At 38.4% G+C, this 121,896-nt stretch overlaps 14 protein-coding genes and 1 pseudogene across 17 annotated transcripts; 6 read left to right on the top strand and 9 right to left on the bottom strand.

Annotated features, from left to right (window-relative positions):
* The first annotated feature begins 14,898 nt into the window (after positions 1-14,898).
* On the top strand, positions 14,899-19,436 carry LOC133851326 (uncharacterized). The gene is made up of 6 exons (XM_062287682.1): positions 14,899-15,165; positions 15,271-15,354; positions 15,553-15,637; positions 17,177-17,265; positions 18,674-18,785; positions 19,039-19,436. The coding sequence occupies exons 1-6, from the start codon at positions 15,130-15,132 to the stop codon at positions 19,269-19,271; spliced, it is 639 nt and encodes a 212-aa protein (XP_062143666.1). The 5' UTR covers positions 14,899-15,129; the 3' UTR covers positions 19,272-19,436.
* A 689-nt stretch (positions 19,437-20,125) lies between these two features.
* Positions 20,126-21,527, bottom strand: LOC133851325 (GDP-mannose 4,6 dehydratase 1). The gene has a single exon (XM_062287681.1). The coding sequence runs from the start codon at positions 21,409-21,411 to the stop codon at positions 20,305-20,307; it is 1,107 nt and encodes a 368-aa protein (XP_062143665.1). The 5' UTR covers positions 21,412-21,527; the 3' UTR covers positions 20,126-20,304.
* Positions 21,528-29,146: 7,619 nt separating this feature from the next.
* On the top strand, positions 29,147-35,140 carry LOC133851406 (zinc finger CCCH domain-containing protein 6-like). Its single transcript, XM_062287820.1, has 4 exons — positions 29,147-29,552; positions 33,061-33,261; positions 33,400-33,524; positions 33,684-35,140. The coding sequence occupies exons 1-4, from the start codon at positions 29,493-29,495 to the stop codon at positions 34,747-34,749; spliced, it is 1,452 nt and encodes a 483-aa protein (XP_062143804.1). The 5' UTR covers positions 29,147-29,492; the 3' UTR covers positions 34,750-35,140.
* A 2,507-nt stretch (positions 35,141-37,647) lies between these two features.
* Positions 37,648-40,494, bottom strand: LOC133852118 (peptidyl-prolyl cis-trans isomerase Pin1). Its single transcript, XM_062288794.1, has 2 exons — positions 40,095-40,494; positions 37,648-38,031 (listed from the first exon to the last, which is right to left on the bottom strand). Exons 1-2 carry the CDS (start codon positions 40,333-40,335, stop codon positions 37,907-37,909), a joined length of 366 nt encoding a protein of 121 aa, XP_062144778.1. The 5' UTR covers positions 40,336-40,494; the 3' UTR covers positions 37,648-37,906.
* Positions 40,495-41,585: 1,091 nt separating this feature from the next.
* LOC133883045 (peptide methionine sulfoxide reductase A5) lies at positions 41,586-44,882 on the bottom strand. Of its 2 annotated transcripts, XM_062322227.1 has the most exons (5): positions 44,567-44,882; positions 43,134-43,246; positions 42,905-43,049; positions 42,269-42,333; positions 42,045-42,181 (listed from the first exon to the last, which is right to left on the bottom strand). In XM_062322227.1, exons 1-4 carry the CDS (start codon positions 44,840-44,842, stop codon positions 42,274-42,276), a joined length of 594 nt encoding a protein of 197 aa, XP_062178211.1. In that variant the 5' UTR covers positions 44,843-44,882; the 3' UTR covers positions 42,045-42,181; positions 42,269-42,273. The 2 variants fall into 2 exon arrangements, with proteins under 2 accessions (XP_062178210.1, XP_062178211.1); XM_062322226.1 differs by lacking the exon at positions 42,269-42,333 and having other exon boundaries at positions 41,586-42,181.
* A 2,371-nt stretch (positions 44,883-47,253) lies between these two features.
* On the bottom strand, positions 47,254-48,904 carry LOC133851656 (large ribosomal subunit protein uL2). The gene is made up of 2 exons (XM_062288175.1): positions 48,406-48,904; positions 47,254-47,760 (listed from the first exon to the last, which is right to left on the bottom strand). The coding sequence occupies exons 1-2, from the start codon at positions 48,843-48,845 to the stop codon at positions 47,418-47,420; spliced, it is 783 nt and encodes a 260-aa protein (XP_062144159.1). The 5' UTR covers positions 48,846-48,904; the 3' UTR covers positions 47,254-47,417.
* Positions 48,905-62,103: 13,199 nt separating this feature from the next.
* Positions 62,104-65,896, bottom strand: LOC133852165 (protein SMALL AUXIN UP-REGULATED RNA 12). Of its 2 annotated transcripts, XM_062288858.1 has the most exons (3): positions 65,590-65,896; positions 64,993-65,469; positions 62,104-62,954 (listed from the first exon to the last, which is right to left on the bottom strand). In XM_062288858.1, the coding sequence occupies exon 3, from the start codon at positions 62,672-62,674 to the stop codon at positions 62,357-62,359; it is 318 nt and encodes a 105-aa protein (XP_062144842.1). In that variant the 5' UTR covers positions 62,675-62,954; positions 64,993-65,469; positions 65,590-65,896; the 3' UTR covers positions 62,104-62,356. The 2 variants fall into 2 exon arrangements, with proteins under 2 accessions (XP_062144842.1, XP_062144841.1); XM_062288857.1 differs by having other exon boundaries at positions 64,993-65,896.
* Positions 65,897-68,332: 2,436 nt separating this feature from the next.
* LOC133851198 (transcription initiation factor TFIID subunit 14b) lies at positions 68,333-70,935 on the bottom strand. Its single transcript, XM_062287528.1, has 6 exons — positions 70,718-70,935; positions 70,075-70,163; positions 69,770-69,991; positions 69,515-69,702; positions 69,312-69,433; positions 68,333-68,730 (listed from the first exon to the last, which is right to left on the bottom strand). The coding sequence occupies exons 1-6, from the start codon at positions 70,832-70,834 to the stop codon at positions 68,635-68,637; spliced, it is 834 nt and encodes a 277-aa protein (XP_062143512.1). The 5' UTR covers positions 70,835-70,935; the 3' UTR covers positions 68,333-68,634.
* Positions 70,936-73,305: 2,370 nt separating this feature from the next.
* On the bottom strand, positions 73,306-77,846 carry LOC133851196 (uncharacterized). The gene is made up of 3 exons (XM_062287527.1): positions 77,532-77,846; positions 75,594-76,456; positions 73,306-73,759 (listed from the first exon to the last, which is right to left on the bottom strand). The coding sequence occupies exons 2-3, from the start codon at positions 76,451-76,453 to the stop codon at positions 73,585-73,587; spliced, it is 1,035 nt and encodes a 344-aa protein (XP_062143511.1). The 5' UTR covers positions 76,454-76,456; positions 77,532-77,846; the 3' UTR covers positions 73,306-73,584.
* Positions 77,847-79,271: 1,425 nt separating this feature from the next.
* On the bottom strand, positions 79,272-95,320 carry LOC133852084 (endoglucanase 24-like; annotated as a pseudogene).
* Positions 95,321-96,200: 880 nt separating this feature from the next.
* On the top strand, positions 96,201-97,896 carry LOC133852083 (uncharacterized). The gene is made up of 3 exons (XM_062288755.1): positions 96,201-96,281; positions 96,717-97,061; positions 97,203-97,896. The coding sequence occupies exons 1-3, from the start codon at positions 96,228-96,230 to the stop codon at positions 97,668-97,670; spliced, it is 867 nt and encodes a 288-aa protein (XP_062144739.1). The 5' UTR covers positions 96,201-96,227; the 3' UTR covers positions 97,671-97,896.
* Positions 97,897-99,137: 1,241 nt separating this feature from the next.
* LOC133852247 (uncharacterized) lies at positions 99,138-103,327 on the top strand. Of its 2 annotated transcripts, none has more exons than XM_062288962.1 (7): positions 99,138-99,478; positions 100,978-101,378; positions 101,506-101,533; positions 101,766-101,839; positions 101,955-102,118; positions 102,301-102,381; positions 102,946-103,327. In XM_062288962.1, the coding sequence occupies exons 1-7, from the start codon at positions 99,313-99,315 to the stop codon at positions 102,992-102,994; spliced, it is 963 nt and encodes a 320-aa protein (XP_062144946.1). In that variant the 5' UTR covers positions 99,138-99,312; the 3' UTR covers positions 102,995-103,327. The 2 variants fall into 2 exon arrangements, with proteins under 2 accessions (XP_062144946.1, XP_062144945.1); XM_062288961.1 differs by having other exon boundaries at positions 99,142-99,478; positions 101,943-102,118.
* A 3,241-nt stretch (positions 103,328-106,568) lies between these two features.
* LOC133852123 (uncharacterized) lies at positions 106,569-107,304 on the bottom strand. Its single transcript, XM_062288799.1, has one exon. It carries the CDS (start codon positions 107,218-107,220, stop codon positions 106,693-106,695), a length of 528 nt encoding a protein of 175 aa, XP_062144783.1. The 5' UTR covers positions 107,221-107,304; the 3' UTR covers positions 106,569-106,692.
* Positions 107,305-109,768: 2,464 nt separating this feature from the next.
* On the top strand, positions 109,769-114,041 carry LOC133851668 (RNA demethylase ALKBH9B). The gene is made up of 6 exons (XM_062288196.1): positions 109,769-110,042; positions 110,304-110,888; positions 112,506-112,591; positions 112,736-113,046; positions 113,206-113,277; positions 113,371-114,041. The coding sequence occupies exons 1-6, from the start codon at positions 109,865-109,867 to the stop codon at positions 113,717-113,719; spliced, it is 1,581 nt and encodes a 526-aa protein (XP_062144180.1). The 5' UTR covers positions 109,769-109,864; the 3' UTR covers positions 113,720-114,041.
* Positions 114,042-119,271: 5,230 nt separating this feature from the next.
* Positions 119,272-120,494, top strand: LOC133850996 (protein WUSCHEL). Its single transcript, XM_062287284.1, has 3 exons — positions 119,272-119,655; positions 119,755-119,852; positions 120,101-120,494. Exons 1-3 carry the CDS (start codon positions 119,283-119,285, stop codon positions 120,428-120,430), a joined length of 801 nt encoding a protein of 266 aa, XP_062143268.1. The 5' UTR covers positions 119,272-119,282; the 3' UTR covers positions 120,431-120,494.
* Positions 120,495-121,896: the final 1,402 nt, after the last annotated feature.

Below are 121,896 nucleotides of genomic sequence, written 5' to 3' on the forward strand. Positions count from 1 at the left end.
AACAACTTGATCCTCAAAACAAAAGGATCTAGGAAAAAACTTCTCCCTACAAACAATATGTGAAATACACAAAGAAATATCCTCAAGCCAGCACCTGTCTTTAGGGGTGTTCAAACGGGGCGGTTGTAACCGCTTTAAAACCGCTAACCGCTTAAAACCGCTAACCGCTAACCGCTTATAAAAGCGGTTATAACCGCCTAGCGGAGGCGGTTAGCGGTTATAGGGTTTTAAAAGCGGTTATAAATAACCGCTAACCGCTTATATATATATATATATTAAAAAAAAAAAAAAAACTGACCTGAGTAGAGGGGCGTCGTTTTGGGCATTGCTGAATGCCCAAAACGACGCCGTTTTGGTAATATATATAAACCATATTTTCTGAGGTTTAGGTTTCCATTTTCCATTCCCATTTCATTCTTGTTGTCGCCGACGCCGTCTCTCTCGTCTCTGCCCTCTCATCTCTGCCCTCTCGTCTCTCTCGGACGTTCGGTCCTTCACTCACTGCTTTCACGGTTCCCGCGGCCTTCATTTCACAGTTCAGCCGTCGTCGCCCGTCGACTCCACACCGATCGTTCGTCCGTCGACTCCTTCCGTCCGACTGAGCGACACCAGGGTATATCCCTCTCTCTAGTCTCTGATTATCTACGCAGCTATGCTCTCTCTTTTGTGTATATTTTAGAGGAAATAAGAGTTGTTATCTTGATGGGTTTTCGGCTTATGTTAGTGTTTAGAAATGGTGTTTCAGAAATGTCAACTCCCATTGTAAAAGAGGCTCAGCATTTTCAAATTTTAGTTTGAACTTGATATAAATAAGTTTCAGCCTTGTCTGAATATGGTCGTTGAAAACTAGTCTTCAGTTCTGACTTATGAGGGAGCATACTTATTTTGTGTTTCTGTTGTTATATTAGTCATTTGTGTGTGTGTGGTGGTGGTGGGGGTGGAGTGGGGGAGGGATTAACTGAGTTGATTCGGTCGTCCTTGTGTGTGTGGACTTTTTGTTGGTTGCCAGATTGTTGCTCCCGATGATTGAACTTGATATAAATAAGTTTCAGCCTTGTCTGAATGTGATTGTTGAAAACTAGTCTTCTGTACAAAAAATGGCCCAAAACAGGTGTAAATCTGGCCAAAAATTGGTGTAAAAATAGCCCAAAACCGATTTTAACCCGGCCCAAAACCGATTTTCAAAAGCGGTTTCAAACCGCCGGTTATAACCGCTAACCGGCGGTTATAAAAATAACCGCCTCCGCCCAGGCGGTTAGCGGTTGCGGTTGGTAAAATAAAAATAACCGCTAGGCGGTTAGCGGTTAGCGGTTTTAGCCAATAACTGCCGATTATAACCGCTTGTACACCCCTACCTGTCTTCCTTTCAAGTTAAAATATGTTTTGCCATCACATGTGCCGCCATGTTAGCTTCTCTGTGAACATGCACAAGCTCTGCTGACCTTAAAAAATGAATCTCTGAGCTAATGCTCTCCATAAAATGGTCGCTCTTTGAAAGATGAGGAGGCTTCGATTTTATTTCCGCAACAACCTATGCAGCATCACCCTCAAACATAACCTCAAAAAAGCCTACTTTCTTACAAAATTGTACTGCCCAAAGAGCAGCCATTGCCTCTGCCGTTTTAGGATCGACCTCCACACGCTTCACCACACTTCTAGCACCCAAAAAATATCCCTGGAAATCTCGAGCTACTATCCCCAGACCCAAACAGCCTTCCTTAGAATCAACAGCCGCATCCCAATTTACTTTAACTACCCCTACCGGGGGAGATTGCCAAGGTTACTGTTTAGGAGACAATATGATACTTGAGGGGCTGGATCCTCCTGAACCTCCTAACTATTGCAGCTCTTAAATTCCTCCAAAGAGACCATTGCTTCAGTTAAAACGTCATCCGAGTGCCGAAAAGTTCCATAAAAAACCAGAGAATTTTCGTCTAAGCCAAATTTTTCGAGCAGTCACTGCCATTAAGTCCAAAGTGTCTGGGTCAAACCACAGTAAGCTATCCTCAAATAGCTCAACAAACATAGTACCCTCACTCCTACATTTTTGGAAGCTGGACTTGCCACTACAAAAAACAAAAAAAAAAAAGAAAAAAAAAAAGAAAAAAAAAAAAAGCAAATTCTGGACGGTATAAAACAGTCCAGAAATGCAGAAAAACCGTCTGGAATCAATTCCAGACGGTTTTTTCAGACGATTTTAAACCGTCTAGGATATAATGTCGCTAAATAAATTTCTGGACGGTTTGGGCAAAACCGTCCGGAATTCCATACGGTTTGACCCAAACCGTCCAAAAGCAGTTCTGGACGGTTTGGGCAAAACCATCCAGAAAATTCTGGACGGTTTTGCCCAAAACCGTCTAGACTTCATTTTTTTTTATAAAAAAAAAAAATTTCCTGTTTCAATTTATTTCCTTTTGTTTTATATATTAATATCATTAATTAATATCCATTATTTCTCTCGTTGGTTTTTTTTTTTTCATCGCCGGCATGCTCTGGTTTTTTTCAACTTCCTCTGGTGCCTTCTCCTATCTGCCTTCTCCGGCATGCTCTGGTTTTTTTTCATCACCGCACATGTGGTTTTTACACGACATATGCCAAAGCACTTCGACTTGACAAATTTTTTCTCAATCGTTCGTATCCAGCCCTTCGTAGTTCGTACTGGAGTGTCGAGACCAACTACAAATCCCTTCAAGTTCAACATTACGACCCAAAATTTGAAAACCCTAATTTCGACCATTTCGCTATGGACCCGGAGATCGCGAAGACCCAGGAAGAGCGAAGGTGTATGGAGCAACAACTGGCTTCCTTGACCTCCGTCACCTTCGACACCGACCTATACGGCGGCAACCACCGCGACGCCTACGTCACGTCCATCCCCATCAACGAGGATGACGAGAACATCGATACCATGGACAATGAGGTCGCCGGTGATTTCGGAGAGCACTGCTCCACTGCGATGCAGAGAGTCGCCAAGACCGTGGACGCATATCTGGGCGAGATCGCCACCTAGTGAGAAGGATCAGAGAGACGAGAGAGAGAAGAGAGATTTGGGGAGAAGAGAGTTTTGGGGGAAGAAGAAGACTGAGAGATCAGAGAGAGAGAGAGATGGTTCTGATTTTGGTTGGGAAATAAATCTGACGGACGTAGTGAAATAAGAGGTATCACGCGGATTGATGACATGGCGTGGGAAAAAAAAATTCCAGACGGTTTGGTAAAAACCGTCTATAAAATTCCAAACGGTTTTAACTAAACCGTCTGGAAATAAAATTTACCGATGGTTTTAAAAAAAAAACCGCCCATAAATTTATAGACGGTTTTTATAAAACCGTCTGGAATTTTATAGACGGTTTAATCAAACCGTCCATAATAAATTTTTTCCAGACGGTTTCAAAAAAACCGTCTGCAAATTTTATTTTCTAGACGGTTTTAGAAACCATATAGAAAAAAACCGTCCATAAATGTCTTTATTTTGTAGTGTGCAACCGCCCCAAATATCTTGGGCAGCTGGCCAAAGCACATGTAGCACAGTCTCATTCTCCCTACCACAACAAAGACAAAGAGCATTATCAATTACCTTCCTTTTTACTAAATTAACTCGGGTAGGAAGCAGATTATGGCAGGCTCACCACATAAACATCTTCATTGGCCTAGGGACCCTCAACTTCCAAATAGCCTTCCAAACTCCATGATCCATTCCAGCATGAGAGCATTAACCTAATACACTAATGCTCTGTTTGTTTCGAGGTAAAATGATTTCAGGGAAGTCATTTTTCTGAAAAATATTTTTTGTCAAAAGCATTTTTCGGTGTTTGGGGCGTACGGAAAATCACAAATATTTTTAATATTTTTATTCAATCATATAAACCTAAAAAAATCAATTTTTATTCAAAACATATAAATATTAATGTAAAATAGTATAAAAATTACCGAAGACGAGATTTCGTCACTGACCGACAGGATTCCGACCACTTTTACCGGATTCCGCCATTCCGGCTACTATAACCAGAATCCAAGATAAAGGCCAGAATCCGAATAGTTTCGTCGGAATCTAGGTTGGCCGGATTCCGGCACAGAACGGCAAGACTCCGGCATATTGGTCGGAATCTGCCAGAACCGCTGGAATCCGGCAAGTAGGTCAGAATCCGGCCATTCTGGCCAGATCCCGGCCAGTCGGTAGGGATCCGACCGTTCTGGCCGGTCGGCCGTTCTGGCCTGATCTGTCTAGCCAGCCGGCCGGAATCCGGCCGTTTTGTCCAGATGGCCGGAATACGGTCGCCGGAATCTGGACTAACCGGATTCTGGCGACATTGACCGGATGCTGTCAGACTTCGGCACCGGCAATATTTCAGTGATGGTCGACTACTTGTAGTGAAGGTTGACTGTGTCGTTTAATAGGGGTTGAATGCGTCTGGCGTCTTCGGAAAATGATTTATGCTTTTAAAAAACGTAAATCATTTTTCAAAATTTACTAAGCATTTTTTGTCAAACATAAATCATTTTCTGATTAACTATTATTTTCGCCTCTACCAAACACCGAAAAATGCTGAAATCATTTTATGCCGAAACAAACGGAGCATAACTTGAAACTCTTTTCCAAAGTGGTAGGCGCTCCTCACAGTGAACACCCCATTCGAGGTTCCCCTCCATAACAGTCTGTCAGGAGGCAAAAAGGGATTCAGAGGGATTGCTTTAATCACATTTGCTTCTGTAGCTTCAAAGACATCATTAATAACCTCCTCATTCCAGCAATCGTGCTCCCTCTTGATCAAACTAGATACTTTTACATTCTCCCCCAGGATCCTAGGAGTCGATTGGATTTGGTATGTAGTTTGTGTAGGGAGCCTGTCACGCCCCCGTTTTGGGATATAAGGAAAACGCGAACTAAGTGAGTTTATATAAAAATAAAGACGGAGAGTTCCAAGACACGAGTAATAGTACTAATTATACTAATAGCAGTATCAAAATTGTTACACTGGGGGTTCAAAGTTATTTACAAATCAAAAGTAAAGTGGCAATACAAAAGCTAGCAACCAACATTGCTAGATAACCACCTAAGTTAAAGGACAGTAATGTGTACAGTTTCCATAACAAAATAAAACTGTACTATTGTGATCTTCTAGCTCTACAGTCCATGTCCACGAAGGAGTCCCCAGGTGCTAAACTGCTACTATTTATAGATATCTACATCTCCTGCTAATCCACTGAACAATGGGTCCAGGTTTCCCACTAATAGGGCCAAATCTGAGGATCGCTAACGACAAGGAGTCCCATTAGAACTCCCCCTCTCATTACAATAATGTATACCTTCATCTGAAAAATGTTATGAGGAAAATGGGTGAGTTCGACAACTCAGTAAGGAAATCACAACAATAAAAGTGTAATTTTCTTTTCAGGAATTCTAAATAGAGTTCAAGTAATTTAGCAAGTAAATAAACAGTTAAATAAAATATAATTAGATCAAATGCAGAATAAATGGTGCATGAATCATTTATGCAGTGTGTAAGTTTTACCCTCCACCGGTCCACCTCCGCTATTTAACCGTGAGCGGCGCACGTTACGTTTGGCATATCCACGGGGACCGATCCCGAAGAACCAAAACGCTCATCTTGTCGTCACAGAGAAGAGCCGTCGGGTTAGAACTTCCCTAGGTGAAGACCCCCCAACCGATAGCCCACACTTTTGGTGTGGTTGCCATGCTACCCCTACACAAATCCGGATCAACACCCGATGCAGCCGTGTGGTAAAACTTTGTGTATTATATGCACATATAATTACGATGATGCCATCATTTTTTTCGCTAACATGGAGCACATGCAACATATATGAGATGGTGCACAAATACAACCATACCAAAACCTCATGAAGTCATCGTATAACACATATACATTTGATATCATATAATCACATGATTTCTCAAGCACAATTGATAATAAGAGTGATATCATGACAAAATATTAAAGAGACAATTTATATGAAGGAATAAAGGTGTTTAGGAAAAATCCCCGACTTTTTCTTTTGAAAAGTCTTATTAAAATTTTGCCGGGGGTTTTTAGGTTGTGTTCTCTTACCTGAATTTTCTGAGCAGACCTTTTAAATATCTTTACCTAGATTAGACCATAAAAATTATTTTTAGAGACCATTCAAAGAATAATTAAAATTTATTCTACTAATATTAAGAGATAAACTTAAAAGGCATTTCCAAATAAAAATCAAATATACTTCCTATGACTGAACTTAACTAATTCATATGTCATCAATTTAGTTATTTCAACGATATGTTTCAGGGTATTGTCTAAATAAACCATGGTTTGACTATTATTACTTAAGATTAAAGAGACTACCTATAATTTACAAAACAATTGGTCATATTTATATTGAATTAACTTTAACTTTAAAACATGTAGGTAATAAAGCTCCAGTCTTATTGAAACTAACAAATGAACATATAACAAGTAAGTAAATTATCATATATAACTAAATCCCAAAAATTAAACCCAACACCCTCACAATTACTCAACTGGATCTGAAAGAAAAACAGTTTTTTCATAATAAAATTCAGCCATCACAAGGAGCCCTTATTTTCATAAGAAAATTTTACACTACTCAAACTACCGAAAATTTCATACATATCTAAACCCACAGATTTCTTCAACAACTCTACAACTTCTCCAAGAGTTTCATCAGAGACAAACCCAACAATGGAATTCAAGCCATAAAATTATACTTACCAAAAAAAAAAATCATCCAATACTCATCCAACTGAACAGAATAAACTTTCTGTCCAAAACCCGTTCGGCCTACCCATATGGATCCTGCTCTAAATCCTTTCAGAATTTAACTAAATATGAAAAAAAAAAAAAAAAAAAACTAAGATTTTCATTTACCCATGAAGAAAATGGGCTTCCTATGGTATGGGCACCGGAAAAAGGCTTTCTAGGATGTCGCCAACGCGGAACCGTGGATTGCGGGTCCGGCAGCGTCGTCTGCCCAGTCCGGCCGCCAGCCCACCGGATGGGTCTTCTTCCTTCCTCTCCTCCCTCTCTCGGCCAAACCCCCCATCTCTCCCTCATCTCAAATTCTCGTCTCCCTCTCCGAAAGGTATAAGGAAAAAGAAGAAGAAAAGAAAACGAGCAGAGAAGGAAGAAGAAGAAAAAGAAAGAAGAGGAAGAAGAGGAAAAACAAATATAGTAAGTCTGGGACTTGTACGAGTATTGAGAATGAGAGAAAAGGAAAGAATAATATACATATGCCAATAAAGCTAAAGCACTAGAAAACAAAATGTGTGCTAAAAAAACCTCAGAAATACCTGTTGATTATTCTCTAGATTTTGAAAGCTTCTCTGTTCAGTTTAGGGAAGACGTGAAGAAGAAAGAAAAAACACAGCCTATTTAAATCAGAACACCGGATGAAAGTTACTTGAAGAGGAAGTAGACCATTACGTGCATGTTATGCAGATTAAGGCCGTCCAAAAAAAAAAACATGAGGCGTCCAGAAAGAAAAAAAAAAAACATGAGGTTACCAACTTGCCACACGTCCCTCTAATCTGCCAATTTTAATTTTTTTTTAACCCAAAAGATAATCTCTTTTTAATTTACCAAAAGAAAATAATAATATTCTTAAAAAAAATCTAATTATTAAATATTTTAATGGGGTGTTATAGAGCCACTTTGAGTTCCACACCGAGATGGACTGGCCATCCCGAACTCTCCATAACAAACCGAGTTGCAACAAATCCATAACGTTAAAAATGCTTCCCCATACAAATGAAGGTCTAGGACTCTAGAACCAAGATAAGCTTCCAGGAAAGATGAATGTAGGTAATACTTAGCACGAAGGATCCTAGCCGTGAGAGAGGATGGGTTTTAAGTTAATCGTTACCCTTGTTTAGCAAGCACAGCCTTGTTAAAAAGGACTAGGTGTCGGAATCCTAGACCCCCATCGATTTCAACTTCCCCATCTTCTCCCAACTCATCTAGTGAATTTTCGAGGAATTTGTCATGTGGCTCCACCAAAACTCCTACATCATCCCATTGCTTTCCTTGCATAAAGCATGAGGAAGGTGGAAAACCCCCATACAATACGTAGAAATCGCTTGAACCATGGCTTTCAACAAAATCTCTTTTCCGGCTTGTGAAAGAAAGTTCACCTTCCAATTATTAAGCTTATTACACACTATCTCCTTGATGTAGCTAAGGTATGATTTCGATCTTTACCAACGAAAGTCGGTAGCTCTAAGTATGAATCAATGCGATGAGCCTCAGTTAACCCAGAGAGTTGGATAATTTCCTGCCATCTCTCTAAACTAGTGTTTCTGCTAACAAATACAGAAGTCTTTTGCATATTCAACTTCTAACCCGAACTAGCTTCGTAAATTCCCAATATTCTCATCAACCTCCTCCATTCCATGGCGTTAGCTTTGCAAAAAAGCAAGCTATCATCTACAAATAAAATATGACTGATTTTTTGGCCTTTTGGAGAATATGGTACCCAGTTATCACACCTACTTTCAGCTTGCTGTAGTAGACCACTTAGAACCTCAGCACAAGGGAGAAACAAATAAGGGGAGATAGGATCCCCTTGTCTAATCCCCTTAGATGGTTTGATCAATCCCACTGGCTCACCATTAATAAGGATCGAATATGTAACTGAAGAAACACAAAACATAACCAAATGGAACCATCTATCAGCAAAGCCCATCTTCTTCATAGCTGACTCTAGGAAATACCACTCTACCCAATCATAGGCTTTGCTCATATCCAGTTTGATCCCCATGAATCCTGTTTTACTCCACATCATCGTCTGCATGGAATGCATCGTTTCATATGCAGCAATAATGTTATATGTAATTAACCTGCTAGGAATGAAGGCACTTTGCGAACAATAAATAATACTGGGCAAAACTATCTTGAGCCGGTTAGCCAACACTTTAGAGATCAATTTATAAATGACATTGCATAGACTGATGGGTCTAAATTTTGTGACACTCACAGGGGAGTCCACCTTCGGAATTAGGGCTATATGAGTAATATTAATTGAGCTATCCATCACCCCCGAATTCAAAAAATGGAGAATAGCTTGACATACCTCAGGGTGAATTACAACCCAGTTTTGTTGATAGAAGCTAGCTGAAAAACCATTTGGCCCTGGTGCCTTCAATGGGGACATTTGATTCAATGCTCCAGAAATCTCATCAATAGTGAAAGCAGCCAGGAGCTGATCATTCATTTCGGTAGTAACTTTCCTCTCAACAGCACGAATACTACTATCCACATCCAACTCTCCCCCTGCCATGAACAACTCCTTATAATAAGAAACAAAAGCTTATTCTATATCCTCCCTAGAAGAGCATAGTCTGCCTTATTTATTTTGAATTTGCGTGAACTGACTTCTCCTATTCTTCTATGAGGCATAAGCATAAAACTTAGTATTACGGTCTCCCATTTGAAGCCATTGAACTTTAGCTCTTTACTTCCATTTTTGTTCCTCTTGTTATAACAGGGCATTGAGCTCATCTTTTACTGGAGCTTCTAGAGTCAGGACATCATTGCTTTCCATCATCTGAATTGAGTGTAGTTCCTTCATTTTCTCTTGAATCTGGACTTCAACCGGATTGTCATTTTTCCTTGCCCATTGTTTTAGAACCTTCTTACACCCTATTAGGTTGTCCTAAACCGTATGCCTAGGATTAACACCACCACGTTTTAACCTCCACACCTGTTTGATAATATTACCAAATCATTCTGTTTGGCCCTGCTAGCCTCATACCAGAACAACTTGCTTTTAGCCCACCGAACTTCAGTAGAATTGGAGAAAGTCACCAGAAGAGGATTATGGTCTGAACTGCTACTAGCCAAAACCTCCACCTCCACATTATTAAACATGGAACTCCACCCTTTATTTCCCACTGCCCAATCAAGCCGTTCACGTGTATACTCCCTTCCCTTTCGGCCATTGCACCACGTATACTTATGGCCCTTAAAGCCCAAATTCGAAAGCTTACAGTCCCCCAAAGCATTTCGGGAATTATGCATTTGTGACAAGGGTCTTGAACTGGAGATAGATTTATCCGAAGCAGAGACTATCTCATTTAAATCTCCTAGACAGAGCTACGATTCTGGTGCCAACTTGGCTAAATGCCGCAATAAAGCCCATGCTTCCACTCTCGTCGCAACATTTGGGTGGCCAAAGAATCCTGCCAACTTCCAAAACCCACCTTGGCTTCCACTCTGCACCACAACATTTATATGTCTTCTGCTGTAATTCTGAATGTCCACCTGTGTATCCAGATTCCATAAAAAGATGATACCCCAATTTTTGCCTTTACAATCCACTACAAAAGCTCTGTCGAAGCCCAATTTCATTTTAATTCTATCCATTTTACTTTGCATCGTCTTGGTTTTCATAAGGAAAACCAAGTTGGGTTTCTTTGCCCGTACCAATTGGTAGAGGGCTCGAACTGTCTGGAGGTTCCAAAGTCCCCGGCAGTTCCAACTTAAGCAAATCATGGGTGAAGGCGGGGCTGATCACCAGCCTCTGCCTGAGCTTTTCTGCCCTTTTTGTGGATAGCACCCGCATTGTCTTCCTCCCTCTCAGCTTCCTCCCTCTCAGCTTCCTTCCTCTTCCCCTCACCTTCACATTCCCTCGCTACCGGCACCAGAGTATTTGTACTCCTAGCCCTCTTCTTACAGGAGGATTTAACTCCATCTTGTCGCCCAACCAAAGATGGATCAATCGTTGGTTCCAGCTGAGCTGCTTGACAGTGGCTTGTTAGAGACAGAGAATCATGTGGTTGGGCTTTGTTGGGACCCTGTCCATCTATCTTCTTTTTACCATAGTGAATACGTGGATAGTATGAGTCAAACAACGTGTCTTTTTCCAACATGAGCTCCTCTCCTTCCTCTAATCTCTGCCATGTCATCTTATTAGTCGCAAAATCTCACTGGCCCACATACTTTTTTGGCAAGCTTGGTCCTGTTGACTGAGACTTAACCCCAGATTGCATGCAGATCTGGGAAACAGCCACATTAGTATCCCCCCTTATATCATTTTCCTCACACTTTATAAATTGACGCGATGAAAAATAAAAATAAATGTTTGTAAGTAAACCCACTTCATATGGTTAACAAATTCACTTTTTCATTTTAACAATTCACTTTTCAAAAATATTACTATTTATCCACTCATTTAAAATATTTCTCTATTATTCTATTAACAAATTATTTTTCTATTCGTTTTTTATAAAAACGCACTACAATTTGTGTTTCTTGTGAACCACACTCATCGTGTGCTTGCCGTTGATGCTTGCTGCCAAGCTTCTCGCTTGTCGCAGCCAGAGAGAGAGAGAGAGAAAGGGTTTTTTTAGAGTAAAAAATTGTTTAGAGAATTACAATATCAACCCAAATTTGTAGCTTGATGTATTGATGATATTTTTAGGAGGATGATGGATAAGCAAGTGTTGAAACTTTTGGGGTTGTATCTAAATTTTAGACAAAACGGATAAGTTTCGATTAGAATGTAAATTATTCTAATATCCCACTAAAGGAATGATAAGAAACTTATACGGTGACCTAACAATAATTAAGAGAATATTATCCTTAATACTCAAATTTAAGACATATTATCTATCAAATTTTATGAGTGTAACAAGGGTCCTTAACAATAATCAAGAGAATATTATCCCTAATGTAAGAAAACAATGTAGAGTTTGAAAAATGGCAGCATAACTTCATACGTTGAAGTTACATTTATATTAAACATATGAATTTCCTGTTAAATCTTAACAGAGAATACTAACATACAAAAATATATACATTTTTTTAAAAATAATAACAAAAATGTGACATTTGATCCACTGCTGACCAACGACCAAACTTGGTTGTGGATTATTTATTTATTTATTTTAAATAATTATTTAATTAGGTTAATTTTATAATTTTACAAAGTTTACATGGGTATAAGGGACATTTCACCTATTAACCATTTGTTTTAACCTTAAAACCTAAAGGAATGATAAAATCAAACGGTATGGGTGACATTGCAAAGTTTTCAAACATTATAACTTTGTAAAAATTGAGGGTATGATTGCAAAAATGATGAACATCAAAAGGGAGAGCAAGTGGAGTTTCTCCCATCTTTTGGCATTCAAATTGTAGAAGAATATGGAGTTATGACCTAATACTCAAGCTTAAGACATACCCTTCATCTTTATCAAAAAAAAAAAAAAAAAAAAAAAAAAACTATTCATTAAATCTTATGATAATATTGCTTTATATACTAGGTAAATACCTTATGCATAATTTATAAATGATTATTATATTCAATTGTTATTTATAAAATATGGTTTTATATAGAGTAACGCTATAGACTACACCTTCATCATTGATGTAACAATGCCCATCAATTATTGTAAAAAATAAAAAATAATAATAATAATAAAAAAATTTAAAGACTAATATATAAGTTATGCCACATCAACTTAATAAAATGAGTGTAGTACGTAGCACTACATAAAATGATTACAACCTTATCCTATCCCTCTATGAAATAAACAATAAATAACAAGACATTAGTCTCAAAATGAAGTAATTTCAAATGTTTGTAATCCACCAATTGAAAGACAATTTTAAGATAAATTACAAGTACCTCTTTGTGGTTAGGGATAATCATAAATTGTCACTTAAGTTAGTTAACTATTGTGATTCTGTGAAAACTCATCGTGATTTTCAACAAGATGAATAATCAAATATTTTTATTTCAATAATTGAGTCATTAATTTGAAAACAGAATTATTTAGCCTATATCTATTGCTAAATTTTGTGTTTCATATGATATATATGCATTATGTATTATGTGAGAGAATTAATCGTGTAAAAACGAAAAACATAATCATTTCATTTTACTAAATATCACACAATGTTCAAGAATAAGGGTAGAAGAAATTCGAGAATGTATTATAAAAGTATTAAATTATTATTAAAAAAAAGAAGACATAATTTATAATTATCCTTAGCCAAATGTTTTTATCATCCTTTTTTTTTTCCTAAGCCAAATTGGAAAAAGGGTTTTTATAATCCTCAATTTAGAATAAGGACCATTTAGAATTCTTTTTACATTTCTTTAAATTGTAATAACTTTTCAAACTGTATTAAAAGAAATTATTTCAATTTAATCTATTAAACATACATAAATTTTGAAGTTACGTGATTCTCATATGTATCTTATTATTGCATGCATTTTTAAAATACATGTTATTGTTATTCCTATTATATATATATATATATCTTAATTTGAGAGACTATTTTGCTTTATCGGCGCGTAGGGATGTAATCGAGCCGAGCCGAGTCGAGTTTGAAAATTTCAAGACTGGCTCGTTTATGAGTCGAGCCTAAATAGTCGAGCTCGAATTCGAGCCGAGCTATAAATTACATGTTCAAGCTCGGCTCGTTTAAAAGTCGGGCGAGCTCGAGCTCAAGCTCGAGTTCGTTGAAAATGACATTCGAGCCGAGCCGGGTTATTGGACAAGCTAGGCTCAACTAGAGCTCGATGTAAACTATTAAATTTTTCAATGAGTGATCAAAGCAGAATTCAAGCCCAAGTTTATGAACAACCTCTATGCATTTATTAATAATATAAATATATAATATGTAAGTATATAATGCATATTATAAAATATATTACATAATTATAGTTTATAAGTAACAAATTAATAATATGTTATTATATACAACTACATAGTATAAACAATGGTATATGTATAATGTGAACAAATAGTAAATCTAATATATTCTATATAACTAAGTAACTATAATATAAGTATAATATATAACTATTGTTAATCATGTGTGATGTGATATATGTGTTTATATATATATGCTAACTATTTAATATTGTTATATTGTTATATACTAACTATTAATAACTTAATATGTTAATTTAACATACTAAATATTGTTATCAAAATATTATAATTAATATGTAATATTATATATATTATACTATGTTTACTATTTACTAATATATATGTAAGATATGAACGAGCTAACGAGTCGAACTAACGAGTCGGGCGAGCGATCCGGTCGAGCTTTAAACGAGTTGAACTCGCGAGCCCCTATCGAGTTTTGTCGAGCGAGTCGGGTATGTATCACTTATTAATCGAGCGGGTTTCAACAGTAACGATCGAGTTTCTACAGTATCGAGCTCGAGTTCGGATCGAGCTAAACCGAGCGGGTATCGAGCGGGCTGTCGAACGGACTGGCTTATTTACATCCCTATCGGCGCGTGGCATGCACGCGTCAGGGATCTCCCAGGCGCGTGATGGCCATGCGCCACTCTCTCGGCTTCCACTACCACGTCCGACGGCGGTTCTCGGAGGATCGGTTGTTTTCCTGTTAGCGGCTTCTCCCTCCCCTCACCGAGTCTTTGTTTGGGTGGTGTTTTTTCTGTTTTGTTTTTGGTTTTCTTAGTTGCAGTTTGTCCGGCCACCTTCGTATGTAGGGGTGTTGTTTTGTCAGATGCTGTGTTTTTTAGTTAGAACTGCAAACTGCCTGTTAGATGCTTGGATTTTATTGGAATTTTTTTTTCGCTTTATAGCGTAGATCAGCCATCTTTTTTAGTAGCGGTGCTTATTTGTTAGGGTGGCTTCCAACGTTGGTTCTTGTAATATTTGGGTGTTTTTTAGGTAGTTTGCTCCCAAATCAGAAATTAGTTCTGATTTTATGTTTAGGCAGTCATGGTATTCTTTAACAATGTAATTGGACCTTTGGGTCTTTGGTTTATTTTAATGAAAGCAGTACTCTTTCTTAAAAAAAAAAAAGAAAAGAAAAAAGAAAAAAAGAAAAGAAAAGAAAAGAAGAGACTATTTTGCTGGAATTTGTTTGGAGCGAACATGGAGGAAAAGTTGATCGTCTCTCATTAATCATTGATAATGCTTATTGTAATAGCGGGTCAAGTTGAGACGTTGTACCCGAGACCCATCCGGAACCTATATACCGGTCTAAATTAGCAAAATCACTTGCAGACTCCCGTTCTCCACATAGCTTCCATCCGAAGAAGGCGATGATTGGGCAGAGTGTTACACGAGACAATAACATCTCTTGAACGCCGCGTTTCGATCGCAACCACCTGGTAGCCATGGGGGCCTCAGAGTCCACACTCTCAAGCTCACAGGTAGCTCTTCAACCACACCTAAATTTCCAAGATTACCTACACTAAATGCTGTTTAAATTCATCGCTAATTTGTTACATTAACGTCTTGTTTTGCTGCACGCGAAGAGGCTGGCCGACGAAATCTCCACCGTGTCCGAGCAATCGGAGGTCGCAGATCCCATCTTAGAGACGCTCAAATCCCTCAAAATAGTATGTCTTCGTATATATATTTTCAAATTTGTGTTTTGTGAATAGGGTTTTGGTATTTATTAATTAATTTTTTTAACGAACAAGGAAAGCGCTACCTTAGGACTTTGTCACAAATGATTTGAATTTGGACTGCGAAATCATTATCATTGTTGTTCTTTCTTATTTTGTTTCTAAGTTATTTTGGTGTATAATTTGTAGACAACACCAATACTGACGGCACCACCAGCGGAGAGTAGCTTGACTGACATATTGGTGAGGAAACCTCCGTCTTCTTCGGTTCCAGGTGTGCTTCTTATAGAGGATAGATTGCTCAAATTCTTCGATTTGCTTATTTCTAATTACAGTCTATAACTCTTACTTGTTTTTAGAGCCACATGTTAATGCCATAACTAGACAAGGAAGTTGATTCTGTGAGGAAAATCCGGGTTTTAGTTCTTACAAACAAAACCCAGGAATCCAAATCTCAAAATAACTTCAAATTAAGCTTTATTGTTTTAGACAGATTATAATTTTTACTCTGAAGCAACTGATATTGGAGGCCCCTAAGTTGTGGTAATACTTGGACAGCTGCTTATATTTCTCTTTGCTCCTATCTTTTCATGATTTTATTCTTCTTTTTTATTCTTCTAGATAGGTGTTTTCTCTTGTATATTTCTTGTGTACTTAGGGTGCCTTACACCTTTGATGATATCTCGATTACTTATAAAAAAGAAGAAGAAGAAGAAGAAGTTGCGGTAATATCTTCTTTGCTGGGGTTTCTGCCCAGCACATATATGGTCTCACTGAAACCTGTTAATGGTGCATTGAATGGGTGGATAATGATAAGAAATCATGATGGTTAATTTTAAGTCGTCCTCTTTTTAATTTTTTTAACTTCTTTTTCAGTTTTCTCTTTAGGACCTCCTCTCCCTTGTTCTCGTATTCTATTTTGATTGGGACCAAGAAAAGCTGTTGTTCTTATTAGAACTTTAGTGTTCCTGTTATCCTTTATATAAATTGAGTAGCAATTTTATAGACTCATGATCTGTGACCGGTCTACTGAATAGATGCAGAAATGACCAAGTGACCTCAACAAAATAATGGTTTCTTGTTTCTAACACCAATGTGTTGGAGGTCTAGTGCTTTTTTTACAAGGATGGGGCCTGAATTCAGGTCACACATGGAAAAAGCTTTATTCTAGAAGTCCAGCTGAAGCTGGCAGCTCATGAATAAAAGGAGGGGATAATAGAGGATTGACTCTGAATTTCTTGCAAATTGTATCTGTGATAAGCTTAGCAGAAGTGCTTTCAATCACCATCTCCATAAAGGCATCCCCTTCCCTCCCTCAACCTACCTACCTGTCTCTTCCCTTATTTTTCATTGTGAAGACGAGAATTTCTGGAACAAAATCTCCTTTAGTATAGTGTCCCCACTGCATGCTCCTCACACCCTCCCCAACCCACCCAGTTGCACATCTGCACAATATGGGTGTTCTTATCCATCTTAATCATCATGTGTAAGGGTGTTTGTCATTTATGTCTGAATTGTTCACTTATTATGGCTCACAAACATTAACAAAGAGCAAGGACGTCACATCCTGCTAGAATACATTTATGATTTAAATGTAAAGCATTGAAGGAACTTAATCATCATTGTCATTTATCTCTATCCATACCATGCACCAACTGACCACAAAATGTTTAAGCATCCTGGTTCCATGAATGACTTTTGGGATATTTATTCCCTCTTAGTTAAATTGTTGCAATGCTATTTATCACTTTTTAAGCTGGAAACAGTTCAGTTGAGAAGCTAATTCATTATTCTTTTTCTCTGTTTGAAACAGCTACCGTGAATCCGAAGGTGCTGCTGGAGCTCTTCTCTATGTACCGTGATTGGCAGGAGGCGAAGGCTCAAATGATTAGCAAAAAACAGGTTTGACTTAGAAATTTTTGGAGTTCACTGTTGTAAAATTTTATTGTAACTTGCAAATGCACGAATCGTTTTTAAATATAGTTATACAAGTGCTAGGTCGAACCCACATGGAATTGAATAAATTTAAGAAAATCAGATAGATCTAAACCAATTAAATCTTAGTCTAGTTAGAAAAATTGGTGATTTTTAATTAAACTAAAATTGATCTTAAAGCATGCAACAAATAAAATGAACCAAAATAATTCAACGATAAAAATTTAACAAATGACTAAGGTTTAGGAATCCACGCTCATCAATTTGTAGTAAAATATATTTATGTTCATCAATTTTTTCTAAAACTTTCTTCATAACAATCTTGACATTCATCACGTTGTCATGGATAAGATTCTCATTAAGACTCTATAAGAATCTTGTGTGTTCTTCTTCACTTAAAAGAATAAAACCAAATCATCAAATGTATCAATTTATAAAATAAATCACAATTGATATTAAATTTTAATAATTTGAAATGGAATTCCAAGCAATTAATTAATAGAGATTATCCAAAATCATGAGAGAAACATGATTGACTCATATCCAAGACTCATCTCATTAATTAAATTGAAGCAAGAACATTTGAACATTGAAGTTCATAAATTCAGGAAATATTAACTCACACAAATATATAATTGCTACTCATTAATGAGGCTTCATCCTCAACCTTTGTTGGGGATTTAGCCTCTCATGGTTATGAAAATAAATTCCACAGATAAATTGCTAAACATTAAACCTTAACAAATAAAATAAAAGAACCTAAAAATAACATTAAAAAAGAAAAAAAGAAAAAAAGAAAAAAAAACTAAACCAGGAAAATCTCCCACTGGGTGGCGCTTCAGACTTTCTTTTTCTTCTTTTTAAGCTCTGCGGTGCACAAGGCATGTGATAGATTAGATCTGCAATGGATCCTTAATATCCTAAATCAGATGTGCTACGTGGATCTGGAATTGGATTAAAATTCAAGTTTGTTTCTGATACTATGATGATGGGATTCGGATCTGCTTCAGAAACAAATATTTAGATCTAATCCAAGATCCCTATAAAACTCGGATTTTGGCATGTTCACAATTAAATTCAATTTTAAACCAAGATTTTGCTGATTCTGAACTTCTTTAACATGTGGCTTAGTGATCAATTATGGAGGTAAAAAAGTAAAAATGGTCAATCAACCATCGTAACATGGTTCAGATCCACTGGCAGGATCAAAGCTACTTTTGGAATCTCAAGGAAAAAGCTGTTGTGCCAGTATTCAGGATTGTTAAAGACTGGCATCACATTAGGGAAATTAATCCGTTACCTGTTCTTACTGCTTTATGAAAACTAGGTTTTTTCCCCCCCTACATTCAGCTTAATTTGGGAATCATTGTTGCAGGAAGAGATAGAAAACAAGATAGAAGTTGCAGATGCTTTGGCAGTTAAACTTCGACAACGGTTTAATTACTCGGTGTCGGCAATGAAGTCAACTTCACAACATTTATCAGGAGGTAATTGATTAGTCAAAATCTCACTTTCTGTGAATAGATCGGCTGCAGAATATCACACAATTATTAGTTCGGTTGCTCACACGGTCACACCAAAACAAATGCATTATGGAATCAATTGATAGAGGGGGGAATTCTGGTGGACCCAGTGAATGGCGAATCTCAGTTCCATCTCAGGACTACTGCATTGCACATGCTCCTGCTCTCTAATTATTATGGAGATCTATTGACTTTTTACCTTGGGAAATGCATGCAGTTCATGCATTGCAGGTGGAGATTGGAGAGCTTAAAGGAAGGTTAACGGAGGTTATTAGTAACTGTGATGCATTGTGCAAGAGAATCGCTTCTGAGGGGCCAGAACCTCTTCGGTCATCTATCAAGCCATTTGCAATTGCCACTGCCGACTCAGAAATCAGCCCTGGTTCTTCTTCTTTGCCAAAAGATCTAAACAAAACTCCTCCATCTACAGAAGCTAAGTTGGATTCATAGATATTTTTGTTCTCGTGTATACTGTATAGTCAGAAGATTTTCATTGATTGAGATTGATGTTAATCCTCAGTAGCTAACCAGAACAGCTTTATCACACATATGTCTGAGTCTGACTGATATTTGGACGACCCATGTTTAAAATTGAATCAATGAAGATTTTCATCATATGAGACAAAGATGTTATTGACTCTCTGGCATTTACAGTTTATTCACTCTCAAAAAAGATAAAAGCGAAAACCTGCAAGGACAGTGAAGGAAGGCAACAAGAAGCCCCACCCAGATTTATTGCACTTCTCTTTCTTTGGGCAACAATGCAGGTTCGCACGATGAAACAAAACCAAGGCCTTATTCGGCAGGCAACACAAAAAAATTTAACTTTATTTTCACATTTTTAAAAAACAATTAACATCAAAACATTCTAATTTTTTTTACTTTTTATATCACATTAATAATTTTTTATTATTATTCAAATAAAAAAATTAACTACAATAAAAACTTTTTCACTTTTTTATATAAATTTTTTTTTTCTTTATATTACATTTATTACTCAAAAATTCTTTTTCCACCATTCAGTTCAGTCCCTCGCCAAACATACCCCAAAGCTCAGTGAAAACTGAAGGTTCTGAATGAATCTTTCTTTTCCAGACGCATCATCATGCGACTTATATTATTTTGCCTTTCTAAATTTATTGCAGAGAGATATGATGAACGGAACCACTTCCATTTCTGCAAATCGATATGATCATATCCGGGATACCCAAAAGAGCCTCACAGTTCAAAACTGCAAGATCTCACGCTAAGAAGAAGAATATTAAAACAAGTATGGATTTTGATAGAATCAAGTAAATGGGTGCTTACAGAAAATCAAACAATGCATAACTTTATTAACTTAACAAATTAACAATAGCTTAAAACAACATAACCATATAAATTACCGAATCAAATACTATTGAGCTCTTTGAAAAAAAAAAGCACATTATAACCCAAAAGCCTAGTAGATTGAGATCTGAACCAAAAAATGAGAGCCCCATGATTAGGGTTGTTGCTGGGCATCCATGTACCCAGCATCCACGAGCACCTTCTCCCTCTTGGCCAACTCAACGTCCTCGTCAACCATCATCTTCACCAACTGCTCGAACCCGACCTTGGGCTTCCAACCAAGCACCTTCTTGGCCTTGCTGGAGTCCCCTTTCAAATTGTCCACCTCGGCGGGCCTGAAGTACCGCTTGTCGATCACCACGTGGTCCCTCCAGCTGAGCCCCACGTACCCGAAAGCCACCTCCAGGAACTCCTCCACCGTGTGCGACTCCTCCGTGGCCACCACGTAGTCGTCCGGCGCATCCTGCTGCAGCATCATCCACATCGCCTCCACGTAGTCCCCAGCGAAACCCCAGTCCCTCGAGGCCTGCAAATTACCAAGGAAAAGCTTGCTCTGAAGTCCGATCTTGATCCGACCCACTGCCCGCGTGATCTTCCGGGTCACGAAATTCTCGCCTCGCCTCGGCGACTCGTGGTTGAATAGTATCCCATTGCACGCGAACAGCCCGTAGGCCTCCCGGTAATTCACGGTGTACCAATGAGCCGCGCACTTGGAGGCGGCGTAAGGGGAACGGGGGTGGAACGGCGTCGTTTCGGACTGGGGAGGCGGTGTCGATCCGAACATCTCGGACGACCCGGCCTGGTAGTACTTGATGTGGGTCCGATCCGTGGCGGCGATGTGGGACCGGACGGCCTCGAGGAGGCGGAGGGCCCCAGTGGCGACCACGTCGGCGGTGTAATCGGGGATCTCGAAGGAGACGGCCACGTGGGACTGGGCGGCGAGGTTGTAGACCTCGTCGGGGCGGATCGTGTCGAACCAGCGGCGGAGCGAGGATGCGTCGGTGAGGTCCGCATAGTGGAGTTTCATGCGGGCCTTATGCGCGTTGTGTGGGTCGATGTAGATGTGGTTGATGCGCTGGGTGTTGAAGTTGGAGGACCGCCGGATGAGCCCGTGCACCTCGTACCCCTTGTCCAGCAAAAACTCCGTAAGATACGAACCGTCCTGCCCGGTAATCCCGGTAATCAGCGCTACTTTGCGCTGTGGAACGGCTTCGCCGTTGGTTGTGGATCCGGGTCTGGAATTGTCGGTCTCGGACGCCATTGTTGTTTGATCTTATCGGGTCAGAGGAAAATGAGAGATGGTAGTGATGTGAATCGAAGGTGGTGGTGGTGGCGTTGGAGGATTTAACGGTGCTTTAAACAATGGCACGCGCTTTTGAAGTTAGTCGGTGAGACCAATGGTGGGCTGCCACCTCAGTGGGGTCAACTTGAGGGGAGGGAGAACTGGACGTGGTAATGGTGTTCTGTAAATCACGTTTTTAGCTTTGGGCCGTCGGTGCGGTGAATTGTGATTAGTTACTGACTGTGGCCTGTGGGAGGGGTTTACTTGCGTGCTAATTATTAATTAATATTGTGCCAATTTTTAAGCCCATATTTGTATATGCTATTGGGCTTTGTCCGAGCTCTCTATTCAGAATGTGCTCCAATATCCTTGACAAAAAAAAAAAAAAAAAAAAACACATTTAGTAAAGAATACAAAAAGGACTAGCAACAAGGAGGTGAGTCTTTGCCACTACAAATGGTGAGCGAGTGGGAATGGAGTCACAGTAGGTTCTAGCCGCAGCATAATAAGAATATGATGGGCGCAAAAGTTTGTATTTTTGTAAACTTTCATTGCATTCCAAGAGGAAGAAAAAGGAATGATAGCAATGGTGTTCGAGATGCTGCAATCTTTCAGTCTCGCAAAATAGAGGGACGTTGAAGTGCCATAATCACAACTTGGAAATCACCTTCCAAAGTGAAGTATGAGATCTTCAAAGAAATTGCCAAAGAAACTGCTAGAGAAGCAACCAAGGCCTCTCCATAAGTTGGATCACAAGGAGGGCTAATTTGTGAGAATGGCCTTCAGAATTTTGCCATTTGAGTCACGACAAACTGCTCCTTGGGCAGAAAAAGACTCTCTCACAGCTGTGCCAAAATTAATACTTGAAGGACTTGGCCAGCGGAGGAGACCATTTTTCTATAGGAGGGGAGGAAAGCCCTTTCCAAGCCAAGAAATGGTCCAAGTCTTCTTTTTTAATTGAACGAGATAAAACCAGAGCATCTGTAATAACTCCATCATGCACGACCCTATTTCTATTGAGCCACAGTAGATCACACGTTACATAGGCAAAAATCTGAAAAATGGGAATAGAATCCCTCCAAATGATCCTTGCAAAACTGCACTGAAAAGAAAAAATCAAAAAAATCAACCTCTGTTTGGCTAAGAGGACAAACGATATCAAGAGGATGTACATGAAAAACCTCCTCGCTGGCCTAGATTTGGTAGGAATGATGTTCCAAGCAACTTTTTATAAGAGAAGTTTGAGTATATCTGAACACTCCGGTCTCACATTGAAAAGATGATGAGTAGCCTATAAAGAGTGAATAATTTATAAAGATGGTTATGAATACTAAGTCCTACATTACCTAATTACTAGGTGAAACTGTGTTTTATAATGAATTATAGGAAAGTTCTAAATTGACTAGTATTTTGGGGTGATATCGTATATTAACATCCTTCATGCGTCTAAACTCCAATCCTCACAGGGCACAGAAAAGACATAAAGACTCCCAATATTTTAGAGCGAGATTCCTGGACTTCCTTAGGGGATTACGTATGTTCAAAATGAGCAATGCTAGGAGAGTAACTACATACTACACTTTCATTTTATTAGGTTAATGAGAAAGTGTCCATCATATTTTTTGTTTTATTTTTTTTTTATTTTTTAACAATGATTGTTTTAAAAGCTTATGGGCACTACCACATCAGCCTAATAGAATGAGGGCGTAATAGCATTTTTATCCTACAATTTTCTTATAATGTTGATGTGACAATCCTTAAAATTGGTTATATATTAAAATTTTACCCCTAATTTTATTTTATTTTATTTTATTTTATTTTTTTATAAGTTTTGCTCCCCCTAAATTTTTTCTTTTCAATTTGGCCCCTCCAAATTGCCAAGTCTGGGTCCGCCACCGGAGCTACTAGTCTTTATTTGATACATAAATATATACAAAATTATCATTGTATCTTCTAATGCATAATGACATCGATTATTATAGTTTTTTTTTTTGTTTGGACTAAATGTATTGAATGACTCTGATTGGAACTCAATAGCTCTATTTAGACGATTATAGTTAGAACTCCACCAGTTGGGATTAGAACACATTCCCTGTATTTTGTTATGGTACACATATTCTAATCTCATCAAATTCCCTAAGAGCTATTTATCTTTGATAACAAATGTTGGTTGTATTCACATAATGACATAGATGGTGTGACAGTCCAAAATCAATTGAGCTAATAACACACTTATTCGGAATTTGTATGTATATATGTATACTCAAAATTTGAATTCAGTGACTCTTTTGAGGCATCTCTTATGTAACTTGAAGGGTTACTCGTCTTTAATTGATACATTAAAACATACGAATTTATCATTGTGTCTTCTAATATTTATTTTGATTGTTGTGTTCAAATAATGACATCGATTGTTGTAATTTTTATTTTTTTTTGGACTAAATGTGTTGAATGACACTGATTGGACCTCAATCGCTCGTTCGAAGGGATTCTGTTTGGATTCAAATATAATTGAAACTGGACTGGTTGAAATTATAACACGTTTCTTATGTCCTGTATGAGACACATGTCCTAACCTCAACGAGTTCCTTGAGAGCTAATTGTATTTGACTTACAATTGATGATTGTGTTCACTTAATGACATTGATTGTTATAAAAATTGTTTTGACAAAATGTGTTGAATAACATTGATTGGGGGCTGAAATTGAATAGCTCTTTTGAGGCACGTAAATGTAACTTGAAGAGCTACTCACTTTTGATTGATAATTGATGGTTGCGTTGACACAATGACATTGATTGTTCTAATATTTGTTTCGATGACATCAATTGTTATGCAAAAAGGCAAAATGGGGTTGCTTAGAATGATGGAAATTTGTGCAGGTACTTAGAACCGTCCGATAATTGGGATTGTCTTGACATAATTGATCCTAACCCTTGATGGAATTTAAGCTCAACACTAGCTATTTCCACTTTTAAAGTAACTTCAAAAAAAGAAAAAAGAAAAAAGAAAAAAGAAAAAAAGAAAAAAGAAAAAAGAAAAAAAAAAGCTTTTAAAGTAGATCTTAGAGATGGGAAAGGCCACTCAAAACATACTAGGTAGATTTTTGAGGTAAAATTAAAAGATGACTATTGCTCATTGCCTAGCTTGTAGACTCAATAAAAACTTAATACAAAAATTAAACAAAGACTTAGGCCAGAAGTATTGTAACTTTTACCATAAGTTTGTTATAAAATTGATGCAGCGGTTCATAAGGCCTCGTTTAGTAATCCTTTTCCCCTCCCCCTCTCTTCCCTTCCCTTATGGGAGAATTTTTTTGTTGAGTGAAAGTAAAAATTGATTGATGTGATATAAAATATAAATAATTTATATGGAAAAGTGGAAAAATTTTGTATTGTAGTGAGTTTTTTTATTTAAATAATAATAAAAAATTGTTGATGTGATATAAAAAGTAATAAAAGTTAAGAATGTTTTGAGTTGATGTTTTTTGAAATAGGTGAAAATAAGGGGCAGAGAAGGGGGTTATTAAACAATTGTATAAAAAAGGTGATGGACCACATATTATACGATAATTAGTCCCATCATCCACACATTAATGCTCTGTTTGTTTGGGCACAAAGTATTTACTAAAAAATATTTTCTTAATTTTTGGGTGTTTGGTACAACCGAAAATTATGGTAAACAAAAATCAATTTCAGTTTGACCGTAAAAGCTTTTTTAATTTTTTGAAAACGATTTACGGTTTATCGTTTTCTGGATTTAAACACTTCGTTGTTGCACTCATGTTTGTGGGAATCCGCCACCGTCGGGCATTGGAGTTTGTTGGTAGCCCGAATCTACCACCGAAGGTCTCCGAATTTTGAGATTCGATTGCTGGAATCCAGCGGCACTGACTGGATTCTGGCGACATCACCGGAATCCAGCAACTGCCACCAAAATCTAGCAAGCCAAATATCGGCAAAACAGGTTGAAATCCGGCCGATGCCAGAATCTGGGGTTGTCCGACCACCGTCGCCGAATTTCGACAGACTAGATTCCGACTAAAGTGGCCGAAATCTAACCAGTATGACTAGAATCTTGTCGGCCAGTGACAGAATCTCGTCACTGGTAGTTTTTCGCCGTTGATAATTTTTTCGTAAGACAAAATGATTTCTCTAAAAATAATTTAGTATGAAAAATATTTTTACTTCAAAATAAGCGGAGCATAATATATGCTTAACATGCTTCTATTCGTTAAAAACTCGTGGAACAAACTGATTCACTGGAATTTTGCTTATAGGAATTGTGGACTTGCAAATGTATGATCGTTATCACTTCATAATGCATACAAAATTTGATTTCTCCAATAATTTATGAACTTTTATTATTATTAAAAAATAAACAGGTCGAAACTATGTTCATTTTGATGTAAAATATTTATAGTTACAAATTATTTTTAAAAAATTACTGATTTTTGTTATTTGGCTGATGTCTTATAAACTCCACAAAGAAACCAACCATTGTACTGTATAAACATTAACCTATAAAAAACTTATGGCAAAAATATTCTGTAGACAGCTGAGTAATTTTTAATAATTTAGGGCACGTCTAGTATGCAAAATATTTATTATATTTTGGAAATACAAAATTAATACTGAAAATATTTATCATATTCTTTAGTTTGATTATAACATCGTAATAAAACATTAGTTCATTGAATCACATTATAACTGAATTTTCTAAAACACCTTTGTAATACAATTATACTTTACATTTTTAAAGTTTTTTAAATTTTTTTTTTTTCTGAACATAAATAGTTATGTTATAACTATTTTTTTAAAACATGACTACCAACAACATAAAACAATTTTAACTTACATTTTTATAGTCTTTTTTTTTTAAAAAAAATAAAAAACAAAAACAGTTATGTTAATTTTTGCTTTCAATTCATGCCACACAAAAATACCCAATATAATAATAATAAAAAAAAAATATCAAGCATGAATTCCTATGCTAATAATATCAGTTTCACCGTGAAAAGCAGCAAGCTGTGCTTGAAGATTTTTTTTTATTATTTTTTATTTTATTTTTTTTAACAACAAATAGCGTGTGGTATCATATATTACTCAAGAGAGCCCTAGGGTAAAGACAAAAATAAGAGGTTCAAGACTCCTATATCCTAAGCTAGATAAATCTGACTTGAAGAGCAACAAAAGCAATACATAACCATTACAGGGACAACACTGAGCCATTCTTTATATTTAAGCACAATCAACAAATAAAAGAGGGCAGATCTAACACCTGAGCCAACAAATAGTTAAGTAACATTTAAGCATCACAGAGACATATTGTGAAAAGACAAGAAAAAACAACAAAAACCCAAAACCGAAGCAAAAAAGGGGACCGGTGTTGGGAGGTGCCGTCGCCGGTGACCTCCTCTATAGTAGAAATCTGCCGGAAGACCCCAGAACCACCGAAGAACCACTAGACGTGCCCTGGAAGATAAGCCGTGACCCACACGTGCCGGTTTAGGGAGTGACCTCCCTGGCACGTGTAGGCCACGCGCTGAGTGTGAAGAACTGGCACGGCCGCTGCTGGAGGTTGCTGGACAGAAAGAAACCGGTGACCACCATGGAAAGGCGTGTCTTGGAAAAACCAACTGAAATGAGCATATTTGACTCCAAAGAAATAAACCAAAACAAAGAAAAACCATGTTAGAAACTCTGCTTGAGACACTCCAGCAAATCGCTCCCAACCCAAATTCCATGAAGTCCTCTGTCGGAGAACATTAACCACCATCGGATCTAACCCGGGAAATAAAAACTCTACAGCCCTAAAGGCTGGAAAACACTAAATCTCCATTGAATCTAGCTAGGGAGGAACAAAAAACCTCTCCCACCCTAAAAAGGCAAGGAAGGAAACACCACCCCCCCCCCCCCCCATCGGAACACCCAGCCGCTGGTTTCTTCTTTTTTTTCTTTAGGGCCGGCTCCTCCTTCATTACTCTCCAAAACTATAGCTGATTGAAGAATATTGAACTTTATTGTTGTAAATTAAAGTATTTAGGGGTTGCTTTCTTTCTTTCTTTTTTCTTTTATTTTATTTTATTAAAGAAAGGAAAAGAAAAAGAAAAAGAAGAAACATTGTCAAACGAAGTCATAATATTATTTGTTATCAATAGAAAGAGATTGAAAGAAAAAGTCATAAAGCTAAGGGTTCAAATGACATATGGAGCCTCAATAAGCATTCCACAAACTATAGGTAGATAATTTGACTGTGAGGGGTAGTCGTCCCTCTTTGCGGTGGGCGTGGTCAAGAGATGACCTGTGACAACCCATAACAGGAGAGGCTCTGCTACCCTTATAGGAAAGAGGTGACGGTGACCCCTATGTGAGGAGAGCCTAATCGCAACCCCTCCTTTGTTTTTTTGTAATTTTTTAAAAATTTTATTTAGATTTGTAATTTGGATGTATCACATATTTATGGATATAGGTTTAATTCAAATTGGGTTGGTGGAACTTTAATCAATTTGGTTTAAAAAAATGCAATACTTGATTTGCATGCGGGAGATATATGTTTTTTTTATTTTTTTTATTTTTTGTTTTTTATGTAATTGTAAAGATAAAATTGGAATAAATTTTATTAAAAATGCATTTAAATTTCCAATTTTGCCCTTGAAATTAAAAGAAGTCTGCATACAAATAAACGCATATCATTTTTATAAGTTAAGTTAGAGGGAAAATGATCCTCTCCATTTCATTTGAAATGAAGAGGAACTAGTTGATGTTAAAGGAGTATTAGGATCCTGGAGAGTTCAAGGAAACTGGAGAGTATCCAGTCCTTTATAATGCAGGGGCATTTTTGTTTAAAAAAAATGTGAAAAGATAAAAATACTCCTGCATTATAAGGGACCGAATACTCTCAAGTTTCCTTGAACCGAAGAGGATTCGTTTTCGTTAAAGGAGGGACAAAATTGTCCCAATATTAATTTTGAGACAATTTTGCCCCACACTTTTGCTTAACCGATTCCTCTCCATTATTTTAAACGGAGAAGATCCATTTCCAAGTTGGAGGAACTTTCACTGTCCCATTTTTATTATCATTAGTGTGTTGATGACGAGATCGGGTCAAAACCAGGTCGGTGATGGCCCAGATGTTGGTTTTTCTGTAACATTGGAGTGCCGACTAGGGGCAGACCAAAGCACATAGGAGACGGATTCCCACTACCCTCACACCTCAATTTAATGACCACCTTTTGGTGGTAGTTTATCGCATTAGTGTGTCGAAACTTTTGATCTGCATCTTCAAAAGTATTGTCACTGTGTACTTTTGTTTTTAAGTTTATTTTCATGTATTTGCTATTCTTTTTATGTCCTTTGGGCCGCCCAGCCTAATTTTAGTATAATGTGCTCTTATTATCTAAAGGAATTTGATTTTTATACTACATCATCACAACAACTGTATAACAACTCCTCACATGAGGGTGGGCTCCAGTGTGTGGGGTCCACCCTCATGTGAGGAGTTGTTGTGCAGTTGTTGTATTGGTATTATAAATCTAACATTTTTCTTATCTTAAAAAAAAAAAAAAAAAAAAAAAAAAAAAAAAAAGCCACGAAACTCTAGAAGCAGCGAAACGCCAGCGTATGCAAACCTATCCACAGCGCGTACCCTACGCCAGCGCAGCAAATCACTAATATCCAAACGCTATATATATAGACAGCACTGGTTACAGCCTCAGATCCACAAAAACGCGCCGTCACTAGGCTCCTGATAGTCATTGAAGGCCAGCATAAAAATCGTATGGTATTGACCCAAGCGAAGTATCTAGGGTTTCCAAACACGCCTCCTAGTTCTAGAGACGGGTTTTTAGTGTCATTGTGTTCACTCTTCTTCTTCTTCTTCTTCTTCTTCGCAAAGCTCTAAGAAATCGGTTTTAAGATCTAGGGTTTTCAGATTGGATTTGGGCATTAATAGTTGACTAGGGTTTCGAATCCCTAACCAGATCGTTTATAAATCTGGTTATTGTTGGGTCAATTACTGGGATTTAGTGATAATCGAAGCGGAAAAAATCTGAGATTTTAATATGAAGCGGTCGAGGAAATCGAAGAGGGTTTCTTGGGCTCCTGGAGTTGTGCTTTGTCAGGTATAACCGCAATTATCTCTGATCGAAGTTTTAATTTATTTTTTTAAATTTTCGTAAATAAATTCAATCAAAGTTTTATACCAAGAATCTAATCCGATTCAACTATATGTTTAGATGTTGGTTTGATTGGATGCGAGGGGGTTTACAACTGAGAAAACAGTCATTAATCAGATCATTGCAATCCGAATTTTGTTTTCCTTATAATACTTGATTGGTGTATAATAAGAATCAATTTTTCGAGTATACTATTTTTTTTTTGGGTAGGCTTTTTCATCGGTAATCTGTTAAACAAGATTCTAGAAAAATACTTCTAAAAGATGGAATCATAGCAAATCAAAAATTTCAAAATAAAGATTAATACCATTTGAATGCAGAATTATTAGACTTGAGGTAAAAATCTTATAAAATTTAGAGAGAAAATATTTCTTAAACAGCTTGGTAACAGTGAGAGCTTGTATTGGTAAAAACTATTCAAGTTGTGCCATCAAAATATTTAGTTTCCAAATCTAAATTGTTTATTAAGTAATCGTAATTGGATCAGGATCTCTAAATTTATTAGGAGTACTTCAATTTTTAATCATGATTTTTAATATAAACCTGGAAGTGGATGTTTCTATTTCACTTCACCTGATCGGTCACACCATCGGTCTGATGGGGGGGGGGGGGGGGGGGGTTATGTGCCTGCATTTGTGTCATGAATCCAACGAATAAATGTTAGAAGTTAGAAATTATATTTTTATTCTATAATGATGATTTGACAGATTCAATCAATTCTTTGTGAAATTGATTAAAGGATTGGTGGAAATTGTTACAATAAAAATAGCATCCCTCTTTTGTTGATGATACTGAAAATCGGATTCAATCTTTTGGGATCATTAATTGGCTATTACCTATATTCATTGAAATTATCCATAGAAAGTTCCCACCTCACAATTTTTTCATCATCCCCTGAATAGAAATTGTCTATATTCTTATCAAGGGCCTGTTCGTACTTGGGACAGTCTTTTCATAAAGAAAGAATTATTAATAAATCGCGACCATCATCTGAAAAGCGGGGTGCTCCACTAATACTTTTAAACTGAGCAAAATAACAGTGATGGCTCCCGGATTCATTATAAATCCATGGGTCAAACAGTTATGCGTTTAATTTGAAAGAATCATAAATTATTTTCCCTTTATTTTATTCATAAAAAAATAAATTTCAAGAATCATTAGTGGATAGGAATTTTCAAAGAGCCCAGATAACTAAAGAATATATATTTTTTTTAATGAGATATGATATTTTGTCACTTTAAGACATAACTTTAAACCTTCTTGTCCATGTGATAAGGTGGTTTCATAGTTAGCTTTAGTTTTCTTTTCTTTTTTTTTTTTCTTAAAAAAAAGAGAAAAAAAAGTAAAAGTAAAAGTTGCCACGTGGACAAAGGTCGTCAGAAGTTGTGTCTGGGGATGTCAATGTATCATATTTCTTTTTTAAAAGAGGTCAAAGGATTTTCACACCAGTTAAACAGTTATTGGATCAAGGAGATATAGCTTATCTATTTAAATTCATTATGTGTCACTATTGATGGATTTTTTTTCCCCATTGAGCAATTATATGTATACCCCCCTTTAATCTGTATTAACTATAATATGGACTTGCCTCCAAAAAGAAAAAGAAAAAGAAAAAGAAAAAACTATAATATGGACTTTGGTAGTTATTGGTTTTCCATAAGATTACATAATTTTTTGATAAGCCACCACTAGAAATTTCATTTAATTTCAAATCTCTCAGCTACCATGGTATTGACTGCACAAAAACATGAATGTTAAAATTTGCATTTGTTGCTTAAGAAAAAAAATTAAAAAAAGAACTACTTTTTCATTTTTTAAAGCAAAAGAAAAAGTAAAACAATATACTAAAAAAATGTACCAATATGTTTTTTTATCCATGCAAAACACCATCAACTACAACTGATAGTAAGACTCAACCTGATACATGGAAAATAAAGTAAATAAATAAAAATAAGACATGAATTGGTTGAACATTAATAACTTAATTTGCTCTTGGCAACAGCTATAACCATATAACCACTTGGAAAACAGTAATTTTAAGTAAGTGTTAATTCAAATTTGAATTATTGGGCAAGCAACAACCTGTTTATCCCAGAAAAATCATATTGGGAGTGACATTGTATTAAGAATCGTATCAACTTTCTCTTGATGTTTGAGAACTAAATGGAAAACAATGGTTAGTGAGAGATGGAAGCTCCTTCATCTCCTTCATAATGAATGGTGCATTAAAGGATATCCATCTCTTAGATAATTAACTTAAAGACATTTGCAGACATTATGTTTTCAATTGTTTTGCCATGAAATTATGTTGGCACCTTCATTTTGTATGCATAACTAATGGACATATGGGTTGTTGAATTGTTTAACTGAAGATGTGGAGAGTTTACAATGACTATTGTTACATGTATTTTGAGTTTAATGCTTCTGACTAATCATTTTCAGTTTCATCACATGATCATGTATAGCAACAACAGATTGAAGATTTCCAGTTTATGGAATCGTAGGAATTAAAAGGGACTGAAAAGACCATCTTTGGATCAGATTGATTGAAAGTCCTGTTCTTGAATGTGAAGTTGTGGTAGATAAAAAATCGATTGTGGCTTTAGAAATAAAACATTGTTAGTAATTTTATCTAATGATAAGTGAATCCATATAGAGAGTGAAAATAAAGAAAAGGACAGTAGGTATTTGGCTCCCTATGTTCTATCTAATAGGAAGTTTTAAGATGTAAAGGGAAGAAGTAGCTCAAGCAGATGATTATGTTGCTAGCGTATTTATAGGCAGACCATTTATCAACTGATTGGAAGTTATGAGGTATATTTTTCGTTAGTTGGCTTTTTGACTATGAAGTATCTTACTTTTATTGCCACTTAGGCTCTAGTACTGCTGAAAGTTAAAACTGGATTAGAAATTTTTAGAAACTGACGGTTACCTCGGTTGTTGATTTTGTCAAGTAGTTGTTGTAAAGCTAGATAGATGCTCTACTGATGTTTGTTGCGTTCCTTTTCTTTTCACTTGGTACTATATTTGTCCATTTGTCAATCTTTGGTAGAGGATATCCCTGTGACTCCTTGATAATTTGATATATTGACTTGGCAGATTGAGGTGTCTTGAACTGTCTTGCCATGAAACCCTACATCTCGTCGAGGAAAAGGGATGATAACTGGGATTAAATAGTGCGGGGATGATTTGTATCTCATGGGACTGGAAATTATGAGGACTCTTTTTGCTGAAGTCATATGACATTTAATTTTCTATTGTGGTTGTTTTGCTTTGGAACATTCTATACGGGCTAAGGAACTAAATATTCTTTATCTTGACCTTGTTGGTTGTCGCAGTTTCTTTTGAATTTTTTTTGGAGGAGCCACTCAGCCACCATCTTATTTGTTAATTTAGTATTTATAAGTTGCTGAATGATATTCAGTACTGGTAGCTAATTTCTAGTTTTAAATAGGTAAAGCTGTTTTCATCTGAGGATTGTCCTGCCAAAGTTGGCCTGAAATGTGAAGATCATCTTCAAGCAAAGACATCATTGCATTCTAATCGTATGGAATCTAATGATTTACCACCTGGGTTTGAACAAGGTTCTTTTGAAAATCATTTGAAGAAAGAGCTTTCCCACGTCGGTCGGATTAATTGGAAATGCCCTCCCAAGGTAAGCTTATGTTATGTTTTTGTTTAAAGCATATATCTTGTCCAGTGCCCATGTCATGAGAAAACTTATTGTTTCAAATTTCAATTTCCTGGTTAATTGCATTAAAGCATGCCTTTTCTTTTACTATGATATGAACAGTTTGTCATTGGTCACAACTGGCAAGTCGTAGCTGGTGAAGAAAGCACCGAGGTGGAAGCTCAAAAGTTAAGGGAGACGAGAGTGCTTGAAGCCGTTTATCCACGATCTTCGGCCATTCCTCCTAGGTTGATCTTACATCTAATCTCTGCAAGTTTATTTTTAACTTTCCTTCCCCTCCCCTCGGGCTCAATTATATATTTTTTAAAAAAATTGTTTCTTTTGAACTTTCTCTTCTATATACCTGAGACTGATGCCTTTATTCTCTATTCTTTTTCCCTTCCCAGTCCCTCAGTTTCTTTGGACATAGAACGTGAACATTATGATGATAGCCTTACTCCTCTAGTTCCCGTAACTCCTATTGAAGATGATGAATCTTCAGACATACCATCCGATTTGACAGTACCTGGGAACAATCCTGTTTGCTCACCGCCAGTTGCATTGCCCCAAGGGCTGGCGGCATCTGGAACTATGAACACTCCAAAATCTTCTACTCCAGCGACACCTACCAATGAAAAACCTGTGCTTGGAAGTTTACCTAGTATGGGGGCAGATGCTGCCGCTGCTGCTTCTACTGCCTTGGCCGCACTCCTGGAAAGCAGAGAGCATGGAAGCCTGATCGATACCGATTTGCTCATTAATATCCTTAGCGACCCAAAAATGATCCAGAAATTGATTAATGATCATCAATCACTAGTGAATACAGTGATTGCACCGGCCAATATGGTAAGTGCACCTTCAGGGACTGCGTATGAGTCGAAGCTAGTAACTCCAATAATTCATACATCGTCGACCTCAAAACCTGCTATACAAAGCCCTGGTAATGGGAACTTATACCAAGTTCTCAATGCTGTACGGCCTCAACAACCGGAGACTGGATTGAAGCGGGTAATTCCATCGGTCGCCTTGTCATGCCCGGAACCCAATCTAGTCTTATTGACTAAGCCGGCAAATGGAAATCTTTATACTGCACCAAATCAGGTGCGAGCAGCTTATACAGCACCAAAATCTACTCCCACTTTCATGGAAGCTCAGGCTGTTAAGGATGCCAACTACTATAAGGACCTGATTAGGCAACATGGAGGAGAAAAGCAGGAAACTCAGGAACCTATGATTGCACAGAATGGTAATCACTTCAAAGACTTGAAACTAGTACAAAATATTAAGCCTGGAGAAGTGAAACCCAAGGGTAAAAAGCGTTGCATGTACTTTAATAGCCCAAAGGGGTGTCGAAACGGCCTCAGTTGCCCTTATCAGCACGATGTGTCATGTCAGTCTTCCACTGGTAGCATTCTAGAGGTCCCGAGTGCCAAGAGAATGAGATTGGGTGGGGAAATTGCTGGGAGGATATAGCGTAGCCGAGGTTCTTCCACTCAACCACTCAACTTCTTTGGGTTATTTTGCCCGCTTGTTTTCACTCTGTACATACAACTTCGTGGAGAGAGAGTGAGAGAGAGAGAGAACGCCCCCCTTCCATTTATATTGCAAAAAAAAAAAAAAAAAAAAAAAAAAAAAAAAAGAAAAAGAAAAAGAAAGAGGAGAGAGAAGAACGAGATAGTTTTTCTTTGACAGGTTGAAATTTCATGAAAAAAAAATTAAGTTTTTCTTTTGTCATCTTTATTTCCGTTTAATTGGACGTTGCTGGAGGGTGCTACCTGCTACGTAGCGGGCACTGGAATGTATATTTATATATTAAAACGATAAGAACCATTCTAAATGTATTGCGCAAGTAAATCATTCTAAAGCCTCAGCAGTCTGGCGATAAAGATAACAGTATTGGAAGCCACTTAATAGCAATTGGGATTTTATTTTATTTTATTTTTTAAAAAAATATTAAAGTTTTCCTGCATATTGGATTGAATCTATTAAACTGGCGTGCGATTAAAATGCATGTGATTCTGACGTTCATATTTAATTACCATATACACTGTTTACAGGCACTTTTTAAGAATCACATGCATTTTTGGATAATGTAATAAACTGGGTTAGAAAAAAATTCTACAACATTGGAAGAAAAATGTCTTAAAAAAAGAAAAGAAAAAAAAGGAGCAGATTTAATATCAAAAACCCATTGTCCATTGAGGACTGAGGTATCTGCCAGAATTTATTCTTCTAGATCCCTTAATCTATGATTTTGCATATATGAGAATGTTGATCGCAATCCAATTTTCTAGCCAAGAAGGGCTTGAATTTCTTAGGGAGATAGCCAAAATCAGAATTTCTCATCGGAAGGTCAAAAGAGTCCAATCTTAATTTTGGTAGGAATTAAGCTTAATTTTTAAGCCTACGTATAGTCGTATATTTATATTTTAAGCAGCTGTAATCTTTACAAGAAAAGAAAAGAAAAAAAGAACCCGACAGAGCAACTACAGTCTAGACGACTACCAACTTCAATTTCGCTTTAAGCACTCAAATGCATGAGCAGTGCTTGGGAGAGGGAAAATTTCCGGATTTCATCCGGAAATTTGGCCTTGCAGTGGCATATTTGTAATTAATGTATTGAGAATTCGCCGTATTTTACGCTTCCAATCAATTTTAAGCTTTGACTATCGTGTAATGATGACTACATTGACTAGGCATTCTTGTACCTGCTAAAATTAGGATTAAAAAAATGAATAAAAATTATTATATACTACATTTTTATTTTACAATTATTTTATAATGTTGACATTGGCACTTGGCAGCCCAATCATTTGTTGATTTTTTTTCTTTTTTAACAAAAATTGTTTTAATGATTGGTTAAAACTGTCAAATCAGCATTGTACGATAATTATAAGATAAAAATGTATAGTTTCTAACATTATCCATAAACAAGTTAATGTGACAGTGTGTATTAGTTCTTCGCATCAAAAAGTTGATGTGTACTACCCCGCTTAGTGGGATTGGGATGTGGTATGATAAACCACTTAAGTTTGTTTACCAACCAAAAAAAAAAAAAAAAAAATAGAGCTTAAATATAACAATATATTCATATGAGTAATGTTATACCCCACATTTTAATTCATTTTGCTGATGTGGAACTGCTACTCAACCTTAGATTTTTTTTTTTTTGATTAGCCCTTCACATCAAAAAGTTGATGTGTACTACCATGTCAGCTTAGTGGGATGGGGATGTGGTATGATGCACCACTTAAGTTTGTTTACCCTAAAAAATAAAAAAAATAAAATTAGAGCTTAAATATAATAATATATTCATTTGAGTAATGCTATACCCCACATTTTAATTCATTTTGCTGATGAGACACTGCTACTCAATATTAGATTTTTTTTTTTGGTGACAATAACTAATTCAATAGCTAATTGGCTACTCTATATCAACAAAATAAGATAAAAATGTAATTTTTAACATTTCTCTATTTATAAATAAGCTTGTGAGCGTTAGACTCATTTTAAACACTTCTCTATTTATAAATAAGCTAATGCTCATTTTAAAAACACACACACACACACAGTAACTAACATGAAATTAAGAAGCAATACAAAGTTTTTAGCATTGATATACACAGTAATTAACATGAATTTAAGAAGCAATACGAAGTTTTTAGCATTGATATCTACTTTATAATATGAAGAAATAATTAATTAACCAAGCACTCATAAACAAACTCGAACTTTTTGGAAAAATAAACCAAGTTTCATTATCTAATATATTAGTGATAATTTCGACCGACCAAGGTAATCTGTAAATGCTCACATGAACCACCAAGAGAATTGATTGCAATCACATGAGCTTAGCACATTGCATGTACAAGACCCAAGAGTCTGACATTGCGAATTACTAAAATATGCATTACCAACCTAAATATGCATTACTAACCTTTGGAATAAAATTCTCTCCGTTTCAAGTTATATGAAAAGGAGAAGCCATTTTATGATCTATATTAGATTTTACAAACTTAAAAGTTTGCTTGAAATTTAACCACATCAAATTACTCTGTATGCATCATTAATCTTTTGAGTTTTGAGAATAAGATCATCTCCATTTCAAGTGAAATGAAAAAAGAACCAATTTTATGGTCACTCTTAAATTTTACAAATTTAATGGTGTATATGTTATTACATGATAAATATGTTGTCACATCATTTAAAACTCTTCTAATATGACGTGTTATAATCTACACCGTTAAATGTAACAAAATAAAATCTAAATCGTAAAATGATTTTTCTCTATTTCACTCGAAATGGAGAGGATCCTGCTATACCAAGGAAGAAGTAACAGTTTTCTATGATAAAAAAACACACACTCAAGGATGAAGGCAAACGCTTCTCACTGACAAACAACCATAACAAGCCATAACCAAGAACTCTAAAAGTAAATGTTACAAGAAACAATACAATCCTCCCAAGCCATTGGCCAGACGAGTATTTTAAGTACCAAATCATCAATGAGTAATAAGATGGTCATGTTGCTCTCACCAGGAGCAAAATAAATTTGAGATACACACAGAAATCTGTTCGCTCAGCACACTGATTAATGTTCAAATATGCCCAAATGTTTCTCCATGAGCGATCAACCAGTTCTCATGATGATGTGGACTCCACTGTCAGTATCCACAATGTCACTTAACTCACTGACCTTGAGAGCATATGTTGCTTCTTCAAAAGGCTTCTGCATCTGTCCCCGGCCAAAAGGACCTGCAGCAATATTTTGTGATGATATCCTATTCAGATGAATCATAATTTAAACGTGCAAGCTCCACGAGTATTATTCAACAATAAAAATTATATCAAAGAGAAAGACTTAAAAGCAGAAAGATTCTTCATGGGAATACAAAAATACTTTACTTCAGAGAAGGTATATGTCCCGTGTGCACGGTGCACTTGAGATTTCATATCTATCTCTTCTTCACCATCATGCAATAAGTACAAAACTAATAATACACATTAACACAAATAAATGGAAATGAAAAGCAACAAGCAGAGGCCGAAATGGGCGAGAATGTAGATTAAAGGAGATAAGTCACGAAAATAATATAATATCAGAATTAACAACTAGAAGAGCATTCTCACAAGTTTTTGATACATCTTGATAATGCTTAAAAAAAAGGGATTTCTGAAATGAAGGTTGCCACATATTTATAGACCATATTTGCATACAATAGCACTGTCACTACAAACTTAACATAATAAAGATATTATTGGTAGAATTTTAATGGTTTTTAGTACACTCAAGCCATTTGAGAAGCTCCCTACATTCAAACCAAAAATTTCCGAAATCCTCTGCCAAAAATGAAAAGAAGGAAAGATGTAAACTAAAATAGATTATATGACTGGAAGATTTATATAAATGCAGAGAGCTTCTGGGAAAGATTTATAAATTTCACGAAATCCTGTTAAAAATGAAAAGAAAGAAAGATGGAAACTAAACAGATTATATGACTGAAAACAAGTTAAACACAGAGAGCTGCTGGGAAATGCTTTTGGTATGAAAAAAAAACAAAAAACAAAAAACAAGAAATGCTAGCATGATTCCCAAGTTAAATGAAAAGGTCGATGGATGAAATTGAAGAGAAGTCATATTGAAATCACAAAATGCATGACATAGGCACCCAAGCATTTTAAAGGAACTGTTACAACTGTCGGTACCTTAAAACAAAAAATAGAACACATATATACCACTAAAAAGGCCTATTTCCATTGAACTTTAACCTCTAAACGAAATCAAGCAAAAGATGCACAATTACAAGTAAATCATTAAATCTTTCATGCAAACTAAAATTTGCACATTTTTTTAGGGGTCAAATGGTCAATTGAGAACATTCCAACGCTCAACCTCTACTCCACAATCGCTAAAATCACCATCAGGCCGAGATACACTTAACCACATGAAATTCAACAGCTAACATGGAGGGTTTGAAAACAATGAAGGGGGAGGCATGAATGTCTTATAATATTGTTGAGACATGAGGCACGAATCTTCTCAAGGAAGAACCCAAATGAACATCCAAATTTCATCCCTACCGGTCTCTATCTTCTTCATTTTTTATTTTTTTTTCCAAAACAAGTCATCACTCATAACATTTGTCCCTCACAGGAAGGAAGTCCCATTTCACTCCTTTCCTTTGTTCTCCACTCATCTTTCATCAAGGCTGTGCGCCCTTTGTTTTGCTCGCATATGATACCTTATAAAGCACATTACCGTCAACTTGCTTCTTCGATTCCTCCTAAGATTTACAAGTTTTCCACTGCTTCTAATGGTTTACTATCTAAACACTACAATCAAGTCCTTCCGTAAGCTTTCAAGGAAATCTTAACTCACTCTCTCAACCTACGAGAAAATTGTTTTTAAACGCAAGGCTTACTTTCACTGGTAAAACACTCCATTATTTTCTTTTTCTCTCCTACCAAGCTCAGCCTTAATTATCATATCCCTATATCCTTCACACAAACAATCATTAATCTAAACACTGCTTTCAAGGAAATCTTAACTCACGGCCTCAACCAATTAGAAAATTGTTTTTTAAACCAAGCCTTATTACCGTCCATTTTTACTGTTAAACACATGGGCACTCCATCAATTACTTTTTCTCTCCAACCAAACGCAGCGTTTAATCATCATCCCTATATCCTCAATTCGAACAACGATTAAAACAGAGAATTTTGAAGTAAATCAAATATTGCCAAACCCTAAATAAGCAAACTTTTGTCTTTGATTGTACTTTCTAGGGAAGCAAACATAGAGTCAACAAAAAACTGACCGAGATCGCCGCCGCGCTTGGCGGAGCTGCAATCGGAGAAGCGAGAGGCGAGGTCCTCGAACTTGGCCTTTCCGGAGACGATGTCTTCGCGGAGGGCCTTGAGCTGAGAGACAGCGCTGTCCCTAGTGGTGTTCGTGATCACGCGGCCTTCTGGATCCTTCCACGAGGCCTTTCTCCGAGACCCCTGGTGCTTGATCAGTATGTGCGATGCCCTCACCTGATTGCTCGTCGTAGAAGCCATTCTCGTCTTCTTCTTCTGCTTCTCCTTGTCCGCTGTCCGATCCGCCGACGAGATCGAGCTCTTCTTTCGCTTCCGTTCGGACTCTATCTTTGCGAAGCTGAGTGCTTTCGTTCGGGTGTAGTCTGCGCAGAAGCCCAAACATGTGCTTTGTATAAAGGGTAAAAAAAAGGGTATATATAAAATAAATAAAACGGTGAGTAAAAGATAAACCAAACATTTCTCTTTTACATATCACTCCTCCAATTTTTTTTGTTTTTAATTGAATCTTTATTGTTTTTTGTCCAATTAAGTGACACCCGTGGGCTGGGGTGGCCCGTAGTCAGCCATCTTTAGGGTGGCTTGTTGGCCACTCCTTTCCGGTGGCAGGCAGGCAGTCACATCAATTCTTTTTTTTTGAAAAAAAAAAAATTAATTAATATTTTATGTTTTAAATTTTTAGGTTTTTAATTATAAATATATTAGTATTTTTTTTTTTTAATAAGAATAAAATGTGTCCCGTTTTTATTAGATCTGACGTGGCAAATGTGTCCCGTTTTTATTAGATCTGACGTGGCAACTTAACGGTTTCTGTCAAGTATTGAATGAAAATTGACTTCGTCAATCACAGAGACCTCTTAGTTAATTTTTATATCACATGGAGTGATTTGTAAATTAAGTCAACCATAGAGACCTCTTCTCTTCCGTTGCACCTCAATTTTTTTTCATTCTTACGGACTTTCCATATTATTTTTGAGATATTTCTAGTATTTTTTTGGTATTTTCTGCTAATAAATACTATATATGAGCCAATTATATTTCAATATATTAAGAATTTGGTCTCGTCTCTCATTACCGGTGCCGAAATAGGGAGCGGTGACCCAAAGATATTAGAGAGGGCGAAAGAGAGGCAATTGTGTTGAAGAAAAATAGAGGGTTGTCGAGGAAAGGAAGGATTTCAGAAAGAAATCAAGCAAATGAGAAGTTTATAAGAGATATTGTTAGATTTTTGTTTGGGGTAGGGTTTAATTAAACCATAACCAATTAGTGGGAAAGACGGGGATTCAGACCAAGATATGTAGAAAGAAAAGGATTCAAACGCTCTGCACATAATGTCATCCAAATCAAACGAAGATTGAAAATTGGAGCTACCAAAGAGATAATAAAGTTTTACTCTAAAATGGGAAAAATTCTATTAAATTGACAAGTATTTTTGGAGCTCATAATTCTCACGTGCTCTGTTAATCATATTAAAAATGCATGCAAGAATCATGTGTTGTAAGGATACTTGTTAGTTTATTAGACCCGATGGAGAAATTTCTTCCAACCTTTTTTGGAGGAAAAATCTACTTGTTTTTAAATGACTATTTAAATTACACCAAAAGTGACCCAAGGCTCACGTCTAAGAAACACAAAGACAAACTCAGACTCTTAACAATGATTACACAGCCAAAGATTTCCCGTTCAACAACCATCAGGCACATCTGAGGTTAACATCTCCACCAACGAGACTCAGATACCAGTTAGTTGAATCAATAAACTCAGCTGCTTGTCTTTCCCACAGCTAGAGATTCTCAACAACACAGCTCGAACAAGCAAATTGATTGTTGCAACATAGCGAGAGCTTTGTCAGCTGAAGTATAGTCATCTAAGGTTAGGCCCCAAAGGCAAGCTACACTTCTCTTAAAATAGGCCAACCTTTTCTCATAATATCATTTATCTTTGCATCAATCTGCTTCTGAACCGTTGAAGGGCAAAGGTCTGCAGCATAGCCGTTTAGTTTTGCTGCCAGACTTGATCTCTCAAGCTCCTCTTCCGGCAGGTTTCCAATTAGCTGAAGAAGAAAGGGATTTCGCTTGAGCTCAAATTTCTGCAGATTTTAAAAGATAAAAAGTTGTTCAGTCATTCATTACAGATTGTTGAAATCAATGTCCTCAGAAGCTATTTCAGAAATTACCAATGCTACATCCAGTAGAAAAGAATGTCCTCCCATCTTTCAGAGCTATAAACAAAATCCCAGCACTGCTTTTTTCAACGAATGTACAAGATGTATATTGAAAAGTGATAGTTGAGGTTGTACACAAAACTACAGCAGCATTATCAAAAGAATTCACTTCAAAAAGGCACAGTTATATCATGTACCCAACTACAGTGAGACTGTCACAGGCCTTTTTCAGTGTAATGGTAAAAGAAATAATTTCCATATGTTTGAATCCTCGTCATTCCAAAATTCAGATGCTAAACCTATCCACTTCTAATTGTGATAGCCCGATATACGATGAATTGATTGGACATAATCTTTTTCACGGTTTCATAAACAAAAATAGTAGCTCACCAAATTCAGGAAGTTCAGCTTCCTGCTTCAAATTCTCATTCCTAAACTTTAAAAGACAGCTTTTTGCACAACTACATCTATCATAATCCAACTCTACAATTCAAATTCACAGCCCATTTCAAGCTGTCATATTCCAACAAATTAGAACACATTTTGCTCTTGAATACCAGAAATCTAGGAAGACTTTTTGAAAAGTTCTACAGTAAGATCAGCCACAAAATTGTATTAAATAAGATATAATAACTGAAAATACTAAACCTGATGTTCGGGCTCTGCAGGATAAAATGTTCCAAGCTGTTGAATCTGAGTAGTAACAATGCTGCTCTTTGACTTAGTTTGCTCTCTTTCTTTGCTTATAGAAGCCAATCTAGATTCTTCAGTTCCATTAGTAAAAATAATAGATCTGTTAATACATGGAAATAGTTCACTGGTAAGTATGAGGTCTGTTTGAAGTAAGAATTCTGCTTTTGGAGGTCATCAGTGTTACCTGTACTGATTTCCCACATCAGGGCCTTGCCCAAATACTTGCCTAGAATCATGACTGGACCAAAAGACCTCCAAAAGTTTTCTGAAATTAATCAGCCTGGGATCATATTCAACCTTTACAGTATTCAGAAAAACCATATCAGACAGGCTTCCATGACATTCAAACAGAAATAGAAAACACAATGTAATAAATTCCAAGCGAAAGGCACATTGTAAAAGTCATATGAAAGCTAATGAGACAAGAATCCTTATTCAAAATCCAAAGTAAAACTAGCTCCAACTGCCAGCCTTGTTTACATGCCTAAATGAATAAAACAGGATATGGTAAACCCACTGAATGTACATTTTACACAAGAAAGAGTTCAAAACCTACCAGCCAAATCTAGACTATTAGAGGCAGTGGAAGACTCAACTTTCTAGAATGTAACTCAAATTACTTATTGTAAAGAGTACTATTGCAAGATTGGTCAATTTGAGGCATGAAAACACCTGGATATGTGCGCAACAGTATCATCTAAATATAGATGCCACACAAAGTCCGTTTGGTTTATCTGATTCAAAACATGGAGTTTGAAAAACTAGTGATTTCAAGATACAGTTAATGAAACACAATTTTTAAAAATGCAATTAATCGTTTGGTAAAATCTATGGTTTAAAAAAAAAAGTGCCTTAAACTACCTAAAAAATCGTGCTTTTTTTAACGCACTCCTTGCCTGCTGGGTGAAAACATGGACTTTTTCTCGTTTTCAAACCACCATTTTTTTTCAAATCAACTCCCAAACGAGAGACTTTTCACAATTTTGTTTAAAAACGTGGCTTAGACTTGGGGTCAAAACACACTCAAAAGTATAAATCTACAAATTAGAATTCATTTCTGGTGCTCAGCATGTAACCACACGCGAATAAGAATCGCCTAAGAGGCCAAGGCATCTAAAACCATTCGAGAACAATAGGTGGAAGGATCAGCTATCAATTGAGCTCAACTCCATCTTACACAGTGCACAAAGAATCAGAATAATCAATCATTTCACACTAAAGCTGTCCGGCCTAAAAATCATATCAAGAAAACCAACCCAACAAAACGCGACTTTCGTCTTAATTCCCCAGAAGCTAGTCTCGATCCCTGTGGGCCATAAGTCAAGAAATTCCACCGAAAAAAAAAGGGCCTAATCCATCCACTATCATCAATTTCTGAATCCCTCAATGTGCCACAAACTCAAATTCTATACGAATCCTTCCCAAAATGCTTCTAAAAGTCCCATCCTATAATTAAACAATAGAGAAACCACCCTTAATTCCAATCTCAGAAAATTAACAATTTCAATTATAAAAGCCTACCGGATTATGAATCCAAAAGCTTAAAGCCACGTTCTGTTTAAACACACGCAACAATGTCCCTAAGAATTGAGAAAGGGAGTACGTGAAAGGCCAGACCTGGACGGACTCGGCATGGTCGCCCAAGCTTCGGTACTCCGGGTTGGGCTTGGATCCGCCGGCGTAACCCACGGTGGTCCGTACAACGCCGTTGAAGCACCCAAACACGGCCTCGGATCTCCAGAAGCATCCGAGAGCGAAAACCGCGGTTTTCAAGGGCTGGCCGCTCGGCGGGTCTCTCGCGGGTTCGGAGATCCGATCAGGAACTCTGATGCAATGAGCTTTATCGGCCGCAGCGAGGGTCAGGACGACAAAGGTTAATAATACATTAGCCATTGGTTTTGAGAGAAAGAGAGATCACGAGAGACGGTTCTATAACGACTAAAAACGGGCTAAGAAGAAATAAAACGAGTAAGAGAGAGCCATTTCTTTTTCTTTTTTCTTTTTTTTTTTGCATCTCCAAGCCATTTCGTAAGAATTAAACGACCCTTTTGCAAATAAACCTATGAAATGAAATTATCAGAAATAGTAATTCATTTGTTTGGTAATGATCTATTTTTTGGATTAGTTATTTACGAAGAGGAATACATAGGACAAAAATTTTTACAACTCACGTATAAGAGTGACACGTGTTCTTTTTTACTTTTGATAAAAACGTGTTCTTTAAATATGTGAGAATCATATGTTTTTTTAATAGTATTAATAAAAAAACATGTAAGAAACACATATTATTAAAACATGTGCTTCTCACATGTCAAGGGACAAATGTCACTCTTATATGTAGGTTGTAAAAAATTTCCAACAAACTGGTTTGTAGGAAATTTTTGTCCGATTACATATTTCTCTAAAAAATGAGAGGAATAGCTATTCCTAAAAGAATATGTTACATTTTCAAAAAAAATCACTCATTATTTTTTATTTTCTCTTTTTTTTTTTAAAAAAAGAAAAAAAGAAAAAAATAATCAAAACAAAACCCCAGTTTTACTGTGGCTGGCCAACCACCCATTGCCAGGAGTGGTGCAACCACCTTCGGAGCATTTTGGGGTGGCACAGACCACCCTCGATGAGTATTTGGACAAGCATTGAGGCTTTAGATTTTAGAATCTCAACTGCGTTAGAAAATAAAGTTAATGTCTACAAAAAAGCACGAAAGAAAATAATTATTTTCAAGCTTCTCCAAAACGTAATTTTGTTCTTTTTTTTTTTACCTTTTTCTTTTTCATCAAATGGATTCAGTTTTACTTGACACAACTTTTTATGTACTAAAAACATTTTTTTAACTCCTTAGCCTAATTATAAATAGGCTCTTATAACTATTTTATATAGAGATGAAACTAAAATTTAACTTTAGGGTGGCTGAAAATGAAATTATTCTATGGGCCTAAAGTAAACCCTTTTTCTTTTTTTTCTTTTTTTTTTTTTAAAAAAATAAAAATAAAAAACCTTGATGGAGGGGCCATGGTCCTTTCGTTCCCCTTCGTCTATGATTTTATAATGTAGATTTTTCCCAAATATTATTCATTTCCATTCTAACTAAAGATTTTTGAAGTTTCAAAAGATTCAGTTACAGGAGAATCAAGAAGAAAGAGTTTTTTTTTTTCCCTTTTTATCGCCAAACTCTTTCGTTCTAACGCTAGATTTAAGAATGATCCTCCTCAACCCCTAATCCTCAATATTTTCAATTTTTTTTTCAAATTAAATTATTAGAATGTTGTCATAGAGGTATTTGTTATTTTTAAAAAATGATAAAATATAGTAAATATTGAAATGATAAATATTAAGTAGATAAAATTAGTAAATACTAATGCGGTAATATTCCAACCATTTGGAAAACAATTATTTGGATTTAGGAATATATTTTCATGATTGAACGTCTCCAAAATTATAGTTAATTTCGATCCCTTTTTGAAAGCTTGCATCCTCTGATGGGCAGAGACAATGATCTTCACTGAATCACTTTCCTATTTAGTACCTTTCGTTTTTGTTTAGCCCCTGTTTGGTTTTCTTGGCCTATATTAGATGGTACAATGAATAGTCTGCCCAATTATCAGATGAGTTTATACTTTATATGATTTACAATATTTTTTGTTTATCTTATCTTCTCTTTCCTTTTTCTTCCAAGCTTGTCGGTGGTTCCAAAAATCATAATAAAATTTTGCAGGTACAAGGCCAAGATAAATGCAGCATTGCATACAACCTGCCCTTAATTTCAGAGTGCCACCACATGTCTGTCAATTCTCAAGCAGTTGCTCATGAATTCATCGTAACAATTTTTAACACGACTTATGAAATCAACATAAACTCGTTACGAAAATTAACGAGTTATGAATTAAAAGATCTATAATCCATTTAATTACATAAATCAAATTAAAGTTGAACCATAAATTTTTTTACACAATTTACAAACTCAATACAAACCTAACTTAAAATTGGTAAATTATGATTGAAAAGTTTGACACGTCAAAGAGTTCAGTTATATAACCTTACACTAGTACCCCAACCCCAACCCCAACCCCAACCCGATTTTAGTACATTGCAACCCCTACAGAGACATAGAGCATATTATGTACTCGTAAAAACGACACATTATATCCTGGAGTTTCTGAGTGGAACCATCTTTATCTGTGAAATGATCTGCAGATCTGGTAATGCAGATTTCACAATGATATTGCACCAGCCATCAGGGGACGAGATTCCCATCATTTATTCATCAGAAATATGCATTTTTTTTTAACTAATTTCGAGAATGAATAAAACCAAACGTCATAAATAAAACATTAAGATAATCCAAACAAAATTCCTTCAACACAAAGTTCACCGGCTAGTCTTGGATATTAATCTATGAAGGCAATAAGCAAATATCTCGAAAACAACACCAATTAAGTAAAATGTAATTACTCGACTAAATTTCTTAAGCCTTATCAGCTTTAGAAGCAGTAGCAGCAGCTTGTCCTCTGAGCCGACCGGTCCTCCTTGCAGCAATAAGACCAACCTTTTGACCAGGAGGTGCATCACGCCTGACAGTACTTGCATGTCCAATATGCTGGTGGTTACCTCCTCCGTGAGGATGCTCAACTGGGTTCATAGCCACACCACGAACCTTAGGCCAGCAGTTCCTCTTCACTCTGAACTTGTGGTAAGCATTACCAGCCTTAAGAAGGGGCTTCTCAGTTCTCCCTCCACCTGCAACCTGCCCGATCATAGCTCGGCATCCGCTTGGAACAATTTTCTTAGCACCGGATGGAAGTTTAACCCTGTTAAAATGAACCCTTCTGGCTTAAAATAATGAAATATAGACATCTATGGTGTAAGCCCAACAAAAGGCCACATATCCTACAGAGTTATGCAAGCCATAGTAATGAACCTCAGACTTCAAAAAGAAATTAAAACCATGAACTACAGAGTCAGCATGATAAACATACATACACGTTCATTGCCACTAGAAAATGCATTGAAATACTTATGGTACAACAATATAAGAACTCATCAGGATTCGGGAAAAACATAATCTATGAAGAGAGAAAGACAAATACATAATCCCAGTTTGCAAAATAGAAGTATTCGTTCATCGCAACATGATGGAGGGATACATCACACTAAACACAATCGCATTTACAGAAACATCAAATTGCAAGTTGTAAACCCTGTGCATTGAATTTCAAGGAGTGCAGTACATCAAACACCGGCCATAGTGGTAAACTTTAACCAAACAGCACGTAAAAGCCTAAATAGAAGATTGAGAGATCATTTGGAGAAACTAAAGACGTATAGCTAAAGCAATTCATTTCACAACAACGCCAAAACCCAACAACCCAAATCATCAAAATTCATACAAACAAAATCAAAAGAATCAATCCACAGATCCCACAACTATAAATCATTAAGAGAGATAAAAGGACCTGGTGGTGTCGTTATCAGGGTTGTGGCTGATAACAATAGCGTAATCCCCAGAGCACCTAGCCAAGACCCCACGGTCCCCAACGTGGTGCTCAACGTTGCATACCACCGCTCCTTCGGGAATCGATCTGAGAGGCAAGACGTTTCCGACCATGAGATTGGCCTTTCTCCCGCAGTACACGAACTGGCCCGTGTACATACCCTCGGCAGCGACGAAAAGCTCGTTCTGCTTCTTGTAGCGGAAGGGATGGCGGAAAGTGATGCGAGCGAGTGGCGCTCCGCGACCCGGGTCGTGCACGATCTCGGTGATCACTCCCTTGAGGTAGCCGTTGCGCTCCCCGAAGTCGAGGCTGCGGAAGCGGGCCGGGCCCTTGCGGTGGTGGGTGTGGGACTTGAAGACCGACCCCGCACCCTTACGCTGAGCGCGAATGACACGACCCATTGTTGAGCGAGCTCTGGTGGTAGCGGCGGGGATATGGGGAAGGGGATACAAATGGGGAGACTAGGGTTTGCGGTCATATATATAGGTGGGTCGTGATGGTAAACGGCGTCGTTGCTGTGGACTTGTAGGGTTTTGAGGGTCTTGTGCGGCAAGGTTCAACACCGTTTCATCTTGTCCTTGATTTGATTGCAAAACGACGTCGTAGCAATAGGGTTTTGAGAGTACATTAAAAAAAAAAAAAAAAAAAAAAAAAAAAAAAAGGATTTTTATTTTCAAATCGTAGAAAATAAGTGCATTTTACCGATTGATAGTGTGACATTTCAGTAGTCATAGAGTATCATAAATATTCTACACAAGTCTCCAAGGGGTAGCTCAATCGGTTAGGGGTCATGCCTCATGAAGCGGAGGTCACTAGTTCGAATCCTCCTTCCCCATTTTGTGTGGACATGTCAAAAAAAAAAAAAAAAAAATCTACACAAATTTTACATGTATATTTTTTTTTAAGATGTAATGTGAATAACAAGGGAAATGATTTGTGGGGAACAAGTAATTGTCCTCCAACCCCCTCTCTTTGTATTAAAATTCACTTGTTTAATAAAAAAAGGAGGTAAGGGGACGGCAAACCATCTCCTACATATCGAATAACAATGTTGAAGCATTTCTCTATCATGTTGTGGCAATGCACATTATATATATATATGTATATATTGAGAAAAGCAATGCAATTAAATAAGTGAAATATAAAGAAACGTGTTAGAACATTCACATTGGGTATGTTAAAATAGATTGCTATCTAAAATTTAGATATAATCCCTAAAAACCTCTTCATATGAATATTTGATTAGCTATCCCCAAATTAAAATAGAGTTGAGTTACAATTTTTACTCTAAAAGTTATTTTTTTTTTATTCATTTTCTCTTTTTCAAATAAAATTTGATTTTTGAATAACGATTTTAAAACGTAGTTAATCAAAACGTAATTATCCCTTTGGTAAAATTTGTAAAAGAATGTTGTTTTTGTCTATTGATATTTTGTATAACATTGGTATAACCGTAGAAGAGTGTGGTTCAAGTGGAAATTACCAATAAGGACATAATAATACTATTATGTATAAAAGGGATAAACTTGTTTGAAAATATATACTTCCCATTTTTTATTCCGACACACAAATGAAACCTAATTACTTAATAGTAGATACACAATTCTAACCATATATTTTTATGACATAATAGAGCTTTTATTTATATGCTACAATGACATTGCCAATAGGATAAGTGCTTCTAGAACTTTATGAAGATGTCCATATATAACCTCACTAGAATATTGAAATCTTTTTTGAACCATTTTATTCCATGTTCTATATTAAGTATCATCAATCAGGAATAGGATTATCTCCATTTCATTTAATGAAATTGATACTATCTATTTTAAATGAAATGTCAAGATTTAAAGTTAATGTATCGAATGGTGTATATGAAGTTAATTTTGGCATGTCTTTTAAAAAATTTAAATAATGTAAAATCATGCACACCATTAGATACATAAACTTTAAATCATAAATATAAAATAGATAGTATCAATTTCATTTGAAATAGAAAGGATCCTATTCCCATCAAACATATATTTACGGACTCTTATAATTGAATAAGTCTTGTGTGCTAAAGTCCATATATGTGTTGTAAAACATTACATAATTGAAGAAAAAAAAGAAAAAAAAAAGTGGTTTCATTCTAAACATCTCATTACATAATACATACGACTTACGAGGAATACTAGAGCATCTTCTGGTGTTGTCCTAGTGTTCTCCTGGAATGTCATATATGTAATTGTTTTGATTAAAAAATTGCATCTATGCCATTCAAAAGGACATAGATGTAATTTTTTTTTCTAGGAGAACATCAGGAGATGCTCTAACATTTCTCAATACATATAGACTCATTACCGGTCAAACAATGCATCAACCACCTATACCTAGTTTGTTCAAAATTCTTGCAAAGTTGTTTATCAATGTATTTAATGAAGTGAAGTACGTAGCTGCAACAAGATCATAAAATTCATCGTCGTCGTCGTCATTATCTCGAATGATAATCATTATCATAATCCATATAATCATCATGTTCCATGTATATAAAACCTAAACAACAATACCAATCAATACGATAGAACTCAACAAACAAATTGTTTCAAAGACATTGTTCATTGTTCAAAAATCACAATTTCCAAAAATGAAAATTTTTGAAGATTTTATTTTATTTTTTATTTTTTTTACCGTAAAGAACACAACATTAAAAAAGTTGTTCAAACAACTCAACAACGAGCATACCAATTATTTCATCGCAAATTCCTTCACTTGCTAAGCAAGTGTAGAAGTGTTACCCCAGCAACAATTTCGCTTCATCTCTTAAAAACCTAAGCTGCAAATATGGTTCTTTCATCATGACAAACATTTATCTCTTCTCTATTTTTTGAAAAATTCGAGCTGCTATGAGATAGAGATTAGAACCCTTTTCAACACCAACCAAGGTGCACATACGCTCCATAACACCACGAATACCGCTCCCTGGAATCCCCAAACTAGCTGAGTTCCTTAACTCCAAAGCATCACCAATACGACTGAGTAGCTGTATTAGCTTTGATACTTCTCTTCCCTTCTTTCCTTTGCTTTGCATGCATATGGAGGTAGCTTTCTGCTTCTTTCCTTTTTCCTGGGTTTGTTTTGTAGAACTAGGTGGTTGTGCAGACTAAATGTCTTAAATTGATCATGGCTGTCTGGAGGAGCCGACTCACCAGATGAGTCTCATGATCCCTCCTTAGGAATCTCAAAATCAGTAGGTAAAACACTTGAAGAGGGGGTGCATGCACCTTTTTCAGTGGCCACAGTGTCCTTGCACATAATGTCTAATATATAAATGAGGTTTTTCAAACCCTTTTCCTAGAATTTTGAAGCCTCGAGAATCTCCTACATAATGAAAATGCTTGCATTAATAGCTGAAAGTACGTAGTGTTCCTTAAAAAGGCAAAAGCATAAATTGGGTTATGACAAGAAATTTTAAGGGTAATACTAATGTGCTACATATAGGTAGTTTTCTGTATAAGAGATATTGCTACGGATATATAGGTATTGTAACATAGGTATTGTAATTTTTTCAATGGTCAAGATCTAACTTCATTTTCTCTCTTGTTCTTATAAAACACTTAAAACTAGATTTTGGCCATTAAAAAAACTACAAAACCTATTCTATGAGAAGTTTAGAGTATGATGCCTTGAAAAGAAGCACCATTTGCCTTTGCCTTACTAGCAATCAAATATACTATCGGACTTTAGCATGCCAAAAAAGCAAATGTTTGCTAATTTTTGTTTCATGTTTATAATCAATGTAAAAACATGTACAATACAGCTCAATTTGCACATCCTCACGTAGTCTGTTGTAGTAGTGAAATTTAATGCAACAAAACTTAGCAACAGACACCAAGGCAGAGAGTTCCATCAACGTTCCCATGAAAATAATCAGTGGTACAAACGCCACTTAAGAGAATTTTTCCTCGATCTCCATGGTTCACGAAGTCCGGCCATGCCAGTAACCTTTATTGCGTTATTCACAGATATTGAGGTCAAATTCCTGCATGTATTCATCTTTGGCACCCTATCAGAATCCATATTAAACAGATTTTCACAATTATATGCTGAAATCTCAGCCCACATACAACCCCTCCCCTCCAACGCACACAAGCAAGCGAGAGAGAGAGAGAGAGAGAGAGACTCAAACTGTCAGCAAAGTTTCCATTACTGAATGGCATTAATTCAAATATCACCTAAAACTCATTTCAAAGCATAAATCAATCAACGGACACAAGCTATATATTGTCCATTATTCCTGGGTCTACAGGGCGCAGTTCACACAAATCCCCAATAGTGCACTAAACAACCCCAACCTCCAAGCTTTCTCCAACAATCCAGTCACTATTGGAGGAAGAATGGTCCAACAAATATCACGAGATATCAAAGCCTAGAAGAGAAGCTGCACAGAGAAGTTGTAAATACTGAACTGTACATACAGACTTGTATAGCTGACTATGATTTTATTGTTTGTTGAAAGCTGTAATTGGTTAGAAAGTAGTTAAGCACGTGTTTAGATGATAATTAAGCATGTGTGGTTATTGTTTATATATTACTTTTTCTTGTATATTTCATTCATTCAATCAGAGAGAAGAATCATTCGATTCTCCATTTCACTTGTCTTCAATTCTCTCGATCATTAAACTTAATTTACATTTCAGTAAAGTTAACCTGAGAACTCGCAAATTGCTGAAACAACCCCATAAGAGCAGGTGATATTATAACCACAAGAAAAAGAAAAAGACAATGCAAACTAGCAGCAAATAACCAAAAGCCATATAAATTCACAACAACCCAATACTCGAAAGCCATCCAAATTCACAAAGCTGCGTTAAATCCAAAGACCCATTTATACAAAAAAGTAAAAGTAGTACCTTTTCAGCTTCAAGAGCTATGAAGTCAGAGTAGTACTTGAGAATAAGAAAAATATTGAAAAAGAAAAAACCCAATATACTATTGAGTGTCTGAGCATATTCAGTGGTGGTGATAGAGCCAATTCATCAAAAGGGAAATGCAAAGGTGGGGCCAAAAAGGAGCACAAAATTTCGCAATTTTTAAGGAAAAATAACCGACAGAGATGAGATGCTTACCTAAAAGATTTGGAGGCTGAGAGGTGAACGACTGAACGAAAGAGCAGAGAGGCAGAGAGAGAAAAAAGAAATTAAAAAAAGAGGGTTTGGTTGTGTTTTGAGCGGGTATTTCTGAGATTTTACTGTTTAATGAGGGCAAGTTTGGTAATTGCTGTGTACGATCCATGTTTGCACGAAAACGCGGTTCAGGCTTCAGCTAAACCAAACACTTGCTGCAAATTTTGTTTGAAAACGCATTTGGCAGGCGAAACTCACTCTAACTGAGCAAGAAATCGCCAACCCTACAAAATGGGCCGAAATAGAACCCACTGAACTTAAAAAGCTGAAACAGGCCTAATGGGAAACAGTGACATGATGCTTCATTTTGAAGACTCCTTGCATTAATAACCAACAGCCGGAGGGCACATTATAGTGAATAGGAGTACAAATGCATGCTACGCACTAAGCTAGAAAATTTGATTTGGGTGTTGCCTACAAATAAATAAATATCACAAAATCAGGCATTTGAGCTATTCTCTACATTTAAGTATCATTCCTAAAGAGATGAAAAGGTTGATCCGGGCAAAACAAGTCTTAAAACAATTCAGTAACATCTGAAAACTCATAGACAGACTTAAAGAAGATAAAACAATACAAAGAGCACTACAACAAACAAATACACAACAGAAACATCAAACAAGCCGTTGTCTGATATGTGTGAATCTAATTTGGTTCCAAAACACTGGACACAAAACCGAACCAAATTACATGTTGAAATCTTTATTGAAAGGAAAAAAAAACACATACCGGATACTATTCCAAAAAAAAAAAACATATTTCTTCAAGCGAGTTTCGGATAGTCCAAACATCAAAATTACTATATATTCAGCAAATTACTTGGAATCCGAATCTATATACCAGAGTATTAGATGGAGTTTTATAGATGGTAAATTTATGTCACCGCAAAGTACTATTGATTACTTTGCCAAATGCTTGGATATTATTGCTGGCCATGTCGTAGACTGGTAGATTTACAGTGACCTTCCTCTTAAGTCCTAAAGCTGAAATTACGCCTTGACATGGATCAATGTGATGGAAGAAGGTTTTACTTCTCATCCATCAAAGTTTTAAATGAGGCATAGGCTTCCTTAATTATATTCTTTGAAGGAAACGAGAGCTGAAATCATAAAAATTCTTAAGTTTTTTAACTTCCTTTTCCTCATTCCCGCCGGATCCCCCTTAATTAATGATAAAAGTTTTGATGATAAGAAAATCTAAGGAAAAAATGTTTAGGGTACTACAGTTTTTATTATAATTTCTTATAAATTCACATGATAGTTGACATTAGTGTTATGTGGCATAATATGAATTAAAAAATTAAGGAACAAAATTTGACAAGTGATAAGTGTTACGTGAACAATTACATCGTACAATTTGTAAGGACTTATAATAAAAATTATAATATCCCTAATTAACAGTACTCACACTCACCCCAAAGACAACTTGTTCGTAAGAACGGAATTCCAGTTGCAATATATTATTTGGAATTGGAATAGTAATGGCCAATGGGCTTGTGTGTCCCGTGATCATATTTTGTGTGACGTGTAATTTTAACAAGAAACTAATTTGCCAAGTTTGAAAGCCTAAGACCCATCTTAGTTAAGTTTCCATAGCGAAAATATCAACCCTAGTCATGGTTTTTTTATAAAAAAAGGCGTCTCTTTTCATAGATTGATAACCTAATTATCCTAGACCATACTTGATCCCCTCAATAATATGGTTAATGATTATTAAAATGTATCAAAATTGCTTTAAGCAGCTGTTTGCCGTGACCCCTAAGATAATATATGATCACTTCAAAGTTGGTGATGGAAGCAGGGTATTTCATTGGCTTGATAAATGGCATCCCGCAGGTTACCTCCTTGATAAATTTGGATACCGAATTGTGTATGATTCTAGTATTCCTCTTAATGCTAAACTTGCTCCCATTATAAAGGATGGGGATTGGTTTTGGAGCCCTCTTAATGGTATGTACTCTTGTGCTTATACATGGGGTAAGTTGAGAGAAGTTCATCCGGTTGTTAACTAGTGGAAGTTAGTGTGGTTTCCCTTGGCTATACATAGACATTCCTTCATGCTTTGGTTAACTTTCCGGGATGCTTTGGTAACTAAACAAAAGATGTGTTGTTGGAGCTATGCTGGAAAAAGTCTCTGTCTCTCTTGTTATGGTGTACAGGAAAGCAAAGAACAACTATTATTTAGGTGTAGTTTTATTTGCAGGATTTGGTCTAGTATCATGGCTGAGTGTTCTTTTAAGAATGTCCCGTTGGATTGGGACTATATTGGAAGTTGGAGGGCTGCTGAGCTACAAGGTAAAGGGTTAAAGGCTAGTTTGGGAAGATTGTGTCTTGGTGCTACTGTTTATCATCTATGGAAACAGAGAAATGATTTGCTGCATTGTAACAAGCCAAGAACGGAAGAAGCTATTCTGAAGCAGATCCAGTGGGATGTTCAGTCTAGGATGATGGCTAAAGGCAGATTTAAATGTTCTGGAACGAACTTGGAGATTATACATAGATGGAATCTCCAGTTGTAGTTTAGACTGTCGGTGTGCTGCTTGTAGCAGTTTGGGTGTTCTGTTTTTTCGCATATCCTTGGTATGTTTGCTCCTGGTTTAGGTTGTTTGGCGTTTAGCCTTTCTGTTGTTGGTTGATGTTTAGGCTTGTCTGTGTGGCTTGCCTTGTTGGTTGTATTCCTTGATGGATTGTGTTCCAGTTTTTACTGAAGAGATGTATGAGTTTGTTGGTTTTATAAAAGATTTTATTCATCGAAAAAAAAATATATTGTCGATGCAAGATCCAATCTTGACCCCCTTGCAATCCAACCAAAGGTGAAGCAGTGAAGCTCTCGTTGCCCTTCTTGCCGTCCAGCTGACATTGCTTTGTGCCTTAAAAAGATTTATTTTGGAGGTTCATTCACTCACAGTAATCCTGGCCCTCAATCATCTAAATTTCTCACCGTGGACTGGAAGATAGCCCCAATTATATATATCTAACCTACTCAATTCTATTCATGCCTATGCCTCATCCTCTTAACTTGAGAAGTACGATACTGCGCATTGCAAATTTCTGCATCTACAATATGACAAAATGATAGAGGTAATAATTTATGTTCGTGTGTGAAGGCACGTATAAGTATAAAATTACATAGATAATCTTAATTTCGAGTCCTAATCTATTTATTTAAACGAATTATACGTACCTATCAATCTTAACCCACAAACTTTGTGTTGGATTCGTAAATCATGTCAAAAATTGTTAGGCATGAGCGTCGGGTTAGAATTGTATCGAGACATGAGTATAAGATTATATAAGAGCAAGCATCGAGGGAGACAGTAGTCCCCCCAAAAATTATATATTTATGGGATAACCCTTCTAAAATTAATTTTTTACCCCCTAAAAGATGTTTTTTGTTTTGTCCGTCATCTTAACCTAAAAGTCTAGTTTCACCCATGATATAAGTTAATTATAACTCAACTCATTTAATTAAATAGGTCAGATCCTTCTATCATAATTCGTTAATTACGTATTAAATTCGTATCGAATTCTTGAATCGTATAAAAATTTACACACTCTACAAAATGGGTCATCTTCCGATCTTTTTCAGAAATCCCATCTTCTTATTTGCCCTCATCGATTTGATTACAAAAAATGCACGAAGTAAAACTCTTGGTGGAGGGTGAGTGTGGATATATATTCTCCTTTTTCTTTTTTTCTTTTCTTACTGAGGTTGTCAATGTATCAGTACCCCAGAAAGTTAAGAGGGTCCACGTACATAAATGTGTTTTAGACATGGAACAACGTCCAATGCATGATGACCTAAAAGAAATTTTTTTTTAAAAAAAGGGGGGGTGGGGGGGGGGCATGAGAGAGAGATAGCACTCGACAAGTTTCGTGGTTCTTGCGGGCCTAGGCAAATAACTTTGATCGATACGCGTCTAGGTGGGGCTTGGCTTAAGGGACAAAAGTTTCATGTCTCATTTTAATTTCTTCAATAAATCAACGACAGTCACATGCAAGTATATATGAATTGTATCGTAACTATCTGATAATGACCCCATTAATGCAGAAACTGCCTAAAAATCCGCGTTAATTAGAAGGAAAAACAAGAAAATATATGAACTCAGCAAGGGACAAAGAAGAAAGCTAGCTGCAGAAGCAAACTCGGATATATAGCCTTTGTTTGGGGCGACATTTTTGATATTTTTCTTCATCGACCTTCTTTAGCAGGACATAAGGTCGGTGCCCAATATTTGTGTGGCATTGAAAGCCCCATGCAGGAGCCAAGAGCAGAGAGAGAGAGAGCGAGAACAGAAAAGACATGCATCAGAGGTTCTTTGCGTGCATGCATGAGCCGGACATGTATGTCCTACAACTCAGCTTAACGTACCAAGTGGTTCTCCAGAGAGACAAACCAAGAAAGAGACTGGCTGGCCTATACAACAAAGAAAGTCATTAATAAAGAGCAAAGAAATAGACCTATGACAAAGTATCTGGTGAGTGGTGACGATGATTAATATCATCCATGCAAAACTATAAATGAATTTGTTCTATCTACACAGCTACACCCATGTCGATCGAGATTTTAGTTCTTCAACTTCAATCTGGAACCTCAAATTAATGTTGGGTTCTAGAAAGATCGGAAATGTTTGAAAGTTATGGAAGGCGGATATACATATTGTGATTTTAAAAATCACCTCATTTTTAGAGGGATACAAGAGTGACACACGAGAGACTTTTAAAATTACTCAATATTCTTAGATGTATATTTTAATTTTTTTTTTTTTAAAAAAATATTTTGATGTGGCATAAAAATGAAAATAAATTTTGATATGGCATAAAAATGAATTATATGTTTGAGAAACTTTTATAATTCATCTAACCATATTATGTGCCACGTAAGCATAAATATGAAAGTGTGCCTATCTACTCAAGATTCGAACGGAAAATGAGAGAGTCAAGGGGGCCAGGTGTCCCATAATCAATTCGTATCTTATCAAAATAAAAGAAAAGAAAGCCACGAACATGAAAATAATAGGAGGAAGACTAACGAAATTGTCTGTCCGAATGGAAAATTTTTTCCAATGGAAATAAAAGGCCAGAGATCAATTGAAAAGGCCCAATGAAAAAAGAAATAAAAGCGACATAGATTTGACGGCCTGGAAGACTCTGAATTTCTTTTTGGAAAAAGATGATTTGAGAGATTATGGCCTCTTCGTACACTGTTCACATGTGAGATTTGTCTCCAAGCACTACAAAAATCACAACAATTGGACGCGATTACTGTAGACACGCGTCCAATTGTGTCCACAATTGGACACGCGTATTAAATACGCGTGTCTAATTGGACACGTGTATTAAATACACGTGTCCAATTGGACACGCGTATTTAATACGCGTGTCAAACTGTTATTTTTTTCTAAATATAATTTTTTTAATTAAATAAAATTTCAACAATTGGACACGCGTATTTAATACGCGTGTCCAATTGGACGCGTGTATTTAATACGCGTGTCCAATTGGACACGTGTATTAAATACACGTGTCAAAATGTCATTTTTTTCAAATATAATTTTTTTTTTAATTAAATAGAATTTCAACAATTGGACACGTGTATTTAATACACGTGTCCAATTGGACGCGTGTATTTAATACGCGTGTCCAATTGGACACGTGTATTAAATACACGTGTCAAACTGTTATTTTTTTCCAAATATAATTTTTTTAAAATTAAATAGAATTTAAACAATTGGACACGCATATTTAATACGCGTGTCAAACTGTTATTTTTTTCAAATATAATTTTTTTTTAATTAAATAAAATTTTAACAATTAGGGACGTGTATTTAAATACACGTCCCAGATTGGGCACGTGTACTGAGTACACGTGCCCAATTGTTTGGTTTCTCCCGGTTAAAAGTTTATTTTTCCCGCTTATATATGTGTGTATATATATATATATATATATATGTACATACAGATCGGAACCGAAATGGGTTCCGATCTGAATTCTCTCTCTCTCTCTCTCCCTCTCTCTCTCTCTCTCTCTCTCTCTCTCTCTCCCTCTCCGTCACAGTTTCGCCGGCCAACGTCCGGCCACCGCGCATCAGCCCTTCCCGCCGGTGAGACGCCCTCTCTCCACCTCTCTCTGCTCGGTACAGTGTTCTCGGTCTCTCTCTCTCTACCTCTCTCTCTCTCTCTCTCTCTCTCTCTCTCTCTCCCTCTCCGTCACAGCCGCAGCGGCCAGCTTCCGGCCACCGCGCATCCGCCCTTCCCGCCGGTGAGTCGCCCTCTCTCCAGCTCTCTCTGCTCGGTCTCTCTCTCTATCGCTCTCTTCCTCTCTATCTCTTTCTCTCTCTCTTCCTCTCTATCTCTTTCTCTCTCTCTTTCTCTCTCTCTCTCTCTACCTCTCTCTCTCTCTCTCTGTGTATCTCTCCCTATCTCTCTCTGCCTCTCTCTCAGTATCTCTATGTCTCTCTCTCTACTCTCTCTCCCTATCTCTCTCTACCTCCCTCTCTCTCTCTACTCTCTCTCCCTATCTCTCTCTGCCTCCCTCTCTCTCTGGATCTCTACGTCTCTCTCTCTCGAAAATAATAAAATTTGGAAAAAAAAAAAACAAAAATTTATTAACCCAAATAAATTTAAATAAACAATAACAAAATTAAATTGAAAAAAAATTCCAAATTTAAGTTTTAAAAATTCAATTTGGATTTTTTTTTTTTTAAAAAAAAAACGTTTTGACACGTGTATTTGTAATACACGTGTCAAACGGTTTGACACGTGTATTTTCAATACACGTGTCAAATTTGACACGTGTATTTCTGTACACGTGTCAAAATGTGCAATTAGAGTCTTGCACATCTGACACGCGTAAGACGCGTGTCAAAATATTCGTGGCAAACATTTTGACACGTGTACAGTGCCGTACACGTGTCAAAATGCACGTGGCAATTTGACAATATTTTTGTAGTGTAAGTTAAATCGCAAGGTAATTAATTAGTTCCTAATCATTTTCCCTCAACACTACCATAACTTATGATCAAAAAAAAATAATAATAATAATAATTGTGTGGGGGCAAAATTAAAAATTATAAAAAATTTAAAGGTAAAATTTTAATTTTGTTTATTTTAGAGATTTTCTTTTATTTATTTAATCGGAAAGCCTTGAGGCTTAAGCTAGCTCTGTCCCTGTATTAGAGATTGATGATGTGAAGATCATAATTATCATCACTATTTTTATTATTATTTAGAGAAATCGAGGTACCTAGAATAAATAAATCAAACACTAAAGTCAATTGGCTGGCTTCTCTTCTTGGATTTGAAGGAGGACCCTCTTACGGTCATCTTTATCATCAGTGGTCCGCATTCATTTTCATCTTTTTTGTTTTCAAATTTGAAATTTTCTCATTGGTTATTTAAGTTGTCCACTTTGAAAGCATTCTCATCTAATCGCTAATTTTTTTCTCGGATCCAAGGTAGAAAGACGACTCCTTCTTGTAATCTTTTTTGGCCTTTATTGATTAGGAAAAAAGAGAAAAGTAGACGGTTGGATGATTGGACATTTATCAACCAAAAAAGCAGCAGACTTTTTGAGTATTCGACAAATGATGGCAAATTGACGGGCTTGTTTGGTAAGTAATTGTGTTGTGGAATATTTGTGTGTTATATGATAACAATTAAGAAGTGATTGATGCGATATAAAATTTAAGAATATTTTATAAAAAAGTGAAAAAAAAAATTATTTTGTAATAAGTTATTTTATTTGAATAGTAATAAAAAATTATTGATGTGATATAAAAAATGTAAAAAAATTAAAATATTTTTAATTTAATTTTTTTGAAAGAAGTAAAAAGAAATAGTGGGAGGGAAAAAATTGTTTGCCAAACTAACCCATCGAAAATATTGTTTGTCTCACTGGTAAACAAACAAACATGGTACATACTTGCCAAGCCTTTAGGCTCTATGCTCAATGTACTTTTGTGTACAATAATATTGCAAGTAGATACATACGATACGACGTCGTACGGAAGCACTAAAAGTTCTTTTACCAAGCTAGCAAGTCGTCACAAATAGAAATGTCATTGCCAATTAACCAGATAATTGAAAACTGTTGAATTTACAGTTCTTTTACCACTTGTGAACATGCATGACTCTAACAAGTAAAAAAAAAATCAAAATTTACCTACATGAAATTATCGTTCAGTACAAACTCCAAACACCAAAAATTTAGCTTCTTTTTGAGATCTATGGCATGTAATGTTGTCAGTTCCGCGGTCTTTTCAATATGACTTGGTGACGTGTAACTTTTTCGATTTTATCCATCCATAAAGGAAGAATTATTTTTGTAATCTGATTTGAAGATTTCTAAAGTATGTATATAGTTGCATGCAATCTAAACCTCATGATCCATCTCTGCTCGATCTGCAGGCTTCTTCTTCATCAAACAATCAAACACGTACATAATTAGAGCACACGTAGAGACAGAAGAGATCAGAGAGATCGAGAGTTAAAAGAAACGAGGAATTAAGAACCCCGCGAATCTCTTCATTTATATCACTTCTCTCAATTAATTGACACAAATTAAAGTGCATCATATATATCACTGAGGAAATTAAACTACACGTACGTACGTACACAAGTCAATATACAAAAATCTGTCGTCATTAATTAAGTTACCCCATGATCAATCTCCTGCCTTCTTCATCTTTGTTATATTTGCATCAAACAGCGTACCCTATTTACTCGATCGTCGATCGATCTCTTTAATTATCTGATGAGCGATGTTAGAGACCTGAAAACAACTTCTTCGCAAGGAATGGTGAGACCCATGTCATGATTAAAGCCAAACTCTTCCTCAGATCTTTGAAGCAGGCTTTGGAACTCCGGGTGAGTCAACCATGAAATAGGAACAATGTACCTGCTTCTGTTCTCCCCCACATAGACAGCAAAATGCCCTTTTGGCACATCATAAGGAAGGCCTTCTCCATGATTGTAGCCCTGTTTCTTCCCAAAGCTCGAGCATCTCTTGATGATCTGTTTGAAAGCCGCTGTTTGGGGCAGTTTGTTTGGTTTTTTGAGAGCCATTTGTGTAGAGGTACGTTGGTGGCCGGTACTGGTGGGGGATGAATGAAGGGGGGGGGGGGGTAGAGAGGTATTTATGGAGAGATCAGTAGGAGGAAGCAAGAGGCCGGAGGGTGAGAAACAAAGTCATGTGGAATGTGGGGGCAAAGAAGAGACCACAAAGTGTTTTGGCAGTAACTGTGAACAAGGGCGCAAGGGTTCAAACCCCATGGCTGCTTACCCTACCTTGATGCGCCCCCTATTGGCAACATGGGACCCTTCTCTCGCTCTCGATCCGAATCAGCTGATCGAAACAAGAATATCAGAAAATTCAGTTCTTCAGAGTTAACTCGATCTGCTGATATATATATATATATATATATATATACATTAATCTATAATTTAATTCACAGAAGAAGCTGTCATATAGTTAGGGTATCCATTCAACAGAACTACGCTATCTGAGGCATACTTTGTGCACATTCATGATTCTATTCTATCCGCGTCTTATCTTTAATTGCTTTTAGTTTGAAAAATTACGCACAGTTTTGAATGAAGATAATTAGATATTCAATTAAACTTTATATGTGGACGTACAGGAATTGAGCACACAGCCAGCCTAATTAACCTGCAAATGAAGGTCTTGAAATCATATATATGCCAGATTTTTTTTTATTTTTTTATTTTTTTTTAATTATTGTATCTGGTTTGACAGTTTTTCAAAATGTGTGGTTTAAAAAAATAGTGATTTCAAAATGTAGTTCATAAAAACGCGACTTTAAAAAATACAATTAAGCCTATTTATAAAAATCTTGCATTTTTTAAAAACTCACCAAATTGCATGCTGCACCAAAAAAAAAAAAAAAAGAAGAAGAAGAAGGTTTTTCTATATAAAAATAAAAAAAATAATAAAAATTCAAACTCTCAAGCAAAACATTTTCCACGATTTTGTTTAAAAAAAAAAAAGCACATTTAGCCAAAAAAAAATCACAGTGCTAAATACACTCAAAAGCAAAAAAGTGGACCTAATTGATCGTTTGATTTTTTTACTACACTCTTATCTTAAACTTTGAATTATTTATTTATTTATTTTAAATAAAGGCTAATCGACACTGTCACATCAATAGAGTGAAATAAAAATATGGTTTCTAACATTATTCTATCGAAATTGCTTTAACTTTAAATTTAAAGTTAGAATAATGTTGTATACCACACTAATCTTTTACTATGCTGACATGGCAGTGTCAATCTATCATTGGATTCGCCATTTTTTTTTAAAAAAATAAATAAATAAAGATGAATTCGCACTGCCATATCAGCATAATAAGATAATAGTGGAATAGTGATGTGATATATAACATTACTCCTAAAATTACCAAAAGCACAAAGTATTTAGATATGGAGAATTTTTCTCCAAACCTCCAAACTGCGTAGGAGGACTCAAACTATTTATGAAATTGAAATCTATCCTTCAGCCCAAACATTATGGCTGTGCCAGCCACCAGGAATGTGCGAGGGTTGTTTATGGTCTATGGATAAGGGGCGCATACCATCTTGCAACACCAAGTGGTCCAAAACATGGAGCACCACGATCAGGATCCAGTTCCTTTAGGCACATTCTAGGAATGAATTTATGGTATTTAGTGGACCATAAGGAGACCAAATTTTTGTCTCAAAGAGCAATAATTTCTTTTCCAACAACGTGATGTTATATTAATGGAGCAACATGCCCTCATTGCAATGCAAACGGGCAAGTAATTGGAAGAGACTTTCCGATGAGTGGGTCTCAAATTATTCAGGCATTTGTTCGGACAGGTGAATGCCATCAAGAGGCAAAAGCAGCCGGACAAAGGATTGACCTATTCCAATTAAGGGCCTCTCACTATTGCAGTCGGACATGCTACAATCCAAGCAGGGATTGTAGCCAATCTCAATCCCGCCAGAAGATGTAAACTTCTAGTGTAATGAATGACTCATTTTATGTCTTTAAACATTGACCTGGGGTTTTGATGGTGTGTTTGAATCTCAACCTTCCATTAAAAAAGAAGGATCAAAGTTTGATTAATCTTAGGTATTACAAACAATCTTAATCCGTGAGCTTCTGATCCACAAAAAGATTGAATCTCCAAATGCCAGCATTGCCAGCACATAAAAGGCTGGAGACCCATTTATTTGATACTTCAAAGGATAATTACAGTTTCCCAAAAAATTTGTTCCAATAGCTCTACGCTTCGGACCCACATAATGGCAGCCTAAATTCTATTTATACCGACATGGACGGCACATAGCTAACTTAAATTGATTTTTTTCGATGGTTTATATAAATGCCATATGAGACAAACCTTAGTAGGTACTCCATATGAAGCAGACAAATGTAGGATGCCTCAGTTATATCTCTAGCAATACTTTCACATGCAGCAGCCACTCCTGGAAAAAGTCTCAACATTAGAGGACCACACATGTGGGTTGCCAAAACCTAAAACCACAATAATCAAGATGAATAATGCTAGACCAACAATTCCTACAATTCTTTTACAACTTGCTGGCATGTGTCAATGAAGGAAGATATAGGAAAGATGTAAACCGGCATACTCCTAAAATCGAACATTACTACTACGTCCAGCCCCACTCTGTTAACATGAAATTCGTTTCCCATGTTCTGAGGCCAAGAAAGCCTTCTTTGATAACCACACAGTCAGCAGCCTATCTGTCTTTCCTGCTTTCCTTTTGCATCTAATCCCATTCCAACAAATTCGCATTTTTGCATGCATAAACCACATCCATCATTGTAGAAATTCATTTGGATTGAACGCAGATATCTATTAACACATCAGTTAAACAAGAATTCACTCCCATTAGCTGGAATGCCACTACAAACTTCATAAAGAATTGTGTCTTATAACTAAATCAATCTGGGTTTGAGTAGTACTATTCCTTACCCAACTCAATCTGGATTCAAGAAGCAAAAGGAATGTCCACATTCTCTGAACGGAAGGGGTAGCATATGGAGGATAGTTCAGAAGATAACACATCATTGTCACTAAGACACTTCATAAAAGCTGATCAACAGAAGGCACTAGCTTAAAGATGGCGACCCTCAGTCAAAAGATAAACATGTGGTTGCCATGTGACTCTTGTCTCCAGAAGCCTATAGAGACAAAACAGTCCATACCACACAACATCATCAGCTTACCAATCTAACCACAATCTGCCAGAAATTTTCTTTATGCACGTATTCCTGTAAAGGTTCTTTAACAAGTTAGCTTCGTTTATGCTTTTCTATGCATTGCTCTTAAAGTGAAAACTAAAAAAGCTTTTTTTTTTTTTTGTTTTTACCATCTTTTTAATTTTTCACTTCAAGAGCAATGTATAGAAGCTATCTTAGGTTCTAATATATTTGTTGGTGGTCTATATAAGCACATGCATATGCATTGTGCATGATGGAAGCATTCCCAACACCATTTTCTTTCTTTCCTCTTTTCTTTTTTCTTTTGATAACTAATTCAGTCTAATTGGCCTCAAGAGGAGGGGAAGGGGAGATTCGAACTAGCAACTTCCGCTCTATGAGGCGTGGTCCCTAGCCGATTAAACTACGACTACCCCTTGGGATTATCTTTCTTTCTTCTTTTCCCCCCTTGGAAGGACAAAATAGCTAAGTTACAGGGCAATTGAGATGACTGGGCAGGACGGTTTCAAACTCTTCCAGTTGATTTCAGAACACTAGAGGAATCTAAACTCAGATTGCAAAAAGATTCAACAAGAATCAAATCCTTGTGGTGTTTTTAGAGGCCAACTCAATCATAAACTCAAAAGAAAGTTCTAATAGAAGTTATTGGCTGCATTCTAATCCAAACCCAGACCAAAAAGTAAGGCACAAGTTATCCTAACACTGTGTTTAAGAGCAAAACAGATAGTACAAACCAGCAGAATGTCAAAAACCCTAGCAAGCCCAAGCTCACATCTTCCAACTGTTTCGTATCATCATATTACAAATACTTCTGTTTCATATCATCCTATTACAATTCTTCTGTTTCATATCATCCTATTCCAATTCTTTTTTTCCTTTTTTTTTTTTTGCCACAGTCCTGTTACAATTCAACTTCACTAAACAAACACCTTGTTATCCACCGGCACCAATCCAGTAAGAGGGTCACCTAACACTGCAAGGCATCCAACTGGAGAACTAAGTATCATGCATCTCAATCAGCCAAACAAACCCAATTTGGCTACTAAACCCTCACTTTCTCTTTCGAAAGCAAAGTCATATGGAAATGGCCAAATATATTATTTAAGCACCATTAGACGTCATTCTTTCATTCAGTTGCTTTCAAACAACCCTAGGCCTAATAAATTCCTTACAGATTGAAATTGAAACCTAACAAGAAATCATATGCAAGAGAGAAATCCTGTAATAACAATAAAAGATAGTGTGATTGAAACCAAAAGTTATGGCCCCATCAGGATTCATCCAAAAATCTCAGCAACAAGGGGCTTGCAGAGGTACCTGAAAGCATTTGTAGCTAGTCACATAATCATGTACTCTAAAACTTCCCAAGATGCAGTGTGATCTTATGCTACACAGCAGTAGAAGACATCAAGATCACATGTGCACACTTAAGCATTTTAATACTGGTGAATATCTAGTAAATCAACACAGAGTGATTGTCATGTCAACATCCCACATTACATGTTACATATGCAGGGAAAATTACCTGAAACTCTTCCATAAGAGGAAATTGTTTCCTGTAAGTACTTCAAGACACCAAGCTCCTGAGTTTCCATCTCATCTGCCCAATATGGATGAATATCACATCCATCAACTGAGAGAGGACGCTTTAGCCTATTTTAAATGTGAATTAAACTATAAATGAGAAATAAATTACACCAAGAAATTTCAGCACTCCCAAATTCAGTGATTTTTGCAGTTCCTGATCAGATAAGGAAAGTTCCACAATCATTCTCATTTCATAGAAAAGACTTCAAATGACATAGCTAGAAGTTAGTAAAGAACTTGTACCTTCTAATATAATAGGTCATGTAACTTAGAAGGAAGAGCGTGTTAAAACCCACCATTATAGCTAGGAGACATACCCAGCTGGGAGCTCTCTTGATCCCAAAGATAAAAATGTATAAAAATAGAACTCCAAACCTTCAAATGCAAGTTTTCCACCAAAAGGGGTTTCTCGTTATAAGGTCTAAAGTAAAATATTAGGGATAAGAGAATATAAAACAGCAGCAAAAGCATGCGTGCTAGATTATATCAAACAGCATATAGACATCATTTAGTGTGCCCTAATGTTTTTCAATTTCAGATTTTTGGGGTTGCCATAGCCCTCCGGCTCCGCCCTTAGGCCTTGGGCTTAAGGCTTAGATTTTATGTTTTCAGATTTTTGGGGAGGGCCATGCTCCCACCCCTGGCTCCGCCACTAAGCATATGTGCTAGAATGAAGATTATAATTCAAAAAGAAAATGGTAATAGGCAAATGTCGGAGCCAATAGCAAGAAAATGGAATCAAGGGCCTCTTCTAACTCCTTGGCTAACCACGCTTTTGCACCACAAATTTTTTTTCTACTAGTTCCTAGCTTTGTCAAGAAAAGGGTCCTTCTGCATTCAATCTAAAATTGAAAGCTTATCTTCAATGTCTTGGCTTCAGTTTCAGAATAATACCAGCTCCCAAGACATTTAAGATGAATATATCAAGTGACTTATCCATATATAGACGGATGAATATATCCTGACAGATATACCTTGACAGACCAACCTATTACAAGTACATATATACACTACTCCCGTTTTGCAATGCTACACAACCATCCATTTTGAATATACTAAACATCAGTCACTTGGCTATTACAGAAATAGAGATTAAAAAGAAACAGGGGTCCCTAAAGTGAGCTAATCCACATTACATAATTATGTATCATCTTCTACTATATACGCTGCTAAACGTGAACTACCCATCACACTCTGAGGCAGCCCATGATCATGAAAATTCATAACCAGTGGGTGGTTTTGACAGCTGAGGCAGCCCATCCATCACACTCAATTGTCTTCTCAGCTTAACAATATGAGCTTGTACCTACCACATTGGAAAAACTGTCAAAACTACATTCATTTTCAAGTTTCAAAAATTTAAGACAGTTTGTACAGCAGACTATTGGAGTGAGCACATAAATAGACCAAAAAGAAGTCACAACCATTGATGTTGTATCAATAGTATACGTAAGGACAAATAACTCTCACGGTAAGACCCTAATTCATAACCAAAAAGTACATTATAGAGAGAAACCAAACAACTATCCAAGATAGTAGGAGACGCACAAAACATTCATCCAAATCATGCTTCACCATCCACTTAAAGCCCTACTCAAAAAACAGCATTTAGCATAGAAATGCAAATCATGAACGAGGGAACAACCCAATAAAAAGGATATTAATCATAGTTTGTGTGTGTGTGTGTGTGTATATATATATATCATGATCAATGTGAGACCTTCCCAGGCATAATCTTCCTTGTGCAGACATGCCATGTGTCACCCGCAGCAATGGCATCCATGTTACAAGTGTTAATACTTTTAATTAAAATCAATATTTTTATAAGATACTTTTAGAAAAGAACTATAAGTATGACAGAGCAGAAAGCAAGCAATTCATTCTAACCTGCTGACGAGCTGCTGCAAGTTTCAAAAGCTCGTCAGCCTCTGAGAAATTCATGAACCATTGACTAAACGGATGATCTTTGGTATCACCTTTCTCCTTGTCAGAATTAGTCTCAATTGGCACTGTGACAAATAAAATACTTCAACGTTAAGCATAATTCAAACAAGCACAAGTTTACGAAACAGTAGAGTAAAGAATTTTACCAGGATCGGGCAAGTTAAAACCAGCAGGCAGCCGAGGAACAATGACAGCTGGATGATTCTGCACACGAGCCAAAAAATTCTCGGATGGATCAGGGTATACAATTTCATTGTACGATTCAACTACAACAGGTTTCTTGGTTGTCTGAGGGCCAGATTCATCTTCAGGATATAACTTCAAATGGTGATACCTGTAAGCACCAAAAATTAGTAACTGCCTTCGAAAGTGAATCAATAAGTAACCCTCAAGTAACTTACAAATCCAATTGTTTATCACAGACATCGCTGTGGAAAAAAAGGCTGATGGCAATTTCAAATTCACCCCATCCACATTCCGATATCTCGAATGGGGGCGATTCAACCACTCTCATAGGGTTATTGAAACTAGGATGCAATTGAAACATCACTCGCTTTATCACGACACCAAGATCCTCATTTGTTGCCCCACGTACATAGACTGTCCACTTATGCGACTGAGACCTAATAGATGAACAAACATTATAAAAAACTATTCAAATATTTTAATAGCATTAAAAGGGACCCCCGTAAAGGTAAGCGCTTACTCACTGGCCTTCCTACCAAGATAAAATGCAATTGTTCCATACACTATTGGAACGCAAATTTCGACATCCTTAACCCTCCTGTTTGCACCCTATGACAGCCAAACAGGAAAAAGAAAATCCAAATCAGGATTATATCCAATCTGGAGCACAAAACTCTAAGAGATGAAAAATTAGTAATTCAAGTACAATACAAACACACAAATTTCCCACATCATTCAGTCTATTCCATTAATCCAACATAAAATTTACAAATTACAGAAGTTTGTACGAAATGTAGTAGAATAACAAAAGAATTTAAACACCCCATGCATAATAAAATGCGAGGTTTAACATCTTCTAGTTTGTTGCAAATAGTCATACAAAACCAACTGGGCACCCAAAATTATAAGAGCTAAAAGAATAGCAATATATATGGAAGGCTTACGCAAAACCCATAACTTACAATTTACGGTTTATCTCATATCCACAATAAATGCAAAAATTCTACATTTTCTTTCCCTATCCGAAAATAACAACGAAAGGACAAAAAAAAATAACGTTAAATAACAAATATGGGGAAGTCAAAGCTAGGGCTAGTACAATTAGGAATCATTCACACAAATTCTGAGCTTTCGAGGATCAAAAAAAAAAAACCAAATGTTACCTTTTTGTCGCTATCTTCAGCAGACTTCCCGATTTTGATGCGAGTTGGCTTTGCAGCCGAAGCAGCATCGTCGGACTGGTTTTCGCCTTGTTTTCTCGCTGAGATTGTGAGGGACATTTTAGGGTTTAGACTCCAAACACGAGGGAGTGACCAACACAGGGATTAATTAGGGTTTTTATCGGTCAATTTGGGTTTCTGACCAAAAAAAAAAAAGGGGGGGGGTTGCCGTTTTGGTTTTAGCTGTTTTTCTTTGTTTCCTCGGAAGCTTCGAAACCCAAAGGTCAGAGTCAGAGCACTTTTTTAAATTAATATTGTTTTTTATCCGGATAAATATAAATTATAATATGAAGAGTCACTCTCTTTCTGACGAACGAAGGTACACGAGGCTTTGAGCCGATTGATTTTTGGTGCATGTAATTACATGCTCTCATGCTTGGTGTAAGCTCCTCTTCATTTTAAGGGGAAATAAAGAGACGCAAAAGATTTAATTTTGGTCAATAACAAATAAAACCTAAAAACAGGATAAATGGTCAGACAATAAGAAGGTCCTCCTCCTCATATGATGATTAAAAAAATAAGATTGAGTTTGATAGAATTAGGGATGTAAATAATCAGTCAATTCGACAGCCTGCTCGATACCCGTTCGGTTTAGTCTGATTCGAACTCGAGCTCGATACTGTAGAAACTCGATTGTTACTGTAAAAACCTGCTTGATTAGTAAGTAATACATACTCGACTCGCTCGACAAAACTCGATAGGAGCTCGCGAGCGACCGGATCGCTCGCCCGGCTCGTTAGTCTAACTCGTTAGCTCGTTCATATCTTACATATATATTAGTAAATAGTAAATATAATATAATATATATAGTATAACATATTAATTATAACACTTTGATAACAATATTTAGTATGTTAAATTAATATATTAATTATTAATAGTTAGCATATATAAACACATATATCACATCACACATGGTTAATAATAGTTATATGGTATCCTGCCATTTAAAATTATAAATAATGTAATTATGTGAAAATATATACACCATTAAATATGTAAAATATAATCTGAACCATTAAATAAATTCTTTTTTTTTCACTTACGTAGAATTTCATATGATAAGGGTGGCTCTAAAATGATAATTAGATAAGTAAAATTTTGGACTTTCAACCTAATAACCTATGTTAGAGCATCCACAAATGGATCATTTGAAATTTTATTCAAATTTTGAAGAATAATCTCACTTTTTATTTATTTATTTATTTTGAAAATCACTCTACATCCCATTATTTATTTTGGATTTATTGGGTTTTATGCATGTTTCAAGATGTATTAGGAAGACACCCTAATATAATTGGGTTGCATTGCATCTAAATTGTAAAAACAAATAATAGATTTATTCACTCAACCTTTTACAATGTGATAGGAGCTAATAATCAAACTCAATCCTTATTCAACACTACTTCCTTTATCTCATAATCCTCCAATTTTTATTTTTATTTTTTTGCTTAAGCTGTATTTTACCTCATGTCTCTTCCTTTTACAAAGAAATATACCATCAAATTAAAGATAATTATTCTCAATAAATGATACAGATTTGTATAATCCAGCATTTCACAAATATGGCATATCATATAATTGTTAGGATAAATCTCTTTTTAGAAATCAAGAGGTTAGTGATAGGATTAAGATTTGGATGATACTTTAATTCTCGACCAAAGGGCCATTCACAAAATCTCCACTAGTAAGGCGCACCTCTCTCTCACAGTTAGCGTAAATCATCGGTCAAATCCAATTAGGTGCTTTGAATTTAGCAAAAAGAGTTTTTTTTTCCCACCTCGAGATGCTAGGATAGTACTTTGGATCCCATAACTAGATTGGTCAAGGCCTTTTGGGTCATATTTATGGACTTAAGTCTCCTACAATTCCAGAGATCCAAATCATTCAATCAAAAATAGTGATACAAAAAACAGTTCCCCAACAAATCATTTTCCTTCAATCAAAATAAACTGCTTAGATTGAGCCATATAAATTTTTAAATTAATTAATTAAAATGCAAGGTAAGTTCAAAAGGTGGCCAGACAACCCTTACGGTGATTGGGGATGTGATGCGACCACATCCCCCCCAAATGGCTCATGGGGGGTACAACACTGCCAGATGGCTTGAACGGGTGGTGGCTCAGAAATGTGGTCTAACCACCCCCACCTGGGCGACGAACCAATCCCTCATGTGGTCTGCCACTCAAGGGGTGGTCCAAAGAGCCCTTTATTTTATTTAGTTTTTATTGTTTATAAAGGCTTATGTGACTCGATCCGGTCGGTTCATTTAATGAATGACCTGAATCTTTGAATTGCATACCATATTTCCTAGAATTCAACCTTGTATTTAGTTTTCAACATTTTCTTGTCCCATCAGAAGCAGCAGTTCCGCAAGGGTCAGTTGGAGACAAACAACATATAGTCCTGAACTATTATCAGGTCAAGGTGGCAGCTTGATCAAGAGTAACAAATTTCTGCAACGAAGTATGAAGGTTGAATACAAACTGCGATCACAACCATTTACAGCATAAATTCTAGCACATCTTGGCTACTTGAAGAACACAACACCAAGTTTTCTTTCCAATTGAAATCAGATTCTGGTTCAATTCAACAACAGTGCAGCACAGCACCAAATAATAGAACTAGAGCACTGGATAGTGAGTTCACAGGGCTTGTCACAATGTTACAAATCGAAGGAAGGATTCCATACAAAGCTCTGATCCAGCTCTGCTGATATCCAAAGTCCTCTGGGGGATCAGCATGTAGGGATGGAAGCAACCACCTTGCGAGCAAGCCGACAGGCAGCCGAACAAGAGCAGCCTACCAAATTAGATATTTGAAGCACTCAAGGCCATTACCTTGCACTGTTCATTCATGGCCAAAAGTTGGGCCTCTTTCTTGTCAAGAAGAGCACTCAACCTCACATTTTCTTCCATTAGTTTCTGAACTTCAGTCTCTTTCTGCATCTTCTCACCCTCTAACTGTGTCGTCTTTGCAACTAGCCTGCTTCACGGCAACATCAGCAAACAAAACCACCCAAAAAAAAAAATTCTAGCTAGAATAAGAACTGTCTGCAATAGGAAGTAATTGAAACTTGATTAACTACAAGACACTGCACATTACTGGCATAATGAAAGGGTAACTTTCCCAGGCCAGGCAAAGATACCAACAAGCTTGCTGAGCCTGAAGGTTGGGTTCTGAATTTAGATCTGGTCCAAGTCTTTACATCTGAATGTATATTTTCCTCCATTTGTGAGGCTAAAAACTTGTACCAATCATTTTTAAATCCCAAAGGCCCAGCACTAAGCAGTAGGCACACTGCTTGACTGTCTATCACCAGTGACATGTAGAAAGAACATAAACAAACATAACTACAACACCATGCAAAGGTAAAACTGCAAGCCTGATCCTAAACTTTCAAGCCCAAACCTAACCAAAATATACACTAGTGGTCTATATGGATTTAGGGAAAGCAGAGGGAAAGAAGAGGATTCTTATTATTATTATTATTATTTTAATTCGTCTAACAATTAAACTTCATATTTTTCATATATTATCACAATTTTCTTTTCCACTACTTAAAAATTTTTCAAGTTGCAACTCAAAATGTAGACAGGTTTGCAGTAAACTTTATTAAGCATTTTAATGATCGTTTCCCCTTTCTTTCAACTTCTCCAAGATCTAAACAGAGCCTAGCAACCTTTGTAAAACCTTTAATTTGGTAGACAATAAAAGCATCAATCAGAACATCTAGAAACCTCTCTAACCCCCCCCCCCCCCCCCCCCCCCCCCCCTCCGGGCTGGCTTGGAAGAGGAAGAAATGATGCATGCAAATTTTTTTAGCCATAATGCATAAATTTGGTCATAAGAAATATATACGTGTGGTCCAACAGAAAATAAAAGAAGGCTAAGAAGAAATGATTAATTCCAAATAACACAATGAAGAACAAAACTAGCATGTCACATGAGAGTATTTTCCAACAAACAGAAACAAAGAGAAAGTAGGAGTACCAGTGTATCTCATCTTGAACATATTCAAGCACAAAGGAACAATGTTATGGATTTATTAATAATTTGGTACTAGCTAATAGAGAAAAACAACAGCAACGTATATGAGCAAAAGGGACACTTTCACGTTTGAGGGATGAAACTCTCCTTCAAATCAAAGAGTTATGATTAAGTATTAGTATTTAGATGCATCATTGCGCCAGTATGATGTCTACCTGGTCATGTTAATGAAAAAACAGCTATACAAAAATGTAAACGAACCCCCCCCCCCCCCCCCCCCAAAAAAAAAGAAAAAAAGAAAAAAAAGAAGAAGAAGCTAGTTTCTGAAAGGGTCATTGTAAAGAATTAATCAAATGATCCAACAGTACCAACCTTATACATTTTTTCATTTGATTACCCACCAAATAGCTCTGAAGTTCTAAATATGGATGCTAAAGCAAATCTAATTATGACCAATCAGCAACTAAATAGACTGTATGATTTTAACAGTCTCAGATGTAGGTCCACAGTGGGATGCCAGCCCAACCAAAAAATAAGTTTAAGTACCTTGACATAGTAAAGAACTAATATGCGATAAATTACACAAGACAGAAGATGCAAGTGTCAGTAAAAAAAAGGAATTCTATGAAGCACAGAAATGCAAAAGAAAGCATAATTAAGCATTTAGCACAACTAACCAAATACTATGAAGCAAACTCTTGACAATCAACTTATCCAAAAAAAAAACTCTTGGTGATCAAGAAAAAAGTGTAATCAGAGCATCTTTAGGAAGTATCAAAAGATATAGACTTTTATATTTCTTTTTTAATGTTCTTTAAAGCATACTAACCGTTCAAACAGCCTCTCGATAGTTTGAAACTGCTTCTCCGATGAAAGAAGTGTTTCTCTTACAGTAATGAGACTGCTAACATAGGATTTCAGAGACTCGAAGTCCCGCTTCACACGACAAAGCTCCTGTTCATTTTCTGCAGCTCGCTGTCTTTGTCTAGATGTTTCGTCAACCAAATCCTCAACTCTCTGTCGCATTTCATTCAGTATGCAGTTTGTACCCATAGCAAAACGTTCCATCTCCTCTAACTTCAATGACATGTTTTCAATTTGGATCGACTTTTTTGTAATTTCTTCTTGACCGAAAGTTACCTTCTCCTTCTCAATTGCAGTTTCAGATTCTGCCAATATGACCCTTTTAACAAGAGCTTCCATTACATCTGTGACCATCTGCACAGACTTGAGTAGTTCACCAGTATAAGCTGCATCTTGTTCATCCAGCGAAACATGTTGCCTACTAATTCCAAGCCAAGTTTCTTCATCTGGACCATCACATGAGGAAAGATCAATATTCCTTGACCAACCAGACAATGGTGTACCATTTTTGTCAACGAGTCCTACCCCTTCTAATTGTTTGATGCCACATGATGTATGAGCTAAATGGGGAACAGCAATGATTTGAGCCTTTGATTTCAAGTAGGTTAACAATGTTGCAGTAGTTTTAACCCTCCGCCAAAGAACCTCTAACTCCTGCTTGGCATCTTCCTCAGACCCCTGTATACAAGCCTTAACCTCCATAAGTTTTGCTTGCAGAACATCCACTTGGGACTGGCTTTGTTCCATTTCCTGCTTCCACACTTCATGCGTTTGGCTTAACTGAGACTTCAAAGTTGACAAATCAACATCGTTCTCTGCTGCCATTCCCTGTCCAAATTTATGCAAAAATGAACATCAGAACTTCAGTCCAAGACTACACAGATGATCTAATATGATCCTCGTATGTTAATACCAATAACAATAATCGTAAAATGCCCTATGAAGCTCAAAAAAGTTGTAAGCAACATACCAGCTAGCCAAACAAGCTGGATGAAGCCAAAAAAAGGTCCTAATAGGTTGAATACCATGCATCAAACTTCCATCTTGCAAAAGAAGACATATATTTTCTCTTTTGTTTTTTTCGGATGAACACAACTAGGCATATCTTATCTGATAAAAGCATTTGAAATGTAGATATATATACATTTTGGAAACTTTAAGCTTATCCACATTTTAGACATTCAACCACTTCAACCAAACCATCACTATTCTTGCAATGAGCCGTAACTAATACATTGTCTCTATATTTACGATGCCCGCAAGCTTCAAATTGGCAGCATTGTCTGCCTAGACAAACTTAAGGTATTATAACTAATTTATGGTAAAGACTACACATATTACACGCATAATAAATCACATAATCGCACAAGAGAGCTGAATAAATTAGTGATCCCCACTCAAACTACCACCTTATTACACATCTCCACCACACCTCTTTGTGCTACACAAAACCCAGCAAAGATTTTTAACCAATAAGCACTGCTTCTATTCTCATTTCTCAAAGTTACCGTTGTCACTTAATTATGACCAATCAGCTCAAATTCGTAATTAGCCATACAGATAAACGCTGAAACAAAAAACAATGCAACATATAAATCGTAAATCTAAAGCCATTGACACTTCAAATCTTTTTCACGAGAAGTAAAGAAAAAAAGACGAAGAAGCACACCCAAATGAAAGCAAACAAACCCAGATCAAGATATGAAATTCATTCTACCAAGTGAAACGACAAAGCCAAACGTGATCACATGGGCGCAAAGAAGGCTACTCATAAACCCTAAAATACGGCTTACCCATCAACAAAAATCAGCCTTAAAAAATCAAATTCCGATCTAAATCCAAAAACCCAAACTGAAAAAGAAAACACCCACATCAAAAGAGAACAAGACAATTTTAGACAAACCGGAGCTTGCGGTTGATAGGGATAAAAACCCGTTTTCCTTAGAAGTAACCGTTTCTGTGAGAGAAAGAAAAGGATGCGTTGTGACTAGAGGAAAAGGCTTGGGCCTTGGGGGTTGATTGAGTGGTGGGATTTGACTCCAGGAATTGATGATTGGAGGAGGTTGTCGCGGTGGTGTTGGCCAACTTGGCCTTGGTCTAAGCACGCGTTCCTGCGAAGAATAGAGGAAAAAAAAAAAAAACAAAAAAAAAAAAAGAATCTGAGGCAATGCCGATGGGTTGGGCAGGTGATTCAAATAATTCAATGCGTTTAATTGTCTTCTCCTTTTCGTCTTCCTTTTTCTTTCTCTTCACTTTTTCTTTTCTTTTCTTTTTAACACTAATTTTTATACTGGCCGACTAAAAACGATTATAAGGAAAGATCGGTGGATTACTAATAATCGTATTGTTGGACGCATAATTAGGCCGTGGTAGCGTCCATTAACACCATACTAATAACTAATAAGGCTTTAGGCGATCCATACATCTAATCGAATAGAGACTCCACGTGAGAAGCATGAGCTTCGTGTGAAGTTGCTAATGTGAGGAATCTAAAAATATATAAACGTAGATTTATTAAAATTATGATTATCTATTATTAAAAAAATCTATTAGGAATAGGGTTATGTATTATTAGAAGTCTCAAGAAAAGTATGAACTATAACCCTATTTCAGTCCCATTAAGAACATGGTGGTAAGAAACGGATGGACATTAAAAATGAGTACAAATCGGGTGATCATGTTGGAGTTGACCTTATGCATTATTACCTAAGCACGGAGATATTTTTATTATATTAATTAATATCTTCTATCAGTACATTGATTGTCCTAGAGTTAAGTGGTCTTTAATCTTTATCATCTTGCCATCTTTCGTAGAGGGTAAAAAATTGCATGATAGTAGAAAAAATAAGTGTCTCAATAAGACAATCGAGACTAATTTATGGTATTTAAGTGAGGAATTATTTTGAGATTGAAAAATGCTTAAGACATTTCCTAAAACCTCTCACCTTCTACACTCTTTAGCGTGGCACTATGACGTGAAACTCTTGTGTCAACTCAAAAAGAAGAAGAAGAAAAAAATGCTTAGCTTCTTCATAGGTGGCTGACCATCCCAATCAAACATTCGGGTTAGTCGCAACCAATTTGAACTTAGAAATGGTTGCAACACTCTCGGTAGGTCATCTGATAGTTGTGACCACTAGATTGAATGGTCCGACCAGCCCTATATGATGGTCAAAGGTGGCGCCAATAAGGAGATGAAAGTTTTTTCAGTGTCCATAGCACTACTCTTTGAGATTTTAAGCAGATATAAATTGCCTTAGAAACTCGACAGATGGCCATCATATATAACATCTTTTCAAAATTGTCCTTAATTACATTCATTACAAATCTGTATATTGAAATGGACTATGTTAAGGGAAATGTGGAACTGGTACCCAGCATGGGATCAGGAAGCTTGTTCTCGGGAGCAGTAGCATCAGATCACTGCACAAAGTACAAACCAAAGAACACTCATGATTGTATTAAAACATTAATTAAATAATTAAATCACCACTTTCTATCGGTTTAAATTTTTGGGATAGATGATTTAATAAGGTATTAGAACAAATGTTTCAAGTTCCAAAATTGTCTCCATTGTTTATCTTCAATTTTAATTAAATATTTTATGTGCTTGCCTGTTTGGTCTGACCTCCGGATATCTTAAGGGGGAAGCACAGATTCTCTCTTTTAGCTAATTAGATGATTAATTCCTTTCCAACGATGCTCTTCTATGCAAAAGACCCAACTACTGAAGAGCTGGTTATTAAGCCAGAGAGGAGGCCGACGATGAGAGCACTGTTGTATGTGGTTGGTTCACCCTGCATTGAATTGTTTCGTGAATCGATGTAGGTCTCATTTAGGAAGGGCCCGCCCACTAGTGCTCCAATAGCTACATTTGGGTTGGGATTGGAAGAGTTAAGCCACTTCAACCCATCACTGCAGCCAGTGTCAGCATCAACAGGAATTGAAGCTCCCCTGTGGTATACATATTGAGGATAGTTACTCCCATACCCAACAAGATAGCTCATCTTCATCAGATTTTTGCCCAACACATAATCTGCCTGAATGTAGCTGAGAAGGGGTTAGGAGCAAAACAAAAAAGTGCAGTAAAACTGTGTCTATGCATGTTGTATACGTTTCTCACTTGTTCAAGAGACTCAGATGTGTGTATTTGGAAAGAAAAATGTTATATACTACTGTTGATGCTGGTTCCGGCTGGTGACGTAAGCCCTGCTACAGGTGAGTGTGTCCGATTGACCTGCAAATACAAAGAACACACAGTGGGTTTCCCCAGTGGTCCTCCTCCGACGGCCAAGTTAGACGAGGGTTTTTTTAGAGAGAAAAAGATTGAATTTGAACTAGTATCCTTTAATACCTGGATTTTTTCTATTTATAGGTGGTTGCCCTTGAGGTTAGGTGGGAGTATCCCGGCTTTTAGGGAACAGTGACTCCCTGCGCACAAACAGGTCCCAAGTACACTCTTGACAGCGATGGGCAGGTGGGCTTTTAATGACAGAGCATGGCGATTCAGGAAATCCCGGATCTTCGGGGGTTCAGCCACCTAAACGATCTCCTTTATCTGTACTGTCATCATTACCACTTGTCGGTCATTAGAGTACCCGACAACTACGGGTCGTCACTATTCCCGAAAGGGGGTTTCGTCGGTAGTGATGCACCCGAGACCTCCCGCTCGGGAGGTCATTTTATCAACAGTTACCCCCCAAGTCTTTCGTCTCGTGCCCCGAGACGAGAGAGTTTCAAGCCTCCCCCTCTTTGTTTATATGGCAACCCCGACTACCGACACCGAGAGCCTGGGCGCCTCGGCTTCGGGGGATCGTGCTTACCGATGAGGAAAGCGCGTCATAATTACTTTTGAATTTTGAATTTTTGGGCGTTTCCCGCCCCGCCGCCAGCATTTAAAGCTCCTGACGCGTCGACTGCCGTGTCCGGAATGGTAATTATTGCTGTCGCCTCGAAATCCAAACTGAATCTGATAACCGAGTCGATTGGATTTCCGGTTGCTGGAACTGTTTTCCCTCTATGGTCCGCTTGGGCTTCCAGGTTGCAGGTACCGGCAATCCCCGGTCACAGTGAGCCCTATAAAAGCCTCTCACTTTCCTCTATTTTCCATTTCACTTGTTGTCTCCGTTCTTTTTGCCTTTCTCCTCTTTGCTTTTCTTGTTCTCTCGTCGGTGCACCAGACACCTCTCCAGTATGCCTCGTAAGAGCAAAACCAGCGCCTCCTCGGTGTCCGCCCGGGCGGTCGCCGGGAACGCGGCCGGGCAACACGATGAGGTCGCTCCCGGGGCCCCCCCCGTGGTGCTCATCCCTCTTGAGAACCGTCATATCTCAATTTTCTCCGTACAGAGCGAATGGATTTTACGCAGGAACTACGACATCAGCAACTCGGTTCGCCTGCATTTCCAGGACCAATCGGCGTTGCGCATCTCGGGTGGCGACGTTACCCTCTATGAGAGGATGTTCATGGCGGGTTTGAGACTTCCGTTTCCTGACATTGCCCGAGAATTATTGCTCTACTTGAAAGTTGCCCCGAGTCAGATTTTTCCAAACTCGTGGAGGTATCTCTTCGCGTCATTCATACTCTGGAGGACCGTGATCGGGTCTCGGATGTCGATTCCGCAGTTCATGAATGTGTACCGACCGAGCATGGATGCCGAGGGGATTGTCAAGCTGCGGACCCGACAAGGCCCTTCATTTATTTTCCTGAAACCCATCTACTCGAATAACAAAGATTGGGAGAAGCAGGTTTTCTGGGTGTCCAGTGAATGGGAATGCTCCTCGTCAATGCAAATTGCTGACTCTCAAAGGATTAGCCGGGAATGGAGGGCCCTGGACGGTAACCTGGCGAACCCTCCCGAGATCTCGGTTGTTGAACAGGAGGAGGTTGCTCGGATGGTCGACTTTTGTAACCGGCACCACAAAGTTGAAAATGATTTCGACACGATCGTCACCGCTAAGTCGTTGAACGATCACCTGGGCTACAAGATCCCTGCGAATAAGGTTCCTCTAGATCGAGCCGGGAGGCCTAAGTTCACTAAAAGCAAGGCTCCAACGGTATCCCTCCCGCCCGTCACTCAAGGAGGGGCCTCGCGGACTCGGGCCGAGGGCTCCCGGGCGGCGGCGTATACCGCTTCCCCTCGTCGGGAAGAGAGGACGCAGGAAGCTTCCCAGGCTCGGGGGCCCGATGCCTCGATTGTTGCCGACACCGAGGCTCCCTTATTCCGAGAGGCCGGGGGAGTAGTGATAGAGATGGGCATACCGGATTCCCCTTCAGCGACAGGGGCCGATTCGTCCGAGGAAGCAAATGAGGACAGCCGAGAGGAGACACCGGATGTTGAGGTCCAAGGGGAGGCTGACCCGCCTGAGGTTCCCGACAGGAGTCCCAGCCCCGAGGCCCGTCCAGCCAGCGCCTCCTCGGTGCCTGTCCGCACTCGCAAGCGTGTCGGGACAAAGCGCAGGGCCGACAATCTTCAAGAAAGCGGGGCCCCTAAGAGACCTAACGTGGAAGAGGGGGACGACTTCTTACTCAATGAGATCTCCCTCGTAGCTCAAGACTTCGGACTCCCGGAGTTCACCTGGCGAGGTGAGCCCCTTTCTCCCCTAAGACCGGTCGGCGAGACCCGAGTGGGGAGTGGGGCCTCCCGGGGATCTCCGCCTACACCCGATGCTCCTACGTGCGGGGAGGGGGTTGCCGAGGCGCGCGAAGCCCCTTCCCCTGGCGCCCAAGCGGAATACATTACCTCGGATGCCGAGGTTGATCCCCAAGGTGAGGGGTCTGAGCGATGCACGCCCCCTGGCCCGAGTGCAAATGCCGAGGTTGATCCCCAAGGTGAGGGGTCTGAGCGATGCACACCCCCTGGCCCGAGTGCAAATGCTGCTGCGGATGGGATTTCGGAAGAAACTCCTGTCCCGAGTACTTCGGAGGCAGGGTTCGACTTCTTGGGCATCCGTCTGCTCGGCGATCCGCTGGAAGCGCTGGCCTCCGTTCTTCCCGACGGTCTTTTCCAAGACGTCGGTAGGACCACGCCTTTCAAGTTTGCTCAGGACATCGTTGAGTCCCAGATAGCGGTACCCTCTTCTTGTGTCTTTTCTTCTCTTTTCTTTAACTTGGTCGTTTCTAACTTTTTTCTTCGATCCAGGATTCACTCCGATCCGTGGTAGCGTGGTCTAACTTCCTGGAACACATGCGAGCCAATCCCGACATAGAAACCATTCTCCGTTCCCAGATCAGCCGACTCGAGCACACCGTAGTATCTCAAGACGAAACCATTGCCGGCTTGACCCAAGAACTGGCCGACTTGAAGGAAAGATACGCGGTTCTTCAGGCTAGGGCGAGAGTTCCCGACGAGAGCACAGCCCGTGTTCCTGACTCTACCCCGGTGGCCGGGGGGGCGAGCGATGTAGGTCCCAGCGCCGGTTTGGAGCGCCTTTCCAGGGGGCCAGTCGGCGCCCTTTCCGAAGTGGAGCGCCTTTCCGGGGAGCTGAATTCTATGAGGGACGAGAAGTTGATCCTTGTTGCGGACCTTAACTCGGCGATCCTCGCTAAGGAAGCCTTGGTCGTTGAGAAGGATGCAGCCTTGGCTGAGAGGGAGGCGGCTCTGGCCGCTAAAAGCGTCGCTCTTGCCGAGAAAGACGCAGCCCTAGCTCAAAGGGATGCGGCTCTTGTAGCGAAAAATGCGGCTTTTGTGGAGAGGGACGCAGCCTTAGCCGACAAGGACCAAGCCCTGAGCGATATCGGTCGAATATCAACCGAGAAAGCAAAGGTGTCAGAGGCCCTGGGGAAAGCCGTTTCTGGGAGAGAGCTTGCCAAGGCCGACAGGGATCAAGCCGTTGCCGAGAGAGAATCCGCTCTCGAGAAACTAGAGGGGACGGAAAGTCGGTACCAACGAATCCGGAGGAAGTACCGTCATTACAAGGCCAGGGTTAGGAGACTCACCGAGCAGTTGTCTTTCGTTCCTTGGCTTCGGACTAAAGCCTGGGCATTCGGCTTTCACATCGGGTTCGAGAACTTTCGAGCTCTGGTCCTCCGCTCGGATCGGCTGCAAGTGCCTTATGAGAGCGTGAGTTCCGATTTCTTGTCGCTCCCGAGTTCCTGTTATTCCAAGCTAATGGATCTCGGCATCGAGTACTTTCCCGACGTTGCTGACTGGAGCAAGGACGCTCCAAATCCAGAGGATGCTCCGGCTGGAGAACCCAGCCGGGATGATGACTCGGGGAATGACCCTCCCAGCGGCGTGTAGGCGTGCGTGTTTTGTTTTGTATTACCTTCTTTTGAGCACATTGAATTTATAGATTTTGAGATTGCTGAGAACAAAGAAGTTTCTTTCCTTTTATCTCTCTTTTGCATAACAGGGGTTGTTTGCATTCCATCCCTCCTAAATAACTAAGGTAATAGTTGTTACATTACTTTAGTTATTTTCCATTAAACCATGCCGAGTTACCCCCCATCCGAGTGAGGGTAACCGAAAAGATTTTCAACTTACCCCCCTATCCGAGGGAGGATAAGAAAGAATTTTTATGCCAAGTTACCCCCCTATCCGAGTGAGGGTAACCGAAAAGATTTTCAACTTACCCCCCTATCCGAGGGAGGATAAGAAAAAAATTTTATGCCAAGTTACCCCCCTATCCGAGTGAGGGTAACCGAAAAGATTTTCAAGTTACCCCCTATCCGAGGGAGGATAAGAAAAAATTTTATGCCAAGTTACCCCCCTATCCGAGTGAGGGTAACCGAAAAGATTTTTAACTTACCCCCTATCCGAGGGAGGATAAGAAAAAAAAATTTATGCCAAGTTACCCTCCTATCCGAGTGAGGGTAACCGAAAAGATTTAACTTACCCTCCTATCCGAGGGAGGATAAGAAATAATTTTTATGCCAAGTTACCCCTCTATCCGAGTGAGGGTAACCGAAAAGGTTTTAACTTACCCCCTATCCGAGGGAGGATAAGAAAAAATTTTATGCCAAGTTACCCCCTATCCGAGTGAGGGTAACCGAAAAGATTTTCGAGTTACCCCCCTATCCGAGGGAGGATAAGAAAAAAAAATTTTATGCCAAGCTACCCCCCTATCCGAGTGAGGGTAACCGAAAAGATTTTTAACTTACCCCCCTATCCGAGGGAGGATAAGAAAATTTTTTTTATGCCAAGTTACCCCCTATCCGAGTGAGGGTAACCGATAAGATTTTTAACTTACCCCCCTATCCGAGGAAGGATAAAAAAAAAAAAAAAATTATGCCAAGTTACCCCCCTATCCGAGTGAGGGTAACCGAAAAGATTTTCAACTTACCCCCTATCCGAGGGAGGATAAGAAAAAAAAATTTATGCCAAGTTACCCCCCTATCCGAGTGAGGGTAACCGAAAAGATTTAACTTACCCCCCTATCCGAGGGAGGATAAGAAAGAATTTTTATGCCAAGTTACCCCCCTATCCGAGTGAGGGTAACCGAAAAGATTTTTAACTTACCCCCCTATCCGAGGGAGGATAAGAAAAAAAATTTTATGCCAAGTTACCCCCCTATCCGAGTGAGGGTAACCGAAAAGATTTAACTTACCCCTCTATCCGAGGGAGGATAAGAAAGAATTTTTATGCCAAGTTACCCCCCTATCCGAGTGAGGGTAACCGAAAAGGTTTTAACTTACCCCCCTATCCGAGGGAGGATAAGAAAAAATTTTATGCCAAGTTACCCCCCTATCCGAGTGAGGGTAACCGAAAAGATTTAACTTACCCCCCTATCCGAGGGAGGATAAGAAAGAATTTTTATGCCAAGTTACCCCCTATCGGAGTGAGGGTAACCGAAAAGGTTTTAACTTACCCCCCTATCCGAGGGAGGATAAGAAAGAATTTTATGCCAAGTTACCCCCCTATCCGAGTGAGGGTAACCGAAAAGATTTTAACTTACCCCCCTATCCGAGGGAGGATAAGAAAAAAAATTTACACTCATTCGTATGTAATTTTCTGCATCTCCAGACATTCTATTTAAACATTTGTGCTTACAAAAAGGAAAACAAAAGGGAGTTCAACTGGAATTACATGTAGTATTTCTTCAAGTGTTCTGCATTCCACGCCCTTGGGACAGGCTTACCCTCCCTGGTCTCCAAGTGATAGGCTCCTCTGCTGTGACATTTGACTACTCGGTACGGTCCCTCCCACTTGGCGTTGAACTTTCCTTCGACCGGGTCCCTTGTCATTATGTTAAGCTTCCTCAGTACCCAATCCCCGACTTTGAACTTCCTGGGATCAACCTTCTTGTTGTAGTATCTGGCCACCCGGGCTCTATAAGCTTCGTGCACCGCCTGCGCGTTGTCCCTCCGCTCCTGCAACAAGTCCAGACATGCACTAATCCCCTCCTCGTTCTGGGTCGGATCGTAGTGTTGGACTCTGTGGCTCGGGGACCCAATCTCCACTGGTATCACTGCTTCGATTCCGTATGCTAGTGAGAATGGGGTTTCTCCGGTTGGGGTTCTAGCCGTGGTGCGATATGACCATAGAACTTCAGGGACATACTCCACCCATAGTCCCTTCCGTCTATCCAACTTCTTCTTCAATGTGGCTAACAGGGTCTTGTTGGTAGCCTCCACCTGGCCATTCGACTTTGGGTACATAGGTGTTGAGTAATGGTTCCGGATACCGAGTTCGGTACACCAGCTACGGAACGGTTTCCCGTCGAACTGTGCTCCATTATCCGACACGATAGAGTAAGGAATTCCGAACCGGCAGACGACTGACCTCCAGAGGAAGTTTATAACATTGTTGGCGGTGACGATTGCTAAGGCCTCAGCTTCCGCCCACTTTGTGAAGTAGTCGACAGCCACCACCAAAAACCTCTTTCTCCCCTTCCCGCATGGCATCGGACCGACCAAGTCCACTCCCCACTTAGAGAACGGCCAAGGTGACAAGACCGACGTGAGCTTCTCGGGCGGGTTCTTCATCACCCGGGCGAACCGCTGGCATTTATCACAACTCCGGACGAACTCTATAGAGTCCCGCGTCATCGTGGGCCAGTAATACCCGGCTCTCACCGCCTTGATGGCCAACATTCTTGCCCCCGAGTGGTTCCCGCAGATTCCTTCATGAATTTCCCTCAGCACATAGTTGGCCTCCGGAGCCGAGAGGCACTTTAGTAGGGGGTGTGAGTATCCCCTCCTATACAGCATGTCATCCACCATTGTGTAGCGCGCAGCCCGCAGTTTCACTTTATGAGCCTGTTCTCTATGACTGGGTAGTTCCCCACTCCTCAAGTATCTAATTACATCCGAGGCCCATTCGGGTTCCGGTTCCCTCTCTCGGGCCGCCAGCACCATATGTAAACTCTCGTCAATCGATGGGTTGGGTTGAACCAGTACTTGCCGCTTCATTCTTGCGATTTCTTGGTCGGTCGCGGAACCAGCCCTAGCCAGCGCGTCCGCTTGAACATTTCTTTCGCGAGGGATCTTCGTGACCGTCATAGTTCTGAAACTAGATTGCAGGTCATGTACTTTTTCCAAGTATTTAGCCAGCCGGTCTCCTTGTGTGGCAAATTCTCCAGAGATCTGACCAACGACCACTTGTGAATCGCTCCGGATTTCGACATCGAGGGCCCCTACTTCCCGAGCGATTGCCAGGCCCGCCAGCACCGCTTCGTACTCCACCTCGTTATTGGTCGTGACGAAGTCCAATTTGATGGCATATTGGAACTTCTGCTTCTGCGGGCTCTCCAGTATCACTCCCACACCGCTGCGTTGGCACTGAGAGGAGCCATCCACGTGAACTATCCATGGCGGACGCTGCGCTGGGTCCTCGGGCTCTGGAGTATTGCAGAATTCAAGGAAGAAGTCGGCGAGTGCTTGGCCCTTGATCGCCGCTCGCGGATGGAACTCAATGTCGAATTGCCCGAGTTCCACTGCCCAGTTGACCAGCCTACCCGACAGGTCCGGTTTCTGGAGGACCTTCTTCAAGGGGTACTCAGTTAGTACTCGGATGGTGTGCGCCTGGAAGTAAGGCCTCAGTTTCCGGGCGGACACGATCAGGGCAAATGCCAACTTTTCTATCCTTGGGTATCTCTCCTCCGCTCCGCGGAGTGCCCTGCTCGTGAAGTACACCGGCTTCTGCACACCCTTCTCTTCCCGGACGAGAGCTGAGGAGACCGCCGAGGGTGACACAGCCAAGTACATATAGAGGACCTCTCCTTCCACCGGTCGACTCAAGAGAGGGGGGTTCATCAAATACTCCTTCAGATTCCCAAAGGCCTCGTCGCACTTCGCATCCCACACAAATGCCTTCTTCAGGATTTTGAAGAAAGGTAGGCACTTGTCGGTAGACCTTGAAATGAATCGGTTCAAGGCCGCTATTCGTCCGGTCAGTTGTTGTAATTGTTTCGTGGTTCTCGGGGGTTGCATTTCCAGCACCGCACGAACTTTCTCGGGGTTCGCCTCTATGCCCCTCTGGGACACCAAATATCCCAGGAATTTACCGGACGAAACCCCGAAGGCACACTTAGCCGGGTTCAATTTCATTCGGTAACGCCTTATCGTATCGAACGTCTCCTTCAGATTGGAGACGTGATCCAGAGCCTCCACGCTTTTCACGAGCATGTCATCAACGTACACTTCCACATTCCGGCCCATCTGCTTCTCAAACATCCTGTTCACCAACCTCTGGTAGGTAGCGCCCGCGTTCTTCAGCCCAAACGGCATCACCTTATAACAATATAGGCCCCGATCAGTAATGAAAGAGGTCTTCCCCTGATCTTCTTCCGCCATCTGTATTTGGTTGTATCCCGAGAACGCGTCCATAAAACTCAGGAGTTGGTGCCCGGAGGTTGAATCGACAAGGAGGTCTATGCGGGGCAGTGGAAAGCTATCCTTCGGGCAGGCCTTGTTCAAGTCGGTGAAGTCCACGCACATTCTCCACCTGTTATTGGACTTCCTTACTAGCACGACATTGGCGAGCCACTCGGGATAGTCGACCTCTCGGACAAACCCTGCTGCCAACAACTTCGACACTTCATCAGCTACCGCCTGGTTTCTCTCGGGGGCGAAGGTCCTTCTCTTCTGCCTCACGGGTCTGAAGCTGGGATCCGCGTTCAGCCTGTGCACGATGATCGAGGGATCGATGCCGGGCATGTCTCCATGATTCCATGCGAAAACGTCTCTGCTTCCCTTGAGGAACAAGATTATCTCCTCCTTTAGTCTCTCAGGAAGTTGGGAGCCAATCTTCACTCTCTCACCCGGACCCCCGACTTCGAACTCTTCCAAGTCTTCTGTCGGTTCCAGGGACTGTAATTGCTATTTCTCCTCTTCCGCGGTACATTCTGCATGGCCGGCCTTCAAGGTGGTGATATAGCACATGCGGGCAGCCCTCTGGTCTCCTCTGACCACACCGACTCCCGAGCTAGTCAGGAACTTCATGCACAGATGGGGGGTTGAGGTTACGGCCCCCAAATCATTCAAGGCTGGCCTCCCCAGGATAACGTTATAAGCCGACCGCCCTTCCACAACTAAGAATTTTACCATAACCGTTTTCTCCTTGGGGCTAGTTCCTGCCATAACCGGTAAGTCAATAGACCCGATCGGGAGGACCTGCTCCCCGGAAAAACCGACCAAGGGACCCTTCACCGGGACCAACTTCCCTTGTCCTATGCTCATCAACTCGAAGGCTGACTTGTATATTATGTCGGCGGAACTTCCGGTGTCAACAAGGACCCTGTGTATCTTATGATTGACAATGGCTAAAGTCACCACCAGAGTGTCCGAGTGAGGGAGCGAGACCCCAACAAAGTCCTCATTCGAGAAACCAATGAGCAAGTCCTCGTACTTCCTCATTTTCGGCGGTTTCTGGACCGAGTGTATTTCGAACTCCTTCAGGTGCCTCGCATAAGCCTTACGCGCGGCACTTGAGTCACCTCCTCCTCCAAAACCGCCAGATATCGTATGAATCTCGCGGAGGTTTTCCCGACCAGGCAGTCGCGCTTGGCTCCTGCTTCTCTCTCGCCTATCTCGGTCGGCCGGTCGGTAGTTAGGCTCTTTATCACGGTCCCGGGGGCGCTCCGTCCTTTCCCTAGGCTCTTCCCGATATCTCTGTGGCTGGTTCCTTCGTTCCTCGGGCTGGGGGTTCCGATCAAACTCCGGCGGACCTCGTTGACCCGCCAAGAAACGGACTAGCTTCCCGTTCCGGATAAACTTCTCGATTAAGGCCCGCAAGGACCTGCAATTCTCTGTGTTATGCCCCTTTGACTCGTGGAAAGCGCAATAGTGGTCCGCGGTCCTCGGGTGGGGGGTTCCCACTATCTCCGCAGGTTTCTCGTACATGGGATCCACTTTAATCGCCGCTAGGACCTCTTCGATGGGCGCGTTGAGGGGAGTCCAGTTGTAATCCTGGAATTTCTTCTTGACCCCGGGTTCCAATACCTCCTGCTTCTTGTGGAATTCCTTCTTCTTCTTCGACTTGTCCCCCCCCCCTGATTAGAGGTTTGGCCGGTTGTTTTCCCGAGCAACGCTCGAAGAGTCTCTTCTTGATTAATGAACTCCTCTGCCCTCTCCATGAACTCGTGCAAATAACGAGTCGGCTTCCGAGCGAGGTCAGCCATCAGTGGCCCATCTTTCCTGATCCCCTGATAGAGTGCCGAATGCACAAACTCTTCGGTGAGGCTCTCGGTGGTTAGCCTTGCCTGGTTGAAGCGCTGGAGGAACTCCTTAAGGGACTCATCTCGCCCCTGTTGTACTGACATCAAGGTGCCTGCCGGCTTCTTTCTTACAACTCCCGCCATAAATTGAGTTACAAACATTTTTCCAAATTCGTCAAAGCTTTGTATGGACTTCGGGGGAAGCCTTCTATACCAATCCCTGGCATTTCCCGACAAGGTCAGCGGGAAGGCGCGGCACGCCACCTCATCCGGGGTCCCTTGCAGCTCGAGGTGAGCGCGGTAGTTGTCCAAATGCTCCACCGGGTCCTCCTGCCCGGTGTAGGTCTTGATGTCGGGGACTTAAAACTTCTCGGGGAGGCGGAACGAGGCCACCCGGTCAGCAAAAGGGGAAGCCGACTTCTGGAGCAGATCTCCAGCTCTAGACGTGCTCCCGCTAAGCTGGTGCTGCGCCGCTTCTGCCAGCAGGTCACACCTCTGCTCCAGCTTCTCAATGATCTCCCTGAGCTTTTTATCCATCCTTTTGGACGTCCTGTTCTTCCGAGGTTTTTGATCCACGGCATTATGGTTCTTCCTTCTTTCCTTCCGTCCTCCCTGACTGCTCGGTCGTATTTCCTCATCCTGGTCTTCTTCCCCGACAGGCTGCGGGGTTGCCGAGTTTGAGTCCTCCCCCTGGTGTTGTTGCAATTCGGCATTCTTCATTTCCAACTCGTACATCTCTTTTTCCATCTGAGCTATTCTCTCATTAAGGATCTCCACTGTGGGAGACGGCCTTGAGGAAGACTCTCCCTCCTCTGGGCGCTCTCTGATCCGGTCCCCCCACGGGCCCCTCAATGCTTTCGACCTTGTAGTCACCATTCCGGATTCGCAAGCAAGCTTTTCCATAGCAAAGAGCGGATTCCCACAGGCGGCGCCAAACTGTTGATGCTGGTGACGTAAGCCCTGCTACAGGTGAGTGTGTCCGATTGACCTGCAAATACAAAGAACACACAGTGGGTTTCCCCAGTGGTCCTCCTCCGACGGCCAAGTTAGACGAGGGTTTTTTTAGAGAGAAAAAGATTGAATTTGAACTAGTATCCTTTAATACCTAGATTTTTTCTATTTATAGGTGGTTGCCTTTGAGGTTAGGTGGGAGTATCCTGGCTTTTAGGGAACAGTGACTCCCTGCGCACAAACAGGTCCCAAGTACACTCTTGACAGCGATGGGCAGGTGGGCTTTTAATGACAGAGCATGGCGATTCAGGAAATCCCGGATCTTCGGGGGTTCAGCCACCTAAACGATCTCCTTTATCTGTACTGTCATCATTATCACTTGTCGGTCATTAGAGTACCCGACAACTACCGGTCGTCACTATTCCCGAAAGGGGGTTTCGTCGGTAGTGATGCACCCGAGACCTCCCGCTCGGGAGGTCATTTTATCAACAGACCACCCCAATTCCGCTCTCATTTCACTGGGTATGATATAGCGCCCATCAGCTATCAGCTCTTGTGGGATGAGGTAGAATAAAGGAATAGTATATAACATTACTCGCTTGAAAATACTCGCAGAAAAGAATGAATTCCAATAAAATTTTCAACTTTTCATTGTATATGTTTAAGGAAGAACTAGACCACACGTGATGCGGGAAGATTGTTTGGAGAATTCACAGTTGGAATACATTGAATTATGAGTCTGACCCTGACTAATGATGCAAAATTATTGCACCTTATTCCAACAAATTGCATACCTGGGAAATGGCAAAATTGCGAAGATCTTCCGGCTTGTAGGATTTACCATGGCAATATAGAGTTTCAGTCTGGGATGTAAGCATATAATCACTATAAGCAACTGACAGGAATGCAGATGCCACAGGATGGTGCAGTGAGTTCCACTCAGTCACCCATATCAGACCACCTACTTCAAAAGGACATATTCCACTTCAAAAATTAACACTTGACTACAAGATGCAAATGGAATTAATGCTGCTGTCCATGAAACTAGAAGGGTATATGGTTACATAAATAACATTTTGATAATCATATCAGTGCTATTTGTGTGTAATGTAGCTTGCAAGTAAAGGAACACAACCTGAAAACTAAAAAGCCCTGCAAGAAGATCCACATAGCGGACAGTGATATGATAAATTTTCAGCTGTTTGATTGATAGATACCCATACAAATAATTAAATAAAGTACATATACAAAAAAGAAAAAGAAAGAGATAGTAGAACTTTCACTGGGAAAATATGCCAGACTCTTTAACAAGATTAACTGGTCTCAACCGCCAAATTATCTTTTCAATGTACCTTAAAAAAACAATTAAGTGGCAAGAGATATTTGCCCATTGGTAACTATGTTAATCAGAGGCTCCTGAAACCGTAGCCAAAGACAAGCACACGAGGAAAAAAAAAAGAAAAAAGAAAAAAAAGAAAAAGGGCAAAGTAATAAGCTTTACAGAATATCCATGCTGGCCTTTTTGGATATACGCATATGTACATCTGTGTGGCAATCACAGGTTCCTGAAACCGCAGCCAAACACAAGCACATGAAAAAAAAGAAAAAAGAAAAAAAGAGCAGCTTTACAGAATATCCATGATGGCCTTTTTGGATATACACATACGTACATCTGTGTGTGAGAGAGAAAGAAAGGAACATTACCATCTGTTCTGCTGGAAGTGGCCGTCAGTGAATCTGGTAGTAGTACACACATGATGGCCTCAGCTGATTCCCTGTACAGCTGGAGATCAAGATTCTCAGCAATTGACACATCTTTCGCACCAAAGAAATTTATCCTGGACAGAAGAACCTGCTCAGAAATTGCAAAAATATTAGCATAGGTTCAGTTTAGTCTTCATGCAACTATTTGGTGTCAGCTATTACTAGATACATCCTGCTTTAAATTCCACAACACCCAGATTGCATGTACGACTTTTAGCCACCTTCTCTCTTTTCATTGAGCTTCCTCAATGTACAAACTACATAGTGGATGGAATTTATCATGACATAATTAGTATCACTCGGGATAGTATGGTCTCAAAGAGTGCTCTAAATAAACAATATATCAAGAAGATTCACAACTTCAAGCTGATAAGAAGTAATGGAGCAAAAAAGAAGTTATTACAAGTGAATAAGAGATGGTAATTTGATAAGCCTATTCATTACCTGATGAAACTTCAACACAAACCTCAGAGATAAAGTACTTTGAAACTAGAATTCAAACAATAAAAGCACTGCATCATAACACATACCTGACTTCCAGCATGCTTGTCATCCCAACTAAACCAAGTCGGGCTCCCCCACATAGCAAATCTTTTCCCATTTTGTTCAGTTACATATGTGAGGTATGATTGGTCTCCGGTTGCATGATAGAGCCAGGTTGCTGCCCACAAGAGTTCATCTTCATATCCTGTGGAGTTGTAGTATTTCTGCACTTGGGGGATGCTGACACTGTATGAACCTCTATAAGTATCAGCAAAAATAAACAGCTGTTGGGCATGCATAAGGAGCGCCCTAGAATAAGTAAAATCAATTTTCTTGAAAACCAAAGAAGCAGATGCCATAGCTGCTGCTGTTTCTGCTGCAACCTCTGTTCCCGGGAATGACATGTTAACCTGCATGAGAGGTCTTTTCTCTGTCATGGATTCAGGTCTTTCCCAACATTTGTGGTCTGATTCAGGATCACCCACCTTCAACAACACAAAGAAGGAAACACATAACAATTAAGAGGATAAATTTTTCTTATACAGACATTTGACAAGCCAAATTATTGGTACTACATAATTTTTGGGGACTCCAAATGTGGGTTTTGAGAATGTACACCACGTGTACAGAAAAGGTGGGTTTACATACTATTCTCTGTAACCTTAGTCTACAAATAATGGTATATGTTATCAAGCAGCGTGTTATCATAAACTCAAAATTAGGAAGTAAATAATCCATTTGGGCAACCTGAACAAAGAGCACATTTGCAGAAGGATGGGCATTGATAAGATAATCAGTGATCCACTTAAGCGAGTCCTGAGCATGTCCCAATTGCTTCACCGCATTCAGCTGATCCCCATATTCAAGAATCGCCCACGACAACATTGTTGCTGTAAAAGCCATGGGGAATCCAAACTTAATGAGATCACCAGCATCATACATTCCTTTCGACAAATCCAAATCTTCCTCACTCCCATCTCTTAACCCCGAGTCCCCTCTCCATGCAATCCTATTATTCACCAGCTTCCCAGCTGCATCAACAAATTGTCAGGAGATAAATACTCAAAGAAGATTTCAAGAAGATCATTGATAGAATAACATTCTGGAATTGTTATAATAATGGTTAAATGATTAGATTTATGCTTTTTATCAGCTTAAATTATTGGAACAAGTGATAATTCAATGTGATATTAGGACATTTCGGTCGACTTAAGTTTTAAAAACAAGCAGTAATTTTATAGGACATTGGCTTTAGACTCGATCATGTTATATCAACTCCCTCTCCTTGACATTAATGCAGGTGAAGCTCGGGCAGCTTTGTTAGCTGTTGAAGCTGCAGCCTCTCTTTCTTCTTCCTCAAGGATTTTGCTGGAAGGGGACTCCTTAGCAACTATTATGGCCATTAACATTTCCAGTTTCTGTTCTGATTGGTCTTCTGTTGCCATTATTGCGCTGTGGACGTCTTTCTTGGGTTACTCTTTCCTTACAGGCTGATTTTCAAGAGTGAGTTCTCTTCAAAGTTTGTGTCATAATGGTTGGATAAAAGTGTGATTTCCATCGTTAAACAAATTAATCAACTAAATAATTAGATTGATTAATTAACAACATTCAAAAGGAGGGAGATAGAGTGACCGAATTGTTGTACATTTTTGAACGTCGAAGAATTGCAAGGCGGTTTCAAGAGCGTCGGCATATTTTTCAACAATGGCGCCGGGGTGACGAGGGATTGAAGGTGGCCCTGTGTGATGAAAAATTCGTAGAATAGTGAATGTACCCGCTGTGACAACCAGAGTCCAATCACTGACACAAACAACCACCAAAACCAGCCCTTGGATTTTTCTTTCTCGGCTGCGTCAGCTCCCATTCAATCTCAACAATTCTTGCGTTAGTTTCTCACGAGTGAATTGTAATCTAAAGAGCCAAACAGAGAAATGAGAATTCACTAAAGATTGAAGGAAAGCAATTTCTGATGCTTTGAAATACCATGAGCGATGAAACATCTTTTGCTACCGTTAAGGATGCCGGAGTCGCCGGACGAAGTCGATCTTTGCGGTTTTGTAATTGGTAAATGCGAGAAAACGACAGGCCGGCTTGTCGTTCCTGTTGAAACGGGAAAAATGAAAGATTGAGATTAATCCTTCTATTTCTTTGCGCACGAAGTCGGCTGGGAGATCCAGTCTGCGGCCACTACATTGTGGACACGTGTATAAAGCACCATTGATGCATTTGAGTTGCTTTCTGATTGGGCAATTTGGGATTTGGTTCCTAAACAATACCACCACAATAAGTGCACAACACCCTTCACATGGGAGTGGGGTCCAGTGTGTGGGACTAACCCTCATGTGAGGGGGTACTGTGCACTTATTGTGATGATGTTGTAAATCTATCATTTTCCTTTTTAATGTGAGTATTTTTCATGTTGTTCAATATAAAAAAAAAAAAAAAAAAAAAAAAAAAAAAAAAAAAGAGCCTGACATTACTTAATTTCATAATCTACAATTTCAATAAATCTTAATCCTGATTCCCCGCAATGCCCAAAAAAAAATTTAATAATTAACCAAAATTGAGAGAGAAAAAAAAAAGAAAAGAAAGAAAAAACCAAAATTCTGTAATTTGAGTTTTTCCTATACCGCGCATTGCTTCCCGCTTCTGATGGTTCTTATTTCCCACTCAAAATTCAAAATTCAAAAAAAAAATCACAAGAAACAGAAAAAGAAAAAATTCCATTTATATTAAACAAATATTTCGTTAAGCAACAAACTCTCTCTTTCTTGGGGTTTCCTCGTATTCAATTCGATTTTCAAGGATGCCCGAGAAAAGGTCGAGAAAGCAAAGCAAACGTGACTCTGATTCAAAAAGGGTTAGTCCGCTATCATAATATGTCTTTTATAGTCTGTTTCATGAGCTATGGCAAGCCCTCCCAGAATTTCCGATTCAATATTTATTTCCACTTGTTGTGCCAAAGTTCATATTATTCTACAGAAAAAGATTGTAGGAATTTTTTCAAATTTAGTCTACTAAATTGACTTATATTCAAAATATATGCGATTTTCATGCACATTTTTTACTGAGTATGTGATTGTTTGAATGCTATTAGGTAGTACATATACAAATTGGATCAAGAGAAATTCTTTCAACCCAATCCATTAAACTTACATTCGTCCTTATTTTTAATAACGTGAGAATGACATGTTTTATGGATAAATGCCATTTTAATAGACTAAATCAAAGGGGAAAAAAAAATCCTTAAAAAAAACATTGTTCTTTGTTAATGCCTAGACCATGCATGTTTTAGATTGATAACGAGAGCAGTCAAGAGCAATCAGAGGATGTTTGGTCGAGGCCAAACTGGCCACCACGCTTGGAGAAGATATTTGTAGAATTGCTGATTGAGGAAATGAATTACCATCTGGACGTCTGTGTCAGTGGATTTGGTGAGGAGGCATGGGACCGTGTCTGCAAGGAATTCAATGAGGAGACAAGTCTAAATTATGATAAGATGGAGCTGAAAAAACACCTTGCCATTTTAAGAAAACGATATCGGATTGTAAAACCTTTATATAACCATGGTGGCTTTGGTTGGGATTATCGTCGGAAGATGGTGGATGTTGATGATGGTATTTGGGCAGAATATATCCAGGTACATTTTTTTTTTTTGTTTATGACTGTGACCCATTTCCATTTGAGCCGACTCTAGCGGGCTTTTTAGACTCTTTTTCCTTCTCTGTTTTTGGTTTTTGGGTTTAATTATTGTAAGATTTTCAACTTATGAAACTCACAGGCGTATCCTGAGATTAAGCCATACAGGAAATGGGGGTGTCCAATATATGAAGAGCTATGCACCATATTTACAAAGCCAAAGGCCACTGGACGGTATGTCTATGCAAGTACTGGTCGGTGGAGGGGGTCTGGCAGCAATGATCTTCCACGCTCAAGTACTGGGAGTGTGAACAGTTCACATGGATGCAACAAGCGCCAAGCAGCAGAGCCTCTGGGTTCAGGTCCCAACAAGAAGCAGCATCACAAAGGAGCTGAGAATTCAAAGGGAACTGCATCATTTGAAACTGATGACCCACATTCTGTAACTCATTGCATTACAATTATAAACGGCATGCAAGGTGTTGATCGCCGTACTTACAATGCTGCTCTGGATTTGTTTCAGAACCCAATCTGGAGAAAAACATTCGTGTCATTGAAAAGTGAGAAGCGATTGACCTGGTTGAAGGCCATGCTTCCCAGTGTTCCATGATGCAAAGGGGTACGTTGGTGGTGGGTGAACAAGTCAAAACAGTTGTGGATTGTGATCATGTCACCCACTGTTTTTGTTAGACTTTTGGACAATGAAACCCAGGAATGGAAACACTTGAGCTCTGCATCATTCACTAGGAATATAGCATGAATTTACTACTATTTCCATGGGACATATGCGAATGCTTTATGTAAAAATGAATGACTGCTGGTTATCTAGCATTTGGTGGTGCTCTCATTAACATATCTACTACTAAAGCTTATTAGCTGATTTGTGTGGCGTTTAATTATTATTTATCTCAAAAATTTAAGCCGATAGTAAATAATAAATTAATATTTAAATTATATTCTAATACTTTCCTTTAGCAAGTGAGACATAACAAGTGGATTTTTTTATAATTAAAATCTAGTAAATAATAGAGACAAGGTTTGAACTGAGATGACATTTGCTTTGATATTATGTTAATTATTATTTATTCTAAAAGTTTAAGTCGATAAAAAATGATAAACTTAATCATTTAAGTTTTATTTTAATAGGTAAACACAAATAATCTTGTATCATATTCAATTTGGATGATATATTTATATGTTTTCCCCAAAACCTCCGTGAGCTGCGTGGTAGTGAACTCCAGTAGTTTCAATAGAGTCGTATCTAGAGGAACCCTTCTCTCCTAGCCTACAATTTTGTTGCCTCTGCTACCGTAATTTCTTCAAATATATCTTATTTATTATTAATTAAATAATTTACATGTTATCATCTTAATATAGATTCTCAATATTCTTAAGGTAAAACAAAAGGACTAATATCTTATAGCATACCTTTAAATTATCCTGTCATACAAACCATTGTTTCTAAATTATATAATTAGAATTTTATCAAATCAGCATTTATCATTTCTAAAATACAATAGAATATAATAAATATTGAAATAATAAAGGAAAACGCTTAGAATACTAAACTTTTACAATGATCTCCTTACTAATTTACGTGACAATTCACATTTTGATGTAAGTGTGGTAAGTGTCACGTGCATTGCCACATCAGTTTCTAAAAAAATTATAATAAAAGTTATAGTACCAAAAACAACACTCTATAATAAATTGACATAAATTTTCTTCAAAATTGGTGTTTATAAATTTTTTGTGTCCTCTTTTTTTTTTTTTTTTTTTTTTTTTTTTTTTTTTTTTCAATTTCATATGTCATCTAGCATATAAGAAATACATAATTTTTTTAATAGACGGAATTGGATAAAAGTTTTGTCCATAATAAATATTTGAAATTGAATCACAATTTGTAAAAAGACCATAATTTATTATTTCAAAACTAGAATCCTTGCTTGTCAAAAGCCCAGCCCATTCACAAGGAGTCAAGGACCATATGCCCCCCTATTACCAGTCACGTGAGAGAGAAGAAATTCCTTCCCTCCGTCTTTTTTTTTTTTACACGTCGATAGAAGTGGGAAGGGGCCTATTCAGCTCCCTCTTGGACCCTTCCCTCCGTCATTTACTTTCCTTTCCTTTCCTTTCCTTTGACTACAAAGTACTTTGCCCATCGTGTATGTGCCGCAACGAGTAAAACCGAAACAAACAGTCCGTATCGGCGTATCGAGAGATCGAGAGATCGAGAGAGAGAGAGAGAGGGAATGGGGGAGGGAAGAGAAGGCGATTGGGAGTGCAGTGGGTGCAAGAACAGGAACTACGCCTTCAGGTCGTTCTGCAACCGGTGCAAGCAGCCTCGGCTTCTCGTAGACACCAAAACTCCCGCCGACTCCAAGTGGCTCCCGCGTATCGGCGATTGGATCTGTACCGGTTAGTTCGTCTCTTCGACTATTGCGCTCTCTTTGTCTGTTTGTTTTGAATTTGACTTTCCTCCATTCGCATATTTGTTATTGCTTTGTCAATGGATGTTGGGGTATGGTTGGGTTCTAGGGTTTTTTGAAGACTCTGGATAAGGTTTTGGTTAGGCTAGGGATTAAGCTGATTGCGATGGTTTGGGTTTTAGGGTTTTTAGGAGTACGCTGGACTCTGCAGCTCGGGTTTTAGTTGTGGGATCAAGATCCTCTAGAGTGTCTTGTGGAGTTGAATCCTAATCATTATTTAAGTTAAATGGTTCAGATTTTGTCACCACAGCATTTATCACATGTGATGTGCTGAATTCAGGTTTTGAGATATTCTTAATTTTTTTTTTTAATTCATCATGTTTCATATGCGATGAATGCTGAAATGGTAAAATATGAACCATAGGATTGAAATAATAATTAGGATTTAAGGAAATGTAGAGGATTCTGATATACCAAAATAACATCTGCTTGAGCTCTTTTTTATTTTATTTTTTTGGTTTTTTAGTGGTAATGTTTAAATCCTATAGAGGACCTACTTAAGAATTTATAGTGAGTGTGAGTTATCTTCGAAACAACATATATCATTAGATTCAAAGTAGTATTATGCTTCTTCTACTTTTCTCGATTTACCAGCCAACAAATGGAAGATTATTGTTTAGTAAGCTGGAACTTGGAACTGGGGAGTTATGAACATTCTGACTGCTTACAAGTGATTAGTTTGGTATTTTAACAAAGACATATGACATGAACATGGAAAGTATCAAAGATAGAATCTAGAACGACTATTTATATGATGTTTACATGCTAATTGATTGGTCATTTATATTTACTTTTTACCATGTTTGTTAGAGATAAGGATCTGTCTCAAATTTATGTTCTGTGGTTTGCAATACTTGTTAACTCTTGGATTTGAAGAGAGAGAGAGAGAGAGAGGGGGGGGGGGGGGGGGGGGGGGGGCTGTTCATTTCATAAGCCATTATGCTTGAGCTTACCTTTCTTGATGCTCTTTTTTGGGTGTCATCAACCAATCCAGCAGTGATTGATCACAGAGTGGTACAAACAAATCAAAACCATTTCATTTGGTAGTTCTCTCCATTGACTTCTTTCAAATTGAGATAATGAAATAAATTTTCAATGATTGTCTCTTTCTATGGTCTTGTAATATCTGGGGCATGTCTGAGAATTCATAAATGTGGTATCCATCTATGCCATCAACTTCTTATATCACTATTTAATACATGGGCAGTTGTTTGTTGAGTGAAATTATGGCCATTTCTGTTGATTGCCTATTTGATTTGTAATCTTTTTGTCAAGTTGAGATCAGAACTTGCTACCAATTAGGTTGAGTCGTTTGTGTTTTTTGTATGTATATTTTCGTATGGGATGGACTGGGTGGTGTGCGTATACTTGGCTTCCTTTCTCCCCTGCTGCATTGTGGGTTGGGTGTGTGTGGAAATGGATCAATAGGTTGCACTAACAACAATTATGCATCAAGAGAGAAGTGCAAAAAGTGTGGGCAACCGAAGGAGGTAGCAGCAATGCCAGCAATTGCAATCCCTGGAGCTTCTCTCCCATCTTATTCACATTATTTTGCCAGGGCCCAAGGAGGACCAGAACAAAAGATGAATATGGGATTGTTTGGCAATGGAACTCCCCAGCAGGCACTTCCTTTGAGCTCCAACTGGTCTTTAGGAGGGGCTGATAAATATGGAGTTCAGCCCCCTTCTACTTGGCCCTTGGGTGGTAACCATAATTCTGGACTTCCGTATCCAGACCCTGCTAATCAGCTTCTTTCCGCTCCTAAAGGATGGCGCAATGGTGACTGGATATGCAACTGTGGCTTTCATAACTACTCCTCACGTGCCCAGGTGTGATTGCAGTAGCAGAACAATCTAGGAATTATACATCCTTTTTCATATTCATTACATATAAGATTTCAGATGCTTGTTATTTGCTATGATTATGTTTCTGATCCAGCTTTTATCTTATTTCCAGTGCAAAAAATGCAATGCTTTCCCACCAGGTATGCTCTCCCTTTTGGTCATTGTAGTGATAACATATATGTTTAAAAGTAGCATATGATCATAGATTTTCTGTATTTAGTGGTTAAAGAAAAAAGAAAAAGCTGTCATTTTGTGATTGGATACAGATTTGAACAACAAACATTCGGGGTTTGTTATTGGTTACTATGTGGATGAGTTAACAATCTGTAACTGATGTTGTATGTTATCTTCTTCCTCTCTTTGGATGTAAAGCACTTGGAACAAAGCGACTGGCATCTGATGACTTGGTGCATGACTGGGATAACAAGAGATTGAATGTGGGACAAGTGAGGATTCATTTTCTTGTGTGGTATTTAGATTAATATATTTGTGGTTTTAACTTAGGTTTAACATGCACAACTTGGTTTTTCCTTTTCTTTGAATGTTTAGACAAATGTGCAGCTGCAACCTTACCCAGGTTTTGAGCAAATGATGGGGACCAGTGCTGACCCTAATACCGGACCCTATGCTCCCTACTCGAATGTAAGCTCAGGTACTGCTCCGAATTTGCAAGTGCCCATGCAGTTTCCACAGCAAGCAACTACACCTGCACTGCTTGGAAAAGGGTAAACTTTTGACTGATTCCTCCTTGTACTTTGTGCATACCATTTATATGGATCACTTACTTGGATACTTAGGTTTCTTGTGAGGCTGTAGGTCCGTCGAGCACACACCTTATCATTGTGTGCGCTTCCACAAGTGCTCTTGTGATCAATATTTTAAAACTTCTATTCTCTTCACTAAGCAGAGCAAAACAATGGCGCGAAGGAGATTGGATGTGCACAAATTGCAACAACCATAATTATGCATCCCGGTTACAATGCAATAGGTTAGTAAATCTGAACCTGCTAAATTGTACTTGGATTCTGGTTGCTGTGGTAGCATCTTAATGATGTTCCAATACTATCTATGATGCTTTGTGAAATATTTGATCATGATTTTTGTACGCATGAAATGATTTGTAGATGATGTGATACAGGATACCTTGTGAGTCCTTATTAGTCTTAATGTGCTTGGGAATATGTCACCCTGTATTTGTGGTTAACAAAAGCAAATCCCTGGATATCTTCCCTTTTAAAAAAAGTTGTAACAACCAGATATTTACCTTCAGCAACTCTCTAACTTCAAATAAAGTTTTTACAATTTCTCAAATTTTATGTCCTCACTTTCAATTAATTACAAAAAAAAAATAGTTTCTATAATCTTTTAAGTTTTTTCGAGTGACAGAAATGCAGCCTGTATAAAATTTGTTTGCCATTTATGTCCACATGATCACGTTTGCTTTCTTGGGGGAAAAAGAAAAAAAAAAGGGGGGGGGGGGGGGGTAATGTTGGAAAATTTGTTCAATTCATTAAAGTGTTGGACTGAATGTTGGAAGCCTTGTCCTCTACAGGTGTAAGACTCAAAGACATGCACTCTCTCAGCCTGTCAACGTCGCGTAGCCACAAATATGCTGTGTCATTCGGATTATTGTATCTTTGACGGGTGCTTGTTGAGGTTTTGTTTTGATTTTGATCATGTACTATGCTGGCGGGAACATGAAAATTTGTTACAAGTCTGTTTTATTCTCATAAGATAGTCATAGTCTTTCTAGAAATCAGTAGGATTAGTATTTCAGTCCTGAGGATGTAATTTACAGCTTAGATTGCTTTCATTTGTTTGCGAGAGTGTTGTTGTGAGTTGCGTGGTTACTGTCCCTTCAATGTTCGTTTTGATGATAATAGTCACGGATTGGTGTTTTATAATGGCCAAGCTAGCTTCAAAGTTTTGTTCCATATTGTTTCTTTTATTTTGAAGTACTAGTCTTATGTCTTCCTTTTTGTCCCAATTAACCTTTTTTTTTTCTTCTTAATAATGACTGAACCAAGGAGTGGTTGAGACTGGAACATCAGTATTATAGGATAGTTTTGAGATAAAAATGTGATTTTTAGTACTACTCAGACACTATTGAATCACCTTAATGTCAAGGATAAAAAAAAGATTATCCCATTCCTACTAGAGCAAAATATTGGGCATTCCTCTGTTTTTGAGCCATAAGTACTAAGAAGAGTGATTCCTTTATTGATCTAAAGGATAAATTTTTTGCAAAGATTACTGGGTAGAAGGAAGCTTCTTTCTCAAGCAGCTGGGACAACACTTTTGAAGTCAGTTGCCAATGCAATCCCTACCTATCTTATGTCTATTTTTCTCTTTCTGAAATCTATATGTTCTGATATTGATACTACTTTACTTAAATTCTGGTGGGGTTTTCCCCAAGAGAAGAAGCACAATCTGTCTTTTTTATCCTGGCATAGTATATGTCAGCCTAAGGCTCTCGGTGGACTGGGGATTCGTTCTATGGAGCTTCTTAATAAGGCATTATTGTCTAGGTTGGGTTGGAAACTGACTTCTAATCAACCTCTTTCATGGGTGGATGTGCTTAGAAGTAAGTACCTTCTTTTTTTTTCTTTTTTTTTTTTGTGATACAGAGAACTTCATTGCTGAATATAAGCCCCAGAGGGGATTACACTTGACCAAAAGGCCAATACAAATACAAGAGAAGTTCATACATGCCCGAAGGCAAACACCACTGCCCGTAAGCCATTTGTGACCAGAGATAAAGAAACTCTACCCACTAAGTCAGGAAAAACTCGACTTAAAGCAGCTACCAAAGGTAGACTGTGAAAAGATCCAGAATATACAAAAACAACAACTACCCAAATAATAAATAAACATTACAAAGAACAGACTTTAAGCCCCTCTGAACAATAAAGCACAACTTAGCACATAAAAGAGAGACAGATCTAACATGAAAGCCATTAAACAATCCCAAAATGTCCAAAAATTACGAAGGTAGACTGAAACAGAAGACACAAACAGAGACTACAACCCAGAGCCAACAGAAGAGACAGGCGGATTTCGCCAATACTAGCGGCGCGTGGGAAACACGCGCCGACCCCAGTACCATACAGCCGAAGAACAACCGCTGTAAGCCCCCTCCCCACCGTGCAAGACCAGAAAATGGCGGAGTGTGACCGTCACGCGCGCCAAAGAGCAAAAACCTCCTCTGGCGCTTGCAGGCCACGATCCGAATTCCGGCGACCGGCGTGACCTGTGCGACCGGCAGCAGGAGCGGACGGCGACAGAGAACTCGGCCAAAGGGCGCGTGTCTAGCAGAAATCAGCGAACGTGCGTAGATCTGGCTTCAAACATCTGAAAAAAAACAATAAAAAACCGGCCAAACAACACTCCTCCGACGACACAAAAACCAGCCACTCCCCCAACCTGACCAGACGAGAGTAGAACCTTCTGCCTGAGCCAAAGAAAAAGAAACTCACCATAGCCCACAAAGCTAGGTGAAACATCAACCCCCATCGAAACAAAAAAACCGGGGGGAACAAAAACTCTCCAAAGCCCTAAGCTAGGAGCCACCACCACCTGGAGAGGGAGACGTGAAGCCTCCCTCTCCCAGCAAAAACAACCTCAAAGAAAGCCCTCTCTAAACTAGAAAAAAATCGGGAGCTTCTCTCTCTTCAAAAAGCCACCGACACACTTATTTTTTACAGAAGTAAGTACCTTAAGTACGACTCTTTTCTCTCAGCTTCTGCTAATCTGTGGCCTTCTTGACTTCGGAAAGGACTGCTAAAAAATGGGGAGGTAGTTAAAAAAGGAGCATGTATCTCTATTTCGAATGGGAGTCAAGTTAATATTTGGAACTCTTCTTGGATTCCGCTGATGCCAGATTTTAAGCCTAGACCGAATGCTAACTTGCAAGTGCTCCCTGATTTTTTTGTGGATGATTTGATTCTTCCTCATGTTAGATAATGGAATAAGATGCTTCTGATGGATCTTTTTGATCATTTTTCAGTTCAGTGCATTCTCAGCATTTAGCTGCCTCAGTCCATTGCCTATGATAAATGGTTTTGGGTTCCTTTTCCTTCAGGAATTTTTTCTGTGAAACCGGCTCATGAAGTGTCTTATTCTCCTAGTGGAAAATCTCCTCCTTTTTCTGATTCAGTTTGGCATTCTCTTTGGGGTTTGAAACTCCAAGCTAGACTTAAACACTTTCTTTGAAAGATTGCTTGGGATACTCTTCCAACTCGTTGTAACATTAGTCGGTTTGTAACTTCGGTTGATAGTGGTGCTTGGGTTTGTCCTTTTTGCAGATGTCCTCAAAAGACTTTATGTCATATTTTCTTGGGGTGTACTTTAGCAAAAATTCTGTGGAGATCTTCTGATTGGCCTCTTATCACGTCTAATTTTATTAATAGACTTATCTCGGGCTAGATCCTTGCAATTATCAACCCAGTGTATTGGCTGCCCATTCCTAAGAATGAAGCTAGAAAGTTTCAAATTTTTGCAGCGACTACTTTGGATTTAATTTGGTTTGCTAGAAACAAGTTGATTTATGATTCCATTCAGTCGGTTCCCTCTTACAACATCAAGCAAATTTCTACTCCTTTGGAGAATCATATCTCTGCATGGAAAGAGAGTTCTTTCGATTCTTTTTGGATTCCTCCTTGTTTGAGCAGAATTAAATGTAATTTTAATGGGGCTGTTCGGGATTCTTTTGCTGTGGCTACTGCAGTTATCAGTGACTCATTTCATTAAAAACATCTCCCTTGTAATCCTTTTTTCCTCATTTAATTAGAAAAATAATAATAATAATAATAATAATTGACATAGGCACCATAATTCTTGCCTTCTTGGTGTTGATTTGAGTAAATTGAGTGGCCATTCGGCAGGGCTCTAAATCATAAAGATCCGAATCATTTTTTGCACCGAACAATATTTTTATTTGTCATTGAGATAATGAAAAGGATTAACGCATAGAGTGAGAATTCTTGGCAATGGTTGTCGATGCGGAACAAGATTCTCTTCGTTAGGAATGATTTATTTCATGATTTAAATTAAATTTTATGTATTTATATACCGTTAAATATAACAAAAAAAAATTTTAACCATAAAATTGAATCATTTTCATTTAATCCAAACTTACGTGCTTAATTGTAATAAAGATGTAACAAAAGATCGAGATGGTAAAAAGATGAGAAAGGAGTAGATACTCCCAACTCCCACTTCATTATCTGAATGCTACAAAATTTCAGAGTCTAATTTAAGATGATAATTTTGCCATTCTTGTATAATTTGTGGGTTTTAATCACGAACCCTTGAACACGGAAGTAGGAGCCAAAGGAGGAGAGTCCAGCTGGTAAAGATTAAGCGCAGGACCCACAAACCGGAATAGTATCCAACCTCCGATGACTATGAAGATGGAAGCGTAAGCAAGCTTGTTGAGCCAGAACAGTGCACCCTTTTCGCCCACGTACAGCTCTATTGCCTTCTCGCCGAAACTCATGTCCTCCCACTTCTTGGGAGGGGCTGGAGCTGAAGCTTTCATGACCCGCCCATTGCCAGCACCATCATCCTCCCCCTGCTGTCTTGAACGCCTTCTTGACCTTCGCTTGAACCTGATTTCCACCGTGTTAGGCGGGGGAGCCAGTGGCCGTGCACCGTCTCCATTAGCATCGTCGTTGTCGGTACTGCTGGTGTTGGTGGGACTTGCTCTGAGCGATCGTTGGAGGCAAGGGAGGAAGATTTGGTTGGGTTTAATAGAAGGTTTGGTGAAGATGAGGGTGGTTGATGGTGCTGATTTTGAAGCGAGGGGCTGGAGGAAATTAGTGCCCATTGTTGCTTCCCAGTAGAAAGAAGCAGCAAGAACAGCTAGTGGTTGGATTTCTTATCCTTTGGGCGAGACTCGGTTTCTTGGTTGGCGTTGGATGTTTCCACTTTCTATAAAACAATGCGATGTGGGCAGGCTGGGCTTCCGGTGGGCCTTTAATCACCAATTTTCATGCAACGATTCCCAAGCCCATGTTATCCCTTTAATAATGACGTCATTATCTTAGTTTTTTTTTTTTAATGTAAATTTATAATTGAATATATAAAACCCACGTGTGGTCTTATAAATTCAATGGTAGATTTGCACATCTTTTATCTATCTCCGAACAAGAGATATGTAAGAAAATAAAACTAAATATTTTTCTTTAATAATTGGAGATGCCACCGCCTATTTATTGGTATTCATAAACTATAACCTCCGGCCGATTAGGATTTTCCAAATTGCTATGCAGCATATTGTCTAAGTAAATTTTAAGTTATATCTGACCACCTAATAAAGGCATATGAATTTACTGTGACATTCAAATTGATGTTGATCCTTTTTCGCCTCCAACTTTCCCTCTCGAATGTGCCTAGAAATTCTTTTGGAATTGGAATAATGCCCACGCCATAATAAATATGATTATTGCACAAAGTAGAACCGCTTCCTAGCTTAATTGATATGGTAGAATTACATGAGAATAAGGATCACCAGCAATTTTGTGTAATAATCATATCGATTATTATTTGTTTTTTCTATTATGTTTTCTCAATTTCACTTGAAAACTGAAAGATCTTAATCCAATAGGAACTCTTTTTTTCTTTTTCTTTTTAAAAAAAATACTATATTCCAATAGGAACTTGATTATAATTGAAGTAAAAGAAAAGTAGTCTGCATTTATGGACGTCCTTATGGGTAACTTGATATAGGGAAATAGAGCTTAAATGCTTACAACACGTGAACTAAACCTTTTCCTATGGTAAACAAGGCAAGCGAGGTGTTTTAAATTGGAAATTAGCATATGATTAAAGTAATTCATACAATTGAGTATAATCTATTAACGCCATGCTTGGGTTGGTTCATATCGATTCTAAGTATTATAGTTAATTAAATAATTTAAAATTTGTCATCTCAACGTACATTTTATTTTCTAAAATAATCATTAATTTTTCCTCTAGTTCACTTTTTTTTTTTAGTAGGCTATATGGTGATATGCCACAGTCAAAATTAAAAATTTATTCCTTCACCATAAAGTAATGGATAAAGTTTTTATTCCAAAATTGATTTGAAAGAATTATTCTCCAAATTAGTATATTAAAATAGCATTTATCTTTAGTGCACCTGATTCTCACATACATTTTTAATATGACGTATCACAAATGCATTTTTAAAAATAGTTGTGAGAATCACGTGCTTTAAGGTACACGCCAATTTAGTAGGTCGAATTTTATTATTATTTTTTTTAAAAAAAAAAACAAATTTGAAGAAAATTTGTGTCTTATGCTCCGTTTGTTTCGGTGTAAAATGATTTCTGTTGTAAAATATTTTTAGGGAAGTCATTTTTCAAAAAAAATATTTTTTTATCGAAATCATTTTTCGGTGTTTGACGCGTACGAAATTACAAATATTTTTTATATTTTAATTTAATCATATTAATTTAAAAAAATTAAATTTTATTCACAAAATAAAAAATGTTAATATAAAAATATTTGTTTATATGTGACACATACAGATTTCGACCATTTGTGCCAGATTCCGACGATCTTTGCCGGAATCCGGCACAAAACGGCCGGATCCCGGCCGGACTTGCTGGAGAATAGGCCAGAACGGCCAGATCCGGCCAGTATCCCAGCAAGATGGACGGAGATCCGGCCAGTATCCCGGCCAAATAGCCGAAGATTCGGCCACTCCGGCCAGATTCTAGCCAGTCTGGCCGGAATATGGCACGATGCTGTCGGAATCCGGCGACAATTGTCGGATGTCGCCGGATTCTGGCATACTTCGTCGGATTCCGGCATCGATCGGTGCCGGAATCTGGCGATAGTCAATTGCTTGAACGTAAAGGTCGATTGCATTGTTTAAAAGAGAGTCGACTACGTCTACCATCTACAAAAAATGATTTACGCTTAAATCATTTTTCGAAATTTATTAAGTATTTTTGGTCAAACCGAAATCATTTTTCGGTTGACCGTTATTTTCGCCCCTACCAAACACAAAAAAATACCAAAATCATTTTACGCTGAAACAAACGAAGCATTAAAGTAATCTTAAAAAAAATAAAATATGTCAATCTTCCTATTAACAAACTTTCCCTAAATTACTAGTGTTCCCTTTCATCAAACTGTATATCCTCCTTAAAAAGGGGTAATAAAAATAATAATAAAAAAAAACATTTCAAATATTTGCCCCGAGATTGTTGGGGGGAATAAGTTAGGCCCAGCCCAAACACAGTGTAGGACTTGCTCAAGCCCAAGAAGCCCAAATGTATTGCGGTCCAATCCAAAGAAATACTAATACCGATATGAAACGGAGAAATCTTCTCCTATATAATGTCAGCGTACGTCCCAAATTAGTTACCGTCTCACACGCATACATTGGCCTTCGTAACCGCGCGGCTCATCAACATTCAACAGCAATCTTAACTCTTAAAGTTGTTTACACGAATATTGTCATGGGCGACGATCGCCGGGTTGAACCGAACGACACCGACCCGTTCCTGGTCAAGTACAAGCCCTCCGAGCTCCGGATCGCGTCGGAGTTCCTGACCACGTGGCTCCCCTTCCTATCCAGAGACCTCTGCGACCACTGCGCCCAAACGCTCTCCGATCGCGTGCGCTCACTCGACTCAGGTACTCACCCTCCTCTCTCTCTCTCTCTCTCTCGTACTTCGGCTTATCTGAATTGTACGTAGAGGTTCTTAAATTTTTGTTTTCACTAGCGTTATTTTTCCGAAATTAGGGTTTTTTTAATACAAATTTAGGTTTTTCTTTTCTTTGTGGATTTAATTTTTTCACGGTTGCTTGTGCTTTTCTCGTTTTTCTCCTTGGGTTTTTGTTCGTTATATTATTCATATTAATTTTCTTTTGCAATTGTATGAATTGGGATTGTAGAACTCGATGCCAATGCCGAACCGGATCACCCTGATGAGAATTTGGATGCTCCGAATCCGGATAAACCCGGATCGGAGCAGGGGATGAATGATAAGCACGGAGACGATAACTGTGAGGCCAATTCGCTCGGTAGTTGGAAAGACGGTGCGGATGGGGGTCCTGAACCCGTGGACCCAGACCCGTCTACGAGCGGATCGCCGAGCCATCATCGAATGTCCTGGGCTGACATGGCACAGGAGGAAGAAGACGATTTTGGGGGAGAGGGGGAGGACGAGGAGGTGGACTCCTCGGAGATAAGAAAACGGTCAGTTGATGTGAATGCTTCCACCGGGGAATTGAGGGTGTCGGTGAAGGCTATCGAGAAGCCGAAGCCAAACCTGTCGAGGGAACAGAGAGAATACATTAGGTTCATGGATGTGGAGCGAAAGAAAGACTTTATGTGCTTCGAAAGAGTGGGTGGAAAGCTTGTTAATATACTCCAGGGGCTTGAGCTTCACAAGGGTATTTTTAGCGCGGCGGAGCAGAAGAGGATTGTGGATTATGTGTATGAACTTGAGGCGAAGGGGAGAAAAAGGGAATTGAAAGGTTAGTTAGTTGGTTCAGCTTACTTGGTCTGGTTGTCTTATGCAAATTTTTGAAATTGTGTGTGTGTGTGTGTTTTTTTTGTTTTTTATTTTTATTTTAAGGTTGTTTTTGAGTAATTGTGATTGATAATGAAGCTTGCTATTAAGGTTTTGCTAGGGGATTCTGTGATATGTGGGTGGGTTTATATTAATTGGTCACTATAACTAGGAAAGTAACATTCATTTAATTGGTATGTCATTGTGTGCAGGCACCCAAAATTGTATGAGTAATCCTGTTTTTTTGGTGAGGCATTAGAGTTAGGATTGTTCTGTCTCTGATAATGCTTGTGTTTACTTGTTTTGAATGGCATACAAGAATTCTGTCTCTGTCATCACAGTTTTATGTAATTTAGACTTTTAGAGATGCCTGTGGTGGGCCTCTAGTTTTGATTAGTTTCTACAGCTTAAATTTTAGTCGGCTACTCTTCATTTTACACTTGGTAGTGTCTGAGTGACCGACTGAAACTCTTGCCATGTAAAGATATATCATTTGATGTTTCGGTCCCAGTTCTATTTACATATTGCTCTTCCACTCAGCAGCAATCTTGTTTGTTTTGGTTTTTATCCTTGGTACTTTCTAGCTGCATAGGTTGCTGTCGATTTGGTGGTTGATTCTTATCCTTCAATTAGTGTTTTGTTTTATTTAGTGTAGGCAATCATCAGTTTAGTGCTAGATGAGTATGGTCCTGTTTTTGTTTATTTTGGAATCATAGGGCAGGTAGGGGTTTCTGACCTAGGAGTCTTGAATTGGTGTTGGATCAAAACATATGGTAGAGGTTCAAGAATAATTAGACATTCTATATTTTCAGACTAGTTATGATTGAATGGGAGTTTGAGCATCATGGTTGAGGTATTTGTGGCTTTTATGATAACAAATTCCTTTCTCCAGTATTATTTTTGTATGAATTGAGAGGCACTTGTATAATCAATATGTCAGGTGGTAAAAGGATCTAATACTTTTCGTTGGTGAAAAACTATATACTATTATCCTCTCTGGGATGTAAACAATTTTGCAGTCTTTGGGTTTATTGGTTGTAAAAAGAAGTGTAAAATCAAGTAGGAGGTTCACCCTTTAGTCTACACTCTTTGGCATCCGCAAACATTGGTGTAGGCCAGACGTAATAGTCTATACCTTGGTTTGCATGATGTTTATTTGGGTGAATATTTCTTTCATCTGAATGCTAAGTGCCAATGTTATATTTTCTGACATCCTATGTACTGATTTTTTTCTTTCCCTTCATTGTTTGGTTACTAAGCCTATTAATATATACGTGTTGATTGTTGATCTGGAAGCTTTAAATGAGCTGTGATCTAATTTTTATTGTACGCATGTATATGTTTCATTGAGATAGCAAAATAACTATAATTTTATCGTTTTAAGGTCAAACTTATTTTTGTTTTCATGAATTGGTTTGGATGGGAGTTTCTTTCTGTTCCTTCCCTGAAATAGGATTTTTTTTCTTCTTTCTTTTTGTTTTATTTTTATTTGTTTTGTTCTTCTTTGCTGATTTTGCAAACTCATTGGTAAATATATATCTCAAAGTTCTGCATGATTTATGTATCTCTAAACTACTTGCAGAACGGACATTTACAGCACCCACTAAGTGGATGAGGGGCAAGGGACGTGTAACTATCCAATTTGGTTGCTGTTACAATTATGCAACGGTAAGTTTTTCCAGCCATGTGGTCTATCAGTCATGATTTATTGTGGGATTTAGCTAATTATTATGCTCTGTTGGCATTGGTATAATCATAGAAAGTAGAATTATAAATGAGAAAGTGCTAAAAAATTTAGAATTCCGGTGGCAGGATAAAAAAGGTAATCCGCCTGGCATCCTCCATGATGAAACCGTGGATCCTATGCCTAATCTTTTCAAGGTGATCATTAGAAGGCTGGTCAGATGGCATGTACTTCCTCCTAGCTGTGTACCTGATAGTTGCATTGTCAACATCTATGAAGAAGGGGACTGTATACCTCCGCACATTGACAACCATGATTTTGTGCGGCCTTTCTGCACTGTGTCATTTCTAAGCGAGTGCAATATACTTTTTGGATCGAACTTGAAAATTTCGGGTCCTGGCGAGTTTTCCGGTTCCTTTGCAATCCCCCTGCCACTGGGGTAAGTATGATCTGCTGAATTCTTTTCCTTGTTTTCTCTCCTCCCTATTATTTTTCTGCAGCTTGTCACCTGACTTTAGATTTGCTTTTGTCGAAGTTTTTGTTTTTATCATTCCATTGTTTTGAGTTTGGAATACTTAAGTCACCATTTTTCCTCCAGATCTGTTCTTGTCTTAAGTGGAAATGGAGCTGACGTGGCTAAGCATTGTGTGCCTGCAGTTCCTGCAAAGAGGTATAGGTCAAAACGTTACAATGTTATTCTTGTTTGCTTGTACAGATGGCTTTTGCTTTTTACTCACGTATCCATTTGTTATAATTTGTTTAGGATATCAATCACATTTAGAAGAATGGATGACTTGAAACGGCCGGTTGGGCACGTTGCAGAACCTGATTTGCAGGGGATTCAACCATTGTCCTATGAAGTGGACAAGGGAAGAAGGATAAATGCTTCAAAACCTGAACGCTATATGAAGAACGAGCCTTATAGAAGAGGGGTGAACGAGGAAGCGAGGGGATATGCCGAGGGAAGTGACACCTATATAGACCGTCGTGAATCAACCTGGAGGGGATATGCTGATCAGGGAAGTGACACCTATATGGACCGTCGTGAATCAACCTGGAATCGACGAGGGCCTCCAAATAGGTGGAGAGTCAGGAAGAATGTGGGCAACTGACGGGCATCTCTGAGTGGTCTGGATTGATTCCACTAGTGCCCGGTCGAGAGCTTGGGTTGCAGTACTGTTGGGTTGTAGCTTGAAGCGTGGCTGGTATGATTGGATCAACTAGTTTTTGACTGCTTGTATTTGAGATGCCTATTGCATTGCCTAGGTGTATGTATAATTTTGACTTGTACACTAGTTTGGAAGTTATTATTTTTCATTTCTTTTCTGGCATTGTAAGAGTAATTCATTTGTGAGCTGATTAATTTAACGTAATGTAGTAGGTTTTCACCATTGATAAAACTATAAAAGGATTGGAGTTAAGATTTTGATTGAATTGTTCACTGTCTACTTGCATTTAAGCTTCTAATTAAATCTCTGGCAAGTAAGGATTTTCAGATTTTGATTGAAATTTTACTTGCATCCAAGCTTCTAATTAATTCTCCGGCTACATGTGTTAGCGTTGTTCAGCAATTAAATATCAGGAGCAATTTCCTTGATGTGGTATATTAATATATGAGGAGAACGATATAAATTATATTTTTATACCACAATTATCTTATATGCTAGGCCTTTTGGATAAGTCTTAATTAAAAATTAAAAAATAAAATAAAATAATCTAAGGGTTGATTGGGCAATGCCACACGAGCATTATCTGATAATTATAGAATAAAAATGTAGTATATAATATTGTAGTAAAAATTTCTTACAAACTGATTTGTAGGATATTTCTTACAAACCAACTTTTAATAGTGACATGTGTTCCTTGCATGTGAGAAATATATATATATATATATATTGCATGTGTTTTTTAAATGCTTTTTTAATAGCTTGAAAAACATATGTCGTTTTTAGAAGTTAATTTTTATAAGAAATAATAATGTTATATACCATATTACTATCTCACAATTATCTCCCTTTGCTAACATGACACTATCATTCTATCAATGATCAATCCACTCTTTCATCAACCCTTGTTAAATAAAAAAATATATATATTCTAATGGTGAATTAACAATGACACGTGAGATAGTTATGTGGCATGTTGCATTACCCTTAAAAAGAAATAATTTGTACATGAGCCCATTAATTTGACCTTGGACAACAGGCAAATTCTAATCTAGGACCGAATTTAAGCAGAGAATGAAGGAGAGATTTCGGTTCTAAAGTGTCCCCGGACAAGTGAGTCCCGCACCTCAGATTCCCCAGGCCACCTCAGGCCCAAACCCCCCTCCCTCATTGGAGGAGAATTTGAAGGTATATATAGGGAGCATTTGTGGCCGGCCACAATAGTGAGGTCAAACAACTGAGTTAAACCTAGTCAGTCAGTCCACTGAGCTGCAACAAACCAAGTACAAAAAACATTAATCGGGGACCAAAGTTGAATTGTTCTGGTCCTACAAATATGCACTCAAATTGGCGTGGTCCAAAGCACAAAGATTTAGTTTAAGCCAAAACGCAAAGAGATCTGGGTCCACCCTAAAAACGCTGGAACAGCAGAAGTCATGAAACTGGCATATTAAATTGCATGAAAGTAACCACTGACATCAAACTTGAGAGGCTAGAGCATATAGTATGTCCGTTCTAAGTAAGTCTTTGCTGTGGGAAAAACATTAAGGTCGTCTTTGAAAACCAGATATAGAAGATCAATAAAAACTTGTGGCTAGGGTTTGCTCTGTATGGTTGGAAAAGTCTCTATCTTAGACTAAGTGATGAGTAAGAAAGAAAAAAGAAAATGAGACCTGTAGCAGTCTAGAGAGAGAGAGAGAGGGAAATGATACTGGGGATGTATCTTAAGAGATATGGGGAAGAAAATAAGGGGAAGAGGGATGATTACCCGGAAGAAAAGGCAGTGTACCACTACGGCTGTGGCACAATAGGGGCACTACCTTATGAGGTAAGCAGCACAGGAGTTTGGATAAGAGAGAGAGAGAGAGAGAGAGAGAGAGAGAGAGCTTCACTGGCAAATCAAGTCTAAAAGTTTATCAAAGAGAGAAGACCGTGACTACATGGCCAAAGAAACAAACACCCACATCCCTTATGTCTCAGAGAGAGAGAGAGAGAGAGAGAGAGCAAAACCCCATGTAAATGCATGATAAGGAAAGGCAAATCTCATGATGATAGTGTCAAAATCAAACAAATTATGCAATCTGAAAAAGTTGAAACTGAGAGAGACAAATAGAGAGAGAGAGAGAGAGAAGAAGAGACTGAAGCAGTCAGAATGTAGAAAAAGGGAATGAAGTAGAATTCAAGGAAATATTCAATATTTCTCGTGGGTCTCTTGGACTTTTTTATTTTTTATTTTGCCGGAGTGATGAACAAGCCCAATTTTTTAACATAATTTTCACTGCTCCCGTGTTGATTTTTCAGGCTTCTAACAGCACGAGTTATATATATATATATATATATAAACTAATGCCCTAAAAAAATAGAAGAAGAAAATGAGACAGCAGAGAATGATCATGTAGAAGGCTGGAAGCAGAGATAATTTTGGGTGTAAAAATTTCTTATAATTTACAATAATAATAATTTCTTCGAAAATAATGAACCTCAAAGACCAAAAGTGCTTGCTACGTACCTAATGGTGACTCCAGACTCCAGTAAAAGACTTACTGAAAAAATCTTCTTGTGAAAAAATAAACAGTGGAAATATTGACTCCAATGAAAAAATGAACGGTTGAAATTAGAAGTATAGATTATTGACAATTTCTCTGTCATTCTTTAACGGAAATTAAAATGAGAAATCAAGTTAAACTAATATATATATATATATATATATATATATATATATATATAGCAAAGGTTGTGCAATTCATAATTGATCAGGGTATATACTTAAATCATTCGTATCTTTGATAATTAATGCTGTAGAAGCCACTAAAAAATAATTTTAACACCCTCAATGTTAGTAAACTGTAAAAGAGTAATAAGTCTAAAAGAAAAACAAAAAAATAATATAAAAAGAGTTTTCATATTCATTTCACATTGACTAACGTAACTATTTTAAGTAGCTTTTTTTATTTTGTATTTTAGGTGATTGACATAATAAGTTATTCAAAATATGTCATGCCAACTAATATAAAATAAGTATAAAGAATATTATTACTTATTAAAAAAAAGTTTTAATTATTGATTTCATATTTATTTTCGTTTTAGTTGGGAAATATTTATGTAAATTTTCTATCTCCAATTTTAAATATGCTTAATTATTGCGGTCCAACTTTAAAGCCTAGTATAGATTCCTTATCTTGTAGTATCTAGAGAATAGGATCATAATTATAAATCTTACCTTTCGTTAACTTGGTGTCCAATCTTGCCTTGGAACTTTTTTCCCAACACACGTCAAATGCTCGTGGCAAGTGACGCTCGCGCGTCTTTGCTTTCAAAGCTGCTGTTTGTTGTCTCTCTCACTGAATTATAGAGGGCATGCCGCCATGCCCAAAGAAAAAAAGAAAAAGAAAAAGGAATTTTGGAAGACATGAGCCAATGGGCCTTGGGGTGCTCAATCGAGGGTGTTTGGAAATTGGGGAGGGTAGAACGGGCGCTGTGGGAAAGGGCAAAGAATGATGAAGCTTTTTTTTTTTATGATTGATCTCTCATCACATACATACACATAGGAACCTCCAGAAACCATGAACACCCCCCCCCCCCCCCCCCCCCCAATTAAATGCCTTGGCATTTTTTCTTGGGTCGCGTGCTCCGTACGTTGCATAAAGGACTAGAGGCATCATGACACTGATTTCTTTTTCTTTGCACTTCTGCCCCAGTTTTTTTTTGTGTATATCTCTGTTGCACTTCCTGGTTTGTATAAATTAATCATGAAACAACTCAAGTAGAATCGAAAACCAGTACATGAGATGAAAGCTGAGTAGGAAGGAGGTGCAAATGGGGATGAAAGCTAAGAGAAGAGCACTGAAACAGCACCTCAATTTCAAATAAATAGGGTTGAGAATAAGTTTATATATTGAATCATGCATGAATATATATCATGCATGTCAAGGACCGGATCTTGAATGTTATTTGACAGCTTAATTAGCTTTGATTGAAAGAATAGAGCCTATAATTTTCTTTTTAGTTTATTTTTCGAGCCATTATATTAATAAATACAAAGTTGACACTATGGATGGTAGTAAAATATGGAAAAATCCGAATTTGGGGATTGTAAAGGCTAATTGGGATGCATTCGCTAACTTAAGGGCCGGTGTTATTGGTTTGGGTTGTGTTTTTCAGAATGATGAAGGGCTGGTTGTGGGTGCAAAATATTGTGCATACAAGGTGGAGGTGGATCCTCTATTGGCAGAAGTGATGGCTACCTATTTAGCTATTACTTTATGAAAGAAAATGAGTTTTACTAATATTGAGTGTGAAGGTGATTCTCTACATGCGATTCAAGGAATTCGTGATACAAGATCTCCTAATATTCGGATTGGGCATTTTGTGGAGGCAATTAGACATGTTGCATCGGGTTTATTCTCTTGTTTTTGGATCAATTGTTGTAGAGAAGCTAATGTTGTTACCCATGTTTTAGCTGAAGATGCTTCCTCAAAATGTATCTCTAAATGTTAGTTTGAGGATATACCTCTTTTTATATCTGATGCTTCTTATAAACTATGCGTAATATGGTCACCTTTTATTGTATGAGAAGAATTTTAGTGTTAAAAAAAAAATTACAAAGTTGCTGCATTTTTCTTGCGTATGAGAGCCTCACTAGCATTATTTATTTATTATGCATGACTAGTAGCATTATATTTTCAAGGCTGTACTTGGAGGGTATCCTTCAATTCCACTGCACATATATACCGCAATATATAACCCCCCAAATTCCCAATTGGCTCAGAAGTAGCAGGAAAAGGCTCAAATTCCTGAAATTCCTACCTAGGGTACGAGCATAAGGTAGGGTAACAGAAACCCTAATGGGAAAAAGGCTAATGCAGAGTTTGGGACCCCCCCCATGTATAAACGGAGTTCATCAAATGGTTCAATTACAGTTTTGCCCTTGACAGCCATAGGTAAAGTACAAGAATATCTTCTAGTCTGGCTTTTGGGCCTGGTAAAAAAGAGGACCATATCTCCATTAAAAGAAGAACCTCTCATGAATCTAAATGAGACTCCCCCATCAGTTTATCTACATTGCCATTCATTCATTCATTCACAACACTCTTCTTTCTTTCTTTCTTTCTTTCCATCCAATATATCATTTCATGCTTCACATTCTACTTTACAGAGAGAGACAGAGAGACAAAGTAGTGCTTAATAATTTCATACCTGGTCATGCCTTTTCATCCACGTAATTCCACTGATACCCTCCCTTTCTAAGCCCTCTTTTGTCCCTTCCCTTTTTATGAACCCTTCTCTGTCAACTTCAGTCCTTCTCTCCCAGATATTGCTCTGATTTCCTCTGTCCATCCTCTCCATGTGCCCCCCCTTTCCCCCTTCCCTACTATTATAACACCACACACCCTTCTCACCATTTCATGCACTTTAACTCTCACCTACCTCTCTCTCTCTCTCTCTCTCTCTCTCTCTCTCTCTCTATTTTGTTTGCTTCCCTTTGTTTTGTTCTTGTTTTCAATCTATCATGGAACCTCAACAACAACAACAACAACCAAACGAGGATGGCGGCAGTGGGAAAGGGGGATTCCTATGCAGGCCAAGCAGTACACGCTGGACGCCAACAACTGACCAGATAAGAATTCTAAAGGACCTTTACTACAACAATGGAGTTAGGTCCCCGAGCGCTGAGCAGATTCAGAGGATCTCCGCTAGGCTCAGACAATACGGAAAGATTGAAGGAAAGAACGTTTTTTATTGGTTTCAGAACCACAAAGCTCGTGAAAGGCAGAAGAAAAGGTTCAACGTCTCTGATGTCCCCATGCAAAAAGGACTAATTGCTACTGGTGCTTGGAAACCTGAAGAATCCCCCATCCACACCAAGTACTCCATGACTCCTGGTGAATTCAACCAACCACTCTTATAAATTAATCTCCATTTCTTTCCTTCTTTCTCTTCGATCCACATCATTTTCGTAACCTTTATTCGATCTTTTGTAGGGGTTGCTGCTTCATCTTCTTCTTCACCTGGGGTGATTCCTTTGGGGCATACGGGGAACTGTGGATATGGACCTCTGACCATGGAGAAGAGCTTTAGGGTAAGAATTATGATGAAATTCGTCCACAGAATTATATTCTAGCTAGCAAAAGCCATCATTTTTGAAACACATCGAAATGGAACTAAAACTTCAACCCGTTTGATCATCAATGCAGCTTTAATCTCCTATTTTTTCTTATTAAACAGCCAAACGTACATAAACAGCTTTCGTTGAAATGGAAAAAAATTGTGAACAATGGTAATATCATATGTACGTGTCAGCTGATGATGCTTGTTTCTTTCAAGCAGGACTGCTCAATATCAAGTGGAGGTAACGGTGGTGTTGGTGGATCCATTAGCCATAACTTTGGATGGGTTGGGGTTGATTCGTATTCTTCATCCTACGCTGATGTCTTTGACAAGAGAAGATCAATGGAAGATCAAGAAGAAGCTGCTCCAGAGATAGAAACTCTCCCACTGTTCCCCATGCATGGTGATGACGGCATCAATGACTTCTGCAACATGAAGCCTTCATCCGGCGGTTACTACACCGGCTGGTATCGGTCCGGCGACGATGGCAATAGCGGTTCTCGCACTTCCCTCGAGCTTAGCCTCAACTCCTACTCTCGCAGATCTTAATTAATTAAGCTGCTGCCTTGGTATCTCTATGCCAATTATAATAAACATGGCCTAGCTAGTTTGACACTTGTTTTTTAGTTCAAAGTACTTGTGAAGTTGACATGTCTAATGGAAAAGCACTTAAACGTGTGATTAACTAATTAACTTTTTATTCCTTTGTCACTTTTCAAAGAATATTCCATGCAAATCTGCTAAAATCATGGGTTAAGAACACAATCATAGTTAATGATTAGGAACTAATTAATATTGGAAGATGATCAGGTCTCTTTGTTAAGGTTTTGGCTTTGCAAACCAAACAATGACGTCTTCCAAGCTTGCAAATCAGCTTACGCAAGATTTGTGGGGCTTTCTGTCACCTTCATTGAGTTAATAAAGTATTAATGATCTGACCATTTTCAAGCAACTCTCAAGATCGAGCATATGCACAGCGCGTGGGGAAGTGATTCATGGACAGAGATTTCAGGCGCGGGACCCTTGGAACGAAGTCGAGGGTAGAGCCAGCCCCTAAGCTAATTAATTAAGCAACCACAGTAGTGCATGTACTGCAGCAGAAGGTTTTCCGGGTATCTTATGGATATTAGGTGCTTTTTGTACGCTGCCGAAAGATTTTGCCAATGATATGGATATTAGGTGCATGTAATGGCATAAAGAATACTCCTCGAGAAGGGACTTCAGTTTGATGGAAGTTCAGAGAATGTGAAAGTATATGCGGCGTCTTAACTGTTTTATTTATTTATAGAAAAGCTAGAGAAATACGAAAGGAAATTACAGGGATCAATATTCCAGGCTTTCCAGCTATCAAGGAGAAGATTTAGTACAGAAATAAAAGATAAAATGGTTACCAAAAAACTTGGATAAAGACAATAGTATAGATCTTCCAATCTGTTGTTAAGGTGGCTATATATATATATATATATATATTGAAGGCCAAGAACCACTGAGGAGAGTCTCCTTAGTCCTTTCTATGATAATATTATCAAACTTGAGCTCAATCATGACTGTATATATTTAAGGAGGGACCGGAGGGCCAACAATATAGACCACAAATTAAATTATTTGATTAATATTTCAAAATGAATCTATCAGTTCCCTCTTCTAAGGTGTGAACGAGGTTCAGTGTTTTGAAGAATTATTTCAATCTTTCCGTCCCTCATCCTAATTATAAGGTCAACTGACAGCCCAAATTTTGGAAAAAGGGTTTCGATCACCCGAATTAAGGGTGTTCATATTTGCATTTCATTCCACGTGAAACAAATGGCCGTAAGAGTCTCAAATCACATAGCCTTTCCAACGCAAGGTATCTCTACTAGCTAGAAACTATGTTTTTTCAACGATCGACAAAGGGTGCTAATCTGACAGCTCTCTTTAATGTAAGACTTAGTACTTCAACCCCGTTCTTCGATTTCAACTTAAACGGGGAGGATCTATTTCATAGATCAGATTAAATTTCACATATATAATGGTGT

This window comes from Alnus glutinosa, chromosome 12, assembly GCF_958979055.1.
Source record: "Alnus glutinosa chromosome 12, dhAlnGlut1.1, whole genome shotgun sequence".
NCBI classification, from domain to species: domain Eukaryota; kingdom Viridiplantae; phylum Streptophyta; class Magnoliopsida; order Fagales; family Betulaceae; genus Alnus; species Alnus glutinosa.

Excerpts from the sequence above, each read along its gene's own strand:
- LOC133851668 (XM_062288196.1), top strand. The coding sequence starts at position 109,865 with ATGGGCGACGATCGCCGGGTTGAACCGAACGACACCGACCCGTTCCTG. Across the intron at positions 110,889-112,505 it reads GAGAAAAAGGGAATTGAAAG|AACGGACATTTACAGCACCC; the intron begins GTTAGTTAGTTG and ends AACTACTTGCAG. Across the intron at positions 113,278-113,370 it reads CCTGCAGTTCCTGCAAAGAG|GATATCAATCACATTTAGAA; the intron begins GTATAGGTCAAA and ends TAATTTGTTTAG.
- LOC133852247 (XM_062288961.1), top strand. The coding sequence starts at position 99,313 with ATGGGGGAGGGAAGAGAAGGCGATTGGGAGTGCAGTGGGTGCAAGAAC. Across the intron at positions 99,479-100,977 it reads CGGCGATTGGATCTGTACCG|GTTGCACTAACAACAATTAT; the intron begins GTTAGTTCGTCT and ends ATGGATCAATAG. Across the intron at positions 101,534-101,765 it reads ATGCAATGCTTTCCCACCAG|CACTTGGAACAAAGCGACTG; the intron begins GTATGCTCTCCC and ends TTGGATGTAAAG.
- LOC133851656 (XM_062288175.1), bottom strand. The coding sequence starts at position 48,845 with ATGGGTCGTGTCATTCGCGCTCAGCGTAAGGGTGCGGGGTCGGTCTTC. Across the intron at positions 47,761-48,405 it reads CCTGATAACGACACCACCAG|GGTTAAACTTCCATCCGGTG; the intron begins GTCCTTTTATCT and ends TCATTTTAACAG.
- LOC133852118 (XM_062288794.1), bottom strand. The coding sequence starts at position 40,335 with ATGGCTTCTACGACGAGCAATCAGGTGAGGGCATCGCACATACTGATC. Across the intron at positions 38,032-40,094 it reads CAAGCGCGGCGGCGATCTCG|GTCCTTTTGGCCGGGGACAG; the intron begins GTCAGTTTTTTG and ends ATATTGCTGCAG.
- LOC133851196 (XM_062287527.1), bottom strand. The coding sequence starts at position 76,453 with ATGGCAGCAGAGAACGATGTTGATTTGTCAACTTTGAAGTCTCAGTTA. Across the intron at positions 73,760-75,593 it reads ATCGAGAGGCTGTTTGAACG|GCTAGTTGCAAAGACGACAC; the intron begins GTTAGTATGCTT and ends GCCGTGAAGCAG.
- LOC133852083 (XM_062288755.1), top strand. The coding sequence starts at position 96,228 with ATGCCCGAGAAAAGGTCGAGAAAGCAAAGCAAACGTGACTCTGATTCA. Across the intron at positions 96,282-96,716 it reads GTGACTCTGATTCAAAAAGG|ATTGATAACGAGAGCAGTCA; the intron begins GTTAGTCCGCTA and ends TGCATGTTTTAG. Across the intron at positions 97,062-97,202 it reads TTTGGGCAGAATATATCCAG|GCGTATCCTGAGATTAAGCC; the intron begins GTACATTTTTTT and ends TGAAACTCACAG.
- LOC133851326 (XM_062287682.1), top strand. The coding sequence starts at position 15,130 with ATGGGGGCCTCAGAGTCCACACTCTCAAGCTCACAG. Across the intron at positions 15,166-15,270 it reads CCACACTCTCAAGCTCACAG|AGGCTGGCCGACGAAATCTC; the intron begins GTAGCTCTTCAA and ends CTGCACGCGAAG. Across the intron at positions 15,638-17,176 it reads TCCGTCTTCTTCGGTTCCAG|CTACCGTGAATCCGAAGGTG; the intron begins GTGTGCTTCTTA and ends TGTTTGAAACAG.
- LOC133852165 (XM_062288858.1), bottom strand. The coding sequence starts at position 62,674 with ATGGCTCTCAAAAAACCAAACAAACTGCCCCAAACAGCGGCTTTCAAA.
- LOC133883045 (XM_062322226.1), bottom strand. The coding sequence starts at position 44,842 with ATGGCTAATGTATTATTAACCTTTGTCGTCCTGACCCTCGCTGCGGCC. Across the intron at positions 43,050-43,133 it reads GATGTGGGAAATCAGTACAG|ATCTATTATTTTTACTAATG; the intron begins GTAACACTGATG and ends ATGTATTAACAG. Across the intron at positions 42,182-42,904 it reads CTGCAGAGCCCGAACATCAG|AAATTTGAGCTCAAGCGAAA; the intron begins GTTTAGTATTTT and ends TAAAATCTGCAG.
- LOC133852123 (XM_062288799.1), bottom strand. The coding sequence starts at position 107,220 with ATGGGCACTAATTTCCTCCAGCCCCTCGCTTCAAAATCAGCACCATCA.
- LOC133850996 (XM_062287284.1), top strand. The coding sequence starts at position 119,283 with ATGGAACCTCAACAACAACAACAACAACCAAACGAGGATGGCGGCAGT. Across the intron at positions 119,656-119,754 it reads CAAGTACTCCATGACTCCTG|GGGTTGCTGCTTCATCTTCT; the intron begins GTGAATTCAACC and ends GATCTTTTGTAG. Across the intron at positions 119,853-120,100 it reads CCATGGAGAAGAGCTTTAGG|GACTGCTCAATATCAAGTGG; the intron begins GTAAGAATTATG and ends TCTTTCAAGCAG.
- LOC133851325 (XM_062287681.1), bottom strand. The coding sequence starts at position 21,411 with ATGGCGTCCGAGACCGACAATTCCAGACCCGGATCCACAACCAACGGC.
- LOC133851406 (XM_062287820.1), top strand. The coding sequence starts at position 29,493 with ATGAAGCGGTCGAGGAAATCGAAGAGGGTTTCTTGGGCTCCTGGAGTT. Across the intron at positions 33,262-33,399 it reads ATTGGAAATGCCCTCCCAAG|TTTGTCATTGGTCACAACTG; the intron begins GTAAGCTTATGT and ends TGATATGAACAG. Across the intron at positions 33,525-33,683 it reads TCTTCGGCCATTCCTCCTAG|TCCCTCAGTTTCTTTGGACA; the intron begins GTTGATCTTACA and ends TTCCCTTCCCAG.
- LOC133851198 (XM_062287528.1), bottom strand. The coding sequence starts at position 70,834 with ATGTCCCTCACAATCTCAGCGAGAAAACAAGGCGAAAACCAGTCCGAC. Across the intron at positions 69,992-70,074 it reads CTTGGTAGGAAGGCCAGTGA|GTCTCAGTCGCATAAGTGGA; the intron begins GTAAGCGCTTAC and ends TTCATCTATTAG. Across the intron at positions 69,703-69,769 it reads TGTGATAAACAATTGGATTT|GTATCACCATTTGAAGTTAT; the intron begins GTAAGTTACTTG and ends TGGTGCTTACAG.